The sequence below is a fragment of the Cryptomeria japonica genome, chromosome 2 (genome assembly GCF_030272615.1).
Source record: "Cryptomeria japonica chromosome 2, Sugi_1.0, whole genome shotgun sequence".
Taxonomy (NCBI): Eukaryota; Viridiplantae; Streptophyta; class Pinopsida; order Cupressales; family Cupressaceae; genus Cryptomeria; species Cryptomeria japonica.
In genome coordinates this window covers 36605320-36749498 of record NC_081406.1, presented here as the reverse complement: position 1 = coordinate 36749498, position 144179 = coordinate 36605320, and the positions used below count along the sequence as shown (strand labels likewise).

At 37.3% G+C, this 144179-nt stretch overlaps 1 protein-coding gene across 1 annotated transcript; it reads left to right on the top strand.

The window, feature by feature from the left end:
• The first annotated feature begins 47165 nt into the window (after window positions 1-47165).
• Window positions 47166-48329, top strand: LOC131047404 (GATA transcription factor 10). Its single transcript, XM_057981289.2, has 2 exons — window positions 47166-47516; window positions 47828-48329. Exons 1-2 carry the CDS (start codon window positions 47262-47264, stop codon window positions 48239-48241), a joined length of 669 nt encoding a protein of 222 aa, XP_057837272.2. The 5' UTR covers window positions 47166-47261; the 3' UTR covers window positions 48242-48329.
• Window positions 48330-144179: the final 95850 nt, after the last annotated feature.

Here is a 144179-nt window from a genome sequence, read left to right as displayed (position 1 = left end):
TCATTTACTCAACATGGCTTAGGGGCTGGCATTCTGTTCATCACTCCTGAAGGGCACACCATACCAAGGTCATATAGGCTTATGTTTCCATGCATAAATAATGTTGCTGAATATGAGGCACTGGTTATAGGCATCAAAATTGCCGTAGAATGGAAAATCATATAATTAAAAGTATGGAGATTCACAACTAGTCATCAATCAAATCAACAATGACTATCAGACAAAGGATGACAAGCTGCTACCATACAAGCGAATGGTGGATGATTTTAAGCAATATTTTGTACACATCACCTTCAAGCAAATACCAAGGTTGGATGACTGAGTAGCTAATGCAATGGCTACTATTGCTTCACTACTACAAATTCCAAAGCAATAAAATCATTACGAGTTTCTAGTAGAGCAATTGTTCTCCCCTGCCTATGACCATTTTGATTCCCACGTTATCTATGCCTTGACCAGTTTTGACTCTCCATTATATGGACTGATATACGACTATCTTAAGAGCAATATCCTACCCATTGACCTATCTCAAAACTAAAAATGCAAGTTTATCCGATAAGCCGCCCGTTATACTCTTACCACTGATACTTTGTATTGTCGAGGTCTAGATAGTACTCTTCTTCGTTGCCTTGATCATAATGAATTTGACTCCTCCTTTACAAGAGCTTCACAAAGGTATCTGTGGCACACATTCAAGTGGTCCTACTCTCGCTAAAAAGCTTCTAGGAATGGGATATTATTGGCTGATAAAGGAAAAAGACTCTTATCACTTTGCAAAGAAGTGTCCTAAATGCCAAATCCATGGCAATCTTATACATGCACCAGCACAGGAACCACAGCCATTCACAACATCCTGGCCCTTTTTCCAGTGGGGACTAGACTTGGTCAGAAAAATTCATCCTTCATCTTCAAATGGACACAAGTTCATTATAACTGCAATAGAATACTTTACCAAGTGGATTGAAGTGGTCCCCATGACCACAATAACTGGGAAACAAATAGCCTCTTTCATCCTTAATTATCTGATCTACAGATATGGCATTCCAAGCTCCATCATCACAGATAATGGATGACCTTTCAAGAACCAAGATGTGCGAGAACTATATGAAAAATTCAAAATCCAACATTGTTTTTCTACACCTTACTACCCACAAGGAAATGGTCAAGCAGAAGCATCCAACAAGACAATATTGAAAATCCTAAAGAAAACAGTGAATGATGCAGGCAAACATTGGCATGTACAACTCAATCCAGCACTTTGGGCATATAGAACTAGCATCTACACACCAATGGGAGCTACACCATATTCATTGGTATATGGATCCGAAGCAATATTACCCCTAGAGGTAGAAATTCCATCTCTCAGAGTCTCTTTAAAAGGCCTAATTCCAGATGAAGAGTATCAAGTTAACCAACTACAAGAGCTTGAACTTCTAGATGAAACATGTCAATGTGCCTACACTCATCTCAAAGCATATCAACAACGCATGTGCAGGAGCTACAACCACAAGGTCATTCCTAGAAATTTTAAAATTGGTGACCTAGTACTCAAGGAAAATCCTAGGAATAGGCAAGATCGAGAAAAGAAAGGGAAATTTGAACCTAATAGGTTAGGTCCCTATGTCATCATATTAGCCTATGGATCAGGTGCCTATCAGCTAACAACTTCAGAGGGAGATGTGCTCGACGAACCAACTAACAACATCCATCTGAAGAAATACTACACTTGAGTAATCTAATGCACGAAAAAGTCAAAAAATCAAAAACATAAAAAAAAATCAAGAAAAAGCAAATAAAGAGGTACAATAAAAGAAACTGCTGAAAACTTGGCAAACAAACGCTATTATGAGAGGACAACTCCTCTATCTATATCCATACCATTATATCCACAGTAAAGCACTATCGGTCATCGCCCGACATTTTTATCACAATATCCATCCAGGACATACTTAGCGTAGTCACTATCCTAGTTTATCATCATATCCTTTCACCGCATCTCACCATGGCTTGGTAATCCCTGTACATATCCACATTAAGAGGAACACTCAACTAGGGGTAGTATTAATTAGAACTTGTAGCACACTCAGGCCATCAAAAACTTGTCGCAAACTTAGAACATCATATCCAGCAAACAAAAATCAACAATCACAAAAACCACACATTGATCACTTCACGGGATTCACAAAATATGATGGATGATTTTCTGAAGTATCAAATATTCCATCTTGCATAAATTTTTGACTATTCTTGCACTTGAACTTTTTGAACTATTGGATCTTCTACATTCTCTCAACAATGCATCAAGCTAGAGAAATTCATAGGGACTCCAATATTTTTTTAGGTTTTTGTCTATGAGGTGATCATTTGTACTATGTAAATACTTTTCTCGAGACGTGATTCACAGCATCTCACTGAAGACATGATTCCACTTTATGCATACAAATGGTTTAATCTTGTCCGTTTATACGCAATCCGAACTCAGGTCATTCTAGTTTAATTATACCTTGACTCTTGTGCTATCTTGCAAAATAAAAAATCATGTAAATTTTTCTCAAGTCATTATGGTTCAATTATACCATTATGCTTGTATAAATTTTCAACATATCCCAAAACAAATCCATGCTCAATGATGATACCTATCAAGAAAGAAAACAACATGTGGCTATATAGGGATGACGAATGCAGAATGAGGATGCTCAAATCAATTAGTTGCATATCATTTTACAATTAGTTGCATATCATTTTACAATTAGTCACATATCATTTTAAATCTTGCACTAATAGCATATCATTATCATACATCTCATTTTCAAGATACATCTCACAACATATCATTATCATACATCTCATTTTCAAGATACATTTCACAACATCATGCATTATCACATCATATTCATCACATATCACATGCATTCATCTAAGCATTGTCAACATCATAAAATCATCACAAGCATATAGAGAACATCATCCATAAAACATCACATGAGGATCAAAGAAAATGGTGTCATATATATATATATATATATCAAAGAATGATCAATGTACAAAATATGTCATGTTTGTGCCAATACAACAAAATGATCAAAAATGCAATAGAGACAACATCTCTCAGGTATGACTATCTCCTGAGGGAGACAGTCTCACTACAGATGTCCCAGCACCTGGATCTCCAGGTGGATCATGTCTAGGAGGCCCTGTCACGCCTCTGCTCTCTATCCTCGACCCAGTCTCTTGAGATCGACTAGATCTTGATGCTGTGAAACTCTGCACTCAACGCTCCCTGGGCACCACATCCTCATAATGACATTGGTAGTACTCCACCTCCTTGGCTTTCAAAACCATCTCTCTCAACATGTCTCTCATCAGACCACCTATTATCACTCTCTACAAACTAGTTGTGAGCTCCTCTTCTCGACCCCGCCGCACTATCTCAGTATCACGCTCTTTGGTCAACTGAATGATCTGATGCTAATGCACCAACAACTGTGTCTGCAACTACTGCACTAACAATTATAGAGATCTAATCTACACATCCTCCATATGTGTCAAAATCTACATTTGCAGGGGTACCTGTGAAGGGGTACCCCCTGTCCCTCTGCCTGCCCTCGATGCTGGTGGAGGTAGCACATATCACCTCCTCCTCTGGGCTGGTCGTCTAACGTCATCATACCCTCCCACTACCACTATCACCTCCCCAACCCTCTCCTCACCCCCAGCTCTAATAGCCAAACCTCCTCTCCCTCTATCCATCCTAGCCCGCTGCATTGCTCTCTCCACCCATATCCCTCTATCACCACCATCTCCACCCTATCTCCTCTCCTCCCCTGATCCAATCTCCCCCTATACCCTCACCGACCTCAGCCACCTTCTCCACCATCTTTGCCATCATCTTCTCCTCCATCACCACCTCCCTCATCTACATCCTCACCTGCTTCTCCCTGTCTCCCTAGTCTCTCAAGCTGATCATCCTCATCATCATCAAAAGCGGGAATCATCTCCACTGGATCCAATATCCTGGCCACTGCATGCATTGCAAAGAGTCCTGCAAACTCGTCAGTCATCCCTGCATCCACTATCTCAAGGGCATAATCCCAAATCTGGCCAGCTAAATGAAAGAACTCCTCCACACTCATTGCACTATCAATCGTAGGTCCCCAATTTGGAATGTCATGTCTCCATCGAGCATATAGGCATGCTCCCTATGGAATCCCCTGTTGTTGACCATACTGTCGCAACACCCGGCTCTGCAGAAACCTCTCAATAACAAAGGGTGTTTGCCCTATCAAATACCTGGACATGTAAACATAAGGCATCTTCATCCCATCCTCTGCCCATACCTCGCAACCTATATATGGTCACCAGATGACCGTATCAATATCATCCAAAACTCTCCTCCAGTGCTCTAGTTTGCCTAGCTTACGCTGGACAAATATCCCTTGGTATCCATATGCGTACGCACACCCAACAGGCCTATCTCTTTCCGCCAGTGGCCTAGCTGCAGGAATATGCTCCCATGCCCATACCTGTAGCAGTGTCACTCCAGCTGATAAACTGTTATAGCCCAAGTATACTACCTGATGCAAATCCCTGTATAAATGGGCCAACATAGCTGACCCCCATGCAAAGCGGTGACCCTGCATCACCTTGTCCTCCAAAACTAACCCCATCCCACTGCCAGTCCCTTTGACCTATGGTCGAGACATAAGAAACCACCTATGAAACCTTCTAGCACTGATGGTAGGGGAGCGTAATCCAAATCTAAGAACTCCTCCCAAGGGATCTTGTATCCGCAAACTGTGTCATCCTGCAGAATCTGGAAAAGTGCCTCTGAACCGCCCTCCTCAGTCTGCTCATAGGGTAATAATGCCCCACCACAGGAATCTGTAGAATCTGGTAGTAATCCTCAGGCGTGACTATGATCTTGCCTGTCACCAAATGAAAGGTGTTTGTATCACTATGCCACCTCTCAACTAATGTTGTCAATAAACCCCGGTTCATGATAAACTGAGGCATCTCTAACAACAAGGATAGGCCACACCTCTCAATAATATCCCTATCCGCCTGTGTCAATCGTGGTATCAATGACCATGGTCTCGAAAATCACTCTCGTGACTAAATCACTCCAATGCGTTCCTATCACACAACAAAACAAGTCCAATATCAGTTTTCTCATCAAAACATAGATATCAAAATCAAATTCATATCAAAACTTGAAACTTTGAAAATCTAATCAAGTTCCACATCATATCAATCCATTTTCATATCAAATCATACTAGCTTTTAACACAACTCAAGTTTCACATTCATATCAACTTGTAACACAAATGAAGTTTCACATGCATTGCAGCTTGTAAAACAACTCAATTTTTGCATCCATATCAGCTTGTAAAACAACTCAAGTTCCACAATCATTGCAACTTGTAAAACAACTCAAGTTCAACATATATATCAACTTGAAACAATTCCTATCAAATCAAGTTCATATCCACCATCCCTATCAAAAACCACGTCATATCAAATCATCATCAAATCAATATCAACTTGAAACATTGCAAATCAAATCAAGTTATATCGGAACTCCTATATGGACAAACTTATCGAAACAATGACAGCAGGCATGCAGACTGACAATTTACACCTATCTCAGTAGAACTCACATCAACCTACAAATTTTCTTCATCCAAAAATCTCCCTTTACCAAAACTTTTCCCCATGCACTAAACAAACTTGTCTATGCCCTAAACTGCTTACTATGCACTGCCCTGTCCTCGCAAAGTGCTACCCAATCCATCCTATGCACTAGCCAGCACCTATGTGCTATCCTATCCTGTTTCTATGCCACCTAACCTACCCCAAGTGCTAAAACTACCCTATGCGCTATCCTACTTGGCTCTTGCGCTATAACCCTTCCCCGCTGCGCTAGGGTATACCTACATGTTACCTAAGCCTACCAATACGACCTCCTAGAAACCTTATGCGCTAGGTATCTCCTACGCGCTACCCATTTTTCACTCTCTGCTACCTTGTGATCTCGATGCGCTAACCTAATCCTAAGCACTACCCTAATTTACCGCTGCGCTACCCTAAACTTTTCGGACGCTACCCATTTTATTAAAACCTACCCGCTATGAAACCTATCATATGCACTATGCTTTGACCCTAACACACTAACCTGACAAATCCACGTGGCAAAATTGAGAACATGATAAAAAACAACAAAATAAAAAATCCAAAAGGGGTCAAAAAGGTTGACTTACTGGTGGTCCATATGCGATAGGCCTCCGATACCTTTGAATGCGCTCGAATCGATGAGAAGCATAAGGAACCAACATGTTGACTTCTCTCCAAAAAATCACTTTCTCCAAGGTCAACAAGCACAAATGAGACAAAAGAGATCACTTTTTCCCTTTTATAAGGTAAATCAAAATTAGGGTTACATGGAGGGATGTGTAAATTGCTCACGGTGTCTCCTACAACCCTACCAAATGTCAATATCGAGAGATGAATCAAATTACCGCATTCAACATAGACAAAATTTTACAATGCAATGAACTTTATCAAATTTATCTAAATCAAATCAAATTTTCAAAATTTTTGATTCATGTCCTTAGGGGGCATTATCAACATTGTTTATCAAATCTAGGGCACATCATGAAAATATCAAAACAACATAAAAATTTATCATAACTAAATCATGACGACACATCATTTTCTTTGAATCAACATGTGCACACACGCCACTTCAAAGAGGGGCAAAATGTAGACATATAAAAATGACCGTATTCCTAAATGAATATTTAATGTTCATTTTATTCCCATTCCTCTATTTAGTTAAATTTAATTTAACTAAATTGCTCGCATTCTTCTATTTAATTAAATTAATTATTCAATTTATTTAGTTAAATTCACTAAAGCCCTTTGCATCATTTAATTAAATAAATCATTTTATTTAATTAAATCCCTTCTTCTTACTTTTAATTAAATTTACATTTAATTAATAGTTTATCCCAAATTGAATAAATCTAATTTATTCAATTTCCCAAATTGCAACCAAATTGAAATAAAGCAATTTATTTTAATTCTATTTTCCCTCACCCACTTGCATTTTCCTACATCTCCCACTTGCATCCTAAACCCTATTCCTAATTTCTTCTAGAATCCATCTAATCCTAATCAATTAACCCAAACCCATTCATTATCCCTTTTCCCTAAATTTGAGGAGGTCACTTCTCAAATTTGGAGTAAAGTAGTCAAAAGGCATTACAGCCTTTATCCATTCAACAAGCTAACTTTTTGAATACCCCCAAATTTGGAAGGACTCTTACAAATTTGCCCCCAAAGTCGTCAAACCATTAATGGTTAACTAACCCTTAGTGGCATGGTTAGAGACTTTTTAACTAACTCAACCTCCATCTAACCTGGGGGTCTCATCAAGCATTCATTGCTTTGACCATGGTTATCTCTTTAACCTTTGCACAAGAGTTTACCCCTTGGATAAAAGCTTTGTCCATTGGATAACCTTAACTTGACCTTAACCCTTACCTCCTAAGGTAACCTTCATGTCTTCTCAAGCATTTAATTCTTCTTTCATCTCCTCTCAACCAGTCTTATGTTGATAATTGTCACCATTTCATTGGTGAAAATTGTAAACATGGATTGATAACTCTCAATCCTGACCCTTGATTAACTCCTTCAATCTTGACCATCCATTGCCCTATTTTCACTATAAATAGAGCTCTCATTCCTCCATTTTAGGACCCATGCAAGCTTTTAGTGTCTCATTTATGCTCAAATTTATCAATACATCTAGCTTCTCTTTGTAATAGGAATTAATCTAATAAGCACTTTAGACTATTTCCTTTATCATTAGTTTAAATCATTAACTAGTATATCATGTTAGGATAGTATTGCTACTAATCTTGTCATCTTATAATCTAGTTTATTACATTTGTAGAATCATGCATAGATAGGATGCATTTCATAATTAAATCAATCATAAGCATCCCTCGTTCTTGCATTCGTCATCCCTAAGCCACTTTGCTTAGTGATCTGAGAGAAAAGGCATTGGCTTGAGGGACCTTGTGAGATAGAGAACCATGGAACCAACCTTGGTAAGTTGAGTCATTCTTCATGACTCCATAACTTACACCAAGAAGTCTTGTGGGTGTGTGAACAAGCCTTTGTGAGACCGTATTTTCACTTTTTAAGTTTCATTGACCCGCTTTTCCCACACACAGGACTAAAGGAATTTTCTTTATTTTTTACTTTTAGATTTTTCTTTTCAAAGCTTGATTTTTCATCCCTGATGAGTAAGGGATTTTGTGATTCTTGTTGATCCAAGTCTAGGAGAAGAGTGGAAATGGAATGAGTGGATGATATGGACAAGCTATGTGAGTTCTCAAGAGGGTTGGTGATATGCTCAATAGATTCTTCACTGGAACCACTCTTAGGACTATTGATATCAAGAGCTTCTTGCACCACGAGAGGAGATTTGCATTCAGACTTAGTAGCCACAAAAAAAGGTGGTTCACTTCCAATTCCTTGATATTGCAAATTCTTTGTAGGTTTTTCATGGTTACTGAATACCTTAGGAGATAGTGGGAGTTGATCAACATGAAAGATATACTCACCATATCCCATGTCTTTAACCTTGAACTTTTCTTTTAGCTCTATTTGTTTGGATGTAGAAGGTTTCAAGGATTCTAGATCCACATATGTTGATGAAGGAATATCTTTTTGATTGACTGGTAATGTTATTTCTAACTTTGATCGCAAGTTATTGCAATATATGAATGGATTTGGATCGCCTTTAACGGTCACTTCAACTCCATTGTGTGGGAATTTGATATATTTGTGATATGTTGAGGGAACAACTCTCATGTCATGAATCCATGGACGTCCCAAGAGTATATTGTATGTGAGATCTAGATCAAGGACATGACAAACCACATTTTTTGTAACTAGCCCAACTCTTAGAGGTAAGGTGACTGTGCCTTTGGATGAACGCTCTTCATCATCATATTCTTTTATGGTGATTGCATGTATAGAATTAAAAGCTTTTTTAGAATATCCCAATTTTTTAATCGTGTTCAATGTACAAATGTTCAGACCCACTCCTCCATCTATCGACTTATGTAAATGTGAGGTTATGCTGAATAGAAAGGTATCCCACCATGGCTTGAAACAGGTCCATGTTCAGATCAGTGGGTACGAAAGTTTCTCTCAAAGTCTTATCAAGGATGGCCTTATGTGTGGGGGATATGCATAAAAGATCAAGGATGGAGATGAGGGCGAGTGTCTTCCCTAGCTGATCTACAAGGTCATAATAATTGTTTGTTGATGTTGAGGTTGTGGTCTTAGATGGAATTCCTTGCAAGGTGACTTTACCTCGATGGGTTGTGACATAACATTCAGAGGTTTCGTTTTTAGAAGATGAGGAAGATGGTCCAATACCTTTCAAGACAACCTTACTCCTTTGGGTAGGACCTTCAAGAGTTTTGTCCTTTATAATGATAGTAAAAACATGATTTTCCATTGAAATATGATTAATAGTGGAATCATAGTCATAGGGCATCTTTGTATAGTTAGCTTGATTATTAGTAGTTTTGGCTTTTGCCTTGTCATGTTTAGGAAATGGGTCCTTAAACATCACATGCTCTTCATTGGAGGTATGACCATCCACCTCTATGTCACCTTTGTTAATGAGATCCTATATGATATTCTTCAATCTGTGATAATTACTAGTTAAATGTCCTTTGCTCTTATGATATTTGCAGTACTCATCGTCATTCCACCAATTTGGTTTGACTTTTGGTTCATATGGAGGATTGTCTAGTAGAGTTATGAGCTTGTTTGCCACTAACTTCTTGAATGTTGTTTCAATTGGTGCTCCCAATGGGGTGTATTTTCTTCAAGGTTTTGATGGCCTTTGATTGTTCACTTGATTGTTTGAGTTAGAAGAACTTGCACTGGGGAAAGTTATCTTTGGTTTCACGGCATTTGTATCTACTACCTCATCATTGAATGTGTTCTTATTCTTGTTCCAAAAGTGGGGTTTGTCTTTCCCATTTGATTCCTCTTTGTTTTCTTTGAATATCTTGATGATACCTTGTTCAATATAGACTTTTTATATCGCCATTCCTTTCTCAATGACCTATTTGAAAGTAGACAAACATGTTTTTCTTACCTCATATCCAATATCTTTGTTGACATTTTGAGTGAACATTTCTACCATTTATTTTTGTGGTATATCACAAGCGTATCAACTGGCAAGACCTCTCCATTGCTGTAAAAATAAAGAAAAAGATTCCCCATGTTTCTTCTTAGTATTGCATAAGGTGGCTACTAACACATTTGTTTCAATTTTGTATGAGAAGTGTTGTATGAAAGCCTATGCTAGATCCCCCCATGACTTAATTCCAGGTGGAAGTTGGGAGAACCATTCCATTTCTTGTTCACCTAAGCTTTGTGGAAACAATCTCATCAAGTATGTTTCTTCTACTACTACCTCAATGCAAGCTGTGAAAAACTATCTTATGTGTGCCTTAGGATCCCCCTTTGCCATTGCATTTATCAAACTTTGGTGTTACAAAATGTGGATGGAATGCAGGCATTGGAATGGTTTTATCAAATGGGCAAGGACATATATCTCTCATTGTATAATGTTTCTTTGGTGTATTCATGTCTTCCATTTGCTTTTGTAAGTCCTTTATCTACTATTGAAAGTCATTCTTGAGTGGTGTCTTTTCTCTTTGAGCTAGTCCCATGCCTACGCCACGAGGTGGAAGAGGAGGGATATAATGCATATATGGATGGTATTGATTGTAGATGTGTTAATATGGAGGGGATATAATTATAACTTGCATATGGACCACTTGGTATAGTATTATAGTGATGAGCACTAGGTCTAGGTCGATGCATGTCATGACCATGGGGATAGGAGGTATCATAAGAATGATCTTGGATATTGCCCCCAAATCTGACACGGAGTCTCCTTGTGTCATGATTTTGAATTTTAGATTGAGTGTAATCATATGCATTGGTATTATCTTGGGTATCATCATGGTCATGCATGGTGGTAGTTCTTCTCCATGGGGAAGGATGACTGTGGGGTTGTTCATGAGAGGTTCTATCATAACTGGCATGAGAATGAGTGTATGTGTTTGGAATCTCAGGTTTTTGAAATAGGGATGAAGGTGACTCAAGCACGAGACACTATTTCTTATCACCACTATTGGGCCTCCTTTGTCTTGGGTTGACTTGATTTGCTTGGTTTGTATCATCCTCCAAAATCTTTGACATATCAGATCCATGAGGTATTCTTGTCCCACTTTGTGCCATGACTTTTAGGAAATATTGTCTATCCCTTTTCATGATTTCTTGAACCAATCTATTAAAGTGTGGATTCATTATAGTTTCCTCAACTTTTGCAAAATCCACGGATGCATTGTCATTGCCATTATCATTTCCATTGTTATTGTCATTGTTGTCATTGTCTGGTATATTACTGTGGTATTCAAATGGATTGTTTAATTTGTCTCCATCAAACTCATAGGTACTCATGTTTAAAGATCTTAATGCTTCTTTGTCTTCCCTTCTAGACCTTTTTGAATGAGTTTCAACCATGGACTAAATTCTTGACCCAAAATGAAAGGTAGGATGAAAATGCAAAGACTATGGAAGACCAAGAGGTGTATGAAGTGTAGATGAATATAGGGTAAACTTGTAATATCCAAGAGTGTAATACCAAAGTATGTACGTTTGAGAGTAAGGTGTGGCTTCCAAAGAGATGATGGATCTCTTGATGAGGTAAGTTGACCTTGACTCAAGAAGACCAAATGAGACCCTAAGATGATGGATCTTGATGTGGGATTCACGTAGTGTTGTGTTGTAGTATGTTTGCAAATTTTGATGAGGAGAAGCAAAGTAACCTTTTGACTCAAATTTGGAAAATATGTATGAGGGCAATGCAACTGAAGGAAAATGGTTGACTATGTATGACCAAGATAGGTTGACTGAAGAATGAATCCCTATGGGAAGAAACCTTAGAAGCTCTTTAGATTTGAAAACTTAAGTCATTTTTATCTTGACAAATCTTTTCCAATTTCTTAGTTCTGAACACAAACGTAGTTTAAGTAAACCCAGACGTGATTTTGAAAATGTTTTGCAATCTTGTCCAATTGTGAAGTTGTTGAATGTGACCAAATCTTAACGTTTTGACTTTTTAGTGGTATAAGACACAATAACAATGAAGACTCAATGTTTGAAGGTGTTTTGTCTTAAGGATCCAAAATGTTTCCAAATGTGAAGTGTGATGTGAAATGTTTTTGCATACACTTGAAAACATGACAGACATAATTTTTCTTTGTTTTGTTTGAAAAAGTTTGAGTGTTTTGATCATTCAAGCACAAATCCTAGGGCTGGGCAGGACAATAGTTGTCCAATCTCACGTGGGGTTTCCCCCAAGCTACGAAATTCAAAGAAAATACTTAGGTGCTTGACCCCACTGGCTCCACCCTCAACACTCACTTCTTCAAAGAAGCCAAACACCAGTCCCCACGAAAACTCCCCGTGGAAAACTTTGTATCTCTACTAAAGACCGTAAGAATGTGAGCCACTTTAGAGGTCCGACCTCCTATGCCAACAACTAGAAGGTTTTTGGTCTTTCTAAAGCAAAAAGGTGCTAGTACGGGTTTCCATTATGAGACTATCCTTTGAAGTCGCGTAAGAACGATTGAGGCCTATAGCCCAACAAAGTACCAAACACTTTAGTAGTCACACAAGCATGATTTAGACCTCAAGGGCCCTACAAAGTGTTTGATATGAGATAAATCTAAGATAGCTTCAACCTCCAAAATTTTTAGCCCAAGAGACCTATTTATTATAGTGAGTTGGAATGCTTGGGTTTTAGCCGTACTCACTTGGGTCGTTCCCTCCTCACTAGTAGTCCTAGTGACCACACAGGGAGGCAGACCCTCTAAAGATAAACACAAAAGATCCTAATGCTCAAAACACGAAAGACACTGGTTCAATTTTAGTGCACCAATTGAAGTGTTTTCTAGACTAAGAAGACAAAGCAAGCAATTTTAAAATCAAATCTTTGTCAAAGTTCTTGCACCAAAATTATTAGTATTTTTGAAATAATACCCCTCCTGCAACCACACAAGTTAGGTAAATTTTTAGTCCCAAAGACTTTGTGAAATAGGGGCCTTCAACAAGACGTTTTTTGATAGATTCAAATCTCTAATTTTCCATGAGTTCTTTTGCATCATAAAAAACATACCACCTGCAAAATTTCAAAACATTTCCAGAAACGTAAGAAAATCCAAAACATTTGCTAATTTGCTCCAAAAAGTAATTTTTTATGAAAAATCATAAAAAATTCATAGAAAATCAAAAATTGATCCAAAAAAATCTGAATGTTTTATTAGAAACTTGTGATACCCTTCCAAACTTGCATAAAAATAATTTTACTAAAATTCGAAGCAGTTTGTGAGATATGAACAAAACAATTCCAAACCCTAATTTTTAAAGATCCAAATTGTTATGAAATATGTTGCATCAAATTAAAATCACAAAGAAAATATCCTATGTATAATTCTGAGAAATTTTCAAAAATATAAGAAAATCCAAAAAATTTGCTCATTTGCTCTCAAAATTATTTTTTTATGAAAATTCATAAACAATTCATAGAAAATTCAAATATACTCCACAAAATATTATTTTTTTACTGAGGACTTCTGATACTGTTCTCCAACTATAAAAATAATTTTATGCCAAAATTCCATGTCGTTTATGAGATCTAATCAAAACAGTGCAAAACCCTAATTTTTAAAGATCCGATTTTTCATGAAATGTTTTGCACCCAAATTCACAAAAACTAGAACCCCTATATAATTCTGAGAACTTTCTAAAAATGTAAGAAAATCCAAAAAATTTGATAATTTTCTCTCAAAATTAATTTTTTATGAAAAATCATAAAAAATTCATAGAAAATGCAAATATGCTCCAACAATTCTGAATTTTGGATTGAAAGCTCTTGGTACTGTTGTCAACCTTTTAACAAAATGTGGTAAAAAAATTCCAAGCTATTTGTGAAATTGGATCAGATAAAATCTCTCCAAGATCTTAATCTGATGTCCAAAACTCTAGTTGCACAAGGTTATTCTCCAAATTGTTTTACAAAACAACAATATAGGGTTAGAAAAACTTGAAAAAAAAATGTATCTAACAATATTGAAAGAATAAATGAATTCAACCACAAAACCTTAGCCTAACAACAACAAAGATCCACCATAACATATGAAGATTACCTAAGACAATGCAAGTCAACAAAATCAAAAAGATTATACCATCACATGTCCACTAGGGTTTGAATCTCCATTCTTCCTATCTCCATTGATATTTCTTGATATATTTTCTCTCAAATTTTATGTGTACACAAGAGCTCAACAAAGAACGGAAATGTGGTTGATATCTTGATCACAAAAAAGCTTGATTTTTTGAGATTGGTTAGATTAGGGTTGATAATGAAGAAGAGTATCCTCTTATATAGAAGAAACTTTAGAAAAAGAAGGGATAAGATTAAGAGGTGTAAAGATAAATGGTCGGCTAGGATTAAAGGGTAGGTAAAGGAAATAATAAAATGATAAAGGGGGTAGGTAGTGTAGGAATTAAGAGATGAATGACACGTGTCATGGGTAGAAAAGGCTAATGAATTAATTAAATAAATAAAGATTCATTTAATTAATAGAGGAAATGAGATCAATTAAATAAATAAAATATTTATTTAATTTAGGGGAAGGACAATTTAAATAAATAAAAGTATTTATTTAAACGAGGAAAGGCTTAGAAGAAGATAAATGAATTAATTAAATAAATAAAGATTTATTTAATTAATAGAAGACTTGGGATGAAATAATTAAATAAATAAAAAATATTTATTTAATTAGACAGGACAATTTTAGGTGTCTACATAGATCATATTATTGTCTTAGAACCTCCAACAACCAACCGATTATCATCATACAGTCATCATAGAACATCCGATAGTCAACCAATTACATGCAGGCTACAAGCCAAATACAATCCATCCAAGACTCTCAAAATCAATCGGATCTCTAATCACGAATCTAAATCCTTATTCTGATCTCTACTTCCTCTATGCCCCTACAAATTATTACAAATGAAAGGTGTAACTAGGTCGGCCCTAAGAATGAAAGAAATTCCTCCGGAAATAACAACCAAGAAGTGCAGATCAGGAGGAAGGTCGTCCACACACCAAAGAACTTTGGACAATACCCCAAATAGATAAACATGTCAAGAAACCACTCTAGAAATGAAGGAAAACCAACCTGTAAGCTCAAGAACTGTCCCGAAACCCAGAAATAGTCAAACCGAGAGCAATAACTAGTCGGAAAACAATCCGAATGGACTGAAAAATATGGAATTAAGCACATGAACTAGCCTGAAAACTGAAAATAGGATCTACAATGAAAATCAAGCAACTACCGACATGTACTGATAGGAACACAAAAATCTACACACTAAACTGAACAAGAACTAAAGTGAAAGGAAATATTTTTTGTTGATGCAAGATTGTTCATAGGGGATGCTCCTGCATTAGACACCCCAGGTAGAAAGAGATGTTCCATGAGAGGAAATTCATGAACATTGAAAAGGAATTGGGATAAAGACCCCATGCTCATTTCTGATCCAAACATCTTCCTTATTTGCAAACCTCTTCTTTAGCTCCTTTGGAACCTCAATCGGATTCTCTAACTCTTGACTCTCTTTATTTCTCTTACTTTTCTTCTGATCTACACATTGTCTCCTCTTACTACTTTCTTTCTTCTGCAACTCTAATTTGTTTCTTCCACAAGACTTCATCCAGTGTGTCACTATAAGCTTTATGTCATATGGTTCTATCTATCTATTAGGCTTATCTATCAGATCCTTCTGCAAACTCATGCCACCTTCCAGTATAACCTCTACAACCGGTTTCTCAGTACTTTCACTTCTCTCAAGACTCAGATTCTTCACCTCCTTCTCTTTCTCCTTCAAAGAAGTCAATGTGAACTTCTGCCCATCCTTCTCAATAGTGATTAGGCTTCTTCTATAGTCATAAATAGCTCCTCTATCAAACTGCCAAGGTCTTCCCAACAAGACATGACAAGAACTCATAGATACAACTATAGACACCCAAAAATGGTCAACGCTTGCGAGGTCATACTTTAACATTTGCGCATTGCCTCATTTTAGGTTTTTGCGTCGCATTAACATTTCTCCTATGTCACGCATTTGGTCTTTATCATTTGTGAACATCGAGTCATTCTTCTACATTCTTCAATCATCTCGTCCTCGAATTTGGTCTTGTCGACAACATTATCCAATCATGATTTTGATCGATTTTATCTTGTCGCATCAATGTGCATGCTAATTTGTCATCATTTTGGACATCGTCAATCCTAATTAGGGTTTTGTCCTCCTGTCAATCTTGCGATCGATTTGGCATCAATCATTGCTCTCTTATCAATTTTATCATCAATCTTATCATCAATCCTGTCAATCTTATCAATCGTATCATCAATCTTATCATTTTGGACATCGTCAATCCTAATTAGGGTTTTGTCCTCTTTTCAATCTTATCATCTGGCGATCAGTTTATCAATCTTGTCGTTTTACAATCGATTTGTCATCGATCGTTGTCATGTTCGATTTTGTCATTCTTGCGATCAATTTGTCATTGATCGTGATTATTTCCAATCTTGTCATCTTGCAATCCATTTTGTCATCGATTCTTGTCCTTTTGTCGATTTTGTCATTTTTCAACCGATTTGTCATCGATCGTTGTCTGTCTCAATTATGTCAATTTGGATCAATTTGTCATTGTTCCTCGTCAATTCGAGCATTTCTCAATCAAATCGTTTATCGCATTGGTCATTTATCAATTCAAAATCATGACATTAATTATCTTCAATCAAGACCTAATTGTCATTTTTGCACTTCTAATTCGTCTTCTAGGGTTTTATGATTTATTCATTTAACCTAATTTGTCATTTCTTCCTCTAGGATTACTAAATTATTTATTAATCCTAAGTCTTCTCATTACAATTAAATCTTTATTTAATTGGCTAATTATTCTTCCTCTTGTAAATTAATTAATAAATGAAAAATTATTAATTAATTTACCTAATTTCTAATTCCTAATTTTCATCAATTTCAATTTTCTAATTTTCTAAATTTCTAATTTCTTTTCCCTCCTATTTCATCTCCTAATTCTATGGGAATGACATTTCAATTTGTCATGAAATTGTCATAATTGATAATCAATCAATTTTGACATAGAATGTGTCATAATTTGTCATCAATTATCAATCAATCAAATTGTGCATGGAAAGTGCATAATTTGTCATAATTTTTCATATTGATTTGCAATTTCCATTTGAATTGCATCATGCCAATCTTGTCATTTCTCCAATTTCTCTATAAATTGGATAATTTTCTTCAATCAATCTCTAATAATCCCGAATCCCTCCGAATCCCTAATCCGAATCCTTAATCAAACTACCGAACTTATGCTTCTAGTACTCTTGAGCTTTTCATCAATCTTGCTTTCAATTGTATGTGCACTTGTAGGTGAGATCCACAAATCCATTGAAGAGGAAAGAAGAACAATGGAGCCGCATGGAAGGAGCATTCAATTCTGCATTTGGTTTGCATAATCTTTCATTTTGAATGCTTTGTTTTCATATCTCTATTGAGTGTGCTTAGGATTAGGTTCATTTGCAATAAGTGCTCTCGTGATTGAGTTATCATGTCTAGTGTTTTGATCTACTTGTCTTTGATGATTCCTAATTCCGATGCTACATTAACTGGTGAATCCGACGTGAATACTAACCTTCTAACCCTTTTACTATGTTTTGGAGTGCTTCTAAGTTGATTTGCAGGTCAAAAAAACCCAAAAACAGGGCCGTGCAGTGCATTCTGGACACTTCTGCGCTTGTGTAAAGCATTCTGCACCTGTGTTGAGCATCTTGCACCTGTGTATGCAACATTCTGCGCTTGTGTTAGACATCTTGTGCCTGTGTCATGAGTTCTGCGCTTGTGTAAAGTCCAGAACAGAGGTGAAAAATGCAGTTTTTACTTGAAATGTTTGGTGTTTTTGCTTTCTGTTTTCTGTGCTTTGGATTTTGGTACTAATTATTGGTGCAGGATCTTGGCATATGCACGACAAAGACTACAAATCAAACTACTAACATGTTTTGTGCAGATTCAATGGTCAAAGACAATAAATCAAACCTCTAACTTGGGTTTTGCAGGTTGCCTTGGAGAAACAACCAAACTTTTGTGTTTGTGTTTTTTTAATTAGGCACTTAGTGATTTATAAATAGGTGGGAATGAACACTTGTTTTCTTTGATTGTTAAGTATGACATTAGAGTAGGAGAGTATGCTCTCATCCTTCTTAGGGTGATCAGAAATCCAGATCTTCGATACCATGCTTGTGTTGTTGATTGAGTGTCTCCATTAGAGGGCCTGCCTTCCCGACCACTTTGCTTTTGCAAGCAAGTGATAATCGTGAGAAGGGAATGACCCAAAGTGAGTACGGCTAGAATTCCTTGGCATTCTAACTCACTATAAAAAAATACCCGATGAGCGAAAGCTTTGAAGGAAGTGTTACGTGGGAATTGCAGTTACTTGGGAAGTGATGACCCTTGAACTCTTTCTCATATCAACATCTAAGTAGGGCCTCTTGGTCTAAATCGCGCTTGCGCGACTACATTTGTTTGGTATCTTGATGGGCTTAATGTCTCAATCATGCTTGCATGACATCAAGGAGTAATGCTTAACAGAAATCCTTACTACATACCTTGTTTTTAGAGGCCAAAACCCTTCTAGTTGCTTGAGAAGGACAAATTCGGATACTTGGAAGAGATACTAAGTTCGCCATGGGGAGATTCCATGGGGACTGATGCTTGGCTGCCTTGAGAAGTGAGTGCCATGGAGGGGAGCCCGTGGGGTCAAGCATCTATGTATTCTCCTTGAATCCCATAATGAGTCTACCTCTCAAGTACCTAATGTCTTTGCCTACCCTAAGGAATGTGGAAATGAGCATGATTGTCTTGTGTCTAAGTTGTAACATCTTGTATTCTTTGATTGTCAAAAGTTGAATGTTATCCCATTTCTAAAGCAAAACAAATTTATCTAACATAAGATTAAGCACAAGAGACATTCATCCAACAAAAGTTCAACAAGGTTCAAAACACATCTTCCAATATGATGATCAAACATTGTTCCAAATCTTGTCTTAACATTCAATGTCACTTACATTTAGGTTCATCCTAAGTTGCATTTTTCAAAGTCATTATCAAGTACCAAGGTTAGATTTCACCTAAGTCATACTCCTTTTCATATCAATAGAAGTCATCCATTTGCATATGTCCTCTTGCATAAGAGTAATATCATTTCATAATTAAACCTTAGGTTTCATCTTAGGTTGACATTGTCATACATTTGCATTTGCATATCCCAAGTCTCTTCATTAAGCCTAAGTCATTATCATATCATATTAAGATCATTTGCATATTAATTGTCCTTTTGCATATAGTGTCAAACCTAGGTCTTGTCATACTTGAGTAATCCCAAATCTTTGATAAACCCTAAGTCATTGTTAGGAAGTCTAGACCTTATCAAAGTCTTTTGTCCTTTTGTCATCAATATCATTTCGTCAAACCTAGCGTAGTATCCAAGCATATAGGGGAGACATTGTCATCTTGTCCTTTGTCAATTAAGTCCTTTTGTCCTTTGAGGTCTAGATATCATTCCAATTTCCTAAGGGTCCATCTCTTAGATTGGCATTCATAAGTTTGTCAAAATCTTCAAAAACAACCAAAAACATAGATTGCATTTTCATCTATTTAGTTTGCATTTAGTTACATATCATATATTGTCTTTGAAAAATTCCAAAAAAAAAATTGCATTTGCATAAGTGACATGCCTGTTGAGACAAGATCAAGATCTAAGAAGATGAGTGAACCAATGTATCAATCCATGGATAACATAGTAAATTCGCAGTTTCAAACTAGTCAAACAGTGCAAGTTGAAGGTTCATCAAACACATCTCTACCACCATATGGAACAGTTTAACTTGGACCACCTCCATTATATGAACCAGTATTTGTACCCATGAAACCAAGACATGGGAGTGTTCCACCAACTCCAAGAGGAAGTGCACCTTTTAATTGGGATCAACCAAATTTGCAACATGACATTCAAGCTCAAACATTGTATGAAGACCAAACTCTTTCACAAGGATTTGGTTCAGACCAAGGCATTCAACAAGAAATGAATCCAAATGTCCAACCAGATTCTTCATCTGATTCTGATGTTTCTGATGATGTCGACATGTTCCTTCAAGATCCAAAGGTAACAAAAAAGATGGATAAGTTCCTAAACAAAGTCTTTAAAATGTGTCCACAAAAGTATCTTCACATGATGAGTAATGTGGCTTCCTTAAATGAACCAATTAATGTGCAAACACAACAAGGCAGTGAGCTGTTAAGTTTCTCTTCGCATCCAAATGAAGAAAATGTGCAACAAGAACTTCAACCTACCTTGATGAGTAAACGTGCTTCAAAGGCATTGACAGTGACTATTCCTCAAAAGTCACCGTTTGAGACGATAAATAATCCATTATTCAATACAACGCTTGTAATACAAGATCAAATGAAGACTAAGCAAATATCGACAATGGTTCCTCAACAAGAAGTGGTTCCTCACATGCATAAAATTGGATCAACATCTAAGATACAAGAAAGTTTCACAACTAGAATGCCTAATGTCAATAATGTCCAAAGCAATTCCACAATGCAACAAAGTTCTTATGTATCTTTGTCAAACACTATTGTGATAGATCCTTTGATAATGGCTACACAAAGAGCTACGGGTAGTGGTTTGCACCACCAGCAATTGTTGCAACAATTGAGTAATACGCAAAAGGTACGATCGAATGTGCAAACAAACGATGTGCAACAACAACAATATCGCATTCGACAAGAAATTGCAACGCCTTCGGCACCATTACAAGTTAACGCAAACTTGCAACCATCACAATGGATTGGACACACAACACAGCAAGTTAATGCAAGTGCTATACCCCATCCTAAGGAGAAGCAATGAAAACCATCTAAACAAAGTTTTTTACAAATGATGGGATATACACTGCGACAACAATTGGCACAAAGTCAACAAATTTCGATTTGTCAGCACCAACAACATGTGCCACAATATGTGCCAAGGCAAACAAGTTATCTTACTACACAACTGCAATTGGCGCCTATGCAATATCAACAGCCTACTCAATTGCAATATCAACCTAGGCTCCAAGAAGCACAACAACAAGGTCGATATCAAGCCATAGCACAACCGCAACAACAAGAGAAGTACCAAGAACTTTATATGCAGGAGACACCAAAAATGACCATTGCAGAGTATCAACAACCGATCGGAAATGCGATATATCAACAAAGAATGCCAACTGGGATTAATGATGGACCTCTACAATCTGATACAATTACGCAACAACTTGAGAAGTTGCAACGAAAAGTTGACGCATTAGAAACTAAAGGAACAAAGAAGTTGTATACAGATCAAGATTTATGTCCTAATCCATTTGACAAGAGTGTATACATGCCTCCATTCCCTAAGCATTTTGAGGCACCCAACTTTGAGAAATATAGAGGGAATGGCAATCCAAAAGATCATATTCGAGCATTTTACGCGGCATGCACAGAAGTAAGCTATGAGGAGACATATTTAATGCGATTATTTGCACGAAGTCTCACTGGACAAGCTATGGATTGGTATTCACATCTGCCAGGAAATATAAAGACTTGGTCAGAACTGGCGCAAAAGTTTATATCTCATTTCGCGTTCAACATCGACAGTGATGTGACTATGTCGGATTTATGCAATACCAAACAAAAGCAAGGTGAACCATTAGTGATCTTTTTGCAACGATGGCGAAGCTTGTATAGTCGTTCTTCTCTCGATATACCTGAAGAACAGCAAGTGAATCTGTTTATCCAGAATCTGGTCCCAGAAATGATGTATGAGCTAAAATTGAAAAGTCCTAGTACCATCGAAAAACTCATTAAGAAAGGAATGAATATTGAAACAGCTCTTGTAGCTAAAGGAATTATCAAGCTCAATAAGGACAATGACAACACAAATTATTCAGGGGATAGAAATAGATTTTGGTATAAGAACAAGAATGTCACTAATGATGGTGTTGTTGATGCGAGAGCGGTGAATGCAAATCAACCCCCATTCACAATCAAGAAGTTGAGTGTTCCTAATATGTCAACTATGGAACAAAATCAAGCACCCAGGAACAATGTTACTCAACAGCCGCAGTATCAACCGCATGCTCAACAGTCGCAATATCAACAACATGCTCAACAGTTGCAATATCAACCGCATGCTCAACAGCTACAATATCAACAACATGCTCAACAACAGTATGCTCAACAATATAATCAACAACAAGGCCAACAACAAAATCAACAACGCAAACCCTTCCGATCGCGGGATGGGCCTCCTCGACAGTTTACACCATTGGGAGAGCCTATCGAATTAGTAATGAAGCAATTAATACAAGCAAAATTTATCAAGCTACCAGATATTAAGGCAGAACCGGCGGTAAAACCGCATTGGTGGAATGATAATGCGTACTATGAGTATCATCGGTCCAAAGGACATAAAACTGCTTCATGTTTTCAACTAAAACATATGATTCAAGATTTACTAGAGCAAGGAGTAATTGAGGTAGATCCACCTCATCCGACCTCTAACACTGATCATACTATTTTCAAAACTCCTTTGCTTGATCATGACAAGGGTAAAGCGTCTTCTTCCAATTCTGCTCAAACGGCCAATTATGCAAATACCAGTTATCACAATGTCATTAATTGTTTTCATGCGTCAAATGAGTATGTTTCCACCTTGAGAATAAAAGGACAAGATCCTTCTTGTGCGGTCACCACTCGTCGATCCAAAATAGTCATGAAAGGAGCTCCTGCAACTCCTCCCAAACCAGTTCCTGCAAGTCAGTATAATCTTTTGGATCATCTAGGAAAAACACCTGCACAAATATCCATTCTAGAGTTGTTGAAAATGTCTCCCATGCATCGTGCAGTCCTAGATAAAGCTTTGACTGAGTCCACTGTCTCGACAGATATTGATGTTGACCAATTTCAAGCGCGGATTGGACATTTAGCCATTTCCCAAAGTGTTGCATTTTCCGATAGTGATATCTCACCTGACAAGCTTCCCCATAATGACCCTTTGCACCTACAAGTCTTTGTCCACAATTGCAAAATCCGACGAGTCTTGATAGATGGTGGAGCAGGTCTTAATATCTACACCTTAAGAGTGGTCATTGGCCTCGGATATTCAGAAAATGACATTGATGCTTCCAAAAGGATAACGATCAAAGCTTATGATGATGCTGAACGCCCATCAAAAGGGATAATTGTATTGCCTATCAGAGTTGGTCCAGTGACAGAAAACACTTTCCTACAAGTCCTAGACCTTGACCTCCCTTATAATATGATCCTTGGCCGTCCATGGATCCATGCCATGAAAGCAGTTCCATCCACTTATCATCAATGTCTAAAATATCCTTACAATGGAACTGAGATAACAATTCCAGGCGATCCTAATCCGTTCCAGTTCTGTGCTACCCTAAAGGATACTCCTCAGCAGCAGGTCCTAGTCAATAGAGAGGCCAATTCAGACAGTTATGTGGATCCTAATGCATTGTTAGATGCTGTCAAAGGAAAACTAAAAATACAAGATCAAGGGTGTGGAGAATATTCAATGGACCAAACATTCCTCATTGGGAATTTGCCGATGTCCCCAAAATCATATGGAAAACCGTATTTATTGCAAAAGGAACCCAAGGTCATTATTCAATATCAACCTCCCACTACATTTGCAAGATGGGGAGAACTTGACAAAGAAACTATAGATGATGGTGTCATAGATTGGCTCTATAAAGATCCAACTGAAACTCCACCTATCAAGTTGCTAGTGGAATTATATGGCAAAGGATTTACTATGCTGCAGAAGAAAGGATATGATGGCTGCAGTGGCTTAGGCCTGAACAACAATGGAAGGCTAGAACCTGTCATACCTACAAGGCGACCCCCAACTTTAGGGTTAGGTTTTGTACCGTTACGAATTGGATCCACATCTACCAAAAGGTCCACGTGTCGAAAAGGGCGTGATTCTGACGATGAAATAACACCTGAGGATACTCGACCCGAGACTGATTCTAATGAATGGGAATGGAGTTCTTTTTCTTCCAGCTCCTATGCCCTTGACAATATCTTCATTGACCCTGATAACTTGCCTATGGAGGACAAACATGAAATAACTCCTCTTCCTAAAACATGTCCTCATGCTTGGATCGAGTCATTTTGGGACCCAAGCTCCGAATCCGACACAAGCAGTTCGGATAGTGAAACCACAGACGTTCACATTTTTACCATATCAGCCCTCTCTATCCTTACAATCGATGATATGCCCCTCATATATCCCCAACTTATCCAATATGACCAACAAGAACCGCTCACGTTGGACTGTTTTCAAAATGACGAAGCAATTGCAGAGTTCCTGGGACTACGGGAAGGCATACCACAGGGTGATCATAAGGCAGGATTTTCTATTGACCTAGATTCAATGGCATATTTTGGGGAGTCAACTCCCTCTTCCAGTCATGAAAAAGAAAAATAAAAAAATCAAAAGAATAGATCTTTGAGTGAAAACCGTAAGGCGCTCTCTGATCATGCAAAAGTAAAAATAAAAGACGTACCTGCGGGTGAAAACCTTTCTGAGGCGCCCAAAGGTGGAAGAGTGGACGTACCCCTATCAATTCAGGACAAATCCACATTGCTGGTAGAGATGACTGAGGAAATCAATTTGGGTACACCTGATAACCCTAAGGTCATTCACTTTGCTGCCTCCTTGTCAAAACAAGAGAAGATTGATTTTATTAATTTCTTTCTAGAGAAGAAGATCAGCTTTGTGTGGTCTTATGCAGATATGCCTGGCCTCGATCCAGAGTTATTCCTTCATCATTTGCCACTGAAAGCAGGTGCTAAACCCGTCAAACAAAAACTTAGAAAGATGCATCCTCAGGTGGCTCTTTTGGTTAAAGTGGAGCTAAAAAAATTGCTAGATGTGGGCTTCATTAGACCCATTGATTATGCAGATTGGATTTCAAATCTAGTACCAGTTAGCAAAGTAACTGGGGGCATCAGAATCTGCACAGATTTCAGGGACCTCAATAAAGCATGCCCTAAGGATGATTTTCCATTGCTAAACATAGACATCATAGTGGACATGACGGCTGGATATGAGATGCTTTCACTAATGGATGGTTTCTCCGGTTACAACCAAATCCACATTGCACCTGAAGATCAACATAAGACTGCATTCACATGTGCTTGGGGCACCTATTGCTGGAATGTGATGCCCTTCGGTCTCAAAAATGCCAGTGCAACATATCAAAGAGCAATGACGACAATTTTTCATGATTTCATGCACACTTTGATGGAGGATTATGTTGATGACTTGTTGTGCAAATCTGTTACCAGAGATAGTCATCTAGCCATTTTGGGCCCAATCTTTGACATAATGGAGACCTACAAACTCAGGCTTAATCCAAAAAAGTGTGTCTTTGGTGTTACAGCTGGCAAATTACTCGGATACATTGTTTCTCACCGAGGCATTGAGGTCGACCCTGCAAAGGTCAAAGCAATAATGGATATGCCTCCACCTTCCAACCTCCGGCAATTACGAAGTCTGCAAGGAAAGCTCCAGTCAATCCGTCACTTCATAGCTCAGTTGGCTAACAAATGTCATCCATTCCAACATCTACTGCACAAAGGTGTCGCTTTTAAATGGACTGAGCAATGTCAATCAGCTTTTCAAGCTCTCAAAGACTATTTGTTTTCGCCACCCATCCTAATGCCTCCTATCGAAGGAAAGCCCTTTTTATTGTATATCTCTGCAACTGAAACAACATTAGGCGTTCTCTTGGCCCAACAAGATGAGAACGGCAAAGAGAGAGCTATTTACTATATCAGCCGGACATTGGTAGGCTATGAGCTAAATTATTCAACTATTGAGAGGGCATGCTTAGCAGTGGTATTTGCAACACAAAAGCTCTGACATTATATGTTAAGCCACCAAACATTGTTGATTGCCAAAATTGATCCTTTAAAATATTTGCTCAGCCGAGCAGCTTTGACAGGTCGCCTAGCAAAATGGGTCATGATTCTCAGTGAATTTGACATTGAGTATATGGAGCGAAAGGCGATAAAAGGACAAGTCATAGCAGATCAACTGGCAGATGCTCCTATTTCAGATGATCATCCCATGTTGACTGATTTCCCAGATGAATCAGTCTTTGCTCTCACACCATCTAATGAATGGAAGTTATACTTTGATGGGTCCCACACCAAGTTCGGATCCGGCGCAGGCATTTTGTTTGTCACCCCTCAAGGTGATGCTATTCCAAAGTCCTACAGAATAACTTTCCAATGTACCAATAACATTGCAGAGTACAAAGCATTGGTTACAGGACTTCGAGTGGCAGTCCACTGGAATATCAAGCATTTGCAAGTCTATGGAGATTCTCAACTAGTCATCCGACAAGTGAATGATGACTACGAAACAAAAGATGAAAAGCTTATTCCTTATAAGCACATGGTAGACTTCTTCAAGACAAAATTCACAGCTATCCATTTTAGTCAAGTGCCAAGAATGCAAAACAAGTCAGCAGATGCAATGGCTACAATTTCTTCCATGATAAATATGCCTCATAATATGGACGAGTGTGAATTCCTGGTCGAACAATTGCTAGTCCCCTCTTTTGACATTCCGACAGCTGACGTGATGTGCATTCTTGTTGGTCCCAATTCCCCCTGGTACAATGACATATATATCAGTATTTGAAATCCCAGACCTTACCACCTAACCTTTCCGCTAACCAACGCCGAGCCTTTATTCGACAAACAGCCAAATATGTCATCATCGCCGACACCCTTTACCGCCGTTCTTTTGACCATACCCTCCTCAGGTGTTTGGATTATGATGAAGCACAAACGGCTTTACACGAGGTTCATGATGGTATATGTGGGGGCCATTTCAATGGTCTTAGCTTAGCGAAAAAGTTGATTCGTGCTGGGTATTATTGGCCCACTTTGGAAAAGGATGTTCATGATTTTGTTAAAAAGTGCTACAAGTGTCAGATCCATGGAAATTATATTCATGCACCAGCTCAAGAGCTTCATTCTGTTATATCTCCATGGCCCTTTTCTCAGTGGGGTTTGGATCTTATCGGCAAGATTCAGCCAACATCTGCAAATGGACACAAGTTCATTATTACAGCTACAGAATATTTTACAAAATGGATTGAAGCCATCCCCATGACCTATATCACTGGTGTCCAAATTTCAAAATTCTTGCTAAATTATATCATATGCAGATATGGGGTTCCCCTTGCCATAGTCACAGATAATGGTCGACCCTTCAAGAATAAAGATGTTAAAGAGCTTTGTGAAAAATTTCATATTCAACACCGTTTTTCTAGCCCATACTATCCACAGGGTAACGGTCAAGCTGAAGCGTCAAATAAAACCATTATCAAGATCCTGAAGAAAGTTGTCAATGACGCTGGTCGAGATTGGCACGTACAGTTAAATCCAGTACTATGGGCCTATCGTACTTTTGTCCGCACACCTACTGGTGCAACACCTTATTCTTTGGTGTATGGTGCGGAAGCCATTTTACCCTTGGAAGTGGAGATTCCTTCCTTGCGAGTTTCTTTGCAACACCTGATTGATGATGAGACACACAGAGTCTCTCGGCTGCATCAGCTTGAGATGTTAGATGAGAAGTGTCAGACAGCTCTGACACATTTGCAAGCATACCAAAACCGTCTCCATCGCTCTTATAATAAGAAGGTCAAAGGGCAACACTTCGAAGTGGGAGACCTGGTTTTAAAGGCAAATCCCAAGAATGCACAGTCTACTGACGTCATCAAGGGCAAGTTTGAACCTAATTGGGTTGGGCCTTTCATAGTAACTACAGCCTATGGCTCGGGGGCATATTAGCTTGCGACTCCAGAAGGTGAACCTCTGTCTGATCCTATTAATAGCATGCATCTTCACAAGTACTGGGCATAGTTTTCTGTCAGATATTTCTTCAAATATGATCCTGAAAAAATACAAAAAAAAGTGATGAAAAAGCAAAAAAATACAAAAAAAGAGAAAAAAACAAAAAAAGAGAAAAAAAACAAAAAAAGAGAAAAAAGTAAAGAGCAAAAAAAAAAATGATTCGCCCTCTAGTGAAAACTTGGCAAACAGGCGCTTTGGGCAAGTACCATGGTGAAAACCTGGCAATCAGGCGCCATGAGTAATGAGATTATTGCTCCGGCATCTATCATGACTTCTAGCCATGCTTTCTCTCAGCCAGTTATCATGCCTATCTTTGTCTCAACCCAATGTTTTATTCCAGGCCTGTTATTGGTCAACATCACTGTCTTGCTTACTCCAGTGTCTTGTACATATGTTTTGGTCCTGGTTTATGTGTCTTTCAAGTGCGCATTGGGTGCTTTTCCATCGTCATGATCAATCACTGGAGCGTTTAAATCCAAAAAGTCCTAAAAAAAGTCTTAAAAATTGAAAAAACTCCTGAAGAAAGTCATAAAAATTGAATAAAGTCCTGAAAAAATCTCATAAAAATTGAAAAATGTTATGAAAAAATCCTAAAAATCGAAAAATGTCCTGAAAAAATCCAAAAAAAAATCGAAAAATGTCCTGAAAAAATCCAAAAAAAATCGAAAAATGTCCTGAAAAAATCCAAAAACAATTGAATAAAGTCCTGAAAAAATCTCATAAAAATTGAAAAATGTTATGGAAAAATCCTAAAAATCGAAAAATGTCCTGAAAAAATACAAAAAAAATTGAATAATGTCCTGAAAAAAATCTCTAAAAAAAAGTCATATAAAGTCCTGAAAAAAAAAAATGAACACAAAAAAATTATAAAACTCACAAAAACACACATTTTGCAATAAAGTATTCCCTTTATGCATTGACAGATCACTGAGCATTCATCCAACGACACTTGCAATCAATTCAACACTGTGCTTTAATGAAATCATGCTTTAACCAGATGAACTTTTTCAATCAAAACCAAACATTCAAACTGATCCAAATTGTCATCTCAATCGAATATCAGTATCCAAATTATTTGTCCTTATTCCTATTATCATGGGTCTTATACAGGGTGTGGTATACTCGAAACCAGACTGTGTCCTATCTTAGACGGGGTACCACATTCCCTGAAACCAGACAGCATGATCGTCCTATCAGCACTTTCAACTTTTGACAATGAAGATCAAGATGTTTGTTTGATTTGCTTGAATTTGTGTGTCTTATCTTTTTATTGATTTATCTTTGGCTTCGATCATGTTCCTATGTTGCTCGATGATGTCACTGAGTGATTTAGAGTGACTGGGATGGCTCATGATCCCTTTCTTTTTTTATTGTGATTGTCGTTTGTCTGTGATGTGTCTGTCTTTCGCAAATCGGGTTGCATTTCAGCTCTGGCCTTCAATGCCATGATGCTACGCATCCATTTCGCTATATAAAAATAAAGGTTCTCACCTACAAAGTGCATTACTGAAAGCAAGTTTTCATCATCTTTAACTGTCTTCTATCTCATTTCTTACTAACACTTCTTCCGTCTGGTCGGATAGTCAGTTCGGTCTAGTGCTCCGATATTCGAACACATATACTGCATCCTGCATCCATTTGGTTAGTACATTTGCATTTGCATCAAGCATTACATCAAGCATTTTATCCATTTTATTTCATAAATACATCAAAAATACATAAAAATACATCCATACATGTTCATATACCAGTGCATAAGTCATCCATACATGCAAAAAAACATAAGTCATAATATATTGCATCCATCATATCGATGCATATTATATCACATATCATAATAATGTCGGAGTACAAAATCGGACTGTCTGTCCTAAGTATGGCCCGCAGGCTGACTACAAAATGGCAAACTACATAATGTCCACTGTCTGTCATATGGAGCACGTGCCTCTGTCACTGGGTGCTCCCTCTATCCTCCTCATCCCTGCCATGTCTCGCAAATGATGTCCCTCCTGGTCCTGGCTGTGGTGGTCTCGTCGGTCCACTCACTCCCATGCTGCTCAATGACCTTCGAGAGCGTGACCTGCTCTCTGTCCTCGATTGTGCCCGATATGAAGGTTCTCTTCGCTCTGGTGGTACTGCACTCTCATATAGTGTCCTCCAATACAGTCTCTCCTCGCCAATCTCTACCAGCATCTGTGCCATCTCCCGTGCACTGGCATCCCTAATCAACCCAATGAACTCAGTGACTCTCTGTCCCTCTCGCTGTGCCTGAGCTATGGCTGTATCCCGAGCCTCTGTGAGTCTGGCTATCTCCGCTCTGAACTGCTCATGCTCCCTCTCCAATGTAGCAATTTGATCCTGCTGACTCGCTATGGTAGCCCTGCACCTGTCCATCTCCTCTATCCTAGCTGTCTCTGGCTCTATGGGAATATCCTGCAATGTCTCCTGATCCACTGAGTCTGGCTCCTCCTCATCCTCATCATCCTCATCACCATCATCTCCCCTGTCCTCGTCATCCTCATCATCCTCATCACCATCATCTCCCCCGTCCTCGTCATCCTCATCATCCTCATCACCATCCTCTCCCCCGTCTCCGTCATCCTCATCCTCCTCATCCTCATCATCTCCCTCCTCTCCTATGAGTGGGAAGTCCTCCTATCTCCTCGGTACTGGAATGTCAGGATCAGTCAAAGGCACTGGCCGTCGCTGTGCGAACCATGTCTCATACTCCTCTATAGTCCCAGCATCCACCACATCTGACCACCACTCCCACTATCTCTGATGAAGCTGTGCAAAGTCGGCATATGCTATACGTGGCTGAATCATACTCCCCCACTGACTCGTCTCTCGGTGAGATCGGGCAAAGCATGCAGTCCTCCTAGGTACATCCTGCGTCTCTCCAAACTGTCATCTGACCCTCTCTGGCAGGTATAACTCAATCACTCTCTGGCGGTTCACTGGTCGCCCAATCAAGTACCTCTCCTGTCTACAGTATGGTAGCTCATCATGATCATCTGACCATCCAGGGCAATCTCGATATGGCCTCCATATGAACTCTGTCAGTCTGTCTAGCTCATGTCGCCAGTATAATATGTATCCAAACGGACCCTGTCTCAGTGCTCCACCATAGCTATACACATATGGTCGGTGTGGTACAACCTGTCTATCTGTAATCGGCCGACATATGGCAATATGCTCAAATGCCCATACCTGAAGCAATGTAACTCCACAGCTCAATGTCTGCACTCCCTGATACGCTATCTGATGCAGCTGGAAATACAACATAGCAAGTACACATGGTCCCCACGCGTACACTGTCCCCTCTATCGCCATCCGCTCTATCACTCTTCCCCATCCAATAGGGAATCCATTTCCTCATCTATCACCTGCTAAGAGACATGCTATCACAACTGCTATCACCACATATCGTCGGTCATACTCGACAGCCATAGTCTCCCAGCAAATCTCCCTCTCGATAATGTCCAGATCATCTGCGTCACACTCAAATAGCCTGCATAACGCGTCTCTCCCTGTCACTGGGTCATACTCTATCATTTCCCCATGTATCGGAATGCGGAGGATGCGCCATACATCCTCTAGAGTCACCGTCACCTCGCCAGTCGCCAAATGGAATGAGGAAGTCTCTGAATGCCATCGCTCTGCCAATGCGGTAAGCAATCCTGTGTTTGCCCTAATCTCGGGCATGTATGTGATGTAATATATCCCCAGTCCTGCTAATGTGTCTCTCTCTGTGCTCCTAAGTCTACGTCGTAGCATGAAACAGTCAGGTCGATTCTCCCGCGTGATCAATGGATATTGTCGACTCTGCATCACAATCGGGGCATCATTTTGTCAGTTTTAGGGTTTGCTCCTACGGGTTGCATATCCTCATTTTCATGTCCAAATCAGGGTGTTTTTCATCTGCATTGACTTATCCCACCCTTGTCCCCCCTTTTTAGGTCATTTGCATGCAGTTTTGAGTTAAAATTGAGTCATTCATGCACTCTTGCGCCTGTGTCTTCTAACCTGCGCCTGTGTTAGGTGACCTGCGCTTGTGTCTTCCTACACAAGCACAGAACTCCCTACACAAGCGCAGAACTAGATGACACAAGCGCAGGAGTCCATTTTTGTATCCCCTGTGGGCCCCGCAATGTCCCGTAAGCCATCAAAATTCATGAAATTCAAAACATGGGTTTTCGAGATACATACCGCTGCTCCTACGTCCTCTGGTCATCTGAATGTGCGTACACGTTCCCCAAGGTGATCTGCCATTGGAATGTTCGCCATCTATCTGCAAGTGTCCTTGTCCAGAGCAACAAATCCTCCTCTTTAGCTAGTGCAAATGAGCAATTTTCACCCTCTTGGTCTCATTTATAGCTCTTTGTCATTGCATAGATGGACGTGCGTCCTCTCCATCTTATGTTGGTCGCGGTCTTGTGCACCTTAAATTGCTTGTCCTTCATGCATCCGATCTCCGATTGTCAATCTGTTCGATCCTATCATTCTTATCGATCAATTGGCCTCTTTTCCACATGTTTCCAACCAATTCCTCGAGGGGGCATGCATATGTCATTGTTATTGTCTGGGGCATTTTCATTATTGTTCTTTGAAACAACACTTAAAATCGCATTGTCTCAAAGAGGGGCAAAATGTAGACACCCAAAAATGGTCAACGCTTGCGAGGTCATACTTTAACATTTGCGCATTGCCTCATTTTAGGTTTTTGCGTCGCATTAACATTTCTCCTATGTCACGCATTTGGTCTTTATCATTTGTGAACATCGAGTCATTCTTCTACATTCTTCAATCATCTCGTCCTCGAATTTGGTCTTGTCGACAACATTATCCAATCATGATTTTGATCGATTTTATCTTGTCGCATCAATGTGCGTGCTAATTTGTCATCATTTTGGACATCGTCAATCCTAATTAGGGTTTTGTCCTCCTGTCAATCTTGCGATCGATTTGGCATCAATCATTGCTCTCTTATCAATTTTATCATCAATCTTATCATCAATCCTGTCAATCTTATCAATCGTATCATCAATCTTATCATTTTGGACATCGTCAATCCTAATTAGGGTTTTGTCCTCTTTTCAATCTTATCATCTGGCGATCAGTTTATCAATCTTGTCGTTTTACGATCGATTTGTCATCGATCGTTGTCATGTTCGATTTTGTCATTCTTGCGATCAATTTGTCATTGATCATGATTATTTCCAATCTTGTCATCTTGCAATCCATTTTGTCATCGATTCTTGTCCTTTTGTCGATTTTGTCATTTTTCAACCGATTTGTCATCGATCGTTGTCTGTCTCAATTATGTCAATTTGGATCAATTTGTCATTGTTCCTCGTCAATTCGAGCATTTCTCAATCAAATCGTTTATCGCATTGGTCATTTATCAATTCAAAATCATGACATTAATTATCTTCAATCAAGACCTAATTGTCATTTTTGCACTTCTAATTCGTCTTCTAGGGTTTTATGATTTATTCATTTAACCTAATTTGTCATTTCTTCCTCTAGGATTACTAAATTATTTATTAATCCTAAGTCTTCTCATTACAATTAAATCTTTATTTAATTGGCTAATTATTCTTCCTCTTGTAAATTAATTAATAAATGAAAAATTATTAATTAATTTACCTAATTTCTAATTCCTAATTTTCATCAATTTCAATTTTCTAATTTTCTAAATTTCTAATTTCTTTTCCCTCCTATTTCATCTCCTAATTCTATGGGAATGACATTTCAATTTGTCATGAAATTGTCATAATTGATAATCAATCAATTTTGACATAGAATGTGTCATAATTTGTCATCAATTATCAATCAATCAAATTGTGCATGGAAAGTGCATAATTTGTCATAATTTGTCATATTGATTTGCAATTTCCATTTGAATTGCATCATGCCAATCTTGTCATTTCTCCAATTTCTCTATAAATTGGATAATTTTCTTCAATCAATCTCTAATAATCCCGAATCCCTCCGAATCCCTAATCCGAATCCTTAATCAAACTACCGAACTTATGCTTCTAGTACTCTTGAGCTTTTCATCAATCTTGCTTTCAATTGTATGTGCACTTGTAGGTGAGATCCACAAATCCATTGAAGAGGAAAGAAGAACAATGGAGCCGCATGGAAGGAGCATTCAATTCTGCATTTGGTTTGCATAATCTTTCATTTTGAATGCTTTGTTTTCATATCTCTATTGAGTGTGCTTAGGATTAGGTTCATTTGCAATAAGTTCTCTCGTGATTGAGTTATCATGTCTAGTGTTTTGATCTACTTGTCTTTGATGATTCCTAATTCCGATGCTACAACAACATCACACAAGACCTCATCCCTAAAAGGTCCAATATTAAAAGTCACCAAACATTGTTCCTTTACCTCTAACTTTTGATCATTTTGTAACCAACTTGCCTTGTAAGGACAAGGATGCTCAATCCTCTTCAATCCAAGCTTCACTACCATCTCCTCATATACCAAATTATCAGTTGTTCCACTATCCACAATAACTTTGCAACACTTACCACCTGATTTGCACACAGTCCGGAAAAGACTCTTTCTCTGAGTAGGTACGGTATCTTCATTGCTCTACTCCATCATGACTCTTATGAACATAATGGATTCTCCTTGCTCCAGTGCATAGTAAGTTCCGATAACTTCTTCTCCCAATTCCTCATTTGCCACACAACTTCTTGCCATTCCCTGCTTACATTCATAAAATCTATGTCCGATTTCTCCACACTTGAAATATTTGCCGGGAAATTCTCTGTTGGTATTGCCACTGCCTTTTTTTTGTGTTTTTTGTTCTGGTTCTTTACTCCAGTTAGGTTTTGATTCTTCTTCAACATTCTGCTTCTCTGTACTCATCTGCCCCTTGAATATCTCCTTCCCTCAGGGGTTATTCGGTTATCTCCTTCTCACCTTCTCCTCAGCCTTCAAAGCATACTAGTAAGATTCTTCAACTATGGAAACCCTCAACATACTCATCTCATCCTGAATGTTAAATGCAAGTCCATTTATGTACCTCACCACCTTTTCTCTATCCATCTCTCTATGTCCATATCTAATCATCACCTTGTAGAATTCCTCAGTATACTCTTTCATAGCCATGTTTCTCTATTTTAGGTTATGCAACTTCTTGAACAATTTCAACTCATAGTCTCCCAGTATGAATTTGGCCTTCAATCTTGCAACCATCTATCTCCACTGGTTGATCTTCATTTCACCATTCTCCACTCTATCTCTCTGCAATTCTTTCCACCATAAGGCAACATACCCTTTCAACTTAGTTTGTTCCAGCCGGACTCTCTACAGGTCCTTGACATCGTCAAACTCAAAGTAATCCTCCAACTCTTCAATCCAATCAATCAGATCCTCTGGGTTCAGCATTACAGAAAAGTTTGAAACTTCCACTTTATGAACTTTACTTGCTTGTGCCACTGCTCTCAAGAATCTTTCCTCTCTTCCATCTTCTGGCCCTTCAGCCTCTTCCACTTCAAGCTCTTCTCTAGCTTCTTCATATTCATCCTCAAATTTTGGATTCCTTTGCAAACCAACCAATGCGTTCTAGATTTTATTCCTCATCTTATTCTTGAAATCATCCATCATCTTCTCTACCCTTCGGGGTTTCATACTTCTAGGTGACATCTCCTCTTTTGCCCCAGTGGACTACCTCAACTCGATGATTTGACTACCAATTTCAATTACCTCGCACTCAGTGATCTATTTAACACACACGTAGCCTACCTCCAATCAGTGATATGTCTAATAGTAGACAATTGCCTCTATTATTATCCTTTACATAGTAAACATTACCATTAATTCGTGTACTTTTACAACCAATCTTTTAGAGATTCCTTTCTAATTTCACATCCATACCCATGAAATATGACCTTAAACCCTTTTCTACACATCTAACTCACACTTAATAGGATATGTCTTAGACCTTTAACATTATAAATATCATCAGTTTAATGCTTACCATCAATAGAAATGCTTCCTTTTCCACAAATCAGTGCAGCTTCCTCTCCTGCAAACTTGACTAATCCACCATTATTTCTCAAGGTTAATAAAATTTTCTTTATCACTAGTCATATAATTTGAACATTTAAAGTTGATGATCCATGACTTTGATTCCACTTTAGCATGTAGAGAAATCTTTATAGATTTATCTTCTAAATTTTTGGAGTGTACATCATTCTTTTCTTCTCTAGCCAGGAACAAGTGTTCTTTATTCAAGTCATCTTCTTGTTCAAATGATTAGGCCCTTGTTGAACATAAACTCCTCTTCTTCTTGTCTCTATCATTTATTTTGATATCCTTGTTATGTTCTCTATAGTTCTCCTTTCCTTTGTTATCATCATTAGGTCTTCCAATATATCTTCTTTATGCATACATCTACAAGCATAATTTCCTATTCTTCCACAATTAAAACATTTTAAGGGTAACTTATCTCTGTACTTCCTAGTTCCTCTCCTCAAAATTCTTACAAAGTTTGCTTCAATATCATCCAAGTCTTAATTCTCTTTTGGTTTTTCTTTAGGCTTCTTCATGGCTTTGAATTTTTCTTCCTTATTTTCCTTCTTGATGTCATCTAATTTTGCAATCTCAAAGGTAGCAAGTGACCTGGGGACCTAATTCACAGTGTATTTACTCATGTCATGACTTTCCTCAATGTCATACTTCTTTAGTTTATATCTTTTGGGTAATGTTGCCATTATCTTCCTTACAACTTCACTCTCTTCTACTCACACCTATAGGGAAGGAAATAAAGTGGCAAACACTTTTGCTAATGTTGGAGTTAATTTAGTGGCCCCTATTATTTATCAAGGCGAAAGTAACTTGCTATTGGAGGCCAAAGAGAAATTATATTATGATTGTATTAATGGAAATGCCATCCCTTTATAATATCATGATTGCTCAAAAATTGTGTTGTATGATGGTTTTGATTGTAGGAAGTTTCTAGGTGATGAAAGTTGGCTTATTCCGCATGTATTGTGTGTGATTTTTTGTGGTATCTGTTTGAGTTTTGCATTTCTATGGTGTCTCTGCAAAGGTATTTTTCTCTTTGGCCCGAGAGGCATTGTTGGGTGTGCAGACACAATGGGGGGTAATATTAATAGGAATGAACCACCTAGCTGTGAAGGATGGAAAATTGAGCGAAAAGTGTTGAGAAGATTGCAGAAAGGTGGGTTAACCAGGTATATGGAGAAATTACATGGAAAAAAGGATCATATCAATAAGCTTTTTGTAAAGGGTTGGAATAAAAAGAAAATTACTCTTTTTGGGCAAACTGTGAAGGTGGGCGAAAATTTGGTGGTGGAGATTACTAGTCCATCGACAGAGGGTGCTAAGTTTTTCAGAGATAGAAAGCTCTCTGATAATGTTGTTAAGATGTTCCCGAAGGAAGATGCTAAGAAGGAGAAGTTTGTCAAATTCTACAAAACCCACATTGCCCTCTATTAGGTAAAGAGTTTTTGGCGCAAAATGTTGAAAGTTATTATGGAGTATGTCTCAGTTGATGGGAGGTTTTATAGAGTTTACAATTGCCACATTGTTCTCCTTAATCACTTTAGACATGGGATTAAGGTTTTTTTTACTTACTATCTCTCTTGTTCTCTTAGTGATAGTTTGGGGGACTACATTAAGAACCCTAAGTCGAGACCTTTGGCTCACCAAGGGCTAATTCTGTTAATTTTTGAGTATGGTGAAGCTAGAGCTAACAGACTGCAGGCTAATGTGCAAGATAATGATAGGGATTACATTCTTAATGAGGGTTCTGAGGATTCTACCTTTGAGGAAGTGGTTGATTCCTCCACCCCCCCCCCCAAAGAGGAGGGTTAGGATCCTCAAGAAGAAGAATGAAGAGCCCTCAAGGGAGGAAATTACCACTCAGAAGGTGAAAACTAAGGGGAACGACATCAAAATCATTTTATCAGATTCTAAAGTTGGGGGTGACTTGCCCCCTCAAATCTCTAAAGACTAGGAGTCAAAACCAATGGATTTGGATTCCCAGGACTTGCAGGATAAGCCAGTACCTATGCTCAATATTATGGGCACTACTAGAAGCTCATCGATTGATTTTACAGGTTTCAGTGTTGCGTGTTCCATGAAATCAAGAGTCTGCAGTTGAAGTAGAGGGCTATCACTACTAAGGTGGAAGGGGTTCAATAGGCCGTTGAGAAAGAGAATCAGGAGAATAACAAGAACAAGGGGAAAGGTCCCATTTCTAAGACCAATGAATGTGCTCTGTGGAAAGAGAGTTAAAAAATTATGATGCTGGAGTACCTCAAGAAAAATGGGGAGGCCATTGAGTCATTTAGGGGAAGATATGATGAAAAGATTGAAGAGATTAATAAGAAGATGCAGAAAATTAAGAAGGCACTCAAGAAGATTATGGAGAACAGTGCAGCTATGTTGAGGGTGTCTTCTACCAATATGAATGTGCTGGTTACTAGACTGGAGAAGATGCATAATGAAAGAAACTTTGTATATTTGGAGAAGGATGCTAGGGTTACCACTACTAAGGATACTCCCTGAACCTCAAGGCAGACCAGACAAAGCTCTAAGGCTGTGGTGGATTCCATCCCATATCTTCTTGACCTCAAGGAAACTGCTAAATCTATGTTGATGCTAGAGAAAGAGGCCTCTGATGCCTTTAAAATTTTTATGTAGTTGGTCTCTATTTATTTTTTTGTTGTTGTTGCCAGCTCCTTGCTGGCTTTTTGTTGTCTTTTCTTTGGTTGTTGGGTCTGTGTTGTTTCTATATGTTGCAGCCTGTTTTTTCTTTATGTCTTCATTTTGGTTTTGATGCTTTAATTCTTTATCCTTGGACTATGATGTAAGGGGTTTCAGGTCCCCTCAAAACCTATTTTTGCTTAATCAAAAACTTCTCTCTCTTCTACCAATCCACCAACACCTCTAAGAATATTTACAATTTCATTCACTCAATGAATATAGCCTTCAATGTTTTCATCATCACAAATGATCACATTCTCAAACTTGTGTTTCAAATTTGTAATTTTGGTTTCCTTTGTCTTCTCATCTCCTTCAAATACACTCTTCAGCTTGTCCCAAATTTCTTAAAAATGACTTAGCCCCTATGATTTTGTTGAACATTGCATCATTTAAGAAAGTTATAATTGCAACAGTAGCCTTTGCATTACTCTCATATGCTTTGATTTCATCTAGAGTTGTAGGAACATTCTGTGGAGTAGTATAACCTTTCTTAATGCTTTACCAAATCTTAGTTGGTATAGTACCCAAATGATTGTCCATTATTTCTCTCCAATAAGCCTAATTTATGCCATCAAACTTTGGAGCCTTGAAGGTATATTCATGTGCCCTACTGGATCTTCCTCAAGAAGTTAAGCATCAAAAGAGAAACCTCACTCTGATACCAATTGTTGAACCCACCACAGGACTGAGAGAGGGGGGGGGGGGTGGTGAATTAGTCCAAACCTTCAAAACACTTAAGTGCTAATCTTCAAAATTTAAACCACAAGCATATAATCTTAGTAGAAATGAATCATGAAAGAATGAAACACAAAAAACACATGAACGCTAGATTTACATGGAAAAACCAATTAGAGAAAAACCATGGTGATAATCAAAATCACAATATAAATATAATTTGTTACAATGTTGCCTCCGAAACTCTCTACTACTAAGAGGACTTGCAAAACTAAGGTGCACAACCTTAGGGGAAGTATAAATGACTTGCAAGACTGAAACACATTGTTTTAGGGCAAGCTACAAAAATCTACCAAGAGGAGTACTATCTTCTAGTAGAGAAAATAATAGCTAAATTGGAATAAATAAGATCTCTTGATCATGGAATTGACCTTGAATCACTATGTCAAGTGATCAATACCATGACAAACTCTTTGACTTCAAACACAATCTTTTAACACTATCACATTGAGAATATCATCATCAAAGATCTTCATAATAGTCTTTCGGACATCTCCAATACAAAATATTCTTGTAGATCATTCACACCTTTTGCACATCAACTCACACATATTCCACACTCGCTCATACATCTGCAGTCCTTTATATACAACATAAATATCAAAACCCTTAACTAGGTTGGCCATAGATAAAATATAAATTATTATATAAATTTGGCCACCAAGACCTAAAATATCAATTGTGGTCTTTAGGAGATAGAGAGGACCCAAACACATTACAATACATTTCCAAATAATTCCAATAAATCGAACACACTAACATGTCATAAAAGGTTGACATTAAATGAAATGTGTAGATGAACAACACGCCAACCAGTTAGCCTAGAAACATTCTCCAATGTGTGAAACTCAATTTGGATATACACATGCAATGATGAGACCCATATCAACATCCAAATTCAACCACCAAAGCATACCTAGACCGAAAGAGTATGATCCAAGTAGGACACACCAACACATTCAACTGGAGACCAAAATAGGTGACACATGGAACTCAGAACATCATAACTCCACTTGTCAATTGATTATCACTAAAAAATGAATTGGAACAAGTTTCACAAACCACATGAAAAAATCCTTCAAACAGAAACACATGAACCCACATATCTGGAAGCCACCAGCCATACTCGAGACTCATTTTGACAGACAACCTTAATGTCAGAGGCATCAATAACCAACTCTGCCAACTAAGAAATAGAGGGCCTACAAAACTAATAGAACAATAAACACATAACATAAATATGATATTTAGAACCACAACACATAATCTTCAAATATCGAAGGAATGCAACACGCTCTTCCACAGAGATAAATATTTTTTCTTGCATATTGAATCTTCTACTATACTAGCCTTCTAGAAATACATCAACATCTCCACCAGATTATTCAATAGTATCGAAATACATAAATAGTCTTTCCTACATATTGGAATTTCCACTCCATCATCCTTACCTCATCATCATGTACTAGAACACATAAGTGCTCTTTCTTGTGTATTGGAACTTCCACTACATCATCCTTACTTCAACTAGTTGACATTAACGACAACACAAGAGAGGTTGACATCAACGACAACACAACACAACAACTCAAGTTTCCAACAGTGGTGGTATATAAGTCTTTTTACCAATGGCTCAAATCTACTAAATACATTAAGGGACAAATAAACATTATAGAATCATAGATTCTACAGTTATCCAGTACTATAGACTTGAAGAAGGACGTCGATGGTAATAGAATACTTCAAATTGAGAATTTGTACATGCAGTTAAATTTGTTGAGCGACCATAAGGACAAGATTAAGACACAATTTGGTCATATCAAAGATATTGTAGACTTGCAACTCACCAACATGGTGAGACTTTTTGTAGACTCTCAAAAGTTGGATCAAGAAGTAAAGGATCTACGTAGCTGCAATGAGGTAGGGGATCTCCTTTTGAAGATGGAAAGTCAACACAACATTTTGACCTTTGTAGAGAATGATTGGAAGACCACTTGGTTTCAAATTAAGTTTGTTCATAAGGGTATTATACCCCTAGCTATACAGACTTCTTAATTTATCAGTAAGATTGTAATTTTGTTCCTGTACATACTTATACAAATAAGTAGAAGGTTGGCAAAATACAGTCTTGATTTCAATTTTATTGATACTCTAAGGGGGATTTGTATACAGACATTGAGTTTGTGTTGTGTTGTGGATAAACCCTTTGTCTTTGATGTCAAAGTGGGATAGAATTTATTGTAAGTATTTTAGTGGAGTGATATGATAATAATTTGGAGTTGGCACAAGTGTTTCCATAAATGACAAAGGGAGAGATTGTTGCAAATATGAGTTTGTGTTGTCATTGATGATAAATTTGTCCAGGAGGTTGATTAGTTGTGTTTTGGAATAATGTGGTATCAGAGGATTGGTAATGAGTTCATGTGGGTGTGTGGAGATTAATTTTGGTTTCTTTAGATGGTATATTCAACTGTCTTATGATTTTTCCAGAACTTTAGATGTGTATTTTGTGGTCTACAATTGAAGTTGGTTAAATGTGACTATCTCGGTGAACAGTCTGTCAAACTGGGTATAGTTTTCGAGTCTGTATTGTGCCACATTACTTCATCACTTCTTGTGGTTGTAATATGATGTTGGTGGATAAAAATAGTTGATATCTCACCATTTGTATGTTCTCATTTAATCTACAATTGAAGCCATGATGGTTTGAGTATGAAGTTGTACAGTGACAATGTGGTAGTTTGTAGGAATGTGTTGCATTCCTCTGCCTTCAATTGTTTTGGTGGTGAGACTCAATGATTTAGAGATGTTGGTGTCAAGTGATGCTATTTAGTGCATCCACAATATTTTTGGTGGTTTGCATCATGTTTTGAGTAAGTTTTGTTGGTGTGCTTTAACAAATATATCCACTAGAGTCGACCTGTGAAATTTTGGTCCATGTTGTGACATGCAGAGTTGTAGGCATTGATTTGGGATGGATAGGAAGGCATGTCAACATTGTGTGATACTGAACACATGATTCATTTTTCCTTCCACATTACTTTGGAGATTATTTTTGGGCCGACTATCTATATCCTAAAAATTACATCTAATTAGGCTAACCTAATTGATGTTTCTTTGGTTGTGAATGGTATATAAATATGAAATCTATCTGTAGGATTATATATGTTGTATGAACGAGATGCAAAGTTGTGTATGGTGTATCTTGTAAGTGTGAAGATTCACAAGTGTTGTTAAGTAGTGATTAAGTCAATTTCAAATGTGTAACAAAAGTGAACTATAACCAACGTTTCAAAGGATGTGCCTCTACTCAATTCAACAATTATCTCTCTTTGTAATCAAATCCATTGTATCTTGCCCTGAAGAAGTGATATTCAGTGTTTGCAAGTCCTTTGTATCTTGCCCTAAGGTTGTGCACCTTAGGCTTGCAAGTCCAACTTATGAGTAGTGAGCTTCCTTGGCCTTGAGCCTAAATATTTGTAACTTGTTTTAATATAGTGGAATAGTTCTCATCGTGGTTTTTCCCTCATTAAGTTTTCCACATAAAATCTTGTTGTTCATGTTTGATTGCTCTTTTGTTTTTCCAATTCTATTTCTATTTCACACATGTGGTAATTGGGATGAATGTTAAATGAATGATTAAAGTGGGTGAGTTTAATATATGTTGATTCAACACCCCCCCCAAAGCATTCAAAAGTGTTCAACAAATATAATATAAAATAACAAAGAAAGGAAAGGAGAAGCACAATTAAATCTTAAAATGTCAAGTGCTTCAAGAGACACAAATCTACAAGGAATCCAACAAGAGAGGAGGCAAATCCATTATAGCTTGAAGGCTACAAGAGAGTATTTCAGAGAGCTTCACAACATTAAGAGCAAATGTACAAAGAATTAGACTGTTATTGTGGGATCTTAAAGTGACAGAGAAATCTAGAAGATATTAGAAGTCAAAGAAAAATCAAAACTAATCACGCAAGATAAAGTCCAAAAAAGCTTTCCAATTTCTCAAGCATCGAATCTATTTAAAGTAAGAGGATTAAGAAAGTGTAATAATGAAGTCAAAAGATGCTACATAGAAAACCATTATACAAAAATTTGACAAAAGCACATTTGACATGACCATTCAAAAACAAAATAACAATTGAAAAATTCAAATCAAAATCTCAAACATCTTAATTAAAATTACTTATTTTTTAATTTTGATTGATCGACAACATTAGTACTTTTACCTCTTCTTAAATATAAAACTCATAATCCTAAACATTAATTTAAAATGGTACAAAACAAGTACACTTAAAAGAAATAATTGCATGAGGACTATTGTGGTAAAAAAGCAAGTAAATAAATAAATCGAAACAGGCTCCCAAGCACTCCGCCGCATTCGCAACGGTCCCCTACATTTTCTTTTTGGAGCACCAATCATTTTGCGTTTCTTTTTAGAGTACGAAAACTATTAATTATTTGTCACAATTGCAGGTATGTGAAAAATATTTATTCAATTTAAAGTGTCGGCAGCGATCTTATTATTTGTAATATTATATATTTATTTATTTTTACAGTGTCGGCAGCGGACCCTATCCACGTGTACAAAATCTAACCACGCGATACGAAAGTACTTGAAATGACAAAAGCTGTCTAACAATTAATTCCACGGTGTAGACAGCTTTATAATATGACTACATAAAATTATTTATAGCTGAATGAGAATGTTTTATTAAAAATAATTATGAGTATGTTTTACATATGTTTTGGATCCATGATTCAATTTAAAATGTTCATATAAATATGTGTATATATATATATATTTGTTTTTTATATTTATCTTTAAGTATAATTTTTAATTAGTTTATATGTTTAGTTAGTATTTTAGAAAAATACTTAAGGTTTTTAAAAAAAGTTTATTTTATTTTTTATTTGTAATATATTAGATTGTTTTAAACATTTTTTTTTTCATTCTTATGTTGCTCTCTTTCATCCTGATAATGGATCACAGAGTGTGATCTGAAATGTTGATGCAAAAAAACATACACAATCACACCCAAAAAGAACACAACTAACTATTTTTTGTCTTGTTCATGTATTTATCTATCATGTTTGATTTTTCAATTTTTCTATAGGTTTCAATATAAATTATTTTGTAAATCTATCATTCATGTCCTCTTTTTTCATAGTTTAATGTCTAACACTTGTTGATAGACTATTATTATCTCTTTGAAAACTCAAATGCATGTTAGCTTTTACTAATGTTAAATTTTTACATGTGATTGCTACACAAGCACGATACTCCAACCTTGTTTTGAAGAAGGGAAATCTCTATGACATATCATACGACTCAATCCAAATGAATAGATAGTCATGCAAACAACTCACTCTTACATTGAGAATTAATTAAAGTAGCTATAAAAGAATTAGAAAGGGCTTGCATAAAGACTTGTAGCTAATACATATAGAGATGTGTGTGTGTGTGTGTGTGTGTGTGTGTGTGTGTGCACGCGCACGTGTGCGTATGTGTGTGCATGCATGCACACATTCTTATATACTACCACATAGTGATATGCATCTAGATAAACTGTCACATGGCAATAAATATCTATACATATATGTACTTGGATATGTATACTACTACCCTTATGCATATGTAGTAAATTGATTCTTTTATAGTCCACGATACTAGGTGATCTATTTATGGGTCGACAAATGGCTTATAGTAATATAAGCCTACCTTGTATTCCTTGCAAGAGACATCTAATTTTGATACAAATGAGGTGAACATACCTTAACCCCTACATGATTTGAACATGTGGCCTATTTTTTAAGAGTACAAGCTCTCCATCACTAGGCCAACTTAAATTTATTGATGATAAATTATTATAATACAAAAATATAAGGCAAGAGGGTATATTTTTTCAATTACAAAAAAGACAAAAGTTTGCATCCCATCAAAGCTCTCGTATTTAAGTAAATTTGATTTTTTTTTTAAATTAAAAAATAATCATCATAAAAGTAACTTTAGAATTTCAAATTATCGAAGTAGAAAAACATAAATAAGTTAGAATTTGTATTTGTCTTAGACATTTCTTTTATAAAAGTGCGAAATGATTCTTAATTTTTTACATATTATTATAAAGTAGTAGAATGATTTTATTTTTTGATTAAGGTGCTCCCTAAAGCCATTTAAGTAAAAAGTGTATGAGATAGTATAGGTTCCTACATAGTTGTTTGGACTAAATTAAAATTTATCATTACTAGTTATTATAGATAGTTCAATTTTGTTTGTCTTTAAGGTCTACATCATTATTGATATGAGGATTAAATCTCATTAATTCTTTTTAATGCAAAAATTTATAAAATGTTAAAATTATTTAGGGGTGAAACCAAGGTCCAATTATAATAGTAAGAGAATTCACATACTTAGAAGGGAAACATATAAATCACATGGGGATCTAACCTTAACCAAATCAAACTCAACAATGGAATGTATTTCATTTAAGTTACATGGAGATCACACCCAACCTTTACTTGAATACTTGATAAGAAATTCATTTGGTTAAATCTTGATGCAAAGGTCAAATCCGCCTTAGAATTGAAACCAACTCCAACTAGACCAAATAGGAAAATATATGCACATTATAGAAGGGGAATGGATGTACATAAGTTTTGACTTCTCATAAAAAAGGATCGCTATTATTTATTTGAGGCGATGGTACACTGAACAAGCTGCAAATGATCCTCATTGATGAAAAGTCTAAACTTTAGTTATGTAGCATCCACCATGGATGCAATAGTGCATCTTGATGATGAGATAGTCATTTCCTTATAGGAGAACCCACAATCCTAGCATGCCAATCAAACCTAAGCCAAACCATACATGATAAAGGAACTCATTTTTGTTAATCGCATATGATCCTATTAAGTCCTAGCCATACCAAATAAAGAAAATCAATTTCATCAAATTTATATGATGATCAAACTTAAATATAATTAACTGAACAAGAAAATTTATTTTATAAAAATCATATAGAAATCAAATCAACCCAACAATTGAATTCAACCAAAATCCCTAGAAAATATACAAAGAAAACCAATTTCATCAATCACTTAAATATCAAACTAAGTCCTAACTGCCCTTAACATATATTATATACAATATTCTAACTCTTTATGAACATAATTTTAACTAATCTTCGCTTGAATTAATAAATCAAATAATTTTCTTTTCCAAAATTACGTACCAATCAAACCCAACCTTTCAAAAAGTGAGTCCAAGAAGAAAACACACTCAGAATCTTCATCCGAGAAACCAGAAAAAGTGAATCCATAAAAAACGTGAATCAGGGACCATGTGATATAACGTTGATAATTCCATCTGACAAACGGTACTGCCATGGGACCTTAACACATTAACATATGCATCCGTTCACATCCATTTAAAACACGTTGGAATCCACTTGCTACAAACCGCATCTAAAAATTGGTAGGTACCACCGCTCTGCAAATCTGCCCAATTCAGTCTACTTGGGAGCTCAATCATGGAATTGGAATTGGAGACCAGTTTGTTTTCTTATTTCAACTCTGATGATTCCACTGGTAAGGCCTCTACCATACCAGATGACTTATTTGTGGAGTTTCAAATGGCGGATAATTTATTCGAGCTTTCTGACGACACCATTGGAGGCACCATTTCGGACAGCACGTCAGAGCAGCTTCTCTTCAAGAACAATGGCATCGATTCTTCCTGCGCTTCTCTTGCCCAACTTAACTCCGAGATTTTTCAATTTTCAACAGTAAGTTGTTCACAAAATATGATTAGTGATATCGAGTTTTTATAGCTGTTAACTGTTTTTTTCTATCGATTGTGTAGTGCTTGTTTACTGTCAATCACTTTATGATCTCTTATCAGAACTTCTATCGATTGTGTAGTGCTTATTTACTATCGATCTTTTGAATCACATTCTATGATCTTTCACCAAAGTGAGTGCTATGGGCATTCCTTTATCTCAGGGTGTAAAGTTGTAGGTAAAGAATCAGAAGAATTGATCAAGTTTGTGACCTTATGGGAGTGAATTTCTTTTTGGTTTTTTTTGGGTTGTTTCAGTTGGAAGAGGAGGACATAGTGGTGCAGTGGCTGCGAGAGTTTGAAGAGAAGGAAGAGGAGAAAATGAAGAAAGAAGAATTCAGTATGGTTATACCAGGACGCAAGCGCAGCAAGAGAAGAGGGGTGGAAAAGGCGAAGAGGAAAAGGGCAACCATTAGGAGATGCATGCATTGCGCAACACACAAAACCCCGCAGTGGAGAGAGGGGCCGATGGGCCCTAAAACACTGTGCAATGCTTGTGGTGTTCGGTACAGGTCTGGGAGGTTGTATCCAGAGTACAGACCGGCAAATAGCCCAACTTTTGTGAGCTGCATCCATTCTAATTCCCACAAAAAAGTGGTGCAGATGCGTGCTGCTAACAACCCACAACATCGTTTGTCAGCTTCTTCTCCTACTTCTGATGGCCCCCATTAATGGGCGGCCTCTCCATTATTGTTACTGCTATTTGGCTTCCTATTATACTTTTCAAAAGTAATATAAATTCCCCATTCTCTCCCTCGCACATTTATTCTCCTTTTAAAACACATTGTTGTATGTGGTGGTTAGCCTATCATAGTTGTTAGTATAGTTACTAGTGTTATTGTATTTGGTATAAGATAAAATTACATCTAGACACACGACATACTATGCAATATGTATGGCAGACACGTTAATCAATGTGTAACATATCACAATATTATGAAACAAAAAGTCACATCTTTTACATACCATCGATACTATATATAGACATCAAATGCATAATCAATCATTTTAATCAAATCTATTAATAATAGTAGTGTAGTTAAATCATCAATGATCATTAAAAGTAACAACAAGAAATGGAGCTCAAACGTTACATCAAAAAATGGGGCAAACACTACTTTAACCATGTTATAAGTTTCTTATAATTGAAAACTAGAGAGAGCTTTTTGCTTAATTTTTGTGTTTTGGAGTTATTTTTTCGCTTAAGTTCTATGTTTTTCTTTGCTCTATTTATGTTCTTGTTACAAAATTTGAACTCTGATATGTTGTTAGTGCATTGTTAATAGCTTGTTGATGATATACTTTATTTTTCCCATGTAACATTTTGTTTTGAAGGGTTCAATACCCTAGTTTGTTGCTTATGTAATAGAAAATAAAATGTGGACATTATACTCTCATCCACTAAGATTAGGCTTACTCTTGGAAGCCTACAAACAACTAAGGATAATGTACTAGTGGTACATAGTCCTTCAAATATAATAGGTCTCATTAGATCCTCTCTACATAGTCACCGAGCCTAGGTCTTGAACCCACAACACACACATCTTTATAGATACACGAGTCAAGTGAACATCAATCGCCAAGTACGTAATGACCAAAAATCTCACAACTATCTAATGTTCATGTACAATTTCTACTAAGGACAAGACCTAGCCGCATGGCTTAACTAACCTCAAGCAACCAAGTTTCAATGGCAAGGCTAGTACTATTAATAGGAAACTCTATCTAGTGATCCAAGAGCGGTTGATGTTGTCTAGAACAATGTGTAGCTGATTGCTATGTAATCCAACGGTCATGATTGAACTGATATGTCTGTAATGGGTTAGTGTAGGATCATGGGGGGCCAAAAGGTGGCGATGTGAAAAAAATAGCCTTCTCCACTTGCCTAAAAATGCGAAACTCTGTTTTGACTTTTTGCTTGGCTTGGGTGTCAGTACACATTGGCATGGTAATTACCTAAGCAAATCGAATATCCGATTAAATGGGATATCCGATTAAATCAGATATCCGATAATATCAGATATTCAATTTTTATTTATAATTTTAAATTAAAAAATATATTGTTAGAGTAATTGGGTCTTTACTTGATTAATTAAACATTATTTGTTTAATTTTTTAAGTTTCCAATTATCTTTTTACACTTAAGCTAACATTAGGTGCATATAATTAATTATTTTAATTAATTATTATGTGCAAACCTAGGGTTTTCCCTTTTTAGGGTTTCTTGACCTATTAGAGGTTACTTTTTCTTTTCATTGTATTATCTTTTCACAATACTTTTTCCTGGTGAATTGGAGCTCTCTTGTTTGGAGAATAGTTTTTCCTGTGTTTTTTTCTTGTTCTTCAGATTTTGCTTCATTGCTTCTCCTTGTAACAGGTTATTCGGCTTGCAGAAGATCTTCAGGCTACTCTGGGGTTGTATTTCTCAACTCCTATATGGTATCAGAGCGTCAGATCTACAACTATCTATTCTTGTTTTGAGATTTTTGGCTTTGGAAGCAGATCTGGAGTTTCAGACATTTTTTGTGTGCTTAGGGTTAAGGTTTTTTTTTTTTTTTTTTCTTCTTTTTTTTCTGAGCACTTTGGGCCTAAACGGACCTCACCATCATGCTCAGAAGACCCAAAAACCCCTATAGTCATATAAAATTTGTCCATTTTTGACCCCTGAGCATCTGGGTGATTTTTTTTCTCCAAGCCCGTACGACCCTGGCACGCAAATCGAGAACAAAAATTTGCAACAAAAAAAAAATTGCCTTTTTACGGCATGCAAGCCGAATTGTTTTGATTTTCAAAAAAATTACAAAAAAAAAAAAATCAAACAAATCAAAAGAAATTCGCAAAAAAAAAAAAAAAAATTAAAAAAAAAGAGCCAATTTTTAGGGTACCGGACTTGACAGTCCGGTGCCGTACGAACCTGTCAAGCCGGCCCCACTGGCACCACAGTCCATGATGTCCTCGGTGCCACAGTCCGTGACATGACGCCTCCCGCCGGCGGAAACTCCCTCCGGCAACCCCTCCCAGTTCCGCGCTGCTCCGGCATCAACCTCGCCGCTCCGGGCGCTGCTCCGGCCACCGCTGGTGAGCCACCACCACCGGGCTATGCCACTTCCACCGGGCAGCGCCACCTCCGCCCCGCTCGAGTGCCGCTCTGCCCCAACACCTCCTGCGCCTGGCCCAAGCACCACCTTCGCCCGGAGCACCACCAGCGCCTCCTCTCTAGTCCTTTTGAGAGGGGGTTGGTTTTTTGGGCCTAGATCGTGCATCCGAAGTCGGATTTTGGTGAACAAATAGGCGTTGGAAAGGTGATTCCGAGCTGGAACTTGTGGTGGTAGATTTTTTTCTTGGATCTACTGTTTGACTATGTTTTTTACCAGTCAAAGTCAGACTTTTTTTTTGTACTTCCGGGGCCATAAAATGGGCAAACGGACTCCATTTTTCAAAAACGAATAGGCATTGGAAAGCTCTCAACATGATCCATTCATATTTGTGATCTTTTTTCTTAGAATTTTCACCAGGTACATGAGATATCGGTTTGAAGTTTTTTTGCTTATGCACTACTTCCTTCTCATTACTATGTACTAGGGTTTGGATTTTTCCATTGTGGGGGGCTGTTTTTTTCTCACTTTCTGTCATTTATATCAGAAATTAGGAACACCTAAACTCTCAAAACAAACAAACCCTTCTGCATCTTCTGTCTATTCTGAAAGATCACATAATAAAAACAACCAACAAGCAGGTGCAAGTGCAGAGTTTTTTCTTTGTTCTCATGGTAGATCCTTCAGTTGAGTTGTTGACTTCACACAACTATCACACCTGGAAGCCCCGAATCACAATGCTTCTCAGGTCACGAGGGTTGTGGGCTACTTTGGATGAGGTTCAGCCAGACCTTCATCATCCTTATGAGGTTCTTATGTACCAGAACAAGCTCGATGAGGCCATGGGTTTGATCACTTTGCATGTCTCCGACAGTCTTCTGTTTCACCTTGATTAGTTGCTTACTCCTCAGGATATATGGTTGAAGTTTGATTCTCTCTTCGGGAGGGTCAATGAGATTTGGGCATTACAGATTGAGGCAGAGTTGACTTCATTGTTACCTGATACCTTTCCCACTATTGAGGATTTTTTGAACAAATTCAAGACTACCAGATCTGTTCTTCAAGGATGTGGAAAGAACAAGACCGATATAGAGTGCATTCATTTGATTCTTTCAAAACTTCGGGGTCCTTTTCAGTTTTTTGCCTCTGCTTTCTACTCCACCATGGATGGTTTGGGTACTAATTTCACCATGCCTAGCTTTGATGTCTTTTGTGAGCACTTGTCTCATGAGTAGTCTCATCTTTCTCAATTGGATACGCTCTCAGGCTCCAAAAACAAAGCATTGGTTGCTCAGTCCTCTAAGGAGAAGGACAAACAGAAGCAGAAACCGAAGCCGAAAAAGCTTTCTGCAAGTAGTGAGAATTCCTCCAAGCCTACTCCTAAGTCTGATTCAAAACCAGTTCCTCCCAAACAAGGGAAACCTTCACAGTCCGGTGAGTCTTCCTCCAAGACTAAGAAGAAATCATCAGACACTTGCAGTTTTTGTGGAAAGGACAGACATCCAGTTTCCAGGTGTTGGAAATGATTAGAGGCTTTAGAGGAAGCCATGCAGCAGCATCACATTTCCTCACCTCAAGCATCTTCTCCTTCCACAGGGAAAGGTCATGCTCTCACTGCTAGAGCTTTGACCTCTGGGTCCACTTGGATTATAGATTCTGGTGCTTCTCACCATATGACACACACTTAGTAGTTGGTTACTTCTCTTGCCTCTTATGGTATTTCACAGATTGTAGTGGGTGACTCAGTTCAACTTTCCATCTTGGGTTCAGGATCTATCTCTTTGGATGGGGGTACTCTACAGAATGTTCTGGTTGTCCCTGACATCTCGACGAACCTCCTGTCCATTTATCAGATTTGCCACTCTGGCTCTGGTAAAATAGTTGAGTTCTCACCACATGATGTGGTTATTCGGGACCTCCATGACCCTGATTTGGTTGTGGCTTCTGGTAGTGTGGATTCTGCATCTTGTCTCTACAGATTTGACGAATTTGATCCCTCTTCGGGTATAGGTTCATCTCTCATAGCACATGCAGATTCGGTGAGTAAGTTTTGGCATGAGCGATTGGGCCATGTCAATTACAGATATCTTCAGCAGATGAGTACACCGGCACTTTTTCTCGGGCTCCCACAGATTTCCTGCACTGATGGTGTTTGTCATGGTTGTGTTCTTGGCAAGCATCACAGAGATCCCTTTCTGAAGGGGAGAGCCTCTCGTGCTTTGGCACCCTTGGAGTTGATTCACAGTGATCTCATGTCATTTCCCACTCCTTTTTCAGGGGCCAAGTATGTACTCACGTTTATTGATGACTTCTCCAGATGCACATGGGTCTACTTTCTTAAGTACAAATCTGATGTCTTTGATTCATTTCGAATCTTCAAAACATTTGTCGAGAAGCAGTCTGGCTGTTCTATTCGGCAGATACATACAGATAATGGGGGGGAGTATGTGAATCAAGCTTTCAGAGATTTTTCCACTGAGCATGGTTTGCAACATTAGTTTACTATTCCCTACACCCCTCAGCAGAATGGTGTCGCTGAACGCAAGAACAGAACATTACGGGAGATGGTGAATTGTATGATTCAGTCCAGGTCCATGGATTCATCTTTTTGGGCTGAGGCAATCAATTGTGCCAACTATATTCAGAATCAGATGCCTCACAAGGCTATTCGACATATGACTCCTGAGGAGGCTTGGTCTCATGACAAGCCTGATGTTTCCTTTTTTCAGGTATTTGGTAGTGAGGCATGGGCCTTTATTCCTAATGTTCAGAGGAAAGCCATGGAGCGGAAGAGCTGACCACTCATTTTTGTTGGCTATTGTGAGGATATTAAGGTGTATAGGTTGTTTGATGAGCGTCTTCCCACAGTGGATACCCCGACTCCAGTGTCTACTCCTCTACCTACTCTGGCCACTGCACCACTTCAGGATCTTTTTGAGGATGATTCTGATGATGGTGTTGATGATCCACCATCCCCACCCCCACCATCCCCACCTCCACCTGCTCCACCTCAAATGCCCAAGTGGGCTCGCCTTACTATTGCAGCGGCAAGTCCTCTAGCTGGTGATCCTTCACATACTCATCGCACTCATTCTCACACAAAGGGTTTTAGTCTTTTGAGTCATGCTATTTTAGATGATCCTCAGAAGTTTTCAGAGGCGACAGGTCACCCTGAGTGGGATTGTGCTATGGAGGAGGAGTATTCTTCTTTGATGAGGAATCATACATGGGATCTCTGTCCTCTTCCTAAGGGCAGAAAGATGGTCAGGTGTCGTTGGTTGTATCGCACTAAATATGCTGCTGATGGTTCCATTGATAAGTACAAGGCACGTCTTGTTGCAAAGGGTTTTTCACAGGTTGAGGGTATTGATTACTCTGAGACATTTGCCCCTGTCGCTAAGATGAATTCCATTCGCTTTGTACTCTCTCTTGCAGCTTCTCGGAGTTGGCCTTTTTTTCAGATGGATGTGAAGAGTGCCTTCTTGCACAGGGATCTACAGGAGGAAATCTACATGGAACAACCTCAGGGATTTGTGCAGGATAGTTCTTTGGTTTGTAGACTTCGGCGTTCATTGTATGGTCTCAAACAGGCCCCTCGGGCTTGGTATGAGAAGATGGACTCTTTCTTGCTCTCCATTGGGTTCTCCCGCAGTCATTCTGATTACACCATCTACATTCAGCTTCTTCAGGGTGACATTTTGATTCTTGTGCTATATGTTGATGATCTTCTCATCACGGGTAGCTCATCCTCTATGATTCAGCATATTCAGCGTGCCTTGATGGATCAGTTTGAGATGACAGATCTCGGTCTCTTGCACTATTTCCTTGGTCTTCAGGTGATTCAGTCTTCTGATGGGATCTCTCTCTACCAGCAGAAGTATGCTCTTGACATGCTTCAACACTTCGACATGCTTGATTGCAAGCCTGCTCCCACACCATTTCAGTCAGGGGTTCTTTTGACCACAGCTTGTCCCACTCCTTCAGTCGATTCTACACTTTACAGGCAGTTGGTTGACAGTTTGTTGTACCTAACTCACACCCATCCTACTATTTCCTTTGCGGTTGGTCTTGTCTTTCGATTCTCCCATGATCCTCATGAGAGTCATTAGCAAGCTGCCAAACGTATTTTGAGGTACATTCAGGGCACTAGTTCTCATGGCATTCATTATACATCAGGGGAACCTCACATTGTTGGCTACACTGACTCAGATTGGGCTAGTGATGTCACTGATCAGAAGTCTACTTCCGACTTTGTTTTCTATCTTGGCTCTGGTCCTTTCACATGGTCTTGCAAGAAGCAGACTGCTCATGCATTATCATCTACAGAGGCTGAGTACCACTCTGCTATGCTCGCTAGTTAGGAGATCTTATGGCTTCGATAGTTAATGACTGAGTTTGGTTTTCCTCCTGATAGTCCCACTGTTCTTTGGTGTGACAATCAGAGTGCTATTCATATTTCCCGCAACCCGGTAGAGCATCAGCGGATGAAGCACATTGAACTTCATATGCATTTCATTCGTCAGTTGATTCAGGATGGTGTTCTCATTCTGGAGTACATTCCTACTTCTGAGCAGGTTGCAGACATCTTCACGAAACCTTTTGCATCGCCACGCTACCTTCAATTGCGCTCTATGCTTGGGGTGAAGGAAGTTGTCCTTGGGGGGTCTTTATGAGACCTTCCTTGCTTCTTCTTCTTTCAGCATGTTCTTTTATCTCTTTTTGGAGAGGAGTTTTTTCTCAATGGGTTTTCTCCTTTGTCTTTATTTCATAGAGATTTCATTGTATTTGGGTACCTGATCAGGCCTTGTTGCCGGGACCCATCTTTCATGCTTTCAATAGTTGTTTTAGGTTTTAGCTTCTCCCTAAGTCTAGCTTAAGGGGGGGTGTTAGAGTAATTGGGTCTTTACTTGATTAATTAAACATTATTTGTTTAATTCTTTAAGTTTTCAATTATCTTTTTACACTTAAGCTAACATTAGGTGCATATAATTAATTATTATGTGCAAACCTAGGGTTTTCCCTTTTTAGGGTTTCTTGACCTATTAGAGGTTACTTTTTCTTTTCATTGTATTATCTTTTCACAATACTTTTTCCTGGTGAATTGGAGCTCTCTTGTTTGAAGAATAGTTTTTCCTGTGTTTTTTTCTTGTTCTTCAGATTTTGCTTCATTGCTTCTCCTTGTAATAGGATATTCGGCTTGCAGAAGATCTTTAGGCTACTATGGGGTTGTATTTCTCAACTCCTATATATATTATGTAATATTATATATTATATATTATATATTATATATTATATATTATATATTATATAATATAATATATTATTATATTATATATATTATATATTATATAATACGTATTATATAATATAATAATATATTATATAATATATTATTGTATTATATAATATAATGTTATTTTAAAATAATTTAAGTATAAAAATCGGATATCCGATTTCCTGAGACAATATATTTCGACTGTGACAGCCCGTGAGTCATTTTTAACCCACGAGCTGTTCGATTTTATCGAAATCTGATAACCCATGGGCTGTGCGATTTTATAGAAATCTGATATCCGATTGTATTCAATATTCAGTGTTTTGCCCAAAAATTGCTAAAAACTAGATTGAAAGGTAAGATTTTTATTGTTTTCAATCATTTTCATTCAATTTTTTTTTTTTTTTAATGTTTATTTGATTTTTCATTGAAAATATGATTTTTTTCATGAAAACTAGGTTTTTTAAAATCAGATACAAAATTGTTTAAATTTGTTAACTAAATTCAATTGTTTACATTCAATTAGGTTAAAAATGAGGGATAACAATGAAAACATTGATCAACCACAACAACAACAACCAAACCCTCCTTTGCCAAACCCCCCCTCAATTCAACATTTGATTGAATTTGAATGAATTGAGGGGGATTGCAGATGTATATCATAGGATCCCTCATCTAAACCCAATGTTTGATCCTCTCACGTCGATCATAAAGAGTATGGAAACCATGACTGAGGAGCACAATGTCGCCCTTTTGTGGCAAGATTCTATGAGGGAACAATATGCGGATGGCTTGTCGTATAAGGAGATCAAGGATCTCGAGATATCGAAAGCCAATATCGCCTCATTGTTTGTGAATCCCTGCACTAGTCAACCCGTAGACCCCCAAAAAATAAAACTTTCTATTAAATGGTGCACAAATGATGGCATTGTGAAAAAAATTTGGGATCGTTGGTGGATGGTTTTCGACAAACCACCCAACAACAATCTTGATGTCCCCTTCTACTTCATAAAAAAATTGTATGCTGAGTTTGTTTTACGCAAACATGTGAACTACTTTGACGTCCAACCTTTCCAGGGTGTGGGTTTAGATATGGCCCAAAATAGACCTGCGACAGTCAGAGTAGTCCAGGGCCCATATGTCCCCCCTCATCCTGTTGATCCCCCACCTCTAATGCAGCATCCAAATATCATTTGTGAGGTGGCTTCATGGACCATATCGACTATTCACTCTTTGAGTAGCCTTTTGGTTTCTTGGGATGGTTTAGTAGCTCAACCTACTTTTGATGGTAGTAGTGCATCTGGTGGCGCTGACACATCATCCTTGGCTCCACACATATGCGTGCCCCATAGTTGTGTCATGTGTGGGCATGTATGCTTGGGCCCAGTTGGACAACCTTTTGATCCTCCTACAGATAGTGCAGATTATAAGGTGCATGAGATGCATGATGCACTAGATGTTATGACATAGATTGGAGGATACCCTGGGGAGTCCTCGCATGCTAGAGGCGAGGAGGCACCGTCATCATACATTGATGATGTAGTGGTAAGATTTGTATTTTCACAGTTCATGTTATATTTTAAATGAATATTTATAATCTAGATAATATTAAGTACTAATTTTTATTTACATGGACTATTTAACAGTTGATGACCAAGGAGGAATTGAGACAGATTCAAGAGGGCAACTTGTCAGCAATTTCATTTGCCCTTGATAGCTTGATGGTACATATATTATTGCACCTAGTCGTTTGTATTTTATTGTACATACATGCTCATCATTTATATTGGTATTAATTAGATTATGTAGTAACTTGCATGTATATCTTATTTTACTCTTGAAGGGCACAAGTAGCACGAGTGCGGGGCAGTGTGATTTAGGATCTGGTAGTGCAGTTGGAGACAAGGGAAAGGTAATTGAATGCAAATATGATTGAATGAATAGTTTAAATAACTTATAGTGATAATACACGTCTAGACATAGATTGATAGTTTCATATACTTCTTGTGTATATGTACAGAGAATTCTTGGCTTCACATCCTTGATGACTACACCCAATATACCTGAAGATGAAGAAGAAGAAGAGATGCCTCGAGTAGATGTGTGTTTATTTGATTTTGTGTTTAGTAGATATAATGCGTTATTATCAGTGACAATTATATGCTAACTTGTATCAATGTCATGTTTCTGAACATATGTAGGTTGTGTATGAAAATATTGAAAACATACCTCCTCTACCAAAGACATACATCAATAGTCCTGCAAAGCTGAAGAGAAAACGTGGAGATGAGGTAAACATGAATAGTTCAATTATAGTTCATTTTTATGTTAACTTTTCGAATGTGAATTATATAATACAACTACTATTAATTGTGTTTTTTTTTCTTGTGAAGGATCCTTCAGAGCTAAGTAGTGTGGTGAAGAGGATCGATTTTGATGATCCATCAACAACTTAGGATGTTATAGATAGTTTTGGGATGCTTACATGTCTAGTTGGCATGTATATTTTGTATATGGACATACATTCACATATTTAGACATACATTTTGTTTGAGTTGGCATTTATGTCATATTTCTGTATGGACGTACATTTATAATTATTTGACATTTTTATATATATAGAAGTTGATATTCGATCATATAAATTGTTGTTCATCTGTGTGTGGTGTTATCATGGAAATCTTTAATCTTCATTCCAATAATTAACAATGGTTAATAAAGGTTATTTAATGAACAATACAATTCATTTCATTTCATCATAAGTGTTGTTTGTATAATGAACAATACAATACAATACATTTAATGAACAATACAATTCATTTAAGGAACAATACTTAATACAATTCATTATTACCCTATGCATGGTCCTATTTTTCCCCCCACCTTGGTCGAACGCTCGGGGTCATACCCTACCGACGTCGTCCCTTGAGCGCTCTAAGTGCTAAAATTATCAAACATTGATGGGCCCTAACTTAGAATCCATGGCACTTGCAAATGATTGGTTTGAACCTACGAGGCCACAAGAGGGGTCCCTACAAAATCCTATCTCAGTTTTTCAAGTTTCCCTATGGTTTTATTAGGGCAACAATTTTTAGGTTGGCGAAAAAATTGTCAGTCTCATTCATTTGAATATTGTCATGTGGCCAATTTCTCGTTCAGCTCATCGCGATGATGAACTATCAGCTCCGACATGTCTAGTTAGGTATTATTACCCTATGCATGGTCCTATTTCCTCCCCCCACTCGGTTGAACGCTCAGGGTCATACCCTACCGGCATCGTCCCTTGAGTGCCCTAAGTGCTAAAAATTGTCAAACTTTGACAGGCCCTAACTCAGAATTCGTGGCACTAGTGAATGATCTGTTTGAACCTATGGGGCCACGAGAGGGGTCCCTACAAAAGCCTATCTTGGTTTTTCAATTTTCCCTACGGTTTTATTAGGGCAGCAATTTTTTGGTGGGCGAAAATATCGTCAGTCTAATTCATTTGAATGTTGTCTCAAGGCCATTTTCTCGTTCTGCTTATCGTGATGATGAACCATCAACTCTGACATGTCTAGTTAGGAATTATTACCCTATGCATGCTCCTATTCCCCCCCCCCCCCCCCCCGGCACTCAATTGAACACTCAGGGTCATACCCTACCGACGTCGTCCCTTGAGCGCCCTAAGTGCTAAAAAATGTCAAACTTTGATGGGCCCTAACTCAGAATCCATGGTAGCTTCAAACAATCTGTTTGAACTTATGGTGCCATGAGAGGGGTCCCTACAAAAGCCTATCTCGGTTTTTCAAGTTTCCCTACGGTTTTATTAGGGTAGGAATTTTTGGTTGGCAAAAAAATCATCAGTCTCATTCATTTGAATGTTGTCTCATGGTCAATTTCTCATTCTGCTCATCGCGATGACGAACCGTTGGCTCTGACATGTCCAGTTAGGCATTATTACCCTATGCATGCTCCTATTTCCCCCCCCCCACTCAGTCGAACGCTCGGGGTCATACCCTACCGACATCGTCCCTTGAGCACCCTAAGTGCTAAAAAATGTTAAACTTTGACAGGCCCTAACTTGAAATCTGTGGTACTTGCAAAAGATCTATTTGAATCTACAGGGCCACGAGAGGGGTCCCTACAAAATCCTATCTTGATTTCTCAAGTTTCCCTATGGTTTTATTAGGGCAGCAATTTTTCAGTGGGCAAAAATATCGTCAGTCTCATTCATTCGAATGTTGTCTCGTGGTCGTTTAGTCGTTATGCTCGTCGCAATGATGAACCATCAACTCTGACATGTCTAGTTAGGCATTATTACCCTATGCATGCTCCTATTTTACCCGCCCACTTGGTCGAACGCTCGGGGTCATACCCTATCAAAATCGTCCCTTGAGCGCCCTAAGTGCTAAAAAATGTCAAACTTTGAAGGGCCCTAACTTGAAATCCGTGGTACCTGTGAATGATCTATTTGAACCTATGGGGCCCAGAGAGGAGTCCCTACAAAATCCTATCTCGATTTTTCAATTTTCCCTATGGTTTTATTAGGGCAGCAATTTTTTGATTGGCGAAAAAATCATCAATCTCATTCATTTGAATGTTGTCTCGTGGCCAATTTCTCGTTCTGCTCATCGCGATGATGAATGTCAACTCTGACATGTCTAGTTAGGAATTATTACCCTATGCATGGTCCTATTCCCCCCCCCTACTCAATCGAACGCTCGGGGTCATACCCTACCAACGTCATCCCTTGAGCGCCCTAAGTGCTAAAAATTGTCAAACTTTGATGGGCCCTAACTCAGAATCCGTGGCACCTACCAATGATCCGTGTGAACCTACAGGGCCATGAGAGGGGTCTCTACAAAATCCTATCTCGATTTTTCAAGTTTCCCTATGGTTTTATTAGGGAAGCAATTTTTCGATGGGCAAAAAAATCGTCAGTCTCATTCATTCGAATGTTGTCTCATGGTTGTTTTCTCATTCTACTCGTTGCAATGATAAACCATCAACTCTGACATGTCTAGTTAGGCATTATTACCCTATACATTCTCCTATTCCCCCCCACTCGGTCGAACGCTCAGGGTCATACCCTACCGACGCCATCCCTTGAGCACCCTAAGTGCTAAAAATTGTCAAACTTGGATGGGCCCTAACTCGGAATCAGTGGTACCTGCAAATAATATGTTTGAACCTATGGGGCCAAGAGAGGGGTCTCTACAAAATCCTATCTCGGTTTTTCAATTATCCCTACGGTTTTATTAGGGAAGCAATTTTTCGGTGGGCAAAAAATCATCAGTCTCATTTATTCGAATGTTGTCTCGTGGTCGTTTCCTCGTTCTACTTGTCGCGATGACAAACTGTCAACTCCAACATGTCTAAGTAGGCATTATTAACCTATGCATGCTCCTATTTTCCCCCCCCACTTGGTTGAATGCTCAGGGTCATACCCTATCGACGTCGTCCCTTGAGCAACGTAAGTGCTAAAAATTGTCAAACTTTGACGGGCCCTAACTTGGAATCCGTGGTACCTAAAAATGATCTATTTGAACCTATGGGGCCATGAGAGGGGTCCCGATAAAAGCCTATTTTGGTTTTTCAATTTTCTCTATGGTTTTATTAGGGCAGCAATTTTTTTGGTTGGCAAAAAAATCGTCGGTTTCATTCATTCGAATGTTGTCTTGTGGCCAATATCTCATTCTTCTCATCGCGATGACGAACCGTCAGCTCCGACATATCTAGTTAGGCATTATTATCCTATGAATGCTCCTATTTTTCCCCGCCACTCAGTCGAACGCTCGGGGTCATACCCTACCGGTGTCGTCCCTTGAGCACCCTAAGTGCTAAAAATTGTCAAACTTTGACAAGCCCTAACTCAGAATCTGTGGCACCTGCAAACGATCCGTTTGAACCTACAGGGCCACGAGAGGGGTGCCTACAAAATCCTATCTTGAAATCTGTGGCCCTAACTTGTTCAATGAAAAATATAGATAAACAAGCATTACACTGTAGACACATAATGATCATCAATATTTCCATGTATTGTATACATATAATTACCATTACACTTGCATGTGACATCCATGAAGGGATATGCAAACATGATTTTTTTTTCATTATAAATACAACTATGCCAATGTACTCATGTATAAATACATTGTATATCATCAATATAACTAAACCAATTTGCTCATGGACATTGTATATCATCATAACAATGTTACATCAATTCACATCCATATACAAATACAACATCCCACTTTATCTGTATCAAACATCCTCATTTCCTAAGAGAAAATCTTAGATACAGAAATGCCTACATATAAATGAAGACCAAAATAAGTAACCTTTTTATGCGGAATGAATGTGCTACAAGAAACAAATTATAACACTTAATACAAATTAGTTTGTCAAATTATAAATAGATCATTTGAAACATTGTTAAGACGTACAAGATTGTATAATTATGAAACTTACTAGTTTCTTTGCAAAGTATACAAGCATAACTTTGAAGAAAGATGCATGTTGACTAAAGCCCTTCTCACTGCATTTCTCTGCATGGTTGAAGACGATGGCATATATGGTCATTTCTAAATAGAAATACATTCACTTGACTTAATGTTTATGCACAAAATTTTATCTCATTAATGCACAAAGGAATATGTACCATCACCAAGAGAGGGTCTTGTCAACGGTGAATGATCTAGCATGAACCTGTATTTTTAAGAATTATTAGTCTACACATAAAATGCATGGATGAACATAAAGGCTTTATGATAATCACTTCAACTGAAAAACATGATAATAAATGAAAAGGTGGGATTATATACCATAAAAATACATCCCTTCGAATTATATCAACAGAACCCACTATGTTGACACAAAATTCATAATGTGATATTGTTGTATATCATCAAAAAATACCTGCATGAGCATAAAGGTTTTGCGATAATTATATCATCAAAAATTGTCAAATAGTGTTCTCTAATAACAAAAATTATAAAGCTCATCAAATGCATGATAATAAGTCGTGTTGCAAAAATACATCCCTTCTGATTATATTGAGTGTACCCGCTATGTGTATGCAAAAACCGTGTTGCCAAAAAAAAATGTTCATCAATAGACTTGCATTTTGAAAACATCCTTAATATACACATAACAAACTTGAACATTAAGGTTTAATGATCATTGTTTGAAATGAAATGCATGATAAAAAAATAAGGCACCATTAAAGACCTAATACTCAAGTGTGCTTGAAGGGTCATCTCTTGCTTAAGAGTATCCAATATTGCTTCATGATCAGTAGTAGTCACTGTCCATAGCTCTTTGATATTCAATTTTGCTTGATGCTTCAACAACTTGACATTTGTAGCTATAATAAGGTGTAAATATATTATAATGGTTTTGTGTCTCTCATAGTCTTCAAATGTAGGTATGCCATTCTTTCTAATCATGTATGTTCGCAACCAAGTTCCCACAACAACAACTAAACCTGTAGGATATGTGAACCCGTCATCATTTGTCACTGGTTATGTTAGCTTTTGTTTTCCCTGTGTACGTTAGGAAATAGGGAATCATCACAAGCAAATCAAAATATTAATCATAGCTCAATCACGAAAGCAAATTGCAATGATCTATCCTAAGACACATTCAATAGAGACATAAAGATGAAACATTCAAAATTAAAGATTATTCAAACCAGGTGTAAATCCAAATGTTTCCTTCATGCGGCTCCATTGTTCTTCTTTCTTCTCCAAATAATTTTGTTGTGGATCTCACCTACTAGTGCATGATCATGATATGAAAGCAAGTAAATGAGATATTGCTCAAGAATACTCGAAGTGTGATTTGACAAAGAAATTCGATCATTTGATTAGGAGAGGGGCCTTTGATTGAAGAAATTCATCCAATTTATAGAAGAATTGGAGAAATGACAAGATTAGCATGATTCAATTCAAATGGAAATTGCAAATCAACTATGTCAATTATGACAAATTATGACAAATTGATATGTCATTCCCATGAATTTAGGAGAGAAATAGGAGGAAATTGAAATTAGGAATTAAGAAATTAGAAAATTGAAAAAGAGGAAAACTAGGAATTAGAAATTAGGTAAATTAATTAATAATCTTTCATTTATTAATTAATTCACAAAAAGAGGAATAATTAGCCAATTAAATGAACATTTAATTGCGACAAGAAGACTTAGGATAAATAAATAATTTATTAATCCTAAAGGGAGAAATGACAAACAAGGTTAAATGATTAAATCACGAAACCCTAGAAGATGAATTAGGCCTTGATGAAAGATAATTGACTCGATCATGATTTTGAATTGATAAATGACCAATGTGATAAATGATTTGATTGATAAATGCGCCAATTGATGAGGAACAATGACAAATTGATCCAAATTGACATAATTGAGACAGACAATGATCAATGACAAATTGATCGCAAAATGACCAGATCGACAAGAGGACAAGGATCGACAACAAAATAGATTGCAAGACAACAAGATAATGACCACGATCGATGACAAATCGATCGCAAAAATGACAAGATCGAACATGACAACGATCGATGACAAATCAATCGCCAGATGATAAGATTGAAAAGAGGACAAAACCCTAATTAGGATTGACGATGTCCAAAATGATAAGATTGATGATAAGATTGAAAAGAGGACAAAACCCTAATTAGGATTGACGATGTCCAAAATGATGACAAACGAATACGCACATTGATGCAACAGGATAAAATCGATCAAAATCATGACTGGATAATGTTGTCGACAAGACCAAATTCGAATACGAGATGAATGAAGAATGTAGAAGAATGACTTGATGCTCACAAATGATAAAAACCAAGTGTGTGACATAGGAGAAATGTTAATGCGATGCAAAAACCTAAAATGGGGCAATGCGCAAATGTTAAAGCATGACTTCGCAAGCGTTGACCATTTTTAGATGTCTACATTTTTCCCCTCTTTGAGACAATGCGAGTTTAAGTGTTGTTTCAAAGAACAATAATGAAAATGCCCCAGACAACTGACAATGACATATGCATGCCCCCTCGAGGAATTGGCCGGAAACATGCAGAAAAGAGGCCAATTGATTGATAAAAATGATAGAATCGAACGGACTAACAATCGAAGATCGCATGCATGAAGGACAAGCAATTTAAGATGCAAAGACCGCGACCAACATAAGATGGAGAGGGTGCACGTCCATCTATGCACTAACAAAGATCTATAAATGGGACCAAGAAAGTGAAAAGAGCTCATTTTCACTAGCCAAAGAGGAGGATTTGTTGCTCTGGACAAGGACACTTGCAGAGAGATGGTGAACATTCCAATGGCAGATCACCTTGGAGAATGTGTACGCACTTACAGATGACTGGACGATGCAGGAGCAGCGGTATGTATCACAAAAACCCATTGTTTTCAATTTCATGAATGTTGATGGCTTGCGAGACATTGCGGGGCCCACAAGGGATGCCGAAAAGGACTCCTGCGCTTGTGTAGGGCGAATCCTATGCTTGTGTAGGGTCTTCTACGCTTGTGTAGGGAGACACAGGTGCAGGTTACCTGACACAGGCGTAGGTTCCTTGACACAGGCGCAATTGTGCAATGAGGACTCAAATTTGGTTCGAAACTGCATGCAAATGACTCGAAAGGGGGGAATAAGGGTAGGATAGGGCAAAATAGATAAAGAACACCCTAATGTGGACATGAAAATGAGAAAAGGCAACCCATAGGAGCAAACCCTAATACTGACAAAAATATGCCCCAATTGGTGATGCAGAGTCGACAGTATCCGTTAATCATGCGAGAGAACCGACCAGACTGTTTCATGCTACGACATAGACTCAGGAGCACGGATAGAGATACCTTAGCAGGACTTGGCATATACTACATCACATACATGCCCGAGATTAGGGAAAACATAGGATTGCTTACCGCATTGGCAGAGTGCTGGCATTCGGAGACCTCCTCATTCCATTTGGAGACGGGAGAGGCGACGGTGACATTAGAGGATGTATGGCGCATCCTCCGCATTCCGATACATGGAGAGATGATAGAGTATGACCCAATGATTAGGAGAGACGCATTATGCAGGCTATTTGAGTGTGACGTAGATGATCTGGACATTGTTGAGAGGGAGATCGGTTGGGAGAGCATGGCTTCCGAGTATGATCGACGATATGTGGTGATAGCAGTTGTGATAGCATGTCTTCTAGCAGGGGACAAACGAGGACATGGATTCCCTATTGGCTGGGGAAGAGTGCTAGAGCGGATGGCGATAGAAGGTACGATGTATGCATGGGGACCATGTGTACTTGCTATGCTATATTTTCAGCTGCATCAGATAGCGTATCAGGGAGTTCAGACTCTGAGCTATGGAGTCACATTGCTTCAGGTATGGGCATTTGAGCACATAGCCATATGTCGATCGATTACAGAGAGACAAGTTGTACCACACCGACCATATTTGTATTGCTATGGGGGAGCACTGAGACAAGGTCCATTTGGATACATACTGGACTGGCGACATGAGCTAGACAGACTGAGAGAGTTCATATGGAGGCCATATCATGATTGCCCTGGATGGTCAGATGATCATGAGGAGCTATCATATTGCAGACAGGAGAGGTACTTGATTGGATGACCAGTGAATCGCCAGAGAGTGATTGAGATGTACCTGCCAGAGAGGGTCAGACGATAGTTTGGAGAGAGACAAGATGCTCCTAGGAGGACTGCATGGTTTGCCCGATCTCACAGAGAGACGAGTCAGTGGGGGAGTATGATTCAGCCACACATAGCATATGCCGACTTTGCATAGCTACAGCAAAGACAGTGGGATTGGAGGTCAGATGTGGTGGAGGCCAGGATGACAGAGGAGTATGAGAGATGGTTTGCACAACTACGACCAGTGCCATTGACAGATCCAGACATTCCGGTACCGAGGCGACAGGAGGACTTCCCACTCACTAGAGAGGAGGGAGATGAGGATGACGAGGAGGATGATGAGGATGATGAGGATGACGAGGATGACGAGGATGGAGATGATGGGGATGGAGATGATGGTGGGGACAACAAGCAGGAGGCATTGCATGATATACCCATAGAGCCAGAGACAGCTAGGACAGAAGAGATGGAGATGTGCAGGGCCACCATAGCGAGCCAGCAGGATCATATTGCGACATTGGAGAGAGAGCATGAGCAGTTCAGAGTGAAGATAGCCAGACTCACAAAGGCTCGAGATACAGCCATAGCTCAGGCACAATGAGAGGGACAGAGAGTCACTGAATTCATTGGGTCGATTAGGGATGCCAGTGCACGGGAGATGGCACAGATGCTGGTAGAGACCGGAGAGGAGAGATAATAATGGAGGACACTATATGATAGTGCAGTTCCACCAGAGCAGAGAGTACCTTCATATCGGGCACGATCGAGGACAAAGAGCAGGTCACGCTCTCGGAGGTCATTGAGCAGCATAGGGGTGAGTGGACCTATGAGACCACCACAACCAGGACCAGGGACAGGAGGGACATCATCCATGAGACATGGCAGGGATGAGGAGGACAGAGGGAGCACCCAGTGATAGAGGCACGTACTCCTGAGGACAGACAGTGGACATTATGTAGTTTGATATTATGTAGTCAGCCTGCGGGCCATACTGAGGACAGATAGTCCGATTTTGTACTCCGATATTATTATGATATGTGATATAATATGCATCGATAGGATGGGATGCAATGTGTTATGATTTGTAGTTATTTTTCTATGTATGGATGACTTATGCATTGTTGATGAACATGTATGGATATATTTTATGTGCTTTTGATGCATCTATAATGCGAAATGGATAAAATGCTTGATGTAATGCGTGATGGAATGCAAATGTACTAACCAAATGGATGCAGGATGCAGCATATGTGTGTGGATATCGGAGCACTAGACCGAACTGACTATCCGAACTGATGGAAGAAATGTTAGTAAGAAGAAATGAGACAGAGGACAATTAGAGACGAAGAAAAACTTGCTTTCAGTAATGCACTTTGTAGGTGAGAACATTTATTTTTATGTAGCAAAATGGATGCGTAGCATCATGGCATTGAAGGCCATAGCTGAAATGCAACCCTTTTTGCAAAAGATAGACACATCACAAACAAACGACAATCACAATCAAAAAAGAAAGGGACCATGAGCCATCCCGGTCACTCTAAATCACTCAGTGACATCATCGAGCAACATAGGAACATGATCGGAGATAAATCAATAAATGATAAGACTCACGAATTCCAACAAGTCAAACAAACATCTTGATCTTTATTGTCAAAAGTTGAAAGTGCTGATAGGACGATCATGTTGTCTGGTTTCAGGACATGTGGTACCCCGTCTAAGACAGGACAGAGTCTGGTTTCGAGTATACCACACCCTGTATAATACCCATGATAGTAGAGACAAGGACAAATAATATTGATGGTAACGTTCGATTGATAAGACAATGTTGATCAGTTTGAATGTCTGGTTTGATTGGAAAAGTTTATCTATTAACGCATGATTTCAAGAAAGCACAGTGTTGGATTGCGAGTGTCGTTGGAGGTATGCTCAGCAATCTGTCGATGCACAAAGGGAATTTATTACAAAATGATTTTTTTTTTTTGGATTTTAATGTTTTGAAATTTATTTTTTTTTTTTTTTTTCAGGACTTTTTTCAATTTTTTGGATTTTTTCCAGGACATTTTTTCAATTATTATGATTTTTATTTTAGTACATTTTTCAATTTTTATTTTTTTGGATTATTTCAGGACATTTTTCAATTTTTATGATTTTTTTCAGGACATTTTTCAATTTTTATGATTTTTTTCAGGACATTTTTCAATTTTTATGATTTTTATTTTAGGACATTTTTCAATTTTTTTTTTATTTAAGGACATTTTTCAATTTTTTAGAGATTATTTCAGGACATTTTTCAATTTTTATTATTTTTTTTTTAGGACTTTTTTGCAATTTTTATGATTTTGCCCCCAGTGTCTAGCAAGGCAAGGAATATGACAGGTGAATAAATAGGCTTGCTGAAATGATGGTGGATAGAGGGAAGACAAAGGCCTTTCATCATGGAGACAATACAGATGCAATTTTCAAGGGCTATTGTGTGATGGGACAAGAGACTGGATATGACAATGTAAAGCAGTGACATGGCATGAGGGACATGTCAAGAGGTTTTTGAAACCATGTTTTAAATTTTGCGCCCTTATGTCAGATCAAGAGCAAGGAATGAAAAAGAGTTTATGGATAGTGATAAGATATGGATAGGATAAGCAAGACCAAGAATGGATAAGGGACATGGACTAAAGGTCAGGGTAGGATACGGGATAGTGGTAGAATGTCACAATAAGACAGGGAATATGGATGAAAGGTTATAATAAGCAAATGGATAAATGACCAAAAGCTATGATAGACTAAAAGCTGCAAACAAGATGCGTGATGCTCATGACGATCGCCAGCCTTGTCAAGATCAAAGGTGGAAAGGGAAACTGGACATGAGGGATGACAGGACAAGGAAGAATAATAGGACATGAAGGAGTATGACATGGTATGATAGGATAATGAAGGACAATAGGATATGAAGGAGGAAATCTGCCCCCAAGTGTGGTGTGCAAGAAGTTCATAAATTACGCATGACACCTGTTTGCCAGGTTTTCATCACGGTACTTGCCCAAGGCACCTGTTTGCCAAGTTTTCACCAATGGACGAATTATTTTTCTTTATTTTTTTTTTCAATTTTTCACTTTTTTTTTTTGTATTTTGACTTTTTCAATAGAAGATGGACACATGATAGGGATGGAAGAAGGACTCAAGCGTCTTTTTTTTTTTTTGGATAGTAGCCTTGAAAAAAATGGACCATGACCTTTAAAAGTATGCTCAAAGACGTTGGTAGGATAAGGACATGGAAAATGAGATGAAACTAAGGCAAGGATTTTATGCAAAGGATGGGATCAAAGGGATCGAAGGATGGAAAATATGCATTGGATAATGGATAGGGTACTGGAAGAATTGGGCTTCACTAGATGGAAATGTTGGCAAGATCGACATTGGCACACACCTTGAGGGGTGATGGACTGATGGAGGAAAGATGTATCTCAGATATTGAGATTTTAACGAAGGAACGACTATGGATTTTGGGACATAAGGGCCCAAAACGGATGAAGAAGGTGGTGGAGAAATAGACTTGGAAGGTTTGGATGGAGGAACAACAATTTTAGATGCCAATTTGGGTTGTTCTTTTTGTGCTTCAAGGAGCTTCTTGGGGATCCACATGGTTTTTGATTTTTCATGCTTTTGTGGTTCCTTGGAGTGCATCGCTTGCACAAGGGATTTAGGAACCCATATATATTTTGACTTTGCTTTATTTTTCTCAGTGGGCCTTTGTGGCCTTTTGGATATTTCTTTTTATTTATAGATCATATTGTTCTTTGTTTTGACATGTCGATTATATTGGACATGTTGATCCTTGAATACATGTGGATTGCTAGACTTATGATGCTTATACTTGGCATCCAAATTGCTTGGAAGAGGGAATGAATGTTGGTGTGGATGGTAATGATATGGAGGCATGTGGGATGGATGGAAGGTTCTCCAAGATGTGTGCCTTTGCTGATGTTGCATAGGAGATGGAGGGATATAGGGACCTAGAATGGGTGGAAGCGATGATGGGGAAGGTGGACATTTGGATTTTGACTTTGAAGGGATACCAACGCCTTGAGTGTGAGCTCTATAACCATGACCATTAGTATACTCTTTAACATGAAGGGATTCTTTCTTATGGAGATCTACTCCTTTGCCTTTATGAATATCTTGACTTGTAGGATACTCTCTTTGGGAAGAAGATGCGAGTCCATTATGCGGTGGATATGATATGAGAGAAATAATGAGATCTTGAAGTGGATCAGATTGCACTAAAGTGGAAGAACCCATTATGCATGTCAAGGGTTAATGAACATCTTGCACTAACACGTTAGAATCATGAAGGGGATTAGGATCATGAGGGGAACTAGGATTGTGAAGGGGACTAGGATTGTGTAGTGGACATGGTTCAATGACAGGCTCTTCAAGAGATGGAATGGGAGAAATAATGGGATCATCAAAAGAAATGCGATCTTGGAGTGTATATGGAGCATTAAGACAAGGAGATGGAGGAACAAAAGGATCTTGTGGAGGATCTGAAGGAATAATTTGATCTTGACAAGGAGGAAGATCATTGGAATCCTCTTTAAAGGTGCTTTGCTCTGGACTTTTAATGGAATAAAAAGATGGAAGGGATATCTGGAATGTCAATGGGATTTTTAAGGATATTGTGTTCTTGAAATGGAAGGGGATCATTTGGGATTGGATGGACTGGGATATCTTGATCCTGCTCAGGGAATGGAGCGTCAATAGGATTTTGGATAGGATGGACAAGAATAGGGGAATCATCCTGAGTGTTTGGGAACATGGGGTCCTGGTCAACAATTGGATGGGATGATAAGGTTTCAGGATCTTGATCTTGATCTATTTCAAGACACGTTTCTTCGTGCTCTAAATTATCCTCTTGACATGGGGTTGGACTTTGGATATGCATGGGAGATTCTGACAAGGGATCAATGTTTTGGCATGAAGGAAATGCACTTTGAACATTTGTGATGGATTCTGGCAAGGAATCAATGCTTGAACATGAGGAAGAGGGACTTCGAATGGGGTCCTCTAAAACAGGTAATGGCAATAAAGTGCATGGTGGCATTGGGTCTTGTATTTCTGAAACATGACAAGGATGTGCATCATAAATTGGATTATTTTGGCAATCAATTATGGATATCCCTTGGGTAATTGCATCCTTGGGTGTATTGTTTGATGAGGACAATATGGAAGGTTCTTGTGAAACTGCTAGAGGTGTAGGGATAGATGCCACTAGAGAGTCAATTTGCTTGCGAGGGGATGAGGCATTGCTAGACATAATTGTATTATCTTTATCTTCCTCAAAGAACTCATTTGGTAGTTTCCTTAAGATCATTGCAATAAAGCCACCTTTCTTTTGAGGTTTTGACATGGTTGTATCTGGAGTTTGAATTTGTTTGGCAAGAATTTGGTCCTGGTTTGATGTCATGTTTTGATATTGGACTTGGTTCAATTGTTCTGACATGTTTGAAACTTGGCTTGGTGTGGGCTGCAACCTTTGTTTTTGAATGTTTGATTGTGGTTGTTGACATTGATATTCCACCATTGGTTGAACCATTTGTGGACATTGTATAGTTGGTTGGACATATTGTTGAAATTGGACCATTGGTTGTATTGGTTGTATATGTTGAACAATTGGTTGAACCATTGGTTGTATTGGTTGAAAATCTGATTGATAGTAAACACCTTGTTCTTGTTGTGGAGGCACATAATGTTGAAATTGATGTTGTCTCTTTTCTTGAAATTGTTTCATCATCTCTATTTGGGAGAGGAGAGCTGGTATGTCTGATCGTTCAAGAAGATATCTTACATCAATTGACTCAATCTTTGGATTTCGACTTGGAAATTTTCAAAACATTTTGAACATTTGTGATCTATTCTTCTCAATGTTTTTCACTCTTTGTTCCAATATCTCCTCTTCTTGAGCTAGTTTCTCCTCTAGTTTTTGTATTTGGAGACTTGTTTCATCATAAAGAGTTTGATCGATATTGCCTTGTTGTTGGGATGGATATAATTGTGATTGCCTTGGATTAAAATTCAATTGCATTGTCGGTTGATACGTCAAACTTTGTTGCATCATTGGTGCTTGGAACCTTGTTTCAATAGACATGTCACTATGCAAATGCAATATTTTTGGAATTTTTGATTTTAAAAGGATGATGTATGATATGCAACTAAATGCAAACTAAATAGATGAAAATGCAATCTATGGCAGGAATGCAACCTATGTTTTTGGTTGTTTTTGAAGATTCTGACAAACTTTTGAATGCAAATCTAAAAGAGAGACCCTTAGGAAATTGGAATGATGTCTAGACCTCAAAGGACAAAAGGACCAAGTGACAAAAGGACAAGATGACAATGTCTCCCCTATATGCTTGGATACTAAGCTAGGTTTGACCAAATGACATTGATGACATAAAGAGAAAAGGTTTGATAAGGTCTAGACTTCTTAACAATGACTTAGGGTTTATCAAAGATTTGGATTACTCAAGTATGACAAAACCTAGTTTTTGAGACTATATGCAAAGGGACAATTAATATGCAAGTGACCCTAATATGATATGATAATGACCCAAGCTTAATGAAGAGACCTAGGGTATGCAAATATAAATGTATGACAATGGTATTACTCTACTGCAAGAGGACACATGCAAATGGATGACCCTTATTGATATGCAAAGGAATATGACCTAGGTGAAACCTAACCTTGGTACTTGACAATGAACTTTGCAAAATGCAACCTAGGATGAACCTAAATGTAAGTGACATGAATGTTGAGACAAGATTTTGAACAATGTTTGACAACCATGTTTGAAAGTTTTTTTGAACTTTGTTGGATAAAATGTTCTTGTGTTTAATCTTGTTTGGAATCAATTTGTCTTGTTTTTGAAATGAGATACAATTTCAACTTTTGACAATCAAAGAAGACAAGATATTTCCACTTAGACTCAAGACAGTCATGCTCATTCCCACATTTCTTATGGTAAGCAAGGACATTAGGTACTTGAGAGGTAGACTCATTATGGGATTCAAGGAGAATACATAGGTGCTTGACCCCATGGGCTCCCCTCCACAACACTCACTTCTCAGGGCAGCCAAGCATTAGTCCCCATGGAAATCTCCCCATGGTGAACTTAGTATCTCTTCCAAGTATCCGAACTTGTCCTTCTCAAGCAACTAGAAGGGTTTTTGGCCTCTAAAAACAAGGTGTTTAGTAAGGATTTCTGTTAAGTGTTACTCCTTGATGTCACGCAAGCGTGATTGAGACATTAAGCCCACCAAGATACCAAACAAATGTAGTCACGCAAGCATGATTTAGACCATGAGGCCCTACTTAGATGTTGATATGAGAAAGAGTTCAAGGGTCATCACTTCCCAAGTAACTGCAATTCCCACGTAACCCTTCCTTCAAAGCTTTTGCCCATCAGGTATTTGTTTATAGTGAGTTAGAATGCCAAGGTATTCTAGCCATACTCACTTTGGGTCGTTCCCTTCTCATGATTATCACTTTCTTGCAAAAGCAAAGTGGTCGGGAAGGCAGGCCCTCTAAAGGTGACACACAATCAAAGACACGAGCGTGGTATCAAAGATCTGGATTTCTGATCACCCTAAGAAGGATGAGAGCATACTCTCCTACTCCAATGTCACACTCAACAATCAAAGCAAAAACATGTTCATTCCAACCTATTTAGAAATCACTAGGTGCCTAAAACATTAATGACAAACACCAAGTTTAGTTGTTTCTCCAGGGCAACCTACAAAACCCAAGTTAGAAGTTTGAGGTGTTTATTCTTTGAATATCGAATCTGCATAAATCATGTTAGTAGTTTGATTTTTTGTCTTTGCCATGCGTATGCCAAGATTCTGCACAGATAATTAGTACCAAAAACCAAAACACAAAAAACAGAATGTAAAAACAAGACAATTTTCAAGTAAAACCCTGCATTTTTTACCTCTGTTCTGGACTTTACACAAGCGCAGAACTTAGGACACAAGTGCAGAATGTCTGACACAAGCACAAAATGTTTGACACAAGCGCAGAATGTCTTCAACACAGGCACAAGTTGCTTCACACAGGCGTAGAAGTCCCCAGAAAACCCTGCACGACCCTGTTTTTGGGTTTTTGGCCTGCAAATCAACTTGAAAGCACTCAAAAACATAGTTAAGGGGTTAGATGGTTAGTGTTCACATCGGGTTCACCAATTAATGTATGTTAGGAAATAGGGAATCATCACAAGCAAATCAAAATATTAATCATAGCTCAATCATGAAAGCAAATTGCAATGATCTATCCTAAGACACATTCAATAGAGACATAAAGATGAAACATTCAAAATTAAAGATTATTCAAACCAGGTGTAAATCCAAATGTTTCCTTCATGCGGCTCCACTGTTCTTCTTTCTTCTCCAAATAATTTTGGTGTGGATCTCACCTACTAGTGCATGATCATGATATGAAAGCAAGTAAATGAGATATTGCTCAAGAATACTCGAAGTGTGATTTGACAAAGAAATTCAATCATTTGATTAGGAGAGGGGCCTTTGATTGAAGAAATTCATCCAATTTATAGACAAATTGGAGAAATGACAAGATTAGCATGATTCAATTCAAATGGAAATTGCAAATCAACTATGTCAATTATGACAAATTTATGACAAATTATGCACTTTCTATGCACAATTTGTTGATTGATAATTTATGACAAATTATGACAACTTCTATGTCAAAAATTGATTGATTGTCAATTATGACAAATTATGACAAATTGATATGTCATTCCCATGAATTTAGGAGAGTAATAGGAGGAAATTGAAATTAGGAATTAAGAAATTAGAAAATTGAAAAAGAGGAAAATTAGGAATTAGAAATTAGGTAAATTAATTAATAATCTTTCATTTATTAATTAATTCACAAAAAGAGGAATAATTAGCCAATTAAATGAACATTTAATTGTGACAAGAAGACTTAGATTAAATAAATAATTTATTAATCCTAAAGGGAGAAATGACAAACAAGGTTAAATGATTAAATCATGAAACCCTAGAAGATGAATTAGGCCTTGATGAAAGATAATTGACTCGATCATGATTTTGAATTGATAAATGACCAATGTGATAAATGATTTGATTGATAAATGCGCCAATTGATGAGGAACAATGACAAATTGATCCAAATTGACATAATTGAGACAGACAATGATCAATGACAAATTGATCACAAAATGACCAGATCGACAAGAGGACAAGGATCGACAACAAAATAGATTGCAAGACGACAAGATAATGACCACGATCGATGACAAATCGATTGCAAAAATGACAAGATCGAACATGACAACGATCGATGACAAATCGATCGCCAGATGATAAGATTGAAAAGAGGACAAAACCCTAATTAGGATTGACGATGTCCAAAATGATAAGATTGATGATAAGATTGAAAAGAGGAAAAAACCCTAATTAGGATTGACGATGTCCAAAATGATGACAAATGAATACGCACATTGATGCAACAGGATAAAATCGATCAAAATCATGACTGGATAATGTTGTCGACAAGACCAAATTCAAATACGAGATGAATGAAGAATGTAGAAGAATGACTTGATGCTCACAAATGATAAAAACCAAGTGCATGACATAGGAGAAATGTTAATGCGATGCAAAAACCTAAAATGAGGCAATGCGCAAATGTTAAAGAATGACTTCGCAAGCGTTGACCATTTTTAGACGTCTACAAATTTCTTCAATTTTTCATTGAAGAAATTCATCCAATTTTTCCTCTTTTTCAATTTTCTAATTTCTTAATTCCTAATTTCAATTTCCTCCTATTTCTCTCCTAAATTCATGGGAATGACATATCAGTTTGTCATAATTTGTCATAATTGACAATCAATCAATTTTTGACATAGAAGTTGTCATAATTTGTCATAAATTATCAATCAACAAATTGTGCATAGAAAGTGCATAATTTGTCATAAATTTGTCATAATTGACATAGTTGATTTGCAATTTCCATTTGAATTGAATCATGCTAATCTTGTCATTTCTCCAATTTGTCTATAAATTGGATGAATTTCTTCAATCAAAGGCCCCCCCCTAATCAGATTATCGAATTTCTAATAAATCACACTTCGAGTATTCTTGAGCAATATCTTATTTACTTGCTTTCATATCATGATCATGCACTAGTAGGTGAGATCCACAACAAAACTATTTGGAGAAGAAAGAAGAACAATGGAGCCGCATGGAAGAAGCATTCAAGTCTGCATTTGGTTTATATAATCTTTCATTTTTGAATGTTTCATTTTTATGTCTCTATTGAGTGTGTTAGGATAGATCATGGCAATGAGATTTCATGATTGAGCTAATGATTAGTTTTTATATATTTTGATTTGCTTGTGATGATTTCCTATTTCCTAACGTACATTAATTGGTGAACCTGAAAATATAGCATAGCAATTACACATGGTCCCCATGCATACACCGTACCCTCTGTCGCCATCTTCTCTAGCACTCTTCCCCAGCCAATAGGGAATCCATGTCCTCATCTGTCCCTTGCTAGAAGACATGCTATCACCACATATCGTCGGTCATACTCAAAAGCCATGCTCTCCCAACCGATCTCCCTCTCGACGATGTCCAGATCATCTGCATCGCACTCAAATAGCCTACATAACACGTCTCTCCCAGTCACTGGGTCATACTCTATCATCTCTCCATGTATTGAAATGCGGAGGATGCGCCATACATCCTCTAATGTCACCATCGCCTCTCCCGTCGCCAAATGGAATGAGGAGGTCTCCGAATGCCAGTGCTCTGCCAATGCGGTAAGCAATCCTGTGTTTGCCCTAATCTTGGGCATGTATGTGATGTAGTATATGCCAAGTCCTACTAAGGTATCTCTGTCTGTGCTCCTGAGTCTATGTCGTAGCATGAAATAGTCTGGTCAGTTCTCTCGCGTGATCAACGGATACTGTCGACTCTGCATTGCAAAATGGGGCACAATTTTGTCAGTATTAGGGTTAGCTCCTACGGGTTGCCTTTCCTCATTTTCATGTCCAAATCAGGGTTTTTTTCATCTACTCTGACCTATCCTACCCTTATCCCCCCTTTTCGCATCATTTACATGCAGTTTCAAACCAAATTTGAGTCCTCAATGCAGAATTGCGCCTGTGTCAAGGAACCTGCGCCTGTGTCAGGTAACCTACACTTGTGTCTCCCTACACAAGCGTAGAAGACCCTACACAAGCACAGGATTCACCCTACACAAGCGCAGGAGTCCTTTTCGGCATCCCCTGTGGGCCCCGCAATGTCCCGCAAGCATTCAAAATTCATGAAATTGAAAACATGGGTTTTTGAGATCCATACCGCTGCTCCTGTGTCGTTCGGTCGTCTGAATGTGCATACATGTTCTCTGAGGTGATCTGCCCTTGGAATGTTCGCCATCTGTCTGCAAGTGTCCTTTTCCAGAGCAACAAATTCTTCTCTTGGGCTAGTGCAAATGAGCAAATTTCACTCTCTTGGTCTCATTTATAGATCTTTGTCAGTGCATAGATGGATGTGCATCCTCTCCATCTTATGTTGGTCGTGATCTTTTGTGTCATTAATTGCTTGTCCTTCGTGCATCCGATCTCTGATTGTCAGTCCGTTCGATCCTATCATTTTTATCGATCAATTGGCCTCTTTTTTGCATGTTTTCCGGCCAATTCCTCGAGCGGGCATGCATATGTCATTGTCAGTTGTCTGGGGCATTTTCATTATTGTTCTTTGAAACAATGCTTAAAATCGCATTGTCTCAAAGAGAGGCAAATGCTATATTAATGTACATTAGGAAATAGGGAATCATCACAAGCAAATCAAAATATTAATCATAGCTCAATCACGAAAGCAAATTGCAATGATCTATCCTAAGACACATTCAATAGAGACATAAAGATGAAACATTCAAAATTAAAGATTATTCAAACCAGGTGTAAATCCAAATGTTTCCTTCATGCGGCTCCATTGTTCTTCTTTCTTCTCCAAATAATTTTGTTGTGGATCTCACCTACTAGTGCATGATCATGATATGAAAGCAAGTAAATGAGATATTGCTCAAGAATACTTGAAGTGTGATTTGACAAAGAAATTCGATCATTTGAATAGGAGAGGGGGCCTTTGATTGAAGAAATTCATCCAATTTATAGACAAATTGGAGAAATGACAAGATTAGCATGATTCAATTCAAATGGAAATTGCAAATCAACTATGTCAATTATGACAAATTTATGACAAATTATGCACTTTCTATGCACAATTTGTTGATTGATAATTTATGACAAATTATGACAACTTCTATGTCAAAAATTGATTGATTGTCAATTATGACAAATTATGACAAATTGATATGTCATTCCCATGAATTTAGGAGAGTAATAGGAGGAAATTGAAATTAGGAATTAAGAAATTAGAAAATTGAAAAAGAGGAAAATTAGGAATTAGAAATTAGGTAGATTAATTAATAATCTTTCATTTATTAATTAATTCATAGAAAGAGGAATAATTAGCCAATTAAATGAACATTTAATTGCGACAAGAAGACTTAGGATAAATAAATAATTTATTAATCCTAAAGGGAGAAATGACAAACAAGGTTAAATGATTAAATCATGAAACCCTAGAAGATGAATTAGGCCTTGATGAAAGATAATTGACTCGATCATGATTTTGAATTGATAAATGACCAATGTGATAAATGATTTGATTGATAAATGTGCCAATTGACGAGGAACAATGACAAATTGATCCAAATTGACATAATTGAGACAGACAATGATCAATGACAAATTGATCGCAAAATGACCAGATCGACAAGAGGACAAGGATCGACAACAAAATAGATTGCAAGACAACAAGATAATGACCACGATCGATGACAAATCGATCGCAAAAATGACAAGATTGAACATGACAACGATCAATGACAAATCGATCACCAGATGATAAGATTGAAAAGAGGACAAAACCCTAATTAGGATTGATGATGTCCAAAATGATAAGATTGATGATAAGATTGAAAAGAGGACAAAACCCTAATTAGGATTGACAATGTCCAAAATGATGACAAATGAATACGCACATTGATGCAACAGGATAAAATCGATCAAAATCATGACTGGATAATGTTGTCGACAAGACCAAATTTGAATACGAGATGAATGAAGAATGTAGAAGAATGACTTGATGCTCGCAAATTATAAAAACCAAGTGCGTGACATAGGAGAAATGTTAATGCGAAGCAAAAACCTAAAATGAGGCAATGTGCAAATGTTAAAGCATGACTTCGCAAGCGTTGACCATTTTTAGATATCTACACCCTGTACACATCATGCCAACCAATATTTTTATCTCTTTTCATTCCCTTGTGGTGCAACAACTGCAAAAACATGTCCTGGCTATACAACATCTGATAGACGGTCATACTCAAGTGAACTTTCCATGTCATTGTTTGACAAGGATATTGTTTGAGATAAAGGAGTTAGATATTGGGGAACCCACATATCAACCCACTCACTTGACTCACACTGATCCCAATCACACCGAACACGACTCTGACAAAAACAAGCCAACACTTGTGTCCAAATGGTCCATGTAATTGCATCTGAGCTGAGAAATGAATGCATCTTTGAAGAATCTTTGATTGTTTGATAGTCCAATCTATCTCTCACTGTGCCCTCCTCAACCAACCAAAAGAATCTGGTCACTGCTGAATCAAGAGTACCTCCATGTGACAATGTTGAACTACACCAATCAACAATAGAATGTGCATCAAATAAATTTGTACCTGAAATCCTCAATTGCTCCTTAATTAGAGCTCTCATCAAACATGCACCTGCTCCATCATGCTCTCCCTTCCCATGCCCTACCTCAAAAAAACACCAAATATGAGGTATACACCTCTCTACATGCGTTCTACTCAACCAATAAAACATACTGTATTTCAGTTAGTTCCTGAGGTAGCAAGGAAAGATGATACCTTAGGTTCTTTTTCTCAAATTCCCAAGGGAGTTGTCTATGCTAAAGACCCCAGAATTTGCATCCACTGCAACATTGAGGAACTACGAGATGAAGAGATTAAAACCATGTTTAAAACTGTGATATGTGATAAAACTGGCAATATAAAAGATGAACACAAGATCATTGAAACCCTAGGATTTACAAAGATCCTTAGCATTCCTAAATTCCCCAAGGATGCGATTAGGATAGTCTTAAGCAGGCTACATGGTGAATTTTTCTGGTTAGATGCAGTCCACAAAATCACTAAGGAAGTTGTGAAAGCCGTCACAGGGTTACCAACCACCGGTAAAAGGCCAGATAAAACCAAGAAGGTATCCAATGACCTAATTACAAACCTAACTGGTGCAACATTCGACAAAAGGCCCCTAAGAGTTAATGATGTAACAGACATTAATGTGAGATTTATTAGCATGATATTAGGGTATAAAGCTACTCATGCAAATAGACTCAATTCAATTTCAAGTTTATGCATTAAGAGTTCTTATGATATGGTCACAGATAATGCAAAGATTGATATATGTGAGTGGTTAAAGGATGAATTAATTGACAACCTTGGAAAGATTAACAAGGACAAGAAAGGAACTTTCAGGTTTGGAAATCTGTTAGTATGTTTGATGCTACATATAACCAAACAGGTTCCCGGTATAGGCTACAAAGAACTTGGATATGATATACCGGTAGGTAAACAGTTAACAAAACTATTCAGTAACATGGGAGAAAACAAGGAAAACAATATTCATGACTTCTTTCAAGCATTAAAGGCCAAAATGAAGAAAAGAATCAGGTTATCACAAAAGATTGTCGACAAATACAAAGATGAAATATGCTTTGTAATCAAGAAGGATGAAATCTAGATGGAAGCAGTCATCCCTAGGACAGTTTGGGTAACCGAGATGGGCTATGAAACAAATGATCATATAATTGAAACATATGCTAAAGCACTTCTAGAAGCCCCCAAAGAACCTAAGGAAGAAATATTTGGTAGTGCGGAAACTATTGAAAGCCAAATACAATCAAAGAAAAGAGTGAAAAAGGTTGAGGTAGTTGTAAGGAAAGGTTCCAGACAAGCAAAGGCCATCAAAGAAGATGTGTTGAAGAAAACTGGTATAACAAAGGATGAGTTAGCAGCTCCACAACCTGAAACTCACCTATCACCGGTAGGTACTTCTTCGAGGAGGGACATGCCTGCAACTTTCAAAAGAGTTGTAAGGAAAAGAGATCCCTCACTGGCAACCACACCCTCACCTAGGAGGACAAGACAAAAACAACAAGCAGTGAGATCTCCAGTAAGAAAGGCTACACCAAAGAAGAAGAAACTAACACCCAAAAAGAAGAAGAGCACAAACAAAGACTTGGCCCCTCTTGATACACTGCTGAATGAAATTACAGAGGAAGGTAAATTGAAAAATATAGAGAAAATATATGACACTTTAACAGCTGATGAAAAAGAACAAGTTGAAAATAGTGTTATATTGCATATGGATATGTATAAGAAGTTTTTGATGGAAGTAGTAAATGAAATTCTAGATGAACTATTTAAGAGACTGGAAGCAAGAAGACAAGTAGTAATAGAACTAGACAAGAAAATAAAGATTGAAAAGCTACTTGTTGTTTATCCGGTAAATTCACCCAAAGAAATTGATGACCTAATTTCTCAAGCCAATCGGTCAGTATTTTCCGCTGCACACCGGCACATTGCTTCAATGGTTGGAAGAGTTAATGAGGTGACTGAGGAAACAGAAAATGGATGGGATATATTCCTAGTTGAAAAAGAAAAACAAGAAGAATACAGGAACCCCAAACCCATTAAAGTTTATCAGAAAGATAGAGACAAGGGTAAAGGTAAAATTGGTGGACCACCTAGTATCAAGGTTAGAGACAACTTACCCCCACCTCCTTTGATTACTCCACCGGTAAAAACAACAGCTACAGAAGATCAACCGGTAGCTGAGAGTATGGATGTAGAGGATGGTAATCCTAATCCTAAAGTCTTATATACTGTGGATGTTGATACTCAAAAGATCAACATAGTGGTAGACAAAGATACAACTGATAAGACTGACATGGCTAGTGAGCCTCTAGTAGCTGAGCAAACTGAAAACACACAGGAGAAACCGACAGATAACAAAGACCAAAAGGTAGAGACTCAGACTTAGACTGAGACAATACAACAAATAGAAAAACAAACAGAGCAAAAGGCTCCGGAACAAGAACAACAACAATAGCAATAGGAACATAAGGAAATAGTGCCACTGACAACTAGAGAAATAGAAAAACCATTGCTTAAAGAAATGCAAACACAAACAGACCTACCAAAGGTCAATACAAGCTTGGTTACTTCCATTGATGGTACTCAGAATGTTGGTTCATCATCAGGCTACAAATCAACTAATGTGATTGAGGTACTATTAGATTCAATCAAAAAGATAATAGACTATAGCTCACAAGTTTACAAGCCAATTGATGATACCATACCAATTTTGAAGGTAATTGCTCCTAACTATAATATAGACAATAAAGATTCTTTAGGACAACTTGATACACTGTGTAAATATATCATAGAAAACATTGAGAACATAAAGGAAGAGTCATTGAAAGATAAAGTAGAAATTGAAAAACAGAAATTCTTTGATGAGCAAATAAAGAAGTGTAATAGAGATTTTGACACACTTCTACCGGAATTGTGTAATTTATTGAAAGAGTACAAAACTCTATACAAAGACACCTATAAGACAAACTTTTTGACTATAGATATAGACAAAAAGATGAGCAAGGTATAGGATGAGATCAATAAACTTGCAGATAATTTTGTTAACTCACTTGATACACTATCAGTTTTTGAGGAGAAGATAACAAATTTTGAAGAAGATTTACTTAAATTGGAAAGAGAGAGAGAAAGAATAGTGAATAAGGCAAAACATTTGAGATTAAAACTAAATCCAAGATTGGACTATCTAGCATCACTACGGAAGGAAGTATCTAAGGCACTAATATAGGGACAGAAAACACCAGCAGAGCATTTGCAGCATCTCACCGGTACAGTGAAGAGAACAGAGACAACAATAAAGGATAGCAAGAAGTTTATGGATAGTATAAACTTGATTTTGGGAGATCTTTTTCAAATTGTAACTACCCAGTTACAAGGTTGAAACTACAAACTCTACTGACATCTTGACAACCTTTGTCATTGATGCCAAAGGGGGAGTAGTGGGATGAGAAAATTCAATATCACAGGAATCATATGCTCAGGGGGAGCACAGACATTTTTGGTAATATTTTTGGACTTCACATTTTTGGATATATTTTTTGAAATTTCTCAGGAGTGTTGCCATCAATGCCAAAGGGGGAGATTGTGGCATATGCACACTCCAATGAGACATTGTATGTGATTGAAGGATTTTTCATTGATGGAAACCTTGCAATCCTATGGCACCGGCAAAGGCATTATACCAGCATCAGCAGATCACACTCTACACCGACACTCAGAACACCGGCACCAGCACAAAGCAAAGAAGTATACCGACACAGAAGTCGACAGGATTTTGTTATATTATATTTTGTTTATTATTGTAAAAATTTTGTAAGCTGACTTGGCAAATTGTAAAATGACTCTTATATATAAAAGAGATCGTTGTAGACATTTGGTAATGAGAGAGGGAGCATTAAGGAAAAATATTAGGCAAACCTATTATGCGAAATATAGGCCAAGGGTTTATGTAAGAAGCAGAGCAGCAACCGATACTGGATCACATTATAGATGCTATTGTAAAGCAGTACAAGATATTGGATTTGTGTAATCCTCATTGTAAGTTAATGAGACTTCCCATTGAGCAGTGAGCTCTAGGCAGTTGGCCTTCCTACATGTGCAAGCCCCTATTGTAAGTAATATTCTCTTATTGGCCAGTGAGTGAATATTGTGGGTCACAAATCCCACTGAGGTTTTTGCCACACCAAGTTTCCTCATTAAAACCTTGTGTTATGGTGTGCTTTTCATATGGACGTTCTTAATTCTATTTATTGCATTATTTCTTGCATACTGGTACACTATTATAATATGTTTTGCATGTTTTAATTCAAGAAATTCTATTCACCGGTTAAATACTGATTCACTCCCCCCTCCCCCTCTCAGTATTTGTGGGATTCCTAACAGTATACACCTCTCTACATGCATTCTACTCAACCAATAAAACATACAGGGATTCTTGAATTGACCCATACATTTATCTAACCATATTATATGTCGATCAATTGCAATATCTTTCTCATGCAAGAACTCAAAAAAATTCTCGAAAGAATGTTGAACATACTTGGAGGAGTGTGATCTATCATCACTCATATAAAAATGATACTCCCTGATTATCTTCCTATCCTCTTCTATACTATCAGGAGCATGTCTATATGTAATGTGAACAAAAATAGCAATCTGGACTGAATTGTAGTACTAAGACTGTACCTCATTCTATGGTTGCAATGTATAGTTCTCTACAAACTCAACCATCGATACAATAGTGCCAATCGGGAAAGAGTTCTTACACATCCTGAACTATTGATCCAACCACTGAGACCTATGGGTGTGCCTTGCATACTTGTAGAAAATATTTTCCTTAAAATCCAAAATAAAATCAGCAATACTCACTTCTCTTGAGACTAATTCACATCTAGAACCTTCACCTCCACTCTTCAAAGTATATTTCATTGTCTCATATCTTTTTCTCTCAACATAATTCTTTCCAAACTCATGTTCGCTGCCCTCATGAAAACATGAAACAAACTTTGACAACCCACCACATTTTGAGCACTTCTCATTCAAACAATCATTTCTATAGAAATAGCAGCCATCATCTCTAGGGCATAAAATAGATCTTGCAAATCTCTTGATGATCTCGGAAATAGCATTGCACCACACTCCTACAACATCTCATTAGTATGCATCGTAGAACGAATATGACATAAAATTTCATGGTACATTGAAAAATCCACATGGTACTTGCAACAACAAGTATTGTGAATCTTAAGAGGAACACAATAAAATGGTTTCAAAGATTCAAAGGCCCTTTGTGATATTTTCAACGTTGGATGTACTTCACAAAAAAATTTGTACAACATTGTTTGGCTTGATTCCAAGAAATGTTTGGGATGCGGTGTGTGGTCTCGATTGTCGATTCTTAATTTCAAATTGTCCTTTACATTGGGTGACACTCTAGAATTAGAGTGCCAAAATTGTTGAATCTACTCCTTCACATTGTCAGTCAACTTTCTATTAACACGTGGAAGCCTCCCACCAAAAGCCCATGAATCTTGTTGAAGTGGATCATCAAGTCTTTGTCTTGGTGCAAGTTCTTTATCCAAAGTTTTACAGTTTATGTTAAAATCAACACAAGTTTGCCTCATTTGACGAGCCTTCCTCAATTGATGGCTTACTAAAGAGGTTGTAATCACTCTTTGAGCAGCTCTCTTATCTCTTTCTTTGGTATTTTTTCTAATAGAATTGAGAGCATCAAATAGATTTTTTGCAATAATAGAATTTCTCTCCATCTTCTAGTTCATACGAATCTTCAATTTGTTTAGCAATGGTCTCATCTTTATCATCTTTAGCAATTGAACAAAGAGTTGGCATTGCTTGGTCAATGTCTTATTGCTAAAATTGTGGTCGAAAAGTTGTGTAGCCCACAACCGAACGGTTCTTGTTGACCTCTTGCCTTCAAGATTCACAATAATGTTCTCATCGATTTCAAATAACCATTTTGGGGCTATTGAAGGTCTTGGATTTGGAATTTGTCTTTCATCCATGAGAGGGTCTTCATTTCTAAAGTAATTAGGTGTTACATATGGTTCACTTGCTTGAGAAATTCCACCTTCAATGTCAAAGTTTTCCACATTTTCACCTCCTATGTCAAAATTTTCCACATGTTGAGTATTTTTATTATCACTTTCAACATTTTCAAAATCTACATTTTCATTTTCAATAACTTGTGACACATTTTCAAATTCAATTTCCTCTTCACTTGAAGTAACATTAGCAATATTTAACATACCTTGTCTTCTCCTCCTATGACATTCTCTATCTCTTTCTCTATAAGCTTCAATTTGGTCATTTGAAATTTTTCTTTTGCATTTAAACTTCGGACGACTACTACTCCCCATTTACCTCCACATAGATGCTCATAAATGATTGACAATGTAAGATTTGACTTTAAGAATCTCCCAAAAGCACAAATTTGTCTCAACCTATCTGAAAACTCATGATTGTTGAAAAAAAATAGAATATGCAGACTATGGGCCACTGGAATCCAGAAAATGGCCCACAAGGTTCTTTTTTATTTACAAAAATCAGATATCCGATTTTAATGTATAAACAAAAAAATTTCCCATTGCCACCTTTTATTTTACTATTGCCACATTAATGGCAATGGTAGAAATCGGATATCTGATATTCCATTTTATTAGTGATATTTTAGAGAGAGAGAGAGAGGAGGAGAGGGAGAGAGAGAGATTAGGAGAGAGAGAGATTAGGGGAGAGGGACAAAGAGAGAGATTAGGAGAGAGAGAGATTAGGGGAAAGGAACAGAGAGAGAGAGAGGGATAGAGAGAGAGAGAAAGATCAAGGGAGGGGGTAGAGATAGAGAGAGATTAGGGGAGAGATTGTGTCATATGACCCCTTTAAGACATCATATGACCCCTTAGGACACAATATGACCCCTTATGAAACCATATTGGGTCGCTTTGGGTCCTATGGTGTCCTAAGGTATCATATTATGTCCTACGACCCCTTAGGACACCATATGACCCATAACGACACAAATTGGTGTCTTAAGGGGTCATATGGTGTCCTAGGGGACACCATATCATGTCATAAGGGGTTGTATGTTGTCCTTAGGGGTCATATGGTGTCCCATGAACCTTTATGACCCCTTAGGACACCATACAACCTGTTATGACATTGTATTGGGTCGTTATTGGTCCTATGGTGTCCTAAGGGGTCATATTATGTCTTACGACCCCTTAGGACACCATATGACCCCTAACGACACCATATGGTTTCATAAGGAGTCCTATGGTGTCCATAAGGATCATATGGTGTCCTGCGACCCCTTAGGACACCATATGACCCCTAACGACACCATATGGTGTCATAAGGGGTCCTATGGTGTCCTACAACCCCTTAGGACACTATATGACCCCTTAAGACACCATATTGGGTCGTTATGGGTCATATTGTGTCCTAATGAGTCATACTGTGTCATATGACCCCTCAAGACACAATATGACCCCTTATGATACCATATTGGGTCGCTTTGGGTCCTTTGGTGTCCTAAGAGGTCATATTGTGTCTTACGACCCCTTAGGACACCATATGACCCATAACGACACAATTTGGTGTCTTAAGGAGTCATACGTTGTCCTAGGACACCATATGACCCCTATGGACACCATATGACCCCTAACAACACCATATGGTGTCATAAGGGGTCGTATATTGTCCTTCAGGGTCATATGGTGTCCCATGAACCCTTATGACCCCTTAGGACACCATACAACCCGTTACGACACCATATTGGGTCATTATGGGTCCTATGGTGTCCTAAGGGGTCATATTATGTCCTACGACCCCTTAGGACACCATATGACCCCTAACGACACCATATGGTGTCATAAGGGGTTATATGATGTCCATAGGGGTCATATGGTGTCCTACGACCCCTTAGGACACCATATGACCCCTTACGACACCATATTGGGTTGTTATGGGTCATATTATGTCCTAATGAGTCATATTGTATCATATGACCCCTTTAAGACATCATATGACCCCTTAGGACACAATATGGCCCCTTATGACACCATATTGGGTCACTTTGGGTCCTATGGTGTCCTAAGGGATCATATTGTGTCATATGACCCCTTAGGACACCATATGATCCATAATGACATAATTTAGTGCCTTAAGGGGTCCTATGGTGTCCTAGGAAACCATATGACCCTTATAGACACCATATGACCCCTAATGACACCATATGGTGTCATAATGGGTCATATGTTGTCCTTAGGGGTCATATTGTGTCCCATCAACCCTTATGACCCCTTAGGACACCATAGGATTTGTTACAACACCATATTGGGTCATTATGGGTCTTATGGTTTCCTAAGGGGTCATCTTATGTCCTACGACCCCTTAGGACACCATATGACCCCTAATGACACCATATTATGTCATAAGGGGTCCTATGGTGTCCATAGGGGTCATATGGTTCCCTATGACCCCTTAGACACCATATGACCCCTTAAGACACCATATTGGGTCATTATGGGTCATATTGTGTCCTAATGGGTCATATTGTGTCATATGATCCCTTTAAGACATCATATGACCCCTTAGGACACAATATGACCCCTTATGACACCATATTGGGTCTCTTTGGGTCCTATGGTGTCATAAGGGGTCATATTGTGTCCTATGACCCCTTAGGACACCATATGACCCATAACAACACAATTTAGTGTCTTAAGGGGTCATATGGTTTCCTAGGACACCATATAACCCCTATGGACACCATATGACCCCTAACGACACCATATGGTGTCATAAGGGGTCATGTGTTGTCCTTAGGGGTCATATGGTGTCCCATGAACCCTTACAACCCCTTAGGACACCATACGACCCATTATGACACCATATTGGGTTGTTATGGGTTCTATGGTGTCCTAAGGGGTCATATTATGTCATACAACCCCTTAGGACACCATATGACCCGTAACGACACCATATGGTGTCATAAGGGATTTTATGTTGTCCATTACGGTCATATGGTGTCCTACGATCCCTTAGGATACCATATGACCCCTTAAGACACCATATTGGGTCGTTATGGGTCTTATGGTGTCCACAGGGGTCATATGGTGTCCTAGGACCCCTTAAGACACCATATGACCCCTTAAGACACCATATTAGGTCGTTATGGGTCATATTGTGTCCTACGACCCCTTAGGACACCATATGACCCATAACGACACAATTTGGTGTCTTAAGGGGTCATATGGTGTCCTAGCACACCATATGACCCCTATGGACACCATATGACCCCTAACGACACCATATGATGTCATAAGGCATCATATGTTGTCCTTATGGGTCATATGGTGTCCCATAAACCCTTATGACCCCTTAGGAGACCATACAACCCATTATAATACCATATTGGGTCGTTATTGGTCCTATGGTGTTCTAAGGGGTCATGTTATGTCCTACGACCCCTTAGGACACCATATGACCCCTAATGACACCATATGGTGTCATAAGGAGTCTTATGGTGTCCATAGGGGTCATGTGGTTTCCTACAACCTTTGAGGACACCATATGACCCCTTAAGACACCATATTGGGTTTTTATGGGTCTTATGGTGTCCATAGGGGTCATATGGTGTCCTAGGACCTCTTAAGACACCATATTGGGTTGTTATGGGTCATATTATGTCCTAATGGGTCATATTGTGTCATATGACCCCTTTAAGACATCATATGGCCCCTTAAGACACAATATGACACCTTATGACACCATATTGGGTCGCTTTGGGTCCTATGGTGTCCTAAGGGGTCATATGGTGTCCTACAACACCATAGGACACCATATGACCCATAAAGACACCAAATGGTGTCTTAAGGGGTAATATGGCATCCTAGGACACCATATGACCCCTATGGACACCATATGACCCCTAACAACACCATATGGTGTCTTAAAGGGTCGTATGTTGTCCTTAGGGGTCATATGGTGTCCCATTAACCCTTATGACCCCTTAGGACACCATACGACCCGTTATGACACCATATTGGGTTGTTATGGGTCCTTTGGTGTCCTATGGGGTCATATTATATCCTATGACCCCTTAGGACACCATATGACCCCTAACAACACCATATGGTGTCATAAGGGGTCCTATGGTATCCATATGGGTCATATGGTGTCCTACAACCCCTTAGGACACCATATGACCCCTTAAGACACCATATTGGGTCGTTATGGGTCATATTGTGTCCTAATGGGTCATATTGTGTCATATGATCCCTTTAAGACATCATATGACCCCTTAGGACACAATATGATGTTGGCATTTCAATAGAAGGAGATTGTTGATATTCATTAAGGATATTGAGAAGGTTGTTGAAGATTATTTGATATAACTAAAAAAGGATGATAACTATCTTTATAACATTATTTTGTCATTGATGTCAAGAAATTGATTTTCTGATTCAGTATGATGTTGCCATATCTTGAGAAGATTGATTTGAAGAGAATTAAGATGTTGGTAAAAGACAGAAAGAATGTGATAAGAAAGGGGAGAAATAAGATATTCAATGGGCAAGTATTACCGAGTCAGACAATGATGAGATCATGATGTTTAGATTGTTTTGATATCCTACATATGTTGTTGATTGTAAGGTTAATACTATACTTTGTCACCGAGCAAGGAACCTAGTCAGTAAACCCTAAGGAACCTAGTTGGTAAACCCTAAAGTTATTGATATCAGTTAGTGAAGGCGGAATGTCTACCGAGTAAAGTTTAGTATTACCGAGTTGCAACCAAGTTATGACAGATCGCATTGGATGGATAAAAGCATTATTTAATGAAGGATGTTGATGAGATGGAGATGTATAAATGATTGGTATGCCGCGCATAAAGTCTATTAAGGATCTACAGCAATGGAAAATCAGGAGGAAGATCTACAGCACAGATTGAACCGCAATAACCTTGCACAAGTTCCAAGAATGGTATGCAAGTTCCAAGGCAAGGTAAAATATTTTTTAGATTGAAGGATACATTGAACCTAGTCAAGATTGAAGATCTGATGGCTATGATTGATTATGGGAAATGTGATCAAGGAGATTAAGCGGTTAGCAAATTGTTTATAAATAAGGAATTATTGATAAACAATGAATGTGAGCAAGTGTAAGCACAAGGGATGCTACATAGTGATTACCGAGCATAGAAGCTTGAAGACCTGTTTGAATAACAGAGTAGGGAGCCTAGTAGAGGGACAAGATAAGTCCTATGACAAGATTGTTTTGAGCAAATAGAATCTACTTTAGCATTTTAGATGTGAAGTTGCAAATATATTTTTATTATTGTTATTTTGTAAGTGACAGAAAATCTCTTAACCGAGTGGACTTAACAGTCTTATTTGTAAACCCTCTAGCAAGGTAAGATTCTAAATGAGTGTTTAAAATCCTTTGACAAGATCACTTCTAACAAAGTGAAGATCCTAACAGATCTGAGGGAAATCCCTTAACCGGGTCACATCTAGCAATGTGTTTGTAATCTTTAACAGGGTTTGCTTTTAACCGAGCATACTCTAGAAGAGTATATTTCTTAGTGGGTCCGAAATCCCACAGTGGTTTTTCCCTTTTTGGGTTTCCATGTTAAATCTGGTGTTATATGTGTAGCTAGGAATTTGAGGATCATCAAAGCAATAAGAAAATTAACCTAGTTCAATCATGAAGACTCAATTGTAGTGATAACAATCCTAAAAACATTCAATGAAAAACATGATAACAAGACATTCAAAATGAAATCTAAGCAAACCAAATGTAGATGTCTCCTTCATGTGGCTCCATTGTCCTTCTTTCTCCTTCAAATTGCTTTGTTTTGTGGATCTCACCTTCAAGTGCATAAGCATAATGTGAAAGCAAGACGAGACGACAGCATAAGGGTACTAGAAGCGTGATTGATTCGACCTTTTGATTGAAAAAATTCATCCAATTTATAGACAAATTGGAGAAAAGACAAGATTAGCATGAATTTGATTCGAATGGAAATTTCAAATCAAGAATGACAAATATGACAAATTATGACAAATTGACACTTTCTATGCAAAATTGATTGATTGACAATTATGACAAATTGCTATGTCAAAATTGATTGATTGACAATTATGACAAATTATGACAAATTTGCTATGTCATTCCCATGAAATTAGGAGAAAATTAGGAGAGAATTGAAATTAGATGGATTAGAAATTAGGAAATTAAAAAATGAGGAAATTAGGAATTAGGAAAATTAGAAAATGAGGAAATTAGGAATTAAGTGAATTAACAATTTTTCATTTATTAATTAATTCACAAAAAAAGGAGGAATTAGTTAGCCAATTAAATAAACATTTAATTGTGATAAGAAGACTTAGGATAAATAAACTATTTAACCTAGAGGGAGAAATGATAAACAAGGTTAAATGAATAAATCATGAAACCCTAGAAGATGAAAGGACGACAATTAGGTCTTGACAAAAGATAATTGATATCGATTCGATTTGATCATGATTCTGACTGACAAAGGATCAATGTTGATAAGTGATTTGATTGATAAATGCACCAATTGATGAGGAACAATGACTAATTGATCCAAATTGACATGATTAAGAAGGATGACGATCAATGACAAATCGATTGCAAAATGACAAGATTGAAAATGACAACGATCGATGACAAATCGATCGGAAGACGACAAGATTGAAAATGACAATGATCGATGACAAATCGATCGCAAGATAACAAGATTGATAAGAGAACAAAACCCTAATTCCATCATCGATTAGGATTGACGATGTCCAAAATGATGACAAATGAGCATGCACATTGATGCGACAAGATAAGATAAACCAAAATCATGACTGAAGATTGTTATCGACAAGACCAAATTCGAAAGCGAGACAAATGAAGAATATAGAAGAAGGACTCGATGCTCGCAAATGATAAAAACCAAGTGCATGACATAGAAGAAATGTTAATGCGATGTAAAAACCCTAAAATAAGGCAATGCGCAAATGTTAAAGTATGACTCTGGAAGCATTGACCATTTTTAGATGTCTACATTTTGCCCCTCTTTGAGACAATGCAATTTTAAGCATTGTTTCAAAGAATGATAATGAAAATACCCTAGACAATGACAATGACATATGCATGCCCCCTCGAGGAATTGGCCAGAAATTTCCAGAAAAGAGGCCAATTGATTGATAAGAATGACAAAAGACGATAGGTTCAAACAGACTGAAAATCGGGGATCAGATACACAAAAGACAAGCAATTGAAGATGCAAAAGACCACGACTAACATAAGATGGAGAGGGTGCACGTCCATCTATGCACTGACAAAGATCTATAAATGAGACAAAGAGAGTGAAAAGAGCTCATTTGCACTAGCCAAAGTGGATGATTTGTTGCTCTGGAAAAGGACACTTGTAGAGAGATGGCGAACATTCCAATGGCAGTCCACCTCGGGGAACGTGTATGCATCTACAGATGACCGAATGATGCGAGAGCAGCGGTATGTATCTCAAAAACCCATATTGTCAATTTAATGAATTTTGATTGCTTGCGGGACATTACGGGGCCCATAGAGAATGTAGAAAGTGACTTCTACGCCTGTGTGAGCGCATCCTACGCTTGTGTAGGGTACACAAGCACAAGTTGATGCAACACAGGTGCAGGACACAACACACAGGCACAGTTGTGCACTGGGAACTCAAATTTGGTCAAAAACAACATGCGAATGATCCAAAAAGGGGGATAAGGGTAGGATAGGTCAAAATATATTAGAAACACCCTAATTTGGACATGAAACAAGGAAATGCAGCCCGTAGGAGCAAACCCTAAAACTGACAAAATGTGCCCCAATTGTGATGTAGAGTCGACAGTATCCACTGATTACGTGGGAGAACCGACCTGACTGCTTCATGTTACGACATAGACTCAGAAGCATAGATAGAGATACATTAGCAGGACTTGGAATATACTATATCACCTTCATGCCTGAGATTAGGGCAAACACAGGACTACTTACCGCATTGGTAGAGTGATGGCATTCAGAGACCTCCTCATTCCATCTGGCAATTGGAGAGGCGACTATGACACTAGAGGATGTATGGCGTATCCTCCTCATTCCAATTCATGGGGAGATGATAGAGTATGACCCGATGATAGGGAGAGACACGTTGTGTAGATTATTTGAGTGCGACGTAGATGATCTAGACATCGTAGAGAGGGGGATTGGCTGGGAGACCATGGCATCAGAGTATGATCGACGATATGTGGTGATAGTAGTGGTTATAGCATGCTTATTAGTAGGGGACAGATGAGGACATGGATTCCCTATTGGATGGGGAAGAGTGCTAAAGAAGATGGTGATAGAGGGGACTGTATATGCATGGGGACCATGTGTGCTTGCTATGCTATATTTTTAGTTGCATCAGATAGCATATCAGGGAGTTCAGACTTTGAGCTGTGGGGTCACACTGTTACAGGTATGGGCATTTGAGCACATAGCCATATGTTGACCGATTGCAAAGAGACAAGTATTACCACACTGACCATATGTGTACTGCTATGGGGGAACACTGAGACAGGGTCCGGTCGAATACATATTGTATTGGCGACATGAGCTAGACAGATTGGGAGAGTTCATATGGAGGCCATATCTTGATTGCCCTGGATGGTCAAATGATAGTCATGAGCTACCGTATTGTAGATAGGAGAGGTACCTGATTGGGCAACTAGTGAATCGCCAGAGAGTGATTGAGATGTATCTACCGGAGAGAGTCAGATGACAGTTTGGAGAGAGGCAGGACGTACCGAGAGGGACTGCACACTTTGCCCGATCTCATAGAGAGACGAGTCAGTGGGGAGGATGATTCAACCACACATAGCATATACTGACTTCACATAGCTACAATAGAGACAGTGGGATTAGAGATCAGATGTGGTGGACGCCAGGACGACAGAGGAGTATGAGAGATGGTTTGCATGATGACGGCCAGTGCCATTGACAGATCCTGATATTCCATTACCGAGGAGACAGGAGGAATTCCCACTCGCTAGAGAGGAGGGAGATGATGAGGATAGAGATGAGGATAAGGAGGAGGAGGGCGGTGATGAGGATGAGGAGGATGATGAGGACAAAGATGAGGATGAGGATGAAGATTATGAGCCAGATTCAAGCAACCAGGAGTCATTATAGGATATACCCATAGAGCCGGAGATAGCTAGCATAGAGGAGATGGAGATATGCAGGGCCACCATAGCAAGTCAGCATGATCACATTGCGACATTAGAGAGATAGAATGCTATCTTGAAGATAGAGCAGGATTAGTTCAGAGTGGAGATAGCCAGACTTACAGCGGCTCGAGATACAGCAATAGCCCAGGCACAGCGAGAAGAAAAGAGAGTCACTGAGTATATTGGGTCGATTAGGGATGCCAGTGCATGTGAGATGGCACAGATGTTGGTAGAGATCGAAGAGGAGATATGCCATTGGAGGACACTATATGAGAGTGCAGTTCCACCAAAGCAGAGAGCAGTGTCATATTGGGCACGATCAAGGACAGAGAGCAAGCCACACTCTCGAAGGTCAGTGAGCAGCATGGGGGTGAGTGGACCTATGAGACCACCACAACCAGGACCAGGGGTAGGAGGGACATCATCCTTGAGACATGGCAGGGATGAGGAGGACAGAGGGAGCACCCAATGACAAAGGCACGTACTCCTTATGATAGAGACATATGTAGCTTGACATTATGTATGCGGCCTGCGGGCCATACTTAGGACAGACAGTCCAATTTTGTACTCTGATACTTTTTATATATGATATGATATGCATCGATATGATGGGATACAATGGGCTATGGCATATGTTTACTTTCCATGAATGGATGTTTGATACACTGTTCATTGTGGAACATGTATGGATACAGTTTTATGTGTTTTTGATGCATGTATAATATGAAAATGGATAAAAATGCTTGATATAATGTGAATGTACTAACCGATGAATGCAGGATGTAGCTTTTGTGTTTGGAGATCGGAACACTAGACTGAACTGATTGCCCAAACTGATGGAAGAAATGTTAGTAAGAAGAAATTAGACAGAGGACAGTTAGAGGTGAAGAAAAACTTGCTTTCACCAATGCACTTTGTAGGTGAGAACCTTTATTTAATGTAGCAAAACGGATGCAAAGCATCATGGCATGGAAGGCTAGAGTTGAAACACAACCCTTTTTTGCAAAAGACAAACATATCACACACAAAGAATGAGTGAAGCATCCTAGGGTGCATACATCAAGGGTCGAGGTATGTGCGGCGTTCACAAAGTGAATGTACTTATCACAGACACCCAATGATATAGTTGCCCCAGTTTGTAACAAACATTCCACAAACAACAAACACAACAAAAAAAAAACAAAAAAAAAGGGACCATGAACCATCTCGGTTACTCTAAATCACTCAATGACATCATTGAACAACATAGGAACATGATCGAAGATAAATCAATAAATGATAAGACTCTCTAATTCCAACAAGTCAAACAAACATCTTGATCTTCATTGTCAAAAGTTGAAAGTGTTGATAGGACGATCATGTTGTCTAGTTTCAGGGAATGCGGTACCTCGTCTAAGACAGGACATAGTCTGGTTTCGAGTATACCACACCCTATATAAGACCCATGATAGTAGTGACAAGGTCAAATGATAGTGATGTTGATGTTCGATTGAGAAGACAATTGTGATTAGTTTGAATGTCTGGTTTGATTGAAAAAGTTCATCTGTTAACGCATGATTCCATTAAAGCACAATGTGTGATTACGTGTCATTGGAGGGATGCTCAGTGATCTGTCTATGCACAAAGGGGATATTTATTGCAAAATGCTTTTCGAGTTTTTACAATTTTTTTGTGTTCATTTTTTTAGGACTTTATTTGATGTTTAGGGATTTTTTCAGGACATTTTTTTGATTTTTTTGGATTATTTAGGACATTATAGCTGAAAATGAACACATGATTTTTTTGATGTTTTTGAATGTTTTCAGGATTTTTTCAAGACATTTTTTTGAATTTTTTTTTGGATTATTTTAGGACATTTTTCAATTTTTATGATTTTGCCCCCAGTGTCTAGCAAGGCAAGGAATATGACAGGTGAATAAATAGGCTTGCTGAAATGATGGTGGATAGAGGGAAGACAAAGGCCTCTTATCATGGAGACAATACGGATGCAATTTTCAATGGCTATTGCGTGATGGGACAAGAGACTAGATATGACAATGTAAAGTAGTGACATGGCATGAGGGACATGTCAAGAGGTTTTGAAACCATGTTTAAATTTTGTGTCCTTATGTCAGATCAAGATCAAGGAATGAAAAAGAGTATATGGATAGTGATAAGATATGGATAGGATAAGCAAGACCAAGAATGGATAAGGGACATGGACTGAAGGTCGGGATTGGCTAAGGGATAGTGGCAGAAAGTTGCAATAAGCCAGGGAATATGGATCAAAGGTTATAATAAGAAAATGGATACAGACCAAAAGCTATGATGGACTAAAAGCTACAAACAAGATGCATGATGCTCATGAAGATCCTCAGCCTTGTCAAGATCAAAGGTGGAAAGGGAAAATGGACATGAGGGATGATAGGACAAGGAAGGGTAATAGGACATGAAGGAGTATGACATGGTATGATAGGATAATGAAGGGCAATAGGATATGAAGGAGGAAACCTGCCCCCAAGTGTGGTGTGCAAGAAGTTCATAGATTATGCATGATGCTTGTTTGCCAAGTTTTCATCACAGTACTTGCCCAAGGCGCCTGTTTGCTAGGTTTTCACCAGTGGATGAATTATTTTTTGATTTACTTTTTTTTTTTTTTGTCTTTTGACTTTTTTTTTCACTTTTTTTGATTTTTTTTTTTTTTTCAATTGTTCACTTTTTTTGATTTTTTTTTTGTATTTTGACTTTTTCAATAGAAGATGGACACATGATAGGGGATGGAAGAAGGACTCAAGCATCTTTTTTTTTTGGATAGTAACCTTGAAAAAAATGGACCATGACCTTTAAAAGCATGCTCAAAGATGTTGGTAGGATAAGGACATGGAGAATAAGATGAAACTAAGGCAAGGATTTATGTAAAGGATTGGATCAAAGGGATCGAAGGATGAAAAATATGCATTGGATAATGGATAGGGTATTGGAAGAATTGGGCTTTAGTGGATGGAAATGTTGGCAAGATCGACATTGGCACACACCTTGAGGGGTGATGGACTAATGGAGGAAGAGTGGGTTTTGGATATGGAGATTTTGACGAAGGAATAGCTATGGATTTTGGGACATAAGGGCCCAAAATGGATGAAGAAGGTGATGGAGGAATAGACTTGGAAGGTTTGGATGGAGGAATAGCAATTTTAGATGCCAATTTTGATGTTTCTTTAGACTTTTGTGCTTCAAGGAGCTGCTTAGGGATCCACATGGTTTTTGATTTTTCATGCTTTTGTGGTTCCTTGGAGTGCATTGCTTGCACAAGGGATTTAGGAACCCATATATATTTTGACTTTGCTTTATTTTGCTTAGTGGGCCTTTGTGGCCTTTTGGATATTTCTTTTTCTTTATAGATCATATTGTTATTTGTTTTGACATGTCAATTATATTGGACATGTTGATCCTTGAATACATGTGGATTTTTAGACTTATGACTTTTATACTTGGCATCCAAATTGCTTGGAGGGGGAAAGGAATGCGTGGATGGATATGAATGAAATGGAGTTCTTTTGGATTGATGAAATTTACTCAAGGATGTGTGCCTTTTCTGACCTTGCATAAAGGATGAAGGGATATAAGGACCTAAGATGGATGGAAAGTATGATGGGGAAGGTGTATGTTTTGATTTTGATGGAGGGATACCAACATCTTGAGAGTGAGTTGTGTAGAAATGAGCCTTAACATTTTCTTTCATATTAAGGCATTCTTTCTTGTGAAGGTCTACCCCATGACCTTTATGAATATCTTGACTTGTAGGATACTCTTTTCTTTGGGAAGAAGATGTGAGTCCATTATGAGGTGGATATGATATTAGAGAAATAATGAGATCTTGAAGTGGATCGGATTGCACCAAAGTGGAAGAACCCATTATGAATGTCGAGGGTTCATGAACATCTTGCACTAACACATTAGAATCCATTATGAGGTGGATATGATATGAGAGAAATAATGAGATCTTGAAGTGGATCGGATTGCACCAAAGTGGAAGAACCCATTATGCATGTCGAGGGTTCATGAACATCTTGCACTAACATGTTAGAATAATGAGGGGGATTAGGATTGTGTAGTGGACATGGTTCAATGACAGGCTCTTCAAGAGATGGAATGGGAGAAATAATGGGATCATCAAAAGAAATGTGCTCTTGGAGTGGATATGCTGGATTAGGACAAGGAGATGGAGGAACAAAAAGATCTTGTGGAGGATTTAAAGGAATAATTTGATCTTGACAAGGAGGAAGATCATTGGAATCCTCTTTAAAGGTGCTTTGCTTTGGACTTTTAATGGGATCATCGGAAAGGATGGAAGGGGTATCTTGATCTTTCTTAGGAAGTGGAATGTTAATGGGATTTGAAAGGACATTATGTTCTTGGATAGAATTAACAGGAATAAGTGAATCATCGTGAGTGTCTGGGAACATGGGGTCCTGGTCAACAATTGGATGGGATGATAAGGTTTTAGGATCTTGATCTTCATCTATTTCAAGACATGTTTCTTCATGCTCTAAATTATCCTCTTGACATGGGGTTGGACTTTGGATATGCATGGGGGATTTTGGCAAGGAATTAATGCTTTGGCATGAAGTTAATGCAATTTGAACATTTGTAAGATCAGACATTCCAATCATAAAGCTTTCTTGCATCTTAGATTTGGATCCACTTTTAGGTATTCGAGGAATCACTTCTTGTTGAGGGACACTTGTCATCAACATTTGTGTGGCCATCATTTGATCTGGTGTTAAAGGTGTTGCATTAAACAATGGATTGTTTATTGTTTCGAATGTTGACTTTTGAGGAATAGTCACTGTCAACGTTTTTGAAGCACGTTTACTCATCAAGGTGTGTTGAGTTTTTTGTTGCATATTTTCTTCATTTGGATGTGGAGGCAAACTTAACAGCTCATTGCCTTGTTGTTTTTGCACATTAATTTGCTCACTTGAGGAGGTCACTTTACTCATCATGTCAAGATATTTTTGTGGGAACATCTTAAAGACCTTGTTCAAGAATTTATCCATCCTTTTTGTCACCTTCGGATCTTTAAGGAGCATATAAACATCATTGGAAGCATCAGAATTTGATGAAGCAAATAGTAAAACATTTGGATTTATTTCTTGTTGAATGCCTTGATCTGAACCAAATCCTTGTGAAAGAGTTTGTTCCTCATATAATGTTTGAGTTTGAATGTCATGTTGCAAGTTCGATTGATTCCAATCAAAATGTGCATTTCCTCTTGGTGTTGGTGGAACACTCCCATGTCCTGGCTTCATGGGTACAAACACTGGTTCATATAATGGAGGTGGTCAAAGTTGAACCATTCCATATGGTGGTAATGATGTGCTGGACAAACCTTCAATTTGTACTATTTGACTAGTTTGAAACTATGAGTTTGATATGTTGTCAATGGGTTGATACGTTGGTTCGTCCATCTTCTTAGATTTTGACCTTGTTTCAATAGGCATGTCACTATGTGAATGCAATATTTTTGGAATTTTTCAAGGATAATATATGATATGCAACTAAATGCAAACTAAATAGATGAAAATGCAATCTATGGAAAGAATGCAACCTATGTTTTTGGTTGTTTTTCAAGATTTTGATAGACTTTTTGGAATGCAAATCTAAAAGAGACCCTTAGGAAATTGAAATGATGTCTAGACCTCCAAGGACAAAAGGAACAAGTGACAAAAGGACAAAATGACAATGTCTCCCCTATATGCTTGGATACTAAGCTAGGTTTGACCAAATGACATTGATGACAAAAAGACAAAAATTTGATAAGGTCTAGACTTCTTAATAATGACTTAGGGTTTATCAAAGATTTGCAATTACTCAAGTATGACAAAACCTAGTTTTTGAGACTATATGCAAAGGGAAAATTACTATGCAAATGACCCTAATATGATATGATAATGACCTAAGCTTAATGAAGAGACCTAGGGTATGCAAATGTGACCTAATGTTATGAGGACAAGGATGCAAATGCAAATGTATGACAATGTCAACCTAAGGCAAAACCTAAGGTTGAATTATGAAATGGTATTTCTCTAATGCAAGAGGACACATGCAAATGAATGACCCTTATTGATATGCAAAGGAGTATGACCTAGGTGAAACCTAACCTTGGTAGTTGACAATGAACTTGCAAAATGCAAACCTAGGATGAACCTAAATCTAAGTGACATGAATGTTTAGACAAGATTTTGAAAAATGTTTGACAACCATGTTTGAAGGTGTTTTGAACTTTGTTGAATGAAATACTCTTGTGTTTAACCTTGTTTTGAATCAATTTGCCTTGTTTTTGAAATGAGACACAACTCAACTTTTGACAAGGAAAGAAGACAAGATATTTTAACTTAGACTCAAGACAATCATGCTCATTCACACATTTCTTATGGTAGGTAAGGATAGTAGGTACTTGAGAGGTAGACTCATTATGAGATTCAAGTAGAATACATAGATGCTTGACCCCACGAGCTCCCCTCCATGACACTCACTTCTCAGGGCAGCCAAGAATCAGTCCCCATGGAAATCTCCCCATGGTGAACTTAGTATCTCTTCCAAGTATCCGAACTTGTCCTTCTCAAGCAACTAGAAGGATTTTTGGCCTCTAAATACAAGGTGTTTAATAAGGATTTCTATTAAGCGTTACTCCTTGGTGTCACGCAAGCGTGATTGAGACATAAGCCCACCAAGATACCAAACAAATGTAGTCACGCAAGCACGATTTAGACCATGAGGCCCTACTTAGATGTTGATATGAGAAAGAGTCCAAGGATCATCACTTCCCAAGTAACTACAATTCCCATGTAACCCTTCCTTCAAAGCTTTCGCCCATCAAGTATTTATTTATAGTGAGTTAGAATGCCAAGGTATTCTAGTTGTACTCACTTTGGGTTGTTCCCTTCTCACGATTGTCACTTGCTTGCAAAAGAAAGCAAATGGTCGGGAAGGTAGGCCCTCTAAAGGTAACAAACAATCTGAGCCATGAGAATGGTATCGAAGATCTAGATTTCTGATCACCCTAAGAAGGATGAGAGAATACTCTCCTACTTCCAATGTCAAACTCGACAATCAAAGCAAACACATGTTCATTCCATCCTACTTAGCAATCATACTAGGTGCCTAATTATGAATTACAAACACAAAGTTTAGTTGGAGTACAAGGCAACCTGCAAAATCATGAAGTTAGAAGTTTGATTTGTTTGATCTTTGACTAGCGAACCTGCATAAAATTTGTTAGTAGTTCCAGTTTTGTCTTTGCCATGCGTAATGCCAAGGTGATGCACCGAGAATCAGTACCAAAAAAAAAAAGCAAAATGCAAGAAAGAGAATGAATTTTTTTATTTTTTATTTTACACAGGCGTAGAATGCATTGACATAGGCACAAAATGCCTTGACACAAGCGCAGGAGTGTCCAGAAAGCTCTGAGTTACTCTATTTCTTGAGTTTTTCACCTGCAAACAACTCAAAAGCACTCAAAACATGATTAAGGGGTTAGTTCATGTCGGGTTCACCAATTAATGTAGCTAGGAATTTGAGGATCATCAAAGCAATAAGAAAATTAACCTAGTTCAATCACAAATACTCAATTGCAGTGATAACAATCCTAAAAACATTCAATGAAAAACATGAAAACAAGACATTCAAAATGAAATCTAAGCAAACCAAATGCAAATGTCTCCTTCATGTGGCTCCGTTGTCCTTCTTTCTCCTTCAAATTGCTTTGTTTTGTGGATCTCACCTTCAAGTGCATAAGCATAATGTGAAAGCAAGACAAGACGACAGCATAAGGGTACTAGAAGCATGATTGATTTGACCTTTTGATTGAAGAAATTCATCCAATTTATAGACAAATTGGAGAAAAGACAAGATTAACATGAATTTGATTCGAATGGAAATTTCAAATCAAGAATGACAAATATGACAAATTATGACACATTGACACTTTCTATGCGAAATTGATTGATTGACAATTGTGACAAATTGCTATGTCAAAATTGATTGATTGACAATTATGACAAATTATGACAAATTTGCTATGTCATTCCCATGAAATTAGGAGAAAATTAGGAGAGAATTGAAATTAGATGGATTAGAAATTAGGAAATTAGAAAATGAGGAAATTAGGAATTAGGAAAATTAGAAAATGAGGAAATTAGGAATTAAGTGAATTAATTAACAATTTTTCATTTATTAATTAATTCGCAAAAAAAGGAAGAATTAGTTAGCCAATTAAATAAACATTTAATTGTGACAAGAAGACTTAGGATAAATAAACTATTTAGCCTAGAGGGAGAAATGACAAACAAGGTTAAATGAATAAATCATGAAACCCTAGAAGATGAAAGGACGACAATTAGGTCTTGACAAAAGATAATTGATATCGATTCAATTTAATCATGATTCTGACTGACAAAGGACCAATGTTGATAAGTGATTTGATTGATAAATGCACCAACTAACGAGGAACAATGACTAATTGATCCAAATTGACATGATTAAGAAGGACGACGATCGATGACAAATCGATCGCAAAATGACAAGATTGAAAATGACAACGATCGATGACAAATCGATCACAAAACAACAAGATTGAAAATGACAACAATCGATGACAAATCAATCGCAAGACAACAAGATTGAAAATGACAATGATCGATGACAAATTGATCACAAGATAACAATATTGATAAGAGGACAAAACCCTAATTCCATCATCGATTAGGATTGACGATGTCCAAAATGATGACAAATGAGCACACACATTGATGCAATAGGATAAGATCAACCAAAATCATGATTGAAGATTGTTATCAACAAGACCAAATTCAAAAGTGAGACATATGAAGAATGCAGAAGAAAGACTTGATGCTCGCAAATGATAAAAACCAAGTGCATGACATAGAAGAAATGTTAATGCGACGCAAAAACCCTAAAATAAGGCAATGCGCAAATGCTAAAGTATGACTCCACAAGCGTTGGCCATTTTTAGAAGTCTACAATATGTGTTATGATGTGTAGCATCCTAAAATTGCGACACTTGCAATTTCGACTACATTTTGGTCTTCACGATGGCGACGCAACACGCAACCTGAATGGAGACCCCGAAACCTGATTACGACACCAAAAACTGCATTTTTCAAGTACCCTGGCCTGAACCTCCTTGCACCCTGATGTCTTGGGAGGTGGGACCAGAGCGCCCAGCACCCTGGTCCCCAGGACCATGGCGCCCAGCGCCCTGGTCCCTGGGTCCTATTTTGGGCCCGGTCTCCTAAGGGGTCTCGGGTCTTTTTGTTTGCAATTTGGAAATTAACTTTCCTGGTCGACCTAAGGTTGGGAAAATCAGTCTATCAGCCCTAATTGACAAGTATATAAACTACATTCGCCTCTCCCATTTGGGTAGAAAGAAAGAGAAGAGGATATGTGTACAAAGCGTGGAAACTATACTCAAGCATTCAAGCATTCAAGCATTCCAGCATTCCTTTAAGCAATTGATCATTTCAAGTCTCCATTCAAGGCTAAGTGTTGCATTCAAGACAAGGATTCAACCATTGAAGAGGAGATCACATACTTCTACAACACACAACATACAACATACAACATCTAAACCTTCGCACATAAGGATACAAACATCCTTAGAACAAGGTATTAGTACTTGTTTTACAGTCATTTACATTTACAGCTCTTGCTCATTTCTTGGTTAATTCCAAAACCGGGGTTTGACCTAAAGGCAAACCCCTAATCCCTAACCCCCCAATCGTCTTCGCTTTTCTGTGTGTAGGTTGCAGGTACGCGGCTGAAATTAAAGATTTGGAATCCTTGTGCAGAGACGAACAAATCCCCCTTCGTTTCGCGGATTTTTCGGAGGACCGTGGCGCCGGGCGCCATCGTCCCGACAACTTTTGCTCAAATTTGCAGGACAGTGCCGTATCGACATTTTACTGCTAATTCCAGGTCTGCAGCTTCATACTATATTCCTATCTCAGTTTATAAGCGAATCTTTGTCACTTTCTATGCATTCCTAGCTTAATTCTCCTATGCACATTCTTTACAAAAGAGGGTAGCCTTGCTGTCTTAACCCTTGAAACTCATTTAGCATCCAATCTTGCATTGCGTGGGATTGGATCTTGTGGGTTTCAACCCCTCTTTTGAATGTAAAGTCTCCCCCCTAAGTGAAAACCATCGAATCCTAGCGAACCTCCCTTCTCTCTCCTTGGAGTTGGAAGAGGGGAGAGCAACTAGGGTTCGATCGCGATTTTTTCCGCTTTACATTTTGGTGAACCCGACGTGAACATCCTTTCTGATTTTTCATGCTTAGATCTGAAAAAATTGATTACATTTCCATGTTTGATCTTTTGCAAAATTTTAGAGGTGATTGCATAAAAACCCTAAAATTTCTTTTTAGTAATTAAGCTTGTGAAATGTTTAATTGTTAATGCTTGTTTCAGATCTATCCTTCTATTACAAATTATCAATTCATATCTATGTTTTAATTTTGAAAATTAAGTGGTTAAGTGTCAAAACCCTAATTTTTGAAACCCTCTTGATCCAACCTTTGTCCGACAATTTCACTAATCAAAACATCTCCAAATCAGCTGTAACTTTGGATTCTGCAATAAAATCACAATATCTTTCATCCCTGAAAATTTGGAAAAAAGTTGCGAGGACCATGGCGCCGAGCGCCATCGTCCCCGACATTTTTTTCGAAATTTCGGGAGCGAGATCTTACTGTATTTTTCTGCTAAAATCCAGAATTTTGGCTGATTTTATCAATTTTAACACCTTCAAAATTACAGTCAAAGTTGGTCTTGTGATTGCTTGGATTAAGGCTTTTAAACATTCAAAAATCATTGAAACTGAAATTTTGTGTCAAAATTGTGTTCTTACTGTCCTAAATCTGAAAAGTGCGTTAACATTCATTAAAAATTTCAGTGCTTTATTCAAATTCTTGCATTTTGTGACTTTTGAAATTAAGTGCTTAATTACAACAACTTTGATTTCCGCTTTCAAAATTGAATTTTGCGTGAAATTGAGTCAATTTTTGAATTTCAAAACTTGCATTGCTTTTGACATTCCCTCTAAAATCATAAAATTCAAAATTTCAGTTTCCCTTTTTTTTTTTTTTTTTTTTTTTTCAAAATTCAACTTTTGCATTTTTCGACAATCTGGGTAGGGTTCAATTTTGAGATTGCAACTTTAATTTGGCCTATCTATAGATCGTAAAATCACTCAATTTTTTTAGATTGGCTTTAAAATCATCATACCTTTCATCCCTGCAAATTTCGAAAAAAGTTGCAAGGACCGTGTTGCACTCCGAGCACCACGGTCCCGGACATTTTTTCTGAAATTTCGGGAGACTGTTGTGATTGCATTTAACAGCTTAAATCCAGAAGATTGGCTGATTTTACTGAAAATTGCTACCTCTAAAAACAAAATTTTCTCTCCTTCTCTAGTGCATGAGTTTTACAACAATAAGCCCTACTTACACTATTCCCGTTAGACGAAGCCGTAGAATTAAGTCTTTCCGAGGTTTAATTACCGAGGAGATGGAACCTAATTTGAATAGCCTTTTTAATGAAGACATGGGTAATTCCTCTAATCCTCCTAATGATGAAGAAGCTCTCCATGAGGTTTCTGAAGAACAACTTTCAAAATTGGATAACCAATTTGACGATTTTCGACAATGGATGTCTCAAGAATACCCTGATAGTCAAGCTCTTCCTTTAATTGAGGGTCTAAAACGTATGCTTCAAAGTGATAAGAATGGAATTGATATTTTGCGTGGTATTTCACACATTGTGAATTCGAACGTGATGCCTATGAAGAGTTGTGCCGAAACTTTAGGTTATACACAACCTCCTACACAAGTCAATCATTCTATTCCTTTGATGACTTCTATTGCTAGCATACCTACCTTTACATCAAACATAATGGCTACTTCTACACAAGACATTCCTCTTGTGATCACTAGTCATGGGGGCAATCCTTCCTTTTCAATTAACCCTCTTCCTTCATTCAATCCGACTTCTTCATTCATTCCTTCAATGAGTGTTCCTATTACATCTCCGCAAATGAACATGACGCAAGGGGGCAATTCATTTAATCATTCCATTCCTCCTTGTAGTGTTCCTCTTGTCCAATCATCTCCTATGACTAATTATCATAGGGTCCCACCACCTTACTCTTTACCTTCTTTCAATAACATAACACCTCCATCTCAATCTAACACATCTAATATGAACCCTTCGACTGAAGTGACCATTAACAATCTTGCACAAACTGTCTCTTCTTTACAGCAACAAATTGCCTCTATGAATCAATCTAAGTTTAGTGTGCCCACATTTGATGTTGTGAGCCCACTTTCTCTTGACATTGTTCGAGCTATCCCTCCTAAACATGTTGAAATCCCACATTTGGAACTTTATAATGGTAAAGGTGATCCTCTAACACATGTTAAGACTTTTCAAACAATATGTACTGATTTTGCTTATGACCAAAGGTTGCTTGCAAAACTATTCGTGAGAACATTAAGAGACAAAGCCCTACAATGGTATTGCTCGTTGCCTTCCTATTCTATTACTTCTTTCGAACAACTTGCAAATGCTTTCATTCAACAATTTCAAAACAATATAAGTCCTAAAGTTACTTTGATTGATTTAATGCATTGTAAACAAGGTGTTAAAGAAAAAGTGACTGATTTCATTGGTAGATATAAGCATTTGTATGCTCAAATTTCTTTTCCAGTGCCTGACAATGATATTCAAAGAATCTTTATTTCTAATTTACAAAAAGATATTCGAGACAAACTTCTGTTTTCTGAGTTTACTTCTTTCCAACAGTTGTGTGCAACTCTTCACAATTATCAACTGACTGTGAGTCAAATGGAACAATCACATCCTATGGCTCCGAGTGATAAGGGTGATAGCAGTCAACAACCATTTGGGAAGTTTAAACTGAATAGAGACTCCATCAAATTCAATGAAAACATCATCAACAACAATGTGAATGCAGCATCAGGTGTGCCTCCTATTTCTAAATTTTTCAAGAAAGAAAGAAAGTATACTCCTTTGAATGAATCATTGCATAGTATTATGAATAAATTATTGGAACAAAATGTGCTTACTCTTCCTCCTATAAGACAAATTGATCCTGCAAAGATTACTTCACCTTATTTTGATAACAAAGCCTTTTGTCAATTTCATCGTCAGCCTGGGCATGATACTGAAAAATGTTTTTCTTTAAAGGGTAAAATTCAAGATTTGATTGATAATAATACTATCTCTGTTTCTGGAGTGAATGATAAAGGCAATACATCTGTAGCTCCTCCTAATCAAAATCTTCAGATTTTCACTGATCCATTACCTTCTCATACCTCTAATGCGATTGAGACTAATGATTCCTCTCTTTCATCTGATGGTCTTGTGTCTATGACTCCAAATGTGATTAACTTTGTAGAGCAGCAAGAAAACCCTAAAGAACCTTCCATCACATTCGATTCCAATGAAACCATTAGGGCACCTGATGGTCCTTTATACATAGTTGCAAAAGTCAAGAATACACCTTGCCGTGGAGTGCTTATTGATCCTTCGTGCATGGTTAATGTTATTACTCAAGAATTTCTTTTTACTTTGCAATTGAATCAAGTGATTTATGACAAAACAGATGTGATTGTGAAACTATTTGATTTATTTTCTTCTCCTGCAATTGGTTCTATTACATTGCCTATTGAGGTCTATAACAAATCCCTTGATGTGAACTTTGCTATTATTCCATCTTCCGAACAATTTCGTGTGAAGCTTGGCTATCCTTGGCTATCTTCCATGAAAGCTATTGCTTCTCCTATTCATAAGTGTTTGAAATTTCCCCATAATGGTGAAGTTGTTACTGTCAATCATAGCCTCTTTAAACCAGCTGAAAGAACCTCTAGTGTTCCTCTTGATTACTTTTGGCCTAAACAATTCCAATCCCTTCCTCCGCGAAGTGATCATCTTTTCAAATCTTATCAAAAGTGGAAAACAGATATGATCCTATCTTTAAGTGAACCTAGAACACCTAAACTTGACATTCCTATCATTCTTGAGAAGGAAGTTCTTCCTTTGAAAGATCAAACTAATGTCTTTCCTCAAGAAGATTCCCAACCCATCCCTATGGATGTGACTATGTCTATATCTAATAAACTTCCTACAAGTAGACCTATACCTCCTCGTCATGATGGACTTGGTCTCCTTCCTAAACCAAAAATTCCTCCTTTATATGGAGCAGTTCCTCCCCCTTCCTTTTATAGAGAGAAGAGACCTTCTTCTTCTCCTATTATCCAACCTAAGACACCACAACCTAAACACCCAAGTGATAGGGATGAGAACATTCCTCCTCCTCAATCTTCTTCACTTCCTATTAAGACTAGACGAAATCGTTCTGCACATGAACGCCGATGAAAGCGTCATCTTAGGGCTCAAGCAGCTGCTTCTCAAACTTTGCCATCTCCAAAAACACCTTCAATGAGCATTATTCCATTTTCTCCTCAGCCAGACATTGAGCCTAAATCTCCTAAACATAAGATGCATGATGGTCTTGATCCTGTGCGAGTTAAAGATCCTATTTTTATAAATCTTGATGATGATATAGATGAAAATGTTATTCATGATGAAAATGTTACTCCTCTTGCTTCTGATAGTGAATATGAACTTGTTGATATTGATAACCATTTATCTAATGAATTTTCTAAAGCACTTATCCTAGCTCCTAGACAAGAACAATGTGGCTCGGAACATGAACATAGCCCTTATTTGGATCTTGTGATAGCTCCATCTGTTGTGTTGAATGTTCCTCCTCTAGCGTGTTCCCTGCCTTCCCGAAACATTGATCAGCAAGATCGGGGGGTAGATGACGTGCTAGACTAGTTACATTAGCATAGCAGATTCTCTCCTCCTCTCTTGTGTTACTTCTTCTATATGTTATTCTCATTCTTCTATTTGTTGTCCTTAGTATTGTCTACTTGAGGACGATGCAAAGCATTGAGATCTCTCGATCTCTCTCATGTTGACTCAAAAGACACATGTGTTCCCTTCTTCTAGGTGACCTTCCTTGATTGGGGAATGAAGAACAATTATGCATACATACATATGATATATATACATGACTTATCATACAGCATACTGACCCCAAGGAAAGCGAAGTCACCTCGTGCTTTGTGTTTTGTGTCTATTATCCTTGGGCTTATCTCACACTTGGGGGCTAAATCCTTGCGATAACATGCTCCTTTCCTTTCTCATTCTTATGTGTATCACTACGTTAAAACAATCACCCCCGGTGAGGTGTGTGCGATCGCTTTAACGTAGGGGGGCATACATCCCGTTCATATCTTTTCAAGATACTTGAGAATTTCTTGGCAAATTTAACCTTGCCTTGAAAATTCTTGATATCTTTCTTGCATGACTCATAGTGAGGGAACCTTACTACTGACAGTCATGGTTCTCCTTCGTGATCTTCCCTTTTACTTTGTCAATCGAAGTTGTAAGATCCTTAGTCCACTGGGGGCTTGGTGTGTCTTGCCTCCTTGACGTGGTGAAAGTTTTTCAATGTTGTTCCTTGTACTTTACCGGAAGTATGAGCATACATACTCCCGCTAAAGTGGGGGCTAAATGTAGCGTCCTAAAATTGGGACACTTGCAATTTTGACTGCATTTCGGTCTTCACGATGGCGACGCAACACGCAACCTGAATGGAGACCCCGAAACCTGATTACGACACCAAAAACTGCATTTTTCAAGTACCCTGGCCTGAACCTCCTTGCACCCTGATGTCCCGGGAGGTGGGACCAGAGCGCCCAGCGCCCTGGTCCCTGGATCCTATTTTGGGCCCGGTCTCCTAAGGGGTCTCAGGTCTTTTTGTTTGCAATTTGGAAATTAACTTTCCTGGTCGGCCTAAGGTCGGGAAAATCAGTCTATCAGCCCTAATTGACAAGTATATAAACTACATTCGCCTCTCCCATTTGGGTAGAAAGAAAGAGAAGAGGATATGTGTACAAAGCATGGAAACTATACTCAAGCATTCAAGCATTCAAGCATTCAAGCATTCAAGCATTCCTTTAAGCAATTGATCATTTCAAGTCTCCATTCAAGGCTAAGTGTTGCATTCAAGACAAGGATTCAACCATTGAAGAGGAGATCACATACTACTACAACATACAACATACAACATCTAAACCTTCGCACATAAGGATACAAACATCCTTAGAACAAGGTATTAGTACTTGTTTTACAGTCATTTACATTTACAGCTCTTGCTCATTTCTTGGTTAATTCCAAAACCGGGGTTTGACCTAAAGGCAAACCCCTAATCCCTAACCCCCCAATCATCTTCGCTTTTCTGTGTGTAGGTTGCAGGTACGTGGCTGAAATTAAAGATCTGGAATCCTTGTGCAGAGACGAACAGATCCCCCTTCGTTTCGTGGATTTTTCAGAGGACCGTGGCGTCGGGCGCCATCGTCCCGACAAATTTTGCTCAAATTTGCAGGACAGCACCGTATCGACATTTTACTGCTAATTCCAGGTCCGCAGCTTCATACTGTATTCCTGTCTCAGTTTATAAGCAAATCTTTGTCACTTTCTATGCATTCCTAGCTTAATTCTCCTATGCACATTCTTTACAAAAGAGGGTAGCCTTGCTGTCTTAACCCTTGAAACTCATTTAGCATCCAATCTTGCATTGCGTGGGATTGGATCTTGTGGGTTTCAACCCCTCTTTTGAATGTAAAGTCTCCCCCCTAAGTGAAAACCATCGAATCCTAGCGAACCTCCCTTCTCTCTCCTTGGAGTTGGAAGAGGGGAGAGAAACTAGGGTTCGATCGTGATTTTTTCCGCTTTACATGATGATTATGTGTTTAGGAGTTTGCATGTTTAGCAGTTTTTGGTTATATTGCTGAAGTATAAGTTACCGAGGTTGAATTTGTTGATTTTATGGAAGATTAAGGTTGTATGATTCACCCCCTCTCTCATCTTGTTAGCTATTAGCATCGAAACTTTACAATTGGTATCAGAGCTAAGACTCCAGAAGAAAAGTTTAAAGGTACTTGAGGCAAAGATCCGAAGATGTATAAAAGGGATGCACCAAAGCTGAACAAGTCAATTTCTCCACATGGCAGAAAAGGATGAAGCTGCATTTATCAGGAATTGGAGAATATGCAACATATTATTTGGAAAATGATTACATACCATCAAGCACCAACATGATGACCTTGGTAGAGATAAAGGAAAAGCAAGAACATATTCAAGCTTTGATTGAAATAATATCAGCACTGACTGACTTAGAGTTTAATGATCTAGAAGGCTGTAATGATGCAAAAGCAATGTGGACTAAGCTCATATTTATGTATGGCGGTGATGAACATGTTCAAAGAGAAAAAGTAGATAGTCAAAGAGGACAACTTGAATCCATGAGAATGAATGAAGGTGAGAACATAACCCAATATAGTACAAGGTTAAAGGAGAATGTCAATCAAATTAAAGGAGCAGGAGGAACTATTGAAGAAAAGGATGTAACAAGTAAGTTGCTTAGAGCACTTCTATCTGCTTATGCTATTCGAGTTTATGCAATCAATGAACTAAGATCTGTACCAAATATGCCAGTTTCTTTGGATGCCACTATTGGTAAGCTACATGCATTTGAGTTAAGTAATTTTGATAACAGTGGGTCTTCGGTAAATAAAGTAGAATCTGCATTCAGTTCTTTTCATATTGGTGAATCTAATGAATACAATGATAGAATGAGTAAGTACTCTGAAGGGAATCATAGTGAAGCAAGTGAAAGATTTCGTAAGAACATGGAACAGGTACATAAACTGTATAAGGAAATAAAAAAGAAAGAAGAGTTTGAAGCATTATTAGCCAGAAGGTTACCGAGAGGAAAAGGTAAGTATAAAGGGAAGCTACCTTTAAAATGTTTCAATTGTGATAAAATAGGACATATGGCTTCTAACTATCCTGACAAAGAATCTAGTGAAAAGAGAGAATACCGAGATAACAGGTAGAAAGACAACCAATATAGAGGACATCGAGACTTTAGAAAGAGAGACAAAAAGACATGCCTAGTATCTAATGAGGAATCCAACGATGATAAATCTGATGAAACAGATATAGAGGAAGTTGTTTATGTGGCTATCAAAGATGGATCAGATGAAGAAAGGTATGAAGAAAAAGCCCTAATATCTCACATAAATAATAATGATTCTTAGATCATAGACAGTGGATGCTCACATCACATGACAGGTGATAAACACAAATTTGTTAAATTAGAAGATTATGATGGAGGCTATGTAAGATTTGGTAATGATGCACCTGTTGGCATTACAGTAAAAAAGATTGTTGATATTCAGTAAGGATATTGAGAAGGTTGTTGAAGATTATTGATATAACTGAAGAAGGATGATAACTATCTTTATAACATTATTTTGTCATTGATGTCAAGAGATTGATTATCTGATTTAGTATGATGGTGCCATATCTTGAGAAGATTGATTAGAAGAAGATTAAGATGTCGGTAAAAGACATAGAAAGAATGTGATGAATAAGAGGAGGAATAAGTTATTCAATAGGCAACTATTACCGAGTTAGACAATGATGAGATCATGATGTTTAGATTGTTTTGATATTCTACATATGTTGTTGATTGTAAGGTTAATACTATACTCTACCCGAGCAAAGAACCTAGTCGGTAAACCCTAAGGTTATCAATATCGGTTAATGAAGGCAAAATGTCTATCGAGTTAAGTTTAGTATTTACCAAGTTGTAACTGAGTTATGACAAGTACGCATTGGATGGATAAAAGCATTATTTAATGAAGGACAATGATTAGCTGGAGATGTATAAATAATTGGTATGTCATGCATGAAGTTTGTTGAGGATCTATGGCAAAGGAAAATCAGTAGGAAGATCTACAGCACAGATTGAACCGCAATAACCTTGTGCAAGTTCCAAGAAAGGACTACAAGTCCTGAGGCAAGGTAAAACATTTTCAGATTGAAGGATAAATTGAACCTATACAAGTTTGAAGATCTGATGGCTAAGATTGATCATGGGAAATGTGATCAAGGAGATTAAGTGGTTAGCAATTGTTTATAAATAAGAAATTGTTGATAAACAATGTATGCGGGCAAGTGTATGCACAGGGATGCTACATAGTGATTACCGAGAATAGAAGCTTGAAGACCTGTTTGAATAATAGAGCAAGGAGCTTAGCAGAGGGACAAGATAAGTCCTATGACTAGATTGTTTTGAGAAAATAAGAATCCACTTTAGCATTTTTAGATGTGAAGTTGCAGATAGATTTTTATTACTGTTATTTTGTAAGTGATAGAAAATCTCTTAACTGAGTGGACTTAACAGTCTTATTTGTAAACCCTCTAGCAAGGTAACATTCTAAATGAGTGTTTGAAATCCTTTAACAAGGTCACTTCTAACAAAGTGAAGATCCTAACAGATTTGAGGGAAATCCCTTACCCGGGTCACATCTAGCAATGTGTTTGTAATCTTTAACAGGATTTGCTTTTAACCGAGCATACTCTAGAAGAGTATATTTCTGAGTGGGTCCAAAATCCCACAATGGTTTTTCCCTATTTGGGTTTCCATGTTAAATCTGGTGTTATGAGTGTTATAAAGATTATGTGTTTGTGAGTTTGCATGTTTAGCAGTTTTTGGCTATATTGTTGAAGTATAAGTTACCGAGGTTGAATCTGCTGATTTTATGGAAGTTTAAGTTTGTATGATTCACCCCCCCCCTCTCATCTTGTTAGCTATTAGCATCTATACTTTACATTAAGTATCAGAACTATCAATTGGTATTAGAGCTTTGGACTCCGAAAGAAAAAGTTTAAAGGTACTTGAGGCAAAGATCCAAAGATGTATAAAAGGGATGCACCAAAGTTGAACAAGTCAAGTTTCTCCACATGGCAGAAAAGGATGAAGCTGCATTTATCAGGAATTGGAGAATATGCAACATATTATCTAGAGAATAATTATATTGCACCGAGCACCAACCCTATGACCTTGGAAGAGATAAAGGCAAAGCAAGAATATATTCAAGCTATGATTGAAATTACATCAGCATTGACTGACTCAGAGTTTAATGATCTAGAAGGCTGTAATGATGCAAAAGCAATGTGGACTAAGCTCATATCTATGTATGGAGGTGATGAACATGTTCAAAGAGAAAAAGTAGATAGTCTAAGAGGACAACTTGAATCCATGAGAATGAATGAAGGTGAGAACATAACCCAATATAGTACAAGACTAAAGGAGATTGTCAATCAAATTAAAGGAGTAGGTGGAACTATTGAAGAAAAGGATATAACAAGTAAGTTGTTGAGAAATCTTCTACTAGCTTATGCTATTCGAGTCTTCATAATCAATGAATTGAGGTCTATACCTAACATGCCAGTTTCTTTAGATGCTACTATTGGTAAGCTACATGCATTTGCGTTAAGTAATTTTGGTAATAGTGGGTCTTCAGTAAATAAAGTTGAATCTACATTCAGTTCTTTTCATATTGGTGAATCTGATGATTACAATGATAGAATGAGTAAGTACTTTGAAGGGGATCACAGTGGAGCAAGTGAAAGATTTCACAAGAACATGGAAAAAGTGCACAAACTGTATGAGGAAATCAAGAAGCAAGAAGAGTTTGAAGCATTATTAGCCAGAAGGTTACCAAGAGGAAAAGGTAAGTATAAAGGGAAGCTACCTTTAAAATGTTTCAATTGTGATAAGATAGGACATATGGCTTTGAACTGCCCTGACAAAGAATCTAGTGAAAAGAGAGAATACTGAGATAACAGGCAGAAAGATAACCAATACAGAGGACACTAAGACTTCAGATTGAGAGATAGAAAGACATGTCTAGTAGCTGATGAGGAATCCAACGATGACAAATCTGATGAAACTGATACTGAGGAAGTTGTTTATGTAGATATTAAGGATGGATCTGATGAAGAAAGGTATGAAGAAAAATCTCTAATATCTCACATAAATAATAATGATTCTTGGATCATAGGTAGTGGATGCTCACATCATATGATAGGTGATAAACACAAGTTTGTTAAATTAGAAGACTATGATGGAGGCTATGTAAGATTTGGCAATGATGCACCATGTCTGGTAAAAGGTAAAGGATCTATAACACTTCTTGACAATGCTAAATGTGATGATGTATACTGGGTTGAAGGATTGAAATACAATTTGTTGAGTGTAGCACAACTAAATAATATAGGTTACCGAATAGAATTTCAGAAAGGAATTGTCAAAGTTCATGACAAGCATGGAAAGCTAGCTGCTACTGGGACACAAACAAAAGGTAATACATTTCAACTTGACTCAACTCCAAACAAGTGTCTTTATGCAAAGATAGATGATACCTAGTTATGGCATAAAAGGTTTTGTCATGTAAATTTTGATAATCTGATCAAAATAAGTAAGAAGCATAAGTAAGAGGTCTACCGAGTCTTGAAAAACTCAAGAATGCTATGTGCCGAGGATGCTAGATGGGTAAGATGACAAGATCAATCTTTAGAAGTAAGTCCTACACTTCTAAAGGAATTTTAGATCTAGTACATACTGATCTTTTTGGTCTTATGAAAGTTCAAAGTTATTATGGTGATAAATATTTCATATTATTTGTGGATGATTACTCAAGGATGATGTCAGTCATGTTTTTAAAAGAAAAATCAAAAGCTTTTCAAATGTTTAAATGGTACAATGCAAGAGTTGAAAATGAAACAGGAAGACAACTGAAATGTCTTAGATATGATAGAGGAGGAGAATTCACTTTTGATAAATTTAACTTATACTGCAATGATCATGGTATAAAGAGGCAAGTATCTGCATCGAGAACACCTCAGCAAAATGGGATAGCCGAGAGAAGAAATAGAACAATTGTGGATTGTGCCAGAACCCTGATGATAGAAAAGAGGGTACAAACATTTTGGAGAGAAGCAATCAACACTGCAGTTTACACCCTGAACTGAGTTCAATTGAAGAAAGGAACTATGAAGACACCATATGAGATCTGGTATGACAAGAAACCTAATGTAAGTTATTTTAAAATCTTTGGAAGTAGATGCTATGTTCACAAAGATGATAGAAATGGAAAGTTTGATCAGAAAAGTGAAGAAGGAACATTTCTTGGTTATTCTTCTAGAAGTAAAGCATTTAAATGTCTGATCAAATCATCTAACAAAATAGTGGAAAGTGTAAATGTGAAAATTGATTAATTTGCAGAAAGAAATGATGAGGGAAATTCCAAAGAACTAGAAGACTATGAAGAATTCATTTATGTTCAACCAAGAAGTCCTACCAAGAAAGTTGCTGAAGAAAATGAAGATAATGTCTAGTTACCGAGTGATGAAGAAGATCATACAAAACCTACCGAGCCTATATTAGCCAAGTATGTCAGAAGACATCATGCATCAAGTCAAATTATAGGAGATAAGGATGATTCAGTGATGACAAGGAACAAACTGAGATAGAACACATGTTTGATATCTAAATTTGAACTGAGAATAGTGAAAGAGGCATTTAACAGTGAAGATTGGGTAAATGCTATGACAAAAGAGATTGATCAAATCAAGAACAATGACACATGGACACTGATCCCAAGACCAAAGGACAAAAATGTAATCGGTACAAAGTGGATTTTCAAAAACAAGCTAAATGAAAAAGGTGAGGTCATTCGCAACAAAGCAAGACTAGTTTGCAAAGGTTATGCTCAAGAAGAAGGACTAGATTATGGTGAGACTTTTGCACCTATGGCTAGACTTGAGGGAGTAAGAACATTGTTGGCATATGTTGCTTTCAAAAATTTCAAGGTATATCAAATGGATGTTAAATCTATATTTTTGAATGGTATACTAGAAGAAGAAGTTTATATAGAACAACCTGAAGGATTTGTTGAAGACAGGAGTAAAGATCAGGTATGCAAATTGAACAAAGCTTTATACTGTTTGAAACAAGCACCTAGAGCATGGTATGAAAGATTCCACTCTTATTTAGTCAAGATTGGTTTTATAAGGACAAGTGAAAACAACAACATGTACATGAAGAAAGATGAGGACAATGGAATACTGATCTCAGCCATATTTGTTGATTATATTATATTTTGTGGTAATGACTCCTTATGCAAGAACTTTGGAAATGAAATGTGCAAAGAATTTGAGATGTCACTAATTGGTGAGATAAAGTATTTTATAGGTTTACAGATAGTGCAAATGAAAGATGAGATTTTCATTGCTCAATCCAAGTACATAAAGGAAATCTTGAAGAAATTTGGAATGGAGGATTCTAAACCAGTAAGTACTCCTATGACTACTAACTATAAATTATCAAAGAATGATGAATCTGCATCTATTGATGAGACACTTTACTGATCTATGATTGGAAAATTGCAATATGTTGTGCACAGTAGACCAGATATAGCACATGTAGTAGGTATTGTAGCAAGATCTCTGCAGATCCCAAGGAGAAACATATGACAACAATCAAGAGAATTTTTAGATACCTGAGAGGCACTGAAAATTATGGCTTAGTATATGAAAAGAAGAATTATTTTGATTTAAAACTTTATACTGATGTTGATTGGGCAGGCAACATAGATGGTAGGAAAGGCACAAGTGGTGGAGCTTTCTTTGTGGGAGAAAGACTAGTGAGTTGGCTTAGCAAGAAACAAGGATGTATCTCACAGTCAACAGCAGAAGCTGAATATGTTGCTGCAGCATTGAATTGTACCAATATAGCATGGATCAAACAATTGTTGGAAGGTATAAATGAGAAAGTTACTGAGCCAGTAACTATATTCTGTGATAATACTAGTGCCATTAACATTTCAAAGAATCTAGTGATGCACTCTAAGACAAAGCATATATCTATAAAGTATCACTATCTCAAAGAAGAAGTTCAATTGAAGAAAGTTGTGCTAGAATATATTAGTTCAAAGGAGCAATTAGCAGATATCTTCACAAAGCCATTGCCAAGGAACACTTTGGAGTATCTCAGAAGCAAGTTAGGGGTCATACCCTATCTTCTACTCACTGACCGAGTTCGGTGAAAGCATCAATTCGATGAATCTACAGAATATTATCTGTGGATTTATGTTGATTTACGCACTTTAGAAGGATTTTCTAGAGTTGTGCAAGAAATAGTGAATAGAGATAAGTTACTAAGACCAAGACTGAGATGATACACAGCAAGGCAAATCACTTCACAGAGGAAGCAATCATGATTTAGTTCTTTTACTTTTTGGCATTGTTGTCAAAGGGGGAGAAGACTATAAACGGTTTGGTTGGAAGACTAAATGGTTGACTGAATGGTAAAGCCTTGAATGATGGAAACAATAGAAGATTAAGGATAGGGGGAGAAGATAAAAAATCAGAAGATTTTAATAGCTCAAGGATAATAGGAGAAGTCTAACAACAATCTGAATCCGAATCAATTTGAATATCTTGTTGGTATTACCATTTAAAAGTTGGTTTTGCCATCAATGCCAAAGGGGGAGATTGTTGGCATTATAGTAAGAAAGATTGTTGATATTCAATAAGGATATTGAGAAGGTTGTTGAAGATTATTGATATAAATGAAGAAGGATGATAACTATCTTTATAACATTATTTTGTCATTGATGTTAAGAAATTGATTATCTGATTCAGTATGATGTTGCCATATCTTGAGAAGATTGATTAGAAGAATATTAAGATGTTGGTAAAAGATACAGAAAGAATGTGATGAATAAGAGGAGGAATAAGTTATTCAATGGGCAACTATTACTGAGTTAGACAATGATGAGATCATGTTGTTTTGATTGTTTTGATATTCTACATATGTTGTTGATTGTAAGGTTAATACTATACTATGCAATTGAGCAAAGAACCTAGTTGGTAAACACTAAGGAACCTAGTCGGTAAACCCTAAGGTTATCGATATCGGTTAATGAAGGTGAAATGTGTACTGAGTAAATTTTAGTATTTACTGAGTTGTAACCAAGTTATGACAAGTACGCATTGGATGGATAAAAGCATTATTTAATGAAGGACAATGATTAGCTGGAGATGTATACATTATTGGTATGTCATGCATGAATTTTGTTAAAGATCTATGGCAAAGGAAAATTAGTAGGAAAATCTACAACGCAGATTGAACCGCAATAACCTTGTGCAAGTTCCAAGAAAGGACTACAAGTCCCGAGGCAAGGTAAAACATTTTTAGATCGAAGGATACATTGAACCTAGCCAAGTTTGAAGATTTGATGGCTAAGATTGATCATGGGAAATGTGATCAAGGAGATTCAGTGGTTAGCAATTGTTTATAAATAAGGAATTGTTGATAAACAACGTATGCGGGCAAGTGTATGCACATGGATGCTACATAGTGATTACTAAGCACAGAAGCTTGAAGACCTATTTGAATAACAAAGTAAGGAGCCCAGTAGAGGGACAAGATAAGTCCTATGACTAGATTGTTTTGAGCAAATAAGAATCTACTTTAGCATTTTTAGATGTGAAGTTGCAGATATATTTTTATTACTGTTATTTTTTAAGTGACAGAAAATCTCTTAACCGAGTGGACTTAACAGTCTTATTTGTAAACCCTCTAGCAAGGTAACATTCTAAATGAGTGTTTGAAATCCTTTAACAAGGTCACTTCTAACAAAGTGAAGATCCTAACAGATATGAGGGAAATCCCTTAACCGGGTCACATCTAGCAATGTGTTTGTAATCTTTAATAGGATTTGCTTTTAACCGAGCATACTCTAGAAGAGTATATTTCTTAGTGGGTCTGAAATCCCATAGTGGTTTTTCCCTATTTGGGTTTCCATGTTAAATCTGGTGTTATGAGTGTTATAAAGATTATGTGTTTGTGAGTTTGCATGTTTAGTAGTTTTTGGTTATATTGCTGAAGTATAAGTTACTGAGGTTGAATCTGTTGATTTTATGGAAGTTTAAGTTTGTATGATTCACCCCCCCCTCTCATCTTGTTACCTATTAGCATCTGTACTTTACATTAAGTATCAGAACTATTAGCACCATGTGCAGTGATAGGTAAAGGATCTATAACACTTCTTGACAATGCTAAATGTGATGATGTATACTGGGTTGAAGGTTTGAAATACAATTTGTTGAGTGTAGCATAGCTAAACAATACACAATATCGAATAGAATTTCATAAAGGAATTGTCAAAGTTCATGACAAACATGGAAAGATGGCTACTACTAGGACACAAACAAAAGGTAATACATTTCATCTTGACTCAACTCGGAACAAGTGTCTTTATGCAAAGATAGATGATACCTGGTAATGGCATAAAAGGTTTTGTCATGTAAATTTTGATAATCTAACCAAAATAAGTAAGAAGCATCCAGTAAGATGTCTACCAAGTTTAGAAAAACTTGAGAATGCTATGTGCCAAGGATTCTAGATGGGTAAGATGATAAGATCAAGCTTTACAAGTAAGTCCTACACTTCAAAAGGAATTTTAGATCTAGTACACACTGATCTTTGTGGTCCCATGAAAGTTCAAAGTTATTATGGTGATAAATATTTCATATTATTTGTGGATGATTACTCAAGGATGATGTCAGTTATGTTTTTAAAAGAAAAATCAGAAGCTTTTCAAATGTTTAAATGGTACAAGGCAAGAGTTGAAAATGAAACAGGAAGACAACTGAAATGTCTTAGATCTAATAGAGGAGGAGAATTCACTTCTGATGAATTTAACTTATTCTGCAATGATAATGGTATAAAAAGGCAAGTGTCTACACCAAGAATACCTCAGAAAAATGGGATAGCTAAGAGAAGAAACAGATCAATTGTAGATTGTGCCAGAACCCTGGTGATAGAAAAGAGGGTACCTCAAACATTTTGGAGAGAAGCAATCAACACTATAGTTTACACCCTGAACCGAGTACAACTGAAGAAAAGAACTATGAAGACACCATATGAAATCTGGTATGACAAGAAACCTAATGTAAGTTATTTTAAAATCTTTGGAAGTAGATGCTATGTTCACAATGATGACAAAAATGGAAAGTTTGATCAGAAAAGTGAAGAAGAAACATTTCTTGGTTATTCTTCTAGAAGTAAAGCATTTAAATGTCTGATCAAATCATCTAACAAAATAGTGGAAAGTGCAAATGTGAAAATTGATGAATTTACAGAAAGAAATGATGAAGGAAATTCCAAAGAACCAAAAAATTATGAAGAATTTGTTTATGTTCAACCGAGAAATCCTACTGAGAAAGCTATTGAAGAAAATGAAGATAATGTATAGTTATCGAGTGATGAAGAAGATCATACAGAGCCTACCGAGCCTGTATTAGCCAAATATGTCAGAAGACATCATGCATCGAGTTAGATTATAGGAGATAAGGATGATCCAGTGATGACAAGGAACAAACTGAGACATAACACATGTCTGATATCTGAATTTGAACCGAGAATAGTAAAAGAGGCATTTAACAGTGAATATTGGGTAAATGCTATGACATAAGAGATTGATCAAATCAAGAAGAATGACATATGGAAACTGGTCCCAAGACCGAAGGCCAAAAATGTAATCGGTACAAAGTGGATTTTAAGAAACAAGCTAAATGAAAAAGGTGAGGTCATTCGCAACAAAGCAAGACTAGTTTGCAAAGGTTATGCCCAAGAAGAAGGAATAAGCTATGGTGAGACTTTTGCACCTGTGGCTAGACTTGAGGGAGTAAGAACATTGTTGGCATATGCTGCTTTCAAAAATTTCAAGGTATATCAAATGGATGTTAAATTTGCATTTTTGAATGGTATACTAGAAGAAGAAATTTATATTGAACAGCCTGAAGGATTTGTTGAAGACAAGAGTAAAGATCGGGTATGTAAATTAAACAAAGCTTTATATGGTCTGAAACAAGCACCTAGAGCATGGTATGAAAGACTGCACTCTTATTTGATCAAGATTGGATTTATAAGGACAAGTAAAAACAACAATATGTACATGAAGAATGATGAGGACAATGGAATATTGATCTCAGCCATATTTGTTGATGATATTATCTTTTGTGGTAATGACTCCTTAGGCAAGAACTTTGGCAATGAAATGTGCAAAGAATTTGAGATGTCATTAATCAGTGAGATAAAGTATTTTATAGGTTTACAGATACTACAAATGAAAGATGAGATTTTCGTTACTCAATCCACGTACATAAAGGAAATCTTGAAGAAATTTGGAATGGAGGATTCTAAACCTATAAGTATTCCTATGACTACTAACTGTAAACTATCAAAGAATGATGAATCTACATCTATTGATGAGACACTTTACCGATCTATGATTGGAAAATTGCAATATGTTGTGCACAGTAGACCGGATATAGCACATGCAGTAGGTATTGTTGCAAGATTTTTTGCAGATCCCAAAGAAACCCATATGACAACAATTAAGAGAATTTTTAGATACCTGAGAGGCACTGAAGATTATGTCTTAGTATATGAAAAGAGAAATGATTTTGATTTAAAAGTGTATACTGATGCTGATTGGGCAGGTAACATTGATGACAGGAAAAACACAAGTGGTGGAGCTTTCTTTTTAGGAGAAAGACTAGTGAGTCAGCTTGGCAAGAAACAAGGATGCATTTCACAGTCAATAGCAGAAGCTGAATATGTTACTGCAGCATTGAATTGTACTAATATAGCACAGATAAAGCAACTGTTGGAAGGTATAAATGAGAAAGTTACCGAGCCAGTAACTATATTCTGTGATAATACTAGTGCCATTAACATTTCAAAGAATCTAGTAATGCACTCTAAGACAAAACATATTTCTATAAAGTATCATTATCTCAGAGAAGAAGTTCAAGAAAAGAAATTTGTGCTAGAATATATCAGTTCAAATGAGCAATTAGCAAACATCTTCACAAAGCCACTGCCAAGAGACACTTTTGAGTATCTCAGAAGCAAGTTAGGGGTCCTACCCCTATCTTCTACTCACTGACAGAGTTCAGTGAAAGCATCAATTTGATGACTCTATTGCATATTATTTGTGGATTGATGCTGATTTACGCACTTTAGGAGGTTTTCTAAAGGTGTGCGGGAAATAGTGAATAGAGACAAGTTGCTCTAACCGAGACTGAGATGATACATAGCAAGGCAAATCACTTCACAGGGGAAGAAATCATGATTTAGTTCTTTTACTTTTTGGCATTGTTATCAAAGGGGGAGAAGACTAAATGGTAGAACTAAATGGTAAATCCCTAAATGAAGAAGATAATAGAAGACTAATGACAAGGGGAGAATATTATTGAAAGAGGGAGAAGACTAAATGCAAGACAACCTAGAAGACTTCAAAAGATTTTAACAGCTCAACAACAACAGGAGAAGTCTAATAGCAATCTGAATCCGAATCAATTTGAATATCTTGTTGGTATTACCATTTAAAAGTTGGTTTTGCCATCAATGCCAAAGGGGGAGATTGTTGGCATTTCAATAGAAGGAGATTGTTGATATTCATTAAGGATATTGAGAAGGTTGTTGAAAATTATTTGATATAATTGAAAAAGGATGATAACTATCTTTATAACATTATTTTGTCATTGATGTCAAGAAATTGATTTTCTGATTCAGTATGATGTTGCCATATCTTGAGAAGATTGATTTGAAGAGAATTAAGATGTCGGTAAAAGACACAGAAATAATGTGATAAGAAAGGGGAGAAATAAGATATTCAATGGGCAATTATTACCAAGTTAGACAATGATGAGATCATGATGTTTAGATTGTTTTGATATCCTACATATGTTGTTGATTGTAAGGTTAATACTATACTTTGTCACCGAGCAAGGAACCTAGTCGGTAAACCCTAAAGTTATCGATATCAGTTAATGAAAGCGGAATGTCTACTGAGTAAAGTTTAGTATTTACCGAGTTGCGACCGAGTTATGACAGATCGCATTAGATGGATAAAATTATTATTTAATGAAGGATGCTGATGAGCTAGAGATGTATAAATGATTGGTATGCCGTGCATAAAGTTTATTAAGTATCTACGGAAATGGAAAATCAGGAGGAAGATCTACAATACAGATTGAACCACAATAACCTTGCACAAGTTCCAAGAATGGTATGCAAGTTCCAAGGCAAGGTAAAATGTTTTTGAGATCGAAGGATACATTGAACCTAGTTAAGATTGAAGATCTGAAGGCTATGATTGATCATGGGAAATGTGATCAAGGAGATTAAGAGGTTAGAAAATTGTTTATAAATAAGGAATTGTTGATAAACAATGAATGCAGGCAAGTGTAAGCATAGGGGATGCTACATAGTGATTACCGAGCACAGAAGCTTGAAGACCTGTTTGAATAATAGAGTAGGGAGCCCAACAGAGGGACAAGATAAGTCCTATGACAAGATTGTTTTGAGCAAATAGAATCTGCTTTAGCATTTTAGATGTGAAGTTGCAGATATATTTTTATTACTGTTATTTTGTAAGTGACAGAAAATCTCTTAACTGAGTGGACTTAACAGTCTTATTTGTAAACCCTCTAGCAAGGTAACATTCTAAATGAGTGTTTGAAATCCTTTGACAAGGTCACTTCTAACAAAGTGCAGATCCTAATAGATCTGAGGGAAATCCCTTAACCAGGTCACATCTAGCAATGTGTTTGTAATCTTTAACAGATTTGCTTTTAACCGAGCATACTCTAAAAGAGTATATTTCTTAGTGGGTTTGAAATCCCATAGTGGTTTTTCCCTATTTGGGTTTCCACATTAAATCTAGTGTTATATGTGTTATGATGATTATGTGTTTATGAGTTTGCATGTTTAGAAGGTTTTGGTTATATTGCTGAAGTGTAAGTTACCGAGGTTGAATCTATTGATTTTATGGAAGATTAAGGTTGTATGATTAACCCCCCCTCTCATCTTGTTAGCTATTGGCATTAGAACTTTACGTATGACCCCTTATGACACCATATTGGGCAGCTTTGGGTCCTATGGTGTCCTAAGGGGTCATATTATGTCCTACGACCCCTTAAGATGCCATATGACCCCTAACAACACCATATCATGTCATAAGGGGTCCTATGGTGTCCATAGGGGTCTATGGTGTCCTACGACCCCTTAGGACACCATATGACCCCTTAAGACACCATTTTTTGTCATTATGGGTAATATTGTATCATATGACCCCTTTAAGACATCATATGACCCCTTATGACACAATATGACCCCTTATAACACCATATTGGGTTGCTTTGGGTCCTATGGTGTCTTATGGGGTCATATTGTGTCCTATGACCCCTTAGGACACCATATGTCCCATAACGACATAATTTGGTGTCTTAAGGGGTCATATGGTGTCCTAGGACACCATATGACCCCTAACAACACCATATGGTGTCATAAGGGTTTGTATGTTGTCCTTATGGGTAATATGGTGTCCCATGAACCCTTATGACCCCTTAGGCCACCATACGACCCATTATGAAACCATATTGGGTCGTTATGGGTCCTATGGTGTCCTAGGGGGTCATAGTATGTCCTATGATCCCTAACGATACCATATGAGCCCTAATGACACCATATGGTGTCATAAGGGGTCCTATGGTGTCCATAGGGGTCATATGGTGTCCTACGGCCCCTTAGGACACCATATGACCCCTTAAGACACCATATTTAGTTGTTATGGATCATATTGTGTCCTAATGGGTCATAGGACACCATATGACCCATAACGACACAATTTGGTGTCTTAATCTCTCTCTCTCCCCCTCTCCCCTATACTCTCTCTCTCTCTCTTCACTAATCTCTTTATCTCTCTCTCCCTTCCCCCCCCCCTCTCTCTCTCTCTCTCTCCCTAATATCATATACTAATTTATTTATAAATTAATATATTAAAATATTATGTATTAATATATTAATAAACATTAGATTAATTATGTGCAAATTTTGTTAGTGAATTTACTTATTAAAATCAGATATACGATATGTGCTGTAAAATTTTCAAATTTCAAATTTTGGCTTGGGAATGCTTTGGGATTTGGCTTGGAAGTGACAAGCCCAGAAAGTCAATTGAAAAAACATGTTTTTCAATATTCCTTGATTTTTCAAACTTTACACTGGTGGCTGACGAGTTTTTTTGTGGCCAAAATTGATAAAATGAAAAGGGTTTTTTAAGGACGTTCTCAGCTTTCCAACAATATAAGGCTTGTCTTATTTTGACTTTAATAAATAATTATTATTTATTTTCTAATTGAATTCTGACAATAGTCCTAATTTATAGACTGATTCAAAAACACTCATAACTTTCAAATGGTATAACATTTTTTGAATCCAAAACATGCATCACATCCTATACTTCATCTACTATAGGGAAATTTAAAAAAAAAAAAAAATTTCATAAGGTTTTGACCAAGTTAGGTGGTCAGACGTAGGAGTTTTTGAATTTCTGAAAAGTTGTAGTAAAAAATTCATAAATAATTATTTACTTTATAGAAAATTAAAAAAAAATGTGTCACATTCGGACATGAGTCTAATACTTATATTATAAATATTATAAAAAATATTATGATTTGATTGTTATTAGGGTGGTCAGACATATGTCTACTTCTTATCTTTTTCCTGAAATTTTAGTACCACTGCATTGAAATTTGAAATTTTCATCAAATAGGATTTTTTTCTTCCAAAAAACAACTAGTAGCTTAGAAACTACATTCAATTTTCTATATATTCTCTTGTTACATAGTTTAAAAATAATGTTCACAACTTATTCAAATTTTCATGTCATGTTGCATAACTCTGATTTTCTGAAATTTCATTGCCACTTAAGGGCTTGTTTTGGTACACCATGATCTTGCACATACCCTAATCTCTATGAGATTTGTAGGTTTTGTGATGTGTTACTGACCTATTGTATTTGTATTTAAGGTTGATGAGATGTTTGTAATTGTGTTAGAAATTTGGTTAAGTGTGGTAGTGTGATTGTTGTCGAACCAAAAGGAGTGTCTGCAGAATGTTTTGAAGGCATATAGGAGCAAAAAAGGATCTGACTAAGCAAGATAGTGCTATTACCATTAGCAAAGACCCTATTGTTCTCTAACCATTACAACAGTTAAATCCCTTAACCAAGTAAGCTTTAACAAGCTTGGTGTTGTTTAAATCCTCTAATCAGGTCATCCATTAGCTTTAATTTGAAATCCTCTACCGAGGTTACTCCTAACAAGGTATTGCCTTTAACAGGGTATTGTAGTCAATCCCTTAACCGGGTGGTCCCTAACCGGATCTGTTCTTAACAGGACATTATTGTATAAGCTTCTAACAAGGCTTGGCTCCTAAAAAGGTGAACTTTAGAAGAGTTCAAAATACTTATGTTTATTGGTCCCCACCATGGTTTTTCCCATTTGGGTTTCCATGTGAAAAATCATTGTGTCATGCGGTGAATGATTTTGTGGATGTGTTTTGATATGGTTGATATGATTAACTAGTAAAGCCACTTAGATATGTTTAGATGACTGGAAGTGATCTGAAATGATCTATTAGTAATGTTAGTAAAGTGTTTTAATGTTTTGGTTAAATGGTATGTGAGTTTCAGATCTGTTACATTGTATCATTGATGTTTTGGTCAACTGGTAAAGTTTGATAGTGCAGTTGCAATTTGTAGTACAGTGTCTAAACCAGTTAGTTTAGTGATTGGTTTCTGAGTTGGGAAGAAGTTTGGTGAAAGTTTAGTTTCTTTTCTATGTACTGATTCACCCCCCCTCTCAGTAGTTGACTAGATCCTTATTGTTTCATCATATTATCAACATGATGTTCAAAAGAAGAGAACATGCCCTCTGATGATGCCATACGATGTGAAGCTCCTAAATCTAGAAGCCACCTAGAGGACTAATAATGCATTGATGCAAAGCAGGCATGGCCTTTCATCTTGTCTTCACCACATGTCATAGATGAAGACCCAAAATGTCTAGGTCCTGAAGTGGTGGAAGAGGATGCACCATGTTGGTTAACATATTTGTCCCTTTTATAAATGCTTTAAAATGGCTCTTGAATGCCTAAATTGGAGAACAAAATCTGAGACTAACAGTTGAGTCACTTGCAATGGATTTGTGCAAGTGCTCTCTAAATTTTGATGTGAAGGTACAACTCCCTTCATTTGATTTAAAATTAAAACAAATACTGGATATGTCTTTAACCAAAAGACACAAAGGCACAATAACATTCACCCATCAACATGGCATGAATGCAATTTCGGATTTAATAACTGAGGGAGAAATAAACAAATGACACCAAGACCATTTATTCAACTTCCCATTTCAGGGGAACAAAAGACAATGACATTTTACTACAAACATGTGGATGAATAAAACCCACAAGTTTTATAGACATACACATAATTAAATTGAGTAGTACAACATTTAAAAATGAATGAGATAATTCATAGGTTAATCTCAGTTAGAGAGAATACAAATATCTCCATATATTTCTCTCTTTATTAAATCCTTTCCATACATAATCCCCCGTAGTCACTTCTTGGTTCCCATAACGGATTCTTGAAAAGATTCTTAATTTCCTTCTCGCTTTCCTGTGAATACAATTATCACCTTTAGGGAAAAAACATTTTAATACAGAATTTCCCTTGCTAGTCTCGGTGAATACATTTTCACTTATAAGTGAAAATACTTGTCCATTTTCCTAAGTGTTTGAGTTTATAAGAGAGAAAGTCCAACTATCTCCCAATTAATATGACTGTCATTGACATTTTTGATAGTGTTGTACTATGTTTATAGGTACCATGGATTCTGAGTTAGGGCTCGTCAAAGTTTGACAATTTTTAGCACTTAGGGCACTCAAGGGATGACGTTGGTAGGGTATGACCCCAAGCGTTTGATCAAGTGGGGGGGGAAAATAGGAGCATGCATAGGGTAATAATGCCTAACTAGACATGTCAGGGTTGACGATTCATCATCGCGATGAGAAAAATGAGAAAACGACCATGAGACAACATTCAAATGAATGAGATTGACGATTGTTTCGCCCACCGAAAAATTGCTTCCCTAATAAAATCGTATGAAAAATTGAAAAACTAAGATAAGATTTTGTAGGGACCCCTCTCATGGCCCCGTAGGTTCAAGTGGATTGTTCATAGGTACCATGGATTTCAAGTTAGAGCCCGTCAAATTTTGACAATTTTTAGCACTTAGGGCGCTCAATGGATGACGTCGGTAGGGCATGACCCCGAGCATTTGACCGAGTGGGGGGGGTGGGGGGGAAATAGGAGCATGCATAGGGTAATAATACCTAATTGGACATGTCGAAGTCAACAGTTCATCATCGTGATGAGCAGAATGAGAAAATGACCATGAGACAACATTCGAATGAATGAGATTGGCTATTTTTTCACCCATCGAAAAATTGCTTCCCTAATAAAACCATAGCAAAAATTGAAAAATCGAGATAGGATTTTGTAGGGACCCCTCTCATGGCCTCATAGGTTCAAATGGATCATTTGCAAGTGCCATAGATTCCGAGTTAGGCCTCGTCAAACTTTGACAATTTTCAACACTTAGGGCGCTCAAGGGATGACACCAATAGGGTATGACCCCGAGCATTCGACCAAGTGGGGGGGTCAAAATAGGAGCATGAATAGGGTAATAATTCCTAACTGGACATGTTGGAGTTGATGATTCATCATCACGATGAGCAGAACAAGAAATTGGCCATGAGACAACATTCGAATGAATGAGATTGACGATTTTTTTGCCAACCGAAAAATTGCTGCCCTAATAAAACCATAGGGAAACTTGAAAAATAGAGATAGGCTTTTGTAGGGACCCCTCTCATGGCCCCATAGGTTCAAATAGATTGTTCGTAGCTACCACGGATTTTGAGTTAAGGCTCATCAAGGTTTGATATTTTTTAGCACTTAGGGTGCTCAAGGGATGACGTCGGTAGGGTATGACCCCGAGCGTTCCACTGGGTGGGGGGGGGGGGGGTAGGAGCATGCATAGGGTAATAATGCCTAACTGGACATGTCAGAGTTGATGATTCATCATCATGATGAGTAGAATGAGAAAATGGCCATGAGACAACATTCAAATGAATGAGACTGACGATTTTTTTGCCCACCGAAAAATTGCTGCCCTAATAAAACCGTAGGGAAAATTGAAAAAATGAGATAGGATTTTCCTCTTGTGGCCCCATAGGTTCAAATAGATCATTCATAGGTACCACTAATTCTGAGTTAGGGCTCGTCAAAGTTTGATAATTTTTAACACTTAGGGCACTCAAGGGACAACGTCGGTAGGGTATGACCTTGAGCGTTCGACCGAGTGGGGGGGAAAAATAGGAGTATGAATAGGGTAATAATGCCTACCTAGAAATGTCAGAGCCAATGGTTCATCATCGCGACAAGCAGAACGAGAAATTGGCCATGAGACAACATTCGAATGAATGAGATTGATGATTTTTTCGCCAACCGAAAAATTGATGCCCTAATAAAATCATAGGGAAACTTGAAAAACCGAGATAGGCTTTTGTAGGGACCCCTCTCTTGGCCCCATAGGTTCAAATGGATCATTTGCAAGTACCGCAGAGTTTGAGTTAGGGCCCGTCAAAGTTTGACATTTTTTAGCACTTAGGGCGCTCAAGGGATGATGTCGGTAGGGTATGACCCCGAGCGTTTGACAGAGTAGGGGGGGGGGAGGGAATAGGAGCATGCATAGGGTAATAATTCCTAACTAGACATGTCGAAGTTGATGGTTCATCATCGCAATGAGTAGAATGAGAAAACGGCCACGAGACAACATTCGAATGAATGAGACTGACAATTTTTTTGCCCACCGAAAAATCACTGCCCTAATTAAACCATAGGGGAAATTGAAAATTTGAGATAGGCTTTTTTTGGGATTCCTCTCTTGGCCTTGTGGGTTCAAACCAATCATTCATATGTGCCACGGATTCTGAGTTAGGGTGCGTCAAAGTTTGACAATTTTTAGCACTTAGGGTGCTCAAGGGACGATGTCGGTAGGTTATGACCTCGAGCGTTCAACCGAGTGGGGGGGGGAATAGGACCATGCATAGGGTAATAATACCTAAATGGACATGTTGGAGCTAATGGTTCATCATCGGGATGAGCTGAACGAGAAATTGGCCACGCAACAACATTCAAATGAATGAGACGGATGATTTTTTTGCCAACCGAAAAATTGCTACCCTAATAAAAACATAGGGAAACTTGAAAAATTGAGATAGGATTTTTTAGGGACCCCTATCATGGCCCCGTAGGTTCAAAATGATCGTTCGCAGGTGCCACAGATTCTGAGTTAGGGCCCATCAAAGTTTGACAATTTTAGTACTTAGGGCACTCAAGGGACGACGTCAATAGGGTAGCATTCGACTAAGGTGGGGGGTAAAATAGGACCATGCATAGGGTAATAATGAATTGTATCAAGTATTGTTGATTAAATGAATTGTATTGTATTGTTCATTAAATGAATTGTATTGTTCATTAAATAACCATTATTAACCATTGTTAATTATTGGAATGAAGATTAAAGATTTCCATGATAACACCACACACAAATGAGCAACAATTTATATGATCGAATATAAATTTTTGTATATATAAAAATGTCAAATGATTACAAATGTATGTCCATATAGAAATATGACATAAATGCCAACTCAAACAAAATGTATGTCTAAATACATGAATCTATGTCCATATACAAAATATACATGCCAACTAAACATGTAAGCATCCCAAAACTATCTATAACATCCTAAGTTGTTGATGGCTCATCAAAATCGATCCTCTTCGCCGCACTGCTTGGCTCTGAAGGATCCTGCACAAGAAAAACAAACCACGATTAATATTAGTTATATTATATAATTCACATTCAAAAAGTTAACATAAAAATGAACTATAATTGATCTATTCATGTTTACCTCATCGCCACATTTTCTTTTCGTCTTTGCAAGACTCTTGATGTATGTCTTCGGTAGAGGAGGTATGTTTTAATTATTTTCATACACAACCTACATATGTTCATAAACATGACATTGATACAAGTTAGCATATAATTGTCACTGATAATAAAAAATTATATCTACTAAACACAAAATAAAATAAACACACATCTACTCGAGGCATCTCTTCTTCTTCATCATCTTCAGGTATACTGGGTGTAGTCATCAAGGATGTGAAGCCAAGAATTCTCTGTACATATACACAAGAAGTATATGAAACTATCAATCTATGTCTAGATGTGTATAATCACTATAAGTTATTTAAACTATTCATTCAATCATATTTGCATTCAATTACCTTTCCCTTGTCTCCAACTGCACTACCAAATCCTAAATTACACTACCCCGCACTCATGTTGTTTGTGCCCTACAAGAGTAAAATAGGATATAAATGCAAGTTACTACATAATCTAATTAATACCAATATAAATGATGAGCATGTATGTACAATAAAATACAAACGACTAGGTGCAATAATATATGTATCGTCAAGCTATCAAGGTGAAATGAAATGGTCGACAAGGTGCCCTCCTGAATTTGTCTCAACTCCTCCTCGATCATCAACTGTTAAATAGACCATGTAAATAAAAATTAGTACTTAATATTATCTAGATTATAAATATTTATTTAAAATATAACATGAACTATGAAAATACAAATCTTACCATTACATCATCAATGTATGATGATGGTGCCTCCTCGCCTCTAGCATGCAAGGACTCCCTAGGGTATCCTCCAGTCTGTGTCATAACATCTGGTGTATCATGCATCTCATGCACCTCATAATCTGCACTGTCTGTAGGAGGATCAACAGGTTGTCCAACTAGACCCAAGCATAGGTGCCCACACATGACACAACAATGGGGCACACATATGTGTGGAGTCGAGGATGATGTGTCAGCATCACCGGATGCACCGCTACCATCAAAAGTAGGCTGAGCTACTGACCCAACCTAAGAAACCAAAAGGCTTCTGAAAGAGTGAATAGCTGATATGGTTCATGAAGCTGCCTCACAAATGATATCTGGATGCTGCACTGGAGGTGGGGGATCAACAAGAGGAGGGGGGACATATAGGCCCTGGACTACTCTGACTTCCCCAGGTCCATTTTGGGGCATACCTAAACCCACACACTAGAAAGGTTGGATGTCAAAGTAGTTCACATGTTTGCGTAAAACAAACTTAGTATACAATGTTTTTATGAAGTAGAAGGGGACATCAAGATTGTTGTTGGGTGGTTTGTCAAAAACCATCCACCAACAATCCCAAAAGTTTTTCACAATACCATCATTTGTGCATCATTCAATAGAAAGTTTTGTTTTTTGGGGGTCTACGGGTTGACCAGTGCGGGGATTCACAAACAATGAGGCGATATTGTCATTCGATATCTCGATATCCTTGATCTCCTTATACAACAAGCCATCCACATATTGTTCCCTTATAGATTCTTGCCACAAAAGGGCGGCATTGTGCTCTCGTTCATGGTTTCCATACTCTTTATGATCGATGTGAGAGGATCAAACATTGGGTTTAGATGAGGGATCCTACGATATACATCTGCAATCCCCCTCAATTCGTTCAAATTTTGTACAATCAAATCCCAAATTGAGGGGGGGCTTGGTTGTTGCGGTTGTGGTTGATCAATGTTTTCATTGTTATCCCCCATTTTTAACCTAATTGAATGTAAACAATTGAATTTAGTTAACAAATTTAAACAATTTTGTATTTGATTTAAAAAAACCTAGTTTTCATTAAAAAAAGCAATATTTTCAATGAAAAATCAAATAAACATTAAAAAAAATAGAAAAATTGAATGAAAATGATTGAAAACAATAAAAATCTTACCTTTCAATCTATTTTTTAGAAATTTTTGGGCAAAACACCGAATATTGGATACAATCGGATATCGAATTTCTATAAAATCGCGCAGCCCGTAGGTTAAAAATGACTTGTGGGCTGTCACAGTCAAAATATATTGTCTCAGAAAATCGGATATCTGATATATCCGATTTTATCGGATATTTAATTTTTATACTTAAATTATTTTAAAATAACATTGTATTATATAATATAATAATATATTATATAATACGTATTATATAATATATTATTATATTATAATATAATATTATATAATATATTATTATATTATATAATGTAATAATATATTATATAATATTATATAATATAATATAATATAATAATATATTATATATTATATAATATGTAATATATAATATTACATTATATATTATATAATATATTTTTTTAATTTAAAATTATAAATAAAAATCGGATATCTGATATTATCGGATATTCGATTTTATCCGATATTTGATTTTCTTAGGTAATTACCATGCCAAGGTGTACTGACACCCAGGCCAAGCAAAAAGTCAACACGGATTTTTGCGTTTTTAGACGAGTGGAGAAGGCTATTTTTTTCACATCGCCACTTTTTGGCCCTCCACGATCCTGCACTAACCCCTCACGGTGGGATTTTCCTACCTATATATTCTTGTAAATATTTTGTTGGGCTTAGTTTTTCTTGGGTTTTGGCTTGTTGGTTTTGTCTTGTTGGTTTTGCCTTGTTCCCCTCCGCCCTCTACAAGAAGCTCCCTAGGCCCTATTTTCTCTTTGACTCTATTGCCCAATGGATGCTAGGCATGGTCTCTCCCAAAAACATTTTGGATTCTCCTAGTCCTTTGCAGTCCTGATCCCTAATCAGAGCCAATGTTACCCCTATATTTTTGCTTGTGCCTAAAGCCCCGTAATTAGCTAAAAACACCAGCTATTACTAATGTTTTAATGTTGAAAGTGTTGGTCACCTTTGTTCAAACTTTCAAGGACCTTCATGGGCATCCCCTACCTGCCCATCACAAAAAGATGGCACAAAATCCTTTTGTAGAGATAATTTTAACTTCATTTTCTCCAAAATGACCAATTTTTATGGCCAAAATCCATGTCAGCTGGGATATTTTAATGCTTTCATTTTTGGGTTGGCCATATGCCCAAACAATTAAATCTCAAGTCTTATTTGTCCTATGCAAAAATGATTTATAGGTTATTCTTTACTTGGCTTACTTATTCTACAGTTAAAATTTCACAAGAAAAAAAACTCTGAGTAAAAAGTTATGTAGGCTTTTCTATGGCAGCCCAAAGGAATAATGTCAGGCTTTAGGTTTAACATTGAACCATTGAACCAATTTCAAGGTTCAAGGTTCGGATTCAAAAGTTCAATGAGTTTGCAGGTTCATTTTTAGAGGTTCAAATTTAGAGTTCAGAGATTCATCAGATAACACAGATGTTGGTTTAGAATGTGTAAGTTCAAAATTCAGCGAGTTTAATAATCCAATAACATTGGCATGAGTTGTTCGATGTTTTAAAGAAGTAGTATAACATGTTGGTTTACCAAGAAAGCCAATAATGGTGATTTTTCTAAGTCTCAATGTATTTCAGAGATGCTCTTGGAGCTGATTAATGCCAGTTTTTATAGTAGGGATGTTTTTAAAAAATGATCATCGAGCTGAGAGTAAAAGTGCTTCGATGACTTTTGATATAGCCAAACTAACAAATACAAAGTCCAATCTTCATGTTACAAAGGAAGATTCGGCTTCTTAAAAGTTGAATTTAGTTATGAATCCATACATGTTGATAACAAAGGATAGAAACTGATAACGTTTTCAAAGGATTTCTTTAGCAATACAGTATTACAAACAATCTAAAGAGTTACAATCTTCATATGTTCTAAAGAGAGCTTTGTCTTAAAATAGAGCTCATTTCTTCAAATGGCAGCTCAAAGTGGTGATCCATGTACAAAAAACCCATTCTCTATGTGGGGGGCATAACTCTCAATTCAATAGTTGGATCTCAAGGAATTGTTGATATGTTTTAGTAAACCTAGTTTTATAAATTCTCACCAGAGCGATTTCCAAAAGCATGTCTGGTTCATAAGATATGGATAATAGAGTACAACACTGTCAAAACTATCAATGACAGTCACATTAATTGGGACATACTTGGGTTTTCACTCTCATAAACTCAAACACTTAGGAAAATGGACAAGTATTTTCACCTATAAGTGAAAATATATTCACTGTGACTAGCAAGGGAAATTCTGTAATAAAATGTTTTTTCCCTAAAGGTGATAATTATATTCACAAGAAAGTGAGAAGGAAATTAAGAATCTTTTCAAGAATCAGTTATGGGAACCAAGAAGTGACTACAAGGGATTATTTATGGAAAAGATTTTATAGACAATGGGGGTTTCTTCTTTTTCCAAGAAGTCTGTGTGCTGAAGGGTATGAGGAAATATTTAATATGAATGTAACATGGAAATAAGGAGTGGATATTTTATTTTCAAGCATTAATTTTGTGTAGGGTATTATGGCCTTTGAGCCATTTTTCTGTGTATTTGATAAAGAGAGAAATATATGGAGATCTTTGTATTCTGTTTGACTAAGATTAACCTATGAATTATCTTAGTCATTTTTAAATGTTGTTTTTCTCAATTTAATTATGTCTATGTCTATAAAACCTTTGGGTTTTATTCATCCACATGTTTGTAGTAAAATGTCATTGTCTTTTGTTCCTTGAAATGGGAAGTTGAATAAATGGTCTTGGTGTCATTTGTTTATTTCTCTCGTGATTTTTAATTTTAAAATCACATTCATGCCATGCTGATGGGTGAATGTTATTGTGCCTGTGTGTCTTCTGGTTAAAGACATGTCCATTATTTTATTTATTTTAAATCAAATGAAGGGAGTCGTACCTTCACATCAAAATTTAGAGAGCACTTGCACAAATCCATTGTGAGTGACTCAACTATTAGTCTCAAATTTGGTTCTCCAATTTGGGCATTCAAGAGCCATTTTAAAGCATTTGTAAAAGGGGCAAATCTATTAACCAACACACCAAATGAAGGCAGATGAATACTATTCTTCTAAAGAAAATATTTCAGCTCATCAATCCACTTTGCATAATATCAATACTCATCATGTCCTGTCTTGGTGTAATAATTACACTTAGTCTTGTCCTTCTTGAATAAAAAGCCCTTGGAAGAGGTGGAAAAACTAAATCATGTAAATGAAACTCTAAAGATAGAGGTGGCTAAGTAGACTATGTACCTCTATTATTTTACTTCTTATTTTGTTTCCTTATAGATGCAAGAGTTTGAGAAACCAAGACTTGATATTTGGAACCAAAAACTAAATCAAGTTGTGATAGTTTGGCTTGCTCTGGTGTCAACTACTCATAAAGAACCTCAAATGAAGGCATAGAAAATGAAATACCCAAAGCATCCATGGTGGAATAGAATAATGAAATAAAGAACTAAGATTGGCCTCAAAGCTTGTACAAAATTAGGAAGTTGCACTCCTTATCAGTCTTCTACTTGCCACAACCTTGTAACTGTGATCTAATGGATTTGAACTTCACTAAAAAGTTCTCAATGGAAGAAAATGAATAAAGTGTAAATGATGTGAAATACCTCTCAAGATAAAGTGCAAGAAACTCATGAATATCCCCATCAATTTTCTCAAATTTGAGACACATAGCCTTAGGAGTCCAGTACAGGAATCAAAATGGAACTGGAAACTATTTGAAACATGAAGGGAAATCAAATCCATAGCCTGATCTTTCTTTTCCCTATGGTGAATGATATCATAATCACTAGTCAAGTTTGGTTGGGTTAGATCTGAACCATACCATAAACTCCTAGATCTAAGAAATTTGATCATTGTAGTCTTCTAGCTATGATAGTTATGAGGAGTGAGTTTCCCAATAGAAATATTTCCATTAGGCTAGGGTTAGAGAAATATAGGAATCTAAAAGATGATGATTCTACCCCTCCACAACAAGAAAAACAAACCCTTTTGCACTTGTATAAGATGAGAAATCGCAAAATTTAAAAATGATAAAAATTGAGATCATTGTGTACATGGTGAACATTCTAGAAAAATTGATTGCATATCTGGATAGAGGAATTTGAGAGCTTTATGATGATATGTAGAAGTAAAAAGACAATGTCAATTTGCTCAAGTTATGGCCTCAAAAGTGCAAAACTAAAGATTGAATTGGGAGGCCTGGTAACAAAAATTGGTACATGATTTGATCAAACCACATATAGAATCGAGTATCTCTCTAAACTATCTTTCCAATGATATCATGTTTGCTCAATTTTGACTCTATATGACAATGTTATGAGCAAAACATTGAAGACTTCTTTTTAGGGCTTGGAATGCTTGAGGGGACCCCAAAATGAAAAATTTCTAAAAATTGATAGTTTTTGAAAAGTAGTAATTTTCCAAAAATAGAAACTTGCTGAAAAATGAATTTTTCCAAAATATATAAACTTTTCGAAAATAGAAGCCTGTTGAAAATGGAAACTTGCCAAAAACATAAACTTTCCAAAAATGGAATTTTTTAAAAAATTGAAACTTTCTAAAAAATATTTGCAAAGAATTCTCCGATCTTTGATTTTGACAAATTGAGATGCAATTTTAGGATTTTTGAGCTTCTTGGTCATGATTGTGACATTTGTTTTGCCCCAAACTGACCAAAATTTTTAGCTACCCTCGAAACTCACCTTAAAAAATATGCCCTCAACCAAGTTGACCCCAAATTTCAACTGCTTATATTTTAATGAAATGATAGTCCATCTTTAGGTTTTTTGATGTTGTGGACATGATGGTGGTGCCTATTTTCCTTCAAAATTGATAAAGAAATTACTTGCAACCAAATCCACAAAAAAGAAAATTTGGGACCTTGCAACGCTATCGAGAAAAGAAACCCTCAAAACTTGAGAAGGGGCTTGCCAAATCTATGCTCCCATACCATGTTGAATTTGCAACACAAGCACCTGCAAGATCAAATAGAAAACAAGAACACCTTCCACAAATGAATGCTATCTTTCTGAAAAGAAAAAATACAAAATGAATTACAATTGTACAATGACGTGCTTATAAATAAAGAACAAAGCTAAATTTAGGAGAACTAAAGTGCAGGCATGAGGAGATAAATAAACCTCAACTCTAACTAAACAAGATGCATAAAAGCTAAACTAGGTCACAATTAAAATAAGTACTCCTAAGTGAACTTAAGAAAAAAAGAATAAGTAGTAAAAAAGCAACTAATTGTTAAATATGCTTTAACAAATTCAACATCAATCATTCTCAAGTTTAGACATACAAACAATAAAAATTAACCTCATGAACAAATATTCAATACACCTCAATTACTACCAATATACACATGGCATTCACACCAAGTAATTAGTTATTAATAACAAGAGATCCATACACATACAATACAATTCATAATTTTCAAATAATTCACAAAGCATCCACTTATATTTCACAAGGAATAAGGAATTTCAAGCTAAATATATTTTGAGTAACACACCATCAAGAAATAGTACATTCTCCACAATTTACTACCTTATACAACTCAAAAATAGGCTTACTTGAATATTGTTGTAACTTGTTTCTCCATAATGGTTGAAGGATATGGTGGGATGAAATGTCACCTTGGTGCTTGTAGATAGATGCTTGAAGATTTACATGTGTGATGATATTAGAGGACAATAAAATAAATTGAAAGGATTCTCTTCTATATGGTTCTCAATATATTTTGTAAATCATGTCGACCTCCAATAGTAACATCAAAGTATTGGGATCAAGAACCAACCAGCGGGAACTAGGCACTGACATATTAAATATTGGGACTAGATTTGGGGGACAAGAATGCCCAAATTCCCTATTCAAACAAAAAAAAAGGTGAATCAAGCATGAATTAGGTGCATTTAGTCCCCAAACAGGGGTTTATATCACCACCTAAACATATGACTTCAATTTTACAATATAAATTATAGAAATATACTTGGAAGAGATCTAGGAAGAAACTCACTAAGGAAAGGGCACAAAAAGTAGTGTAAAATTTTAAGGGGTTATAATTTATGATGCTACATTTAACCCCCACTTTAGTGAGAGTATGAGCATAACGTATAGAGAGAGAGAGATAAGCGGCTAGGAGCAAGGGTATAAGGAAATAAAACATCAGTAAATTTGAGGAAACAAACCTCCAATATTAGGATCTTAACTCACATAATCACATACAAGGAAACATAAAACAAAGAAAAAACAATAGAGGCAAAAAGATAAACAAAGACAAAAGACACACAATAAGCCTAGTTAGTACTAAAAACATAGGCTCGAAGTCAACTAGTTAAAGAGATGTCAATAATCAAAATGTCTCAACAACTAATATCATTTTTGGAAAGCTATTTCAAGGGAACAAGTGGTTAGATGGAAAGAGAAAGAGCATACATCAAGTGATAAGACAATAAACCATGATCCAATGACTAGCAAGTTATGTTATACTATGGGTTCATGGGGGGAGGATAAAATAAACATGGATTCCAAAGCTAGCATGTTGTGTTATGCTAGGTGATCAATGAAAGAGAAAGGAAGATTCAAAACTTATAGTAAGTTATGTTATGCTAGTCAGCTCATCTTGAGACATGGAGTAGGGAGAGTCAAAAGGTTTAGCAAGTTGTGATATGCTAGTCAATTCATCCTGAGATAGGATGCAAGGAGAGTCAAAAGGTCTAGCAAGTTGTGTTATGCTAGTTAGCTCATCCTATTATGATATTGTCTTATTTCAAGAATAAAGCATCTCATCTGATACTCTAGGTCTGGATTTAAGCATGCAACAAATTGTATAAGATAAAATGTATAATTTTGGGAAATAAAACATCTCATCTAAGACATCAAGTTTGGTTTTCAACATCTAACAACTTGTATAAGTAAAATGATCTTCATCAAGGAGGTTGCATATATGACCCCCTTAAGGTGTCAACATAGCACTATGTTGATATCTTAAGGTAGAAAGAAGCACAAGGATAAATACCTTCATCACTAATGAGATATCCTTTAGGTAACAATGCGCTTATACTCCAAGCTAAGAGGGAATAGCTCCTTGAAGAAAGAAATAGATAGTTGTGTATTGTGGTAAATGTTTGAATGAGAGATCAAGAGGAAAACTACCCTTTCCCTCTAAGGAGGGATGAGAGATTCACTATGGATTTTCCTTCAAACACTGTTCACCCAATTACATTGGAAGAGGAGAGAATAATTTACTAGATTCAACCTTCAAAGAAGAAGATATAATTATGAGTGAAATAGGAATGATAAGCTAATCCCCCTCTTCCTATTTGAAATGGAAAGGAATTTGATTGAATTATGTAGTGCAAAAGAAAATTGATTATAACTTGAGATAGGAGTATAGGATGAAGTTGTGCACTTGGATCTAGAAGTAATATGTCGAGACAAAGTTGTCATACAAATTTGAGGAAAAGTTTCTTGGACCATGGTAGGAATGTACACGGTCCTCTGAAAAACCCACGAAATGAAAAGGGTTTTTCCACCTCTACAAATGGAGCTTGAATCTGAAAGTACAGTTGCACACCTATAAGCTACACACAAAAAAGAGAGGAAAATGGGTTGGGATTGGGGGTTTGCCTTTAGGTCAAACTCCAGTTTTGGAATTAACCAAGTAATGAAAGAAAGTACTTGAAAGTATATGTAAATGAAAGACTGAAATGTAAATCACCTCAAGGCAGGTTGTGATAGCAATGTTGATAGAAATGCTTGTGTGGAATTGAATGTTGGAACCAATCTCCTCTTCAATGGTTGAATCCTTGACTTGAATGCAACACCTATCCTTGAAGGGAGACTTGACAATGCTCAATGTTGGAAACGAATGCTTGAGTGCTCTTGAACGCTTGATCACAATTTTATCCAACTAGACCAACTTGCCCCTTACTAAAATGAGAAGGAAAATGCAACTTAAATACATGTCAATTAGGGTTAATGAAACTTATTTTTGTCATAGGAGGCCATCGGGGAAGTTTCCTTCTCACTATACAATGTACAATCCATGTTTAGGAAAGGTCCTGTCCCAAAATAGGGCAGGGACAGTGGCGCCATGCCCCCGTCCTAACCCTTTCTCCAGGGAAGAGTGTAGATAGGGTGGTGCAGAGGCCAAGGAAGAAATAGATTCTGAGGGTTGAGAAGTCTCTGATCTTTGACCAGGGTAGAGGATTCGATCTCATGTGGGTGAGGGCCCTAATGTAGTAAAAAATTGCTAGGGTCACAATTTTATGACACTACATTTAGCCCCCACTTTAGCATGAGTATGAGTGTACACTAATATTGCCAGTAAAGTACAAGAAAACAAGATTGAAAGAATTTTACCACATCAAGGAGGCAAGATGCGCCAAGCCCCCAGTGGACTTAGGATCTTACGACTTTGATTGACAAAGTAAAAGGGAAGATTGAGAAGGGGATAACCATGACTACAAGTAGCATTAAAGTTTCCCTCAATATGAGT

What these genes read in the sequence shown, in the direction of transcription:
- LOC131047404 (XM_057981289.2), top strand. Translation starts at nt 47,262, where the DNA reads ATGGAATTGGAATTGGAGACCAGTTTGTTTTCTTATTTCAACTCTGAT. An exon ending in AGATTTTTCAATTTTCAACA is followed by an intron (nt 47,517 to 47,827) that starts GTAAGTTGTTCA and finishes GGGTTGTTTCAG; the next exon opens with TTGGAAGAGGAGGACATAGT.